At 45.2% G+C, this 139,740-nt stretch overlaps 8 protein-coding genes across 19 annotated transcripts in view; 5 read left to right on the top strand and 3 right to left on the bottom strand.

Annotated features, from left to right (window-relative positions):
- Positions 1–35,628: 35,628 nt before the first annotated feature.
- On the top strand, positions 35,629–39,031 carry erlec1 (endoplasmic reticulum lectin 1). 2 transcript variants are annotated; one of them, XM_057047068.1, is made up of 14 exons: positions 35,629–35,941; positions 36,116–36,220; positions 36,343–36,423; positions 36,490–36,567; positions 36,634–36,697; positions 36,780–36,820; positions 36,894–37,117; positions 37,202–37,343; positions 37,423–37,578; positions 37,645–37,704; positions 37,792–37,916; positions 37,995–38,072; positions 38,174–38,249; positions 38,341–39,031. In XM_057047068.1, exons 1-14 carry the CDS (start codon positions 35,798–35,800, stop codon positions 38,410–38,412), a joined length of 1,446 nt encoding a protein of 481 aa, XP_056903048.1. In that variant the 5' UTR covers positions 35,629–35,797; the 3' UTR covers positions 38,413–39,031. The 2 variants fall into 2 exon arrangements, with proteins under 2 accessions (XP_056903048.1, XP_056903049.1); XM_057047069.1 differs by having other exon boundaries at positions 36,637–36,697.
- On the bottom strand, positions 39,029–43,188 carry gpr75 (G protein-coupled receptor 75). Its single transcript, XM_057047067.1, has 2 exons — positions 42,888–43,188; positions 39,029–41,838 (listed from the first exon to the last, which is right to left on the bottom strand). Exon 2 carries the CDS (start codon positions 41,744–41,746, stop codon positions 40,121–40,123), a length of 1,626 nt encoding a protein of 541 aa, XP_056903047.1. The 5' UTR covers positions 41,747–41,838; positions 42,888–43,188; the 3' UTR covers positions 39,029–40,120.
- Positions 43,189–43,392: 204 nt separating this feature from the next.
- Positions 43,393–61,856, bottom strand: psme4a (proteasome activator subunit 4a). Of its 3 annotated transcripts, XM_057047063.1 has the most exons (48): positions 61,194–61,856; positions 60,448–60,588; positions 60,209–60,325; positions 59,665–59,721; positions 58,380–58,424; positions 57,408–57,557; positions 56,502–56,565; positions 56,048–56,122; positions 55,620–55,742; positions 55,440–55,532; positions 54,323–54,588; positions 54,035–54,221; positions 53,862–53,951; positions 53,720–53,784; positions 53,251–53,401; positions 53,059–53,157; positions 52,899–52,968; positions 52,761–52,828; positions 52,458–52,673; positions 51,885–52,042; positions 51,624–51,719; positions 51,357–51,412; positions 51,214–51,270; positions 51,037–51,092; positions 50,834–50,932; positions 50,680–50,742; positions 50,499–50,594; positions 50,246–50,377; positions 49,943–50,152; positions 49,564–49,700; positions 49,402–49,455; positions 49,189–49,318; positions 49,023–49,104; positions 48,781–48,934; positions 48,610–48,679; positions 48,405–48,530; positions 48,168–48,320; positions 47,964–48,068; positions 47,781–47,872; positions 47,557–47,688; positions 47,277–47,485; positions 47,097–47,182; positions 46,886–47,014; positions 46,065–46,220; positions 44,788–44,950; positions 44,574–44,707; positions 44,359–44,499; positions 43,393–44,289 (listed from the first exon to the last, which is right to left on the bottom strand). In XM_057047063.1, the coding sequence occupies exons 1-47, from the start codon at positions 61,388–61,390 to the stop codon at positions 44,365–44,367; spliced, it is 5,544 nt and encodes a 1,847-aa protein (XP_056903043.1). In that variant the 5' UTR covers positions 61,391–61,856; the 3' UTR covers positions 43,393–44,289; positions 44,359–44,364. The 3 variants fall into 3 exon arrangements, with proteins under 3 accessions (XP_056903043.1, XP_056903044.1, XP_056903045.1); XM_057047064.1 differs by lacking the exon at positions 59,665–59,721 and having other exon boundaries at positions 61,194–61,855; XM_057047065.1 differs by lacking the exons at positions 59,665–59,721; positions 60,209–60,325; positions 60,448–60,588; positions 61,194–61,856 and adding an exon at positions 59,481–59,589.
- Positions 61,857–63,364: 1,508 nt separating this feature from the next.
- wdr27 (WD repeat domain 27) lies at positions 63,365–89,023 on the top strand. 2 transcript variants are annotated; one of them, XM_057046591.1, is made up of 24 exons: positions 63,365–63,597; positions 63,804–63,945; positions 64,006–64,130; positions 64,258–64,371; positions 64,537–64,588; positions 64,776–64,846; positions 64,915–65,029; positions 65,169–65,271; positions 66,236–66,327; positions 66,996–67,060; positions 67,250–67,362; positions 68,037–68,110; positions 70,605–70,674; positions 70,834–70,902; positions 70,972–71,072; positions 71,394–71,483; positions 72,367–72,488; positions 73,350–73,483; positions 73,567–73,664; positions 74,648–74,769; positions 76,477–76,574; positions 80,441–80,543; positions 82,082–82,180; positions 87,928–89,023. In XM_057046591.1, exons 1-24 carry the CDS (start codon positions 63,460–63,462, stop codon positions 88,018–88,020), a joined length of 2,403 nt encoding a protein of 800 aa, XP_056902571.1. In that variant the 5' UTR covers positions 63,365–63,459; the 3' UTR covers positions 88,021–89,023. The 2 variants fall into 2 exon arrangements, with proteins under 2 accessions (XP_056902571.1, XP_056902572.1); XM_057046592.1 differs by having other exon boundaries at positions 70,608–70,674.
- A 5,344-nt stretch (positions 89,024–94,367) lies between these two features.
- thbs2a (thrombospondin 2a) lies at positions 94,368–107,575 on the top strand. Of its 4 annotated transcripts, none has more exons than XM_057046588.1 (22): positions 94,369–94,579; positions 94,767–94,838; positions 94,987–95,540; positions 95,886–95,970; positions 97,933–98,132; positions 99,516–99,656; positions 99,724–99,817; positions 99,904–100,074; positions 100,495–100,671; positions 101,008–101,181; positions 101,471–101,598; positions 101,683–101,835; positions 102,362–102,580; positions 102,666–102,773; positions 102,850–103,009; positions 103,106–103,546; positions 104,578–104,805; positions 104,891–105,162; positions 105,247–105,344; positions 105,416–105,555; positions 105,677–105,707; positions 106,025–107,575. In XM_057046588.1, exons 2-22 carry the CDS (start codon positions 94,772–94,774, stop codon positions 106,026–106,028), a joined length of 3,645 nt encoding a protein of 1,214 aa, XP_056902568.1. In that variant the 5' UTR covers positions 94,369–94,579; positions 94,767–94,771; the 3' UTR covers positions 106,029–107,575. The 4 variants fall into 4 exon arrangements, with proteins under 4 accessions (XP_056902569.1, XP_056902568.1, XP_056902567.1 ...); XM_057046587.1 differs by having other exon boundaries at positions 94,770–94,838; XM_057046589.1 differs by lacking the exon at positions 105,677–105,707 and having other exon boundaries at positions 94,368–94,579; positions 94,770–94,838.
- Positions 107,576–110,102: 2,527 nt separating this feature from the next.
- agpat4 (1-acylglycerol-3-phosphate O-acyltransferase 4 (lysophosphatidic acid acyltransferase, delta)) lies at positions 110,103–120,612 on the top strand. The gene is made up of 10 exons (XM_057046593.1): positions 110,103–110,196; positions 117,645–117,879; positions 118,228–118,409; positions 118,484–118,653; positions 118,726–118,887; positions 118,956–119,109; positions 119,187–119,289; positions 119,383–119,458; positions 119,578–119,776; positions 120,220–120,612. The coding sequence occupies exons 3-10, from the start codon at positions 118,232–118,234 to the stop codon at positions 120,309–120,311; spliced, it is 1,134 nt and encodes a 377-aa protein (XP_056902573.1). The 5' UTR covers positions 110,103–110,196; positions 117,645–117,879; positions 118,228–118,231; the 3' UTR covers positions 120,312–120,612.
- A 1,271-nt stretch (positions 120,613–121,883) lies between these two features.
- map3k4 (mitogen-activated protein kinase kinase kinase 4) lies at positions 121,884–136,571 on the bottom strand. 5 transcript variants are annotated; one of them, XM_057046582.1, is made up of 27 exons: positions 136,293–136,571; positions 131,064–131,257; positions 129,548–130,959; positions 128,928–129,191; positions 128,647–128,799; positions 128,342–128,499; positions 128,143–128,259; positions 127,956–128,055; positions 127,711–127,794; positions 127,256–127,525; positions 127,028–127,177; positions 126,590–126,751; positions 126,379–126,512; positions 125,865–125,943; positions 125,694–125,772; positions 125,279–125,372; positions 124,882–125,004; positions 124,311–124,378; positions 124,164–124,229; positions 123,881–124,072; positions 123,727–123,797; positions 123,539–123,655; positions 123,293–123,452; positions 123,049–123,171; positions 122,803–122,909; positions 122,543–122,722; positions 121,884–122,452 (listed from the first exon to the last, which is right to left on the bottom strand). In XM_057046582.1, the coding sequence occupies exons 1-27, from the start codon at positions 136,322–136,324 to the stop codon at positions 122,432–122,434; spliced, it is 4,710 nt and encodes a 1,569-aa protein (XP_056902562.1). In that variant the 5' UTR covers positions 136,325–136,571; the 3' UTR covers positions 121,884–122,431. The 5 variants fall into 5 exon arrangements, with proteins under 5 accessions (XP_056902562.1, XP_056902561.1, XP_056902564.1 ...); XM_057046581.1 differs by having other exon boundaries at positions 129,548–130,962; positions 136,293–136,570; XM_057046584.1 differs by lacking the exon at positions 136,293–136,571 and adding an exon at positions 135,998–136,206.
- Positions 136,572–136,944: 373 nt separating this feature from the next.
- The window catches only part of kcnk1b (potassium channel, subfamily K, member 1b), a 6,550-nt gene continuing 3,754 nt past the window's right edge, over positions 136,945–139,740 (top strand). The window contains exons 1-2 of the mRNA XM_057046594.1: positions 136,945–138,479; positions 139,650–139,740. The exon at positions 139,650–139,740 is cut by the window's right edge and continues 305 nt beyond it. Of these exons, the coding sequence (XP_056902574.1) occupies positions 138,125–138,479; positions 139,650–139,740 (446 nt within the window). The 5' untranslated portion in view covers positions 136,945–138,124. The remainder of the gene's footprint in view (positions 138,480–139,649) is intronic.

A 139,740-nucleotide genomic window follows, 5' to 3' on the forward strand; every position in this document is an offset into this window, starting at 1 on the left:
CACATACCAAGTTGAGCTCCAACTTCTGTGACGTATAACTGGGATCAACGGCCGCACGAGCGGGACCCCGACTCGTCTATTGTCGTGGGATGGGGGCCGACCGGGAGCGGTCTGCTCCAAAAGCACGTCTCACATGCGCTCTGTCACGCTGATGACCTGATTTCGAAGGCGGCCTCAACCAGCTTGTGTGCGTGTTTTCTTTAACCCAGTTTATCCTGGCAGCCCCGGACACAGAGGCTAACGATGGGCTTCAGCCGCCAGCGGAACAGGCCGTCATCGCACAGTCTGAAGCTCTCAGGGGGGAAAAGGTGCTATTAGTTCAATTCCAAATGCTTTTATCTCATCAAATCTGACAGGAAGTCAGAGAAAAAAACAATGACTTCGACGTTAATTTAGTTGGTTCAGTTGTGAAAAGCTACAACCAGCAGTACACGCAGATGTGTTGAGAGGTGAGAGGCGCCGGTCCGGGGCTGCATCATCAGCTGTTCTCCCCCTCAGGTTCTTCTCACAGCTTTTCTTTTAATAGGTGGGTAAAATCGCAGGAAAAATGCCGCTCTGTGTTTGCTGGGAGCCGTGTTCTCGAGCCATTTCCAACGCCGTCAGAGCTTCCAGTTCTTCTCAGACTGTGCAAAATATTTGCTTTGTTTTCCTCCCTGGCTCATCTAAGCTTGCATTTCTGGCCAGATGCGCGAGGTTTAGCGAGTCGCACTTGGGTTTAACACGCCAGCGACGTCACGCCGTCTGCACCGGTTTCACAAGTCAAAGGGGCCAATTTGGCAGCAGGCGGGAGGATCAGCCCGTCAGCTGGCACCCTCGTTGGAATACCAAGCTGGGAACTAAACTTCAGACCTGCTCCAGCTTTAAATTTGGAATGTTTACAAGCCAGTTGTGCAACTATTCCAAAGTGTGACATACAAAGAGACTCTCACCATAGTTCTTCCACTACAGACCCTCCTAATCCATTTATTTGCTGTGTCGTCTTATACCTGCATGGTTTTTAAACTCTACAAACTCAAATTTTAACGTCCTCATTCCTCACTTGTAAACTTGTAGCATAGAGATCAATACAAACAAAACAGAAAAACACAGGTTCCATTTTGTCTCCAAAACTCCGTAGTCATCAACACGTCCTTGGCTGCCTTTGAAAGGCGATCTATGGATATGGGATGGGAGTCAGATCTGTGCTAAAGCATAAATATCCTCTTACTCGTTCTCTCCTGAAGGAGCCCGTTTCTACGCTCGCTCTCTACGAGCGGCTGCGAGGAAAACATGGCCGACTCCAGGCAGGGCAGGCTGCCACCAAGTTGATAAAGTGAACCATTTTGTACGCAGGCAAGATTACTCTCAAGGACAGAGATTAAAGTGGCTTCTGTTTGAGCTGCAATCCCCAAACGTGTGCTCACACACACACGCACGCACACACACACACACACACACACACACACACACACACACACACACACACACACACACGGATACCCATTTGAATTCATTGTTTGCACATTGATCACAACAGAAAAACACAGGCGTCCAACAGCAGTTGTGTGAGTCTGGTATTTAAATAATCTTTGAGACAAATTTTAACCCAAAAAAGAAAAAAAGATCTTCCTATGTTGATAAGTGACCTAGTCGATTTCTTTGTAGTACAACTATTTCATTTTCAGGTATTAGCTCTCGTGTGCAGGTTTGAATCAAGGTCCAAATGCTCAAGATCTCTTCGGAACTTTTTCCCCATCAATATGAATTATTGGGAATGTCTGGTGCAGATTTAGTGACACCTAGTGGTGAGGTTGCAAACTACACTCCTGTGTAGATTCCAGCCTGCTGAAGGCTTCTCTCTTCTTTGTATCTTTTGCTCTCTTCTTTTGCATCTTCGGGGGGTTTTGTTGAGTAATAATGCAGCATCATTGTACAAATTAAGAAAAAGAGACATGAAATATTGATCGGCTGCAGAGACGCCGTCAGACAGGCCCTCTTACCTCCAGACGGACCCAGACCAGCTGATTCATCTGTTCTTCCTCTCCTTCTTTATTTGCTGGACTAAGCAAACTGCATCCTGGTTATATTGCATCTCATCAATCTTCATTTCTCTGCAAGGAAGTGAATCAAGGTATTCCCCCAAATTTAAGCCAATTACTCTGGAGCCGAGCAGCCGCAGGTGCAGCGCGCAGCTGCCGGGGCATCTGAGGTTCCCCTTATTTTTCACTTCCAAATCCGTTATATTATCTTTTCTTGGCTCTCGCTGTCATTAACTAATGAACACGAGGCGGTGCGCTCGTGACCGCGAAGCCGTCCCAGATGTGCCCACGCGTGTCGCCATTATTCCATTGTGCAAACACTTTTGGGTTGTTTTTTTTTAATGAGAAAATGACAAGAGGAGATTCTGGTGGCAGTTTTTTTATTCTTCCTCATGAGTTATTCAGCGTGATCAGTGCTTAACCCAAGCAAGACAGAATGATTTGACATGGATGATCCACTCCAGACAGCAGCCATTAATTATAAGCAGATTATTATACTTGATTAATTGCGCTTGTAAATCTGATCACCTCTTCAAGATGATTTTTTTGTTTTTTTTTTTTTTTTTAAACCACTGCCAAAAGAGGAGGTTTCTTTGTTTTTTTAGCAAAAAAACTCAGAAAGTCATGGATTTTAATAATCATTAAGCACACACACACACACACACACACACATATATATATATATTTCATAACTATATTAAAGGTACACAACATGTGGGGAACTGAGCCTCTTGGCGCTCTCTGAGCACTTTTCCAGTTTTAGAATTTTTTAACCTTGCCTGAACCGCCTAATGTGGCAGTACGTGACCCGCGTGCTTCTTGTCAGTGGTCGGAGCCTCCCTGATGAGGATGGAGGGTAAAACTCCTCTGCAGCGGCGAGGTAACAACGATTCACTCCTGAGAGAGCCGACACCACTCCCCCGTGTCTTGGCTGCTACTTATCAGAGCAGAAAACCTTAATTAATTCATGGCTGGCTGCGGTTCTGTTAAGTTTGAGGGATTGTACTTTGTTGCACGTGTGAGCAGCTGCTGGCAGACATTTCTAGACGCACTTGGAATTCAATAAAAGCCTCCTGTTTTAGAATGGCTCCATTATGGGATGTGGTTTAGAAAGAATGTTGTTGCATTTGTCAGTTTCCATGTATGTGTGCATCGTTCATATTTAAGGTGGATGCGATTTCATGGGACAACGACGTCATTAGGGAGCGAGGTCCATTTAAGAGGAGAATGACTTTCAGAGCTCTCCGAGCTCCAGCGACTACAGAAGCTTGATAAATGGTTGTATACATTAGGAGCTAAACAGGCCGATGCGTTAACCTGCCGTAGCTGTAACCTGAGCGAGTGCAGCTATCTGGCTGCATTTGCAGCGCTTTAACGGACACCTGCACAACTGTTCGGTTGGATTCAAACCTGCTTCGTATCAGATGCTTAAATAAATGCAGGCCGGGATATTGTTGCTTTCTTTAATGTATCTTATTTCCACTTTTAGAATCATTTCTGCTGCTGTGAATGGTTCTAACTATGGTATTAGCGTTCTATTCCTGGGGACAGAAGAGCCCTCAAGCATGGGATTCATTTGTATTGATTCCTTGGACTCTTGATTTGTTTGCCTCTCTAGTAATTTTAGCCGTTTCATATGCGATAGGTTATATCATAATAATAAGGGCTCTTTCAATCTGGAATATTTTCCATTTCTCGGCTCGTGGGGCGTTCTGTTCGGCTGCCTTCTTGAATTAGACGGGTATGGCTCAGGTTCCCCTGACATTACTGCAGATGTTGAAAGGACATCAACACTATCTGGGAGGGGGGTCGTCGGAAGGAGACGTTCGCACGACGTCAGCGCTGCCCGGGATGAAAGTGGGATGAAAACAAAATTAGAGGGATCTGAATTAGCAGAGCTAACACTTGCAGATCAGCTGCAAATGCCACGGCAGTTAACGAGGTCACCTTCTACCGAAATAACGCGGCGCTCTTTGCCTCTAAAAGAAGGAAGCGGCATGCATAATTGAGGGTTGGACCATATGCTTCGGTCCGAGTTCAGGCCAGGGTGATGCTGCAGTGACTTCAGACGGAACGCTCTCCAAAAGGAAATCCAGGAGAGAGAGAGAGAGAGAGAGAGAATGAAATAGAATAAACACAAAATGTGCATCTGTCTGTGGTAAATTAAAGACGTTACAGTTTGAGTTCAACGAAACGAAGCAGAAGTTCAACAGACTGATTCGCCTGTAACTTGAAAATAAAGCCACTGCACATTGTGGTATTTATTATTTAGAGATCTGCGCATTCCGACATGGATTTACATGAACATGTAGGATCTGTGGAAGATCTCGTGTCAGAATTATATGTGTAGCTGGAATATTTTATTCCATCTATAACTGCATTTTATCACCACGGACGAAGGACGAAACCATAGTGCGAAATGGCAGAAATGAGGGCGATTTAAGTGTTAACATATTGGAATGTCACATGTTTCATCACTCGTGACTAATATAAGCAGGTAATAAAATGTGCCATCAAAACGTGCGCAGCGACCTTGCAACGAGCGCAAAAGCCTTCACAGAAACAAGCTCACTCTCACCTCGTTTCTGACTCCGTCTTCTTCAGCAAACATCTATGTCGCGTCCAGCATGTGGGACCGTGAACATCTGGACCCCAAGCTCGGGCCCTGGTGTGGAAATGTGGGACTTGACCCCAAAATTCTGCCTTCTGCTGCCCACCTCAGAACATCCTCCACTTCAATAAAATCTTAAATTTGCACGTTGCCATTGCATCAAATAAATCACCTGTGTCCAGGCCAGTGTTACACCTCACAAACACACACTTCCTTGTATTTCTGTCTCTGTGGGGACGTTACTCAGTTCCATCCCGACTAACCACCGAACCCCCAAACTAGACCCAATTCTAACGTCAGCATCAAAACCACGTCTTCACCCTCAGTCAAAATGCCCCCGCAAAAATGTCCTCACTTTTCTAGTAGAATGCAACTCAACATGTGGCAAATTCAAGAACACACACACACACACACACATACACACACGCCTATGTGAGTCAAAGTATCTATAAAGACCAAAAAAAAGTTGAAACTTTTTGTTGTTATGAGGCTTGTTTGCATTTGATATCAAGCTAACAAGGTCTTTCAAAGCGGATCATCTGGGGGGGGACTTTTAGTTTGAGTCCCTCCAGGACAAGCGTCTCTGGTGGAAACCTGTTGTGGGTGAGCGATAGAAAAACATTCGGAGGCCTGTTTAGAATTTGAGTGGATTTCTCATAATTTGTGACTCGCTCAAGGGCAGTATTTCTTATTAAAGACATGAATATTTATGCCGGTATACGGGCCTACATGTATCTATCAGAAACATTCAGGTTGTTTTTGCCTTCTGGAAAATAATTGGATTCAGCCATAAACCACAGCAACTCCCAGTGTTCCTGACACACACTGCTCTATGGGTCCTTTAAAGATATTGGTGCATAACTGATAAATTTCCTCGGCAACACGGCTGAGGGGAGACAGAGAGAAGGCAGGAATTAAAAGAGCTCAAACCAAATAGCATCCATGCTATACGTCCTATATTTTGCGCCTTTGAATCTGATCCGAACTATTTATGCTAATTGTGCGGCCCTCTGTTAAAAACACAAACAGGGGAGTGTCTGTGATAAAGATAACGCGTGATGGATCAAACCCACCTGGAGGTCCAAGACAGGGAATGGAGTGGAGACTTAAATAGCAAGGTCACCCAGAGATGGTTCTGGAGGAGCGTAACCCTGCGCTGCAGTGTCACAAAGATGGATGCGCTTCATTTGCTATTCAGTCAGGTCCATTTAAAACGGTGAATCGCGGAGGACATTTTTACGGTATTAAAATGAACGCCAGGTCACGTGGCCCCATCAGGCGGACCGGTTTGAAGCAGTCGCCCATAATGTGGCATCACAAGCAGGCGCATCGCACATTTTTGGCAAAACATCTGTTCATTAGCACTGAGTTGCAGATGTTAATCTTACCAGCTGCTTAGCTCTAATGAAGCTTTTCTTTTTTTTTGTAAAAAATCCTAATATATTTCATAACCTTTAGTAACCATTAGTGTTGGAGCTCTGAAGATCACTGTGTCACTACACCTGGTCCTAGTCTGGGTCAGTCTCTCAGGGTATCGATGGACGGTGATGGTGCTTTAGGAAAATGAGGAAAATGATCCACCAATGTAAAAAAAAAAACGTTCTGAAATATTTGAATTTTAATCACACAACAATAACAGCACCCTGACTTCTTTCTAATTTACTTTAAATTCATACTGCTGCCACAATTTGTCTGACTTTAATTTAATCCCTTCACCTTTTCTGCGTCTGCGGAATCCACTGAAGCCACATTTGCACAACAATATCCACGGGTGTGATATTGTGTTTTCATATGAGGGAGTCTAATTTTGCCCCCCGGGCACCAGCAGCGCAGCGTCCTCGTGCACCTACACGTCAGCCGTGGAAACCAAACAGGGAAATTAGGTTAGCAATTGTTAGCTGAAGGCTTAGCATCAGCCAAACATCCCATCCTGCACACTGCCAAACCCTCGAACTAGGACACACGTCCTGAACTACTTACTTTACCGTGAGGTGCTCAAACATTTACAAATGCACATCTGTATGCGATCCATCCCATAAAATAGCTGAGATTTCTATCCAGCCGTGATCCCGGCTTCAAAGCTGTCACCTCCAGTTTTAATCTCTTGACTAAGCGAAGAGGGTTACATCAACATGTTCCTGTGAAAGAAGAACCTTGACACCACGTGTGTCACCTCCCATATAGCTTCCGCGCAGCCTCTCAATCAAAAGACGGCGTTTTCGCATTCAGGAATAATCAAGGCTCCCCGCGGACCCTCGGGGTCAGCACAAACCTGCACGGCGACGACACACAAGTTATGAAAATGAAGACATTTCTGAGGGTGTAAAACAAAGGGAATAAAAAAAAGAAAGGCCCACGTGGAGGCAGAATTCCATGAGGACAGCGAAGGGAATGTTTAGTACTGGATTAATGCGTCATCCAGCACAGAGGAAAAAGAGCGGCCTCTGACGCGTTTCTAAACAAGCAGAAGGAAAATGTGCTTTAATTATAATATGTATGTGTCTTGGGGAAAGGAGGGAGGAGGTGTTTGGTGTGTGAAGGTTAGGTGTATTAATGTTGTCTTTGAAAAGCCATTAAATTAAGTGTCCTGTAAATGAATTAAGAGGAAATTGCTGTCTACACACCTTGACCTGCTGGAGCCAGTATAATGTGCACTCACTTGGTCATTATAGCCAATTAGAGCTCCCTCTCCTGTATGTTTTATGATCACAGGCAGCTCAGATGTGTTTATTCACTCGCTCATCAGGCGCAAGCCCGTTGAAACAGCTCACATGTGGCGGGAAGAGTTAAAAAAAAAGAGCGATATCCTCCAGAGATCTTTTTTATGGGAGCAACATTATTATTGAAAATCCTTTACGGGGGTTTGAGCGCGACGGTTCCCAAAGGAGACCCTCAAAAAGATGTTTTCTTCGATTTACGGCAGCTTGCGCTTAAAATTTACGGTGGAAGAAGAACATTTTGTAATAAACACTTAAATATACTGTCAGGATAGTTATAACCAATCATTAAACAAGCAGGGCCGTGAGCTAAATTCTGAACGGAGACTCTTTCAGCCCAGCATCCCACCTGAGGACGGGGAGGAGATAATGGGGCTAGAGCTGCAGACTGACTGCCTGTGCATGAATAATCTAGTGTTTGATGCTTTGTCATGAATGACTGAGGGATTTGAACCAACGAGACACAAGTCAGCTTCATCTCATCACTTCAGGGTCTATAGGAGACCATTGATTCTAATGTATATGTAATATAAAGATGTTTCTTTACTTACTGACCTGACAGCCAATCAGAAACAAACATTACCAATAGTCACTCAACATCCTCATCACTGTATAAATACCAAAAGTGTAGCGGCAACAATATAATCTGCATTGCATTAATCAATGTTAATCAATATTATAAGACGTATATGTACATACTTCGTACAGTTTTAATCCCACTGCTTTGGGTGTCACTGCTGGGCTTCCTTGGACGTTTTTACCCCTTAAATAAAGCCGTTCTGCCACGGGACTCTATCACATCTCTATAGTTCTCCCTCCACGTGTTAGCATTCTCATTAGCATTCAAGGCTAATGAGAACAGTCTCACTGAGCGTCAAATGTGCCAGCAGTTGTAAACACAATTCTCATTGTGTAACTGCTCTCAGCTGGGGAGATAACATCAACACCGGTCATAATTAACGATGGAAAACAGGAATAGTGTTGCAGTTACTGTGACCCCGCAGCTATCTTTACTGTACGTCTCAATGAAGAACTCTGTGCGTCAGGGAAACCCTATTCCCCTGGCGTCCACTCATAAAACATAAGATAAGGTGAGAAAACAGGAAGGTTGGGAGAAAGTAGGTGAGGTTGAATTCCTGCTAGTTATCCTAGCCTTTTAATCATCATTCCATCATCATCTTTACAACACCCTTTTCTTAAATGTCTGTGTGGCAGTACCTGCAGCAGACACCTCCCCCTCGCAGGGGCAGGGGCCCGTCCCAGCTGTCTGCAGGCGAGAGGTGGACGCCCTGGATGTCGCCAGCTCATCCTAAAGCTAACATATAGAGCCTGACAACCATCCACACTCACATTCACACCTAAGGTCAGCTTTGAGTCACCCATCCTGTTACACTCAAGCTAGTCTCAAGGCGCTTTACAGATGCTCAGAACAAGCAAAAGCTGGAAGGAAAAAGTGCCTTTCAACAGGAAGAACCCTTGAGCGGGACCAGGCTCGTTTGGGGTGAAGGGACTATCCTGCTGAATAAAAGGAGGAGTTGGGATAAGGAGGGCAGGGAGGTAGAATAACAAACACGAACAAGATATTGTAATGTATCATTTCTTTTCGATAGGCACAGAAGTCCTGTTGGGAGCTGGAAAACAGAGACGCAGAATAAACCTCCAACACTAGAGCTCAAGAATCTTTTAAAAACTGAATTGAATCCTAAAGGGATCGTCGTGAGACAAAGTTTTGCCTGATGTTGAGAGAGTTTTGAGGCGTGAAGCGGCATGTGGCTGACTACCCAGTCAATAAAAACTTCTTTTTTTCCTACCATCTGGGAGATTTTTAAAGAACTTGATTCCCTCATTGCACTCGCCATCTGCACCGAGCAGACATCTCCTATCCGTCAGACCCAACAGTCAGTCACCCCGACAACAGGTTCTCCTGGGACTCACAGCGTTAGCTTAAAGCTGCACCAGGGAAAAGCTCAGTCTCGTCCGGCCCAAACTACAACTGGGTACACAAAGGAACACGAGCTGACAGGAAATCATTTCCAAAGCGAGAATTCCCAAATCAGACACGTTTATTCGCCGCTTCCTCCGTTTGTGCGTAAACCCGGGATGGACCGTACAACAGAGAAGCACACAGGCTTGTTTCCTTTTCTAAGATTCTCCTCTCTGACGACCCATTTCCAGCAACCTCATTGGCTCCGTTTCACACAGATTCAGCTGCACATTTTGCCAGCAAGAATTGTTTTTGGTCACCGTTTTGATTCATCGAACAGAAATCTGGCTGCGATCGCGGTGCAACGTGTGACCAACATCCAGCATTCCTTGTTCATCTGATCATTCTCATCTGGACGTGACTCCCAACTGCGATGTCCCACTCTGTTTTTTGCATATTTGATGCTGCCATCTTTTTTTAGGACATAATTGAACCTGACTGAACATCCTCTGAGGCTGCAGGTCTTACTGGGTCATCCGAGTAGATCAACTACGCTGGCATGAATCTTTAAAGATTTTCACTTGGATAGGAAATGAGCTTTCTCATAGCTCTTCCAGTTATCATTTTTCTTTTCACTTCATTATTATCTGTTCTCGCCAGAATTCGGGCAGTGAAAATATCAAAGAGTTGAGGAGAAAAGAAAGGAAATGGACCCTATGTGTGTCCTGGCTGTAGCTCCACTGGACCGGTCCTGGAACCAGTGGATGGCTGAGATACTTTGATTCCCCTGCTTCGTTCCCAGCTCCTTTAACTGTGACTGATGCTGCTGACAGTGACTCACACGTCAACGTTAATGTGCGCAGCTTAATATCAGCCAAAGAATGGAGCCAGCAAACCTCTATCGATGAATTATCCCCCAGTGACGTGGATCGGATGTGTGAGAGTGTCCTCCTGCGTCACCCGATGCAAAAAAACAGCCCACGGATAAAAGTTCCCACCCCTGCGGAAGCCCTCACGTGCTCACGCCGGCGTCCTCTCACGGCAAAACAAACAGCTTCTTAAATAGCCGCCATTAATCACCGCTACGTGTCCCAGCGCCAGAGCAAACGCACTGACTCTGCTCTCCACCGGTTACAGTGAGCATCTCGAGGAAGCCGTTTCCAGATGCTTAGTTCTGCTCCATTTCTCCTCTCTCCCAGTTTTTGATTGAGCGTTGACTTCATCACACTCTGGTGAATGATTTCTGAGGAAGCGTGACAGTGCAACGGCCAAGGCCGCGGCTTTATTTCCCATCGCCATTCTTAAAAAAGACAACAGCCGCAATCAATTAAAATGTTTTCTACCAATAAATGCGGTTAGCCATGGTGATCATAGCCGCACTGGCTCCTCCCACTGTACACAGGGAAAGTCATCGGGCCCTTCACGGCGGGGTTTTGCTCGTGCGGTGTGGGTTTCAGGAACTAGCGCAGCCTCCTCCTTTGTGTCTGTGATTGCGTTAGAGATGTGGCAAGTGACAGAAATATGGATCGCTTCATTTCATGAGCAATTTCTCTGAAGCCCATAATTGCATTATATTGATGTAAGAGAAGGGTTTTTATTTCATATCTTACAGTTGGCTGACGAAAATGGAGCAACTGTGATATCCTTCCCCTGGAGAGCATCCTGCCCTGTTCCGTGTGTGTGTGTGTGTGTGTGGTGTGTGTGTGTGTGTGTGTGTGTGTGTGGCAGGGGTTGAATTAAGCAGGCCGTGGATCCGATGCAGGGTAGCGTCCTCGATTAGCTGCTGCACGTTGCTTTTTATCTCCAACTGAAATAGAAACGGAGCCGTCTGCGCGTTTCGAGAAATAAAACGCATCCATCGGCACGGCGTTATGTTGCCGCAATAATGGCGAACAAGCGCTCCCCCGCGTCAGCTTAGGAGATCAGATGAAATCCGGGGAAAGTGGCGCTTCCGCTGTCGCACAAAACAAATGTGCCAGAGGTGCTGTGTAAACCGCATGACGGAAAGGAAACATCGCATGTTCCATCAATTATTCACACCTGTCTGGAGCAGCAGTGGTGAAACTGGGGGAATTGGGGAATTTTCTTCCTATTTTGAGTGCCCCCCCCCCACCCCCCTTCCCCCAAAGGTGTTGTGGAGATTTTCCTGCCACCGCTGCCGTTAACCTTTTAATTAGGACTGCTTAGTGTTTCTCACCACTGATGCAGACGTGTCTTCAAAAGTCTCTGTATTTAACCACCGTGACTTTTAAAAACTCCTTTAAAGGCGTTTCCATGGCAATCTATACCCATTTTCAGGCACGACGCACTCTTTGAGGTCCCCCTGAGGGGAAGAAGGGGAAAATGGCTCAATCAGATGCTCGGCTCCGGTGGGACGGGGAATTGACGCGTATAGTTTGATGATGCGTATTTCGCGAACGTTTGGGCGTACAGCCGCCATAAAGTGGCGCCACGGCTGAGACGGCGCTGCCACGTGCGTCCCGAAGTCATCGCGAGCAGCTGCTCTAAGCCATATGGCCCTTTGAGCTGCGGAGTGAGAATCCCCAAGTCCTCATTAGACAGTTCATGGACCATTGGCCCAAAGACAAGACTGTTTCTCAGACAGTCCGCCTTATCCCAGATATGCTCCCACAAAGTGCCCCCCCCCCCAAAGGTGTTGTGGAGATTTCCCTGCCGCCGCTGCCAGGACCGTTAACCTTTTAATTAGGACTGCTTAGTGTTTCTCACCACTGATGCAGACGTGTCTTCAAAAGTCTCTGTATTTAACCACCGTGACTTTTAAAAACTCCTTTAAAGGCGTTTCCATGGCAATCTATACCCATTTTCAGGCACGACGCACTCTTTGAGGTCCCCCTGAGGGGAAGAAGGGGAAAATGGCTCAATCAGATGCTCGGCTCCGGTGGGACGGGGAATTGACGCGTATAGTTTGATGATGCGTATTTCGCGAACGTTTGGGCGTACAGCCGCCATAAAGTGGCGCCACGGCTGAGACGGCGCTGCCACGTGCGTCCCGAAGTCATCGCGAGCAGCTGCTCTAAGCCATATGGCCCTTTGAGCTGCGGAGTGAGAATCCCCAAGTCCTCATTAGACAGTTCATGGACCATTGGCCCAAAGACAAGACTGTTTCTCAGACAGTCCGCCTTATCCCAGATATGCCCCCCCCAAAAATCCAACTTTGAAAAAAATGGATGATAGAGAGACATTTAAAGAATTATCCAAGTTGTGCTGCAGAGACAAAAACTCAAACTGGTTTTAGCTGCCTCGTGACCTGCTGGTTCTGGGTTTGAATCCTAACCAGTTTCCTGCAAATGCTCCTCTCTTACGGTCCAAAGTCCCGTGGTGCATTTTTAAGGCTGAGTTGATGGAAAATAGTAGATGGAGAGGGCAACAGAGAACCTTTGTAGATGTTACTGGGTTCCAGGCCAGACAGAACAAACCAGATATTAAGCTGATGCTCTCTCATTGTCTCCTAAAAAAATAGAATAAAACAGAAAAGCAAGTGCTAGGACTGCAACGTTTAGTCCTTTGACCAGCGTTGTGTGTGAAAACTAATTTGCTCCCCTCAAAGAAAATGTCATCCTGACAAAGAAGAACACGCAAGAATCAAAGAAAACTCAACAGGAGGAAAATAAACGGCAGCTCCGGTTTTCAACGGTGCGCAGCAGCGTTCCTATTTAGGGCATTAGCGTCGTAATGAGTCTCATTTAGATTTTTGTGTCCTTGGAGCAGCATCGCGCAATTGCCTCCCTGTTCCTCCGAGTGTTTCGGCGCAGACGTGATTTGTGGGAGCTCGTTGATATTCAGTGAAGTGACCAGTGAAGTGACGACGCATAACAATGAGCGCAATTAGGACGCCCTGTTTTCGTTGATCAAACCGAACGCATGGCGAGAAGCGCCGCCGTTCCAGCCGAATGGTCCGGAGCGACCGGAGGGCCGAGAAGAGCGAGGAGACGCCGCCTCAGATCCACTCCATGTCGCCTCTGAGCACTTATACTAACACCATGGGGTATTTATGAAACATCTTTGGGGTTTCTCGAGCCTTTTACAGGAGGAGGCTGTAAAATTCGGAATGAACACGCTGACAAACCGCAGCTATTGCTGTCTGCATTAAAGTTGCATCACGGGGGTCCCCGGTGGGATTGAGAGCGAAGGAGGGTTTGAGTTGGGAGCAAAACTTGGCCTTTAAATGGACAAACAGATGTGATTATTGTGAATTTGTGATGTGGCGCCGTTGAGAAGAACCTGCCGGCGATTCCACCTTCAGCTCATCTCAGATGCTCGGTTAGGCTGCTCGTTCAGCCAAAGCAACACAAGGTTAGAGTAAATGCAAACTATTAATGATCATTACTGCCATCGATTAGCCATGACTCACAGAAGTAAGGTCAGCGTCCAGATAAAGAGGATAAATCACGTAATGGCCATGAAGGGTGAGCATTTGCTATGCTAGGAATAGAAATGAAAAATGTCTCCCGCTGCGTTAACACAAATAGAAAACTGCATTATTTCAACACCAATATAATGCATAACTAATGTACTTAAAAAGCCTCATTGAGGCTGAATTATTGCAACACGCACTTTTTCTCAGGACTGCTTTAAAGTGTGCAGCATGTTTTGGGAGAAACTTCTAGAAGGTTTCAGGCTTTCATGGTATTTAGTAAATGTCAGTAAATGCACATCAGTGGATCGGAGACATGAAATTACTGTGAATGTGTGAGAACGAAGTGATGAATGAACGTGTCCTTGATGGTGGGATAAAGCCGAGTTTCCTTTTTATTCTTTATTCCATTTAAATGAGTGTCAGTTCAGGGAGGGCTGAACTCAGTTGGCGCATTCAAGAAGGCTGGAAAGGTCGTTTCCTCACCACACGCCTGACTTCAGTGTCCTGAAAAGAGACGTCAACACATTGGGAAACATTAATTTTGCCTAAACTCTCCTTGGGAAGCTTAACCAGAAGCAATTACTCCCAATCTGCAGTATTTTTACAATATTGTCTTGTGGAGAGACTCGCTGACATAAATAGGCTGTCGTCTAATTAATGCTAATTGCCCTGTCGTCAGCGGTGAGACTTTTTATGTAATCCACGGCGTCAAAGAACACTTATATGTCAGTCCTGTCTATTAACAGCACGTCTGCGGAAATATTGCTGCAAAGGTCATCGCCTGAAGGAAGTGCGAGGCAGCGGCGAGAGAAATGTGTGTGAAATAGCCACGGCCAGGTTCTCAGCTGGTAACGCTCTCTGCCTCGCTTGCCATTTAAAAGCCAGCGCACTTGGCTGATAATACCTGTCAACGGAGCGGGTCGGGGCTTTCAGCCGGGATCGATTCCGTGTTTTATCATTCTTTGATTTCCATTTCAGGTATTTAACAAGTGGATGATAGATCGGTGACCTTCAGCTCCGCTCCGTCCTGCTCCGCTCCCATTTCCTAAACTCCCGTTTGCCTGTATTGACTAAGAGGGCTGTTTACTGACTGTCATGTTCTTTTCCTGTCCAGAGGATGCTTCGGAGGGATGAGTGATATTTCTTTTCCACTGATGTCATAGAGATCATTTTCATTTGACTGTAGTAACAAAAAAACTCCCCCTATGCTAATTAGCTTAGCTCCTATAGTGATAAGGAATGAGTCGTGCTTCTTTCTTCTTCTTTTTAAATAACTACATGAGCACTAAGGTGGGTGTTTTCACGATGGGGGCAGACGACAAGACAAACGCTGGACCAAAACCAGGACAAACCGTTTTGGTTTGTAAAGGTTGACGTAGCAAAGCCCTGTTTAAAACTCAGCGCACTGCTCCGAAGCCTCTCTGAAACAGAGCCTGAGCGGAGATCGTCCGGCATGAAGAGCAGAAATGAAATGAAGTTGAAAAGAGATGTTTCATGCACCAGCACTCTCCACTATAGTGAGCTCAGGGGTGCGGAGTCTAAGCCGCTGGATCTTAGGGCAGCGATGGGGGAGATTAGAGGGAAACTGCTCCTTTATTCTTAAGTCTTCCGCATGCTTCTTATTCTTCTCCTCTTTTCTGCCAGCTTATTTTGATGTGTGTGGAGATATTGATTTGTTTTAATATGAAAAGGCTTCAGAGATGAGCTCATGGTTACATCACGGGCCTGAACACAAAGAAAATGTCCGACCAGATGACGGTTCAGTGTCTTACAGCAACCAGCGGATGTTTGCGTGCAGGAACTCAATGCGTAACTGGTCACATGACTGAATTTGTTTGATTCTGGTTTGTGTTAACACCGACAGGAGGCAGTAGCTGAGAGAATTATGCATAAGACTTCATCTGAGAGACAAATAAATAAGGCAATATAAGCAACTGAGGATACCCAACACATGTCAGGCATACTCATTAAGCAGAATCCATGATTTATTCAAGCTGGGATTTCAAAATAAAAGCATTTTTCCTCTGCAGAGGGCTGCGTTTCTCCCAAAGGACAAGTATTCCAACTTGAAAAGGTGAAGGGAAGAGCCACCGGTTTTTCCGAAAGAGATGGTTGGTTCATTGGGTAGAACACGTAAATGTTGCACCTGTTGCCTCTGGACCGGCCTGCAGCCTGCGTCAGATCTTCAGCGTGAAGAAATGTCAGTTTCCCCCCTCCTGCCCGTCCCCAGGGTACGTAAACATCCCGATTCCAATATGTGCCATGTATCAGAGAAAGTTGCCAGATTTCGCCCGCAGACACGGAATAGTTTGTTCGGTCGAGCTCGCCAGATTCTGCTGGTTGCTGCTGAAATGAAACGCGGGCGATAATTCTGTGGGTGTCGCTGCCATCAGCCTTCCGTTGTCATAATCTGCCGTCGATGCACACCTCATCACCTCCAGTGGGAGCAGCACCCGGGCAGGCTCTGTCACGTTTGATTTCAGCCTCGGAGGCACAGCGCAGCGCCCTAATAGCCTTATCAGTAACAGATGATTGAGATCTTCAAAGGGCGCCATCCGCGCCGCGTCCTGTTCATCCGCGTGTCCGGGGCTGCAGGCTGATCAAAGGCCGAGCGGACGCAGCACATGGACCGGTCGGCTCCTGCGTGTTTCCGCTGACAGCCGTCACATCTTTGCTTCCAGGCCGGCGCGTTGGGCTCGCTGATCAGGGGACGTCACTGTCATTAGGGCTCAAACGCCCCTGGGTGTCAGATGAAAGTGCAGGAGCTCCGACTCGGCTCCACGCATGAGGACGAAACAGGGAATCTTGTCCGCTTTTCCGTGTTTTAATACCGGAGTGCAGCAAGCTCCATGCGTTCCCATCGCCATCAGTGATTCAGGGTGGGGAACTGGCAACCCGGAAGCCTGGGCTTCGGTCCTCTCTCCTCCCCTGCACGCTGGCTTTGGCTCCATCCCTACATGACCGTTAACAGAGAGTAAAGTAATTATCAGGTAAAGGCAGCGAACACATGAATAACTGAATACATAATGAAGTAAAGCCGAGTAATTAAAATTGTTCACACCATTGTGGTATGACACACTGGCTGAACACAACCCCCCCTTCCGTCCGCACACTATTATTAGAACACTTTCCATTTCGGGTTTGTTTAAAAATGAAAATGATGACTCTAAATTGAGCCAGTGGAGAGTTAGAGGTGGATTTATGAAATTGTGATCTAATCAGTGTCCTATACCCCCCCCCCCCCGTTTTTTACGACAGAGGATTTGATTCAGGACCAGATGAAACCGCTGACAGCGGATCCTAATTGAGCTGTGTGCGGGCTAAAACAGCTCATCTCCATCCATCAGCGAAGAGGCTGAAATTTTAATTCCGATTCATTTAGACCTAAATGAGAGAATGCGGTTAATATGTTGTTTCACGACAGGTTATTTCTCCAGTTTTGCCCCCTCCAAACATGTTGGGAAGGAGGTAGAATCACTGCTCAAATTGTCTTTTCCTCATTTTTATTTTTGCTTTTTTTATATCTTCAAAAATGCTAATTATCCTGATATGATTCATGGTTTTTTTTCCCCTTGATTCCCTGCCTGGAGTACTTCTTAATCCCCGTAAAGAAGGAAATCCTTTTAATTACTGTCAGAATCCTGTGGTCAGATGTCACGTTCCTCCCCTCTCTGGCGTGCGCTCATTGCGCGCCGCTGCACACGGAGGCTGCGCGCCCACTCTTGCAGCTGCAAAACCTGCTCTTAGCCAGTGGCTGCATCTCTCCGCGTCGCCACATTTTAGAGACGTAAAGGTTAGCAGTGCACACGCTGGCACCCGCGAGGCCGCTCCGCTTCTAGGTCCCACCATTCGCATCCGTCCGGCAGAACTAGATCGATAAGAATATCCCTTAATCCAATCGGTCAGATCGACCAAAGAATCCTGAGGTCAGTTCAGTTAAGGATGAGGCGGAGCACTGGCACAGTGACCTTTAAAGTGTACATAAGGGCAGAAGCCAAACGGGCCGGGACTCGATTTTAAGTGACATTTTTGAAGGGACGTCTGAGGGAGATCAGAGCTGGATCAGTTTTAGAGGCTTCTGATGGTCAAATATCGTTTGCTCTTTGCTTTTCATCCAGAACGCAATATAAAAGCAGATACCGGCGCGGAGCAGCTCTGTTTGAATAGCTTTAAATAATTCATTTGATATTTTCTTTCTGTTTATGCAGGTTGGGAATCTGTTTTGCTAGCTCGGAATATGATTATCCCGTCTTTCGAACAGTTGGATTTCTTTTCTCTTCTCCTCTTTGTCTAAAATAATTTATCAGAAACAAACCCGATATAGAGACCTGTCAGCCACATCCAGATGGGATAAGCGCATGTTTGATAAAAAATTCTGTTTTAATTTGCTCGGTTGATATAAAATCACGAGCTGCACTTTTCTGCCAGTCAGGAAACAGGAACCATTACTGAACCTACCCTGCCTGTGCTAACAAAGATCTCAATAGTAATTCTTAAATCGGTGGGGTTGCACGTTGATTCAAGTGGCTAATTTGTTGCCCGTGCACAACGGCCCCGAGACGTGGGCCCGAGGAAGGGTCTATAATAAGAATTATAATTTAAGGTTCTAGGTAACTTTGATGAGGGCTTGGTCTCCAGTCCCACCATGTCAGATTACTGCTGACAGGCGTGCAATTGGGACGTCGCCATGGCAACGCGCGATCCCGTTCTCTGGGTGAGGTCAAGTCCCGGGTGAGACGTAAGCAGGTGTGAGACCTTCCCGCCACTCACGGGAGGTCATTTATCTCAGGTCGGCGTGTCACGATGGTTCACAGCTCTGCAGGAGGGCCCCCTCACTCACCCCCCCCCCCCCCCACACACACACACACACACACACACACTCCCCCCCTCTCATCACTGGAATTGGGATCCTGTCACAAGCCTTTTCTTCCACTCCCAAGACCGATCTTCCAATGCACAGATATAAATCCACTCTCCGCTTTCCATGTTGGTGGCTGGATTATGGGATGGGACTATTTCCTGTGCTGCTCTGCTGTCAGCAGTGACTTCCTAACTAGTTTTGTGTGTCAGCTGGTGTGATTGTGAATGTTAGGTTGATAAACGTGCAGCTATATTACCGTTATTTCCCCTCCATACGTAACATTTAAGGTTTTAAAGAAAGAGCGAAGCTGAAGACACTCACACGCTTTTATTTAAAGGCCTTTGATTCAACTGGATCCAGTTACATATTGATAGAGGACACATCTAGCTTCTGGTATTAGGCTAGCTTGATGTAAAATGCTCTGTAACAGATTGATTAGAGTCCAGATGTTGAATGTAAACATCATGCTGCAGATTTGTTGCTGTGTGTGTTTAGGAAAAAAAAAGAAAGAAGCCCAATCCATCTGGCTGTTGCATGTTGCATAAGGTGCATGATGCAGCATTGTTTTTCATTAGTATCCAGCATGTTAAGATGACAACTGACAGCAGTCCTGGGGGGTAGCTTTGTGCTGCTCCCTTATTTATGTGCCGAGCACAACGCGGTAGCATCTCACCCTACATGCTCTCCGCATCCCCCATCTTTGCACATTACGCTCAACCTCAGGAGCACCTCTGGCGATGCAGGGGTTGGGTATATCTGCCTACCCACTCGGAGAGGTGACGGCAAGGTCTGGGAAGGCTTTCAGACACCTCAGTTTTATGTAAATGTAATTAGTGACATTCGGAGACGCCCCGTTTGAGCCGCCTCAGAATAACAGCAGCTGTTATTGGGACAACATGTAAATCTGCTTATGTAAAGTCAAATTAAAAGCAGGTTCACCAGGGAGCTTTCCTTTAAATGCTCTGGGATCCTCCTCTTGGTTCTGCGCTCCTCAAGTATGGAAATTAACGTGATTTTCAATTTAAGTCTCGCATTGGAACCTATGGAATTATTTAATCTGGCAGCCGTTCACCCGGCCTGAACAGACAGATACATGACAAAGAGCCGCTGCTAGCCCCAGGTAGGGCTGTCATGGATTTACTTGTTCTGTTCTGCAAGCAAGAGATGCTGGCAAATGTCTACTATTTAATAAAAAAAATGTGTATTTTCCTCCCCAATGTCCCCAGGCTCCTCTTTTGGCACCCTTTGATTTACACTGAGCTACAATGAGTTACTACTGTCGGAAGTTTCATCCTGCTTTAACTGCTTCTGCTGACGTTGAGACCGTTTGTCATGCTGGGAACAGAACGTGGTCAAGACGGACCGGAAGGTCGGACAAAACAGTACAAACAGGAATTTGGTCTTTGTTGAAGTCTGTTGGACAAAGGAAACATGCTGCGATGAGCCAAGACTTGGGCCAGATCAAGAAAAGAATCTCATCATCAGCATCATCGCGACCAACTAGTGTTATAAACAGATCCAAATGTAGCATGTCTGATGCATCCCTTGCTAAAATCAGAACCAGCTTCGCTTCTGTGGGTTTCTGAATTGATATATTTCCCGTCACAATTACCAGCCGCTCTAATCTGCCGGCGCTCCGGCACTTGAACCGCGTTTCGCTATAAGCTGCACAGCAACCAGGGCCGCTTGCTGGTGCTCAGAGCGCATAAGATGATAAAGCCAGGACTGTAATTTGCTCAATTTAGCAACTATCAGAGGCTCCTCCGCTTCCCATTTGTTCTCGTAAGACTTTCAAATGGCCCGTTTTTGCAAGATAAATGTGTCCATAAGCAGTCAGCTCTGGCTCATTTGAATACAGCGCGTTCATTTCACACCCGTGCACATGCACACATAAAAAAATATAAAAAAGGAAACGCACAAAACTGCCTTAAAGTGAAATAACAGAGCCTGCTTTTTTAATTGAATGTGGGTATTTGTAATTGCACCCATGCGTTAAATAATAAGCATTGTGGTGGGTGAGTCTTCTCCTGGTAAAGGCCTCCTGTGCGTCGCCGGGGGCCCTGTCTCTGGACCTGACAGGGTGGTCCTGAGTTTATTTGGTGTGGCACTGGGGTAGACACACTCCATTACTCTGAAGCCTCAGGTTCACGCATGAACATCACACAGCCCTCATCCTGTCCTCCCTTCTGATGGTCTCCCTGCTCGCCAACCAGAGGGGGATGCCCTGATTTTACGGCCTCATTGGTTCTGCAGGGTCTCCATCAATTATTTCCTAGACTTTCAACTCCACTGAAGCGGGTACAGGAGAAGCGAAATGACGCGCCAACCTGAGAAACGAACCCGCCATCGCACAAGAGCAACGCATCGCTGGTTTGTAGCAAATACAAAGCACAGGGGGAGCGGTACCTGTGCTGGACCTGAGTAAGCAGGAGGGTACGGCGGCCCAGATCAAACAGAATAAAAGATCAGGTCTGCATGGTTGCTGCTGTGCTGCGTCCCTCTGCCTGCTGCTGTTTAAAAGAACCCAGGATAAGCAGCTCATTCCTCTATCGACTGCTCAGTTCCATTATTTTGTCAACATTACTGTTAATTCACGACTTACTGAGTAACATTTATCGTGAGATCACTTCAAAGAGCGCTGCTGTAGTGGCAGTAATAGCAAAACTGACCTTAACCTGATGAATTGAGGCCGCTGGAGACGCTAACGACTTTGAGAGTATAAGAATACAGCAGCAGAGCAACGGAGGCTAACAAGGGTCAAAAAGAAGAAAAGTATGTGAGCGCTTAAACAAATGGGATGAGAGTTGGCTGAATTCTGAGCTCAGACTCACATCGGCGGTATTTGCAGTTCTTAAAATAACTAAGGCTTCTGCATTTATCATTTAAACGAGGAGGAGCTTGTCTCTCTGGAGCGACCACACGGCTGCGCCCTTCAGAAGCAAAGCCGCCATCTGGTGGCGTTCTACAGTGCCACCCCCCTCCCCCCACCGTCTTAGTGGCTTGTTTTTTCTCAACATCATTATTGTAGCAGTGGCCCTTTAAGGGTTCTGGAGCGCTTCAGGTTGGATGACTTTAAAAGAGGTGTGACATCACATCCATGATGGAATGCCCCCCGGAGGGCGCGGCGACGCCGGCTTCACGGCCTATTGAATCTATCGTATTTGCTTCGGCACTAAATCTAAACTCAAAGTAGCTGCAATGCAGCTGGATGCTCTAATTGACAAGGGGACAAGCCCAAACTACATCCCATTTAAAAGAGATGCTGAGGACACAGAGCAGGGCCGTCAGACGTGACCTTCTCGTACAATTTTAGTCTTTTATCACTGTCAGCTGAAAGTGCAGGGTCATACTTGCCTGAAATAGAGCCGGTAGCTGGTGAGGAATGACTAAAAGAAAGAAATTCCTCAAGGCTGCAGCCGTGTTTAATGTAATTTTGACTCAAAACAATTCTAAATGACAAATCCCGATGCATTTGAATGGATCCCCCCTTCATGTGTGCTTGTGATTCACGTAGGCGTGTGCAGAGACTGATGTTCCAGGGTGGTAGGAGGTGAGGTGGGAGGGCGAAACAGCTGCACCGCCTCAACAAAGGCCTTCCTGATGGCTTTGATTCTGAGGGAGCCCTTAATCAGGTCGCAGCTCCCACAGTCTGCTTTAAAGATTCACGTTTCGCTCCACAAAACTCAAATGAACAGCCTGGAGACACCTGACGTCCCACACCGGGAAATTTTGTCAGGCAGCTTTGCTGATTTTTGTTTCTGACCTTTTTCGATCTCTGATACACGTTTTGTTACCCCGGTTAACGGCCATGTGACTTCCAGGCTGTTACTACTACATCTCCTCCGTGTTTTCACTCATGTTCTGGCAGATGATTCCCTCAAGTAGCGACGTAATCCAGCGAATCGTTTCCGATTCCGTCCATTTTCCAGTGGTGACATAATTACAGTGATTATATCAAACAAGAACTGTGATTGCGCATTGAACTCCGTGCTCTATAAAAAGAGAATTACATCCCATCTCGGGGTATCTAAATGGATTAGTCACCAAGGAAGGGCTAAATCTAATGCTAGTTATCTGCTCCTTACACAGTGTTTCAGCACGTACATTCTGGTAATTTCATCATAATAACTTAAAAACTAAATGTGATTAATTTAGTCGGACCTGTGTCTGATGTTGTACATCAGCCTTGCGTATTATGAAACTGAGCCAAACTATTTGTGATTAATTGCGTAATATCAGTGACTCAGTTTATCCCATAAGACATAAAATAGAGAAACAGCCTTTGGTACAAATCGGTGTCATGTCAGCTAACATCTCCAAATATGTAAATATGAGCCTGGAGTGAAGTGAGATGAGCCAGTTTGGTTTACTCTGTCCTTACAGTGTTGGTAATAATGGTTAAATGAGATCGATGTGTGTCAGGTAAAGGCGATCCCAGAGTCTGCACACTTCATTAGGCATCAAATGGAGCTATTGATCATTAAAAATGACACAATTCCTCATCACAGTGAACAAGAATCTACAGTCTATTTCTAATAAAGTTTGTAGGACGTTCATTAAGCTCTATAAATGCAAACATAAAACAAATACCTGCGTTATAGTTGCGTAATGACCCTGTGTGTGTGTGTGTGTGTGTGTGTGTGTGTGTGTGTGTGACATAAGAGCAGCTCTGCATACCTTGTGGGGCTTTATTTTAGAACGGGTTAATTTTTTTCTTTTACGTTCCGATCCGACACTATTCCTAAAAGCCAATGGTGCCTCGGAGGATATGAAAAGTAGCTAAGTGAAAATTGCTTTTTGACAAATGTAAAACTTTTCAAAGTGCAGCTCAGTCCTGAAGTGAACCTGCTCCGAGAGCTGGCTTCACCATCTATTTCTTTTAAGACAAGAAAAGATCCACTGAGGACACTGAAATCAGTTCTGCTAATTTCTATAGTTTTAATTCCCTATTTCTTTCAGAGGGCTTTTTCATTTCCGGAGCTTAAAGGATGTTTCCTGATGGAGCTCCGACCTTCACGGTGATTCTTTTTTATGTAACTGTGCCACGCTGGAGTCTGTCTGGTGGCCCGGCGGAGGTCAGGAGATGTCCCAGATGCAGCTCTGCAGTCCTCGAAGAAGTAGGTTTCAACAATTCAGAGCCGCTTGAGGCCAGAAACAATGTGGGAAATGGAGAAACGGATAAAGGAAGGATAAAGGAAAGACAGACGCGCAGTTCTAGATTAGAATAAACAAGATTAGAAAAACGTTAAAGAAGAGACTGGAGGAAAAGGGTGACGTCCACCAGCCTTCCAGCACTCGCTTTATCGTATAGTTAAACCTGAGCTGGTGGAGTTTTAATAACTTCCTTCCTTCCATTCGTTGCTTCCAGCATTTCCCTGTAGATTTGCTTCCTCCTTCCATACAGAAATCCAGACGTACCTAAACGCTTCATTTCAAACCGCACTCGCACCTGCGCGACGTGCTGCCGTGCTGCGGCCTGGCCGAGTCTCTCGTGCATCAGACCGCAGCTCCTGCACGCTGAGATGTCAATTATTGATTTGTGGTGTCACTTGACAGCCGGCAGAGGTTACTTTCAATGAGGATTGACAGCGAATCATTTCTGGCCCGAGCAGGATGTGCTGCAGCTCCTTCTCTTCACTCAGGGCCACGGAGGAGCCTCCAATACGCCTTCCATTATTAATGCACGCATCGTCTTCCATGTCAGTAGGAAAAATAGATGCAGTATATCATCTGAACTGAACCAAATCTGGTCAGGAGAGTCGATGCTTCTGCTCTGTAGCTGTCAATAACGGCCCTGTACAATCGACACGTGCACTTTATTACTGAAAATCGGTAATTGTGTCCATTATAAGCGAATAAATCCTCACTATTTAAAGGGCAGGATCCCTTTCAGACCCCGACGTGACGTTGAAATCTGCATATTCTGGTCGTCCTGCTCTGTACTCCCCGACCTCCCCGTTTACCACTGATGAAGAAGTCATGTGGGCTTCAACTCACGATATCGTTTTCACTTTTTTTCATATGCGGTCACAAACAGAGAGACAAATTCGCCCAAGAAATCGAGCGTTCCGAGAGGCTTTGTGTTCCTTTAGCTGATAGACAGTTAACAGGCAAAAGGAGAGGGTGGGTGGCCCTGTTAGCGAGCAATGGGAATTTATGCTACAACTCCAGCGAAAGCATGTCGCTCCACAAATATTCCCGCTTTTGTCCGTCAATCACGCTCGTGCTCAGTGCTGTTGCCGGCATAAATCTAGGTCCAGTCTGCTTTTTGCATTTACAGCACTGTGAGCGGGACGGGCAGGCAGCAAGTGGGTAGCATGTGGAAGACAGGAAATGTTGTTGGACAAGCCGTTTTGCAGGAAAATGCTCTAACGAGGCCGGTTCTGCAAATGCCTCCTGTGTTCCTCTGACAGGGTTGTTGCTACTGAGGGGGAGAAAATCCCTTTGAGCACAAACAAACAGGGGGATTTTCCTGGGAAGAGCGAGTGTGGGGATAAACAATACATGTGCTCGGAGAATTTGCACAGCTGTTAAAATGACTTGTTCCCCATCGGACGTGAAACAGTATCACCGGATTTACCGACTGAGCCAGTGGAGAAGAAAAGTGACGAGTTCGGAGCAATTCAAGGCCGATAAAACTCGCTGAATTCATTTCACCGCGGCCGTTCATTTCCGGATTTCATTAAAACGATCTCGGAATTTCAGAAAAACACATCCATGCGTTTACCTTCATTAAGATTGACTACAGGTGCTTTTTTTTTTTTTTTGCCTGCGGCTTTCTAAAGAATCTCAGCTGCGGGTGAAGGAGGTAGCGAAGTGCAGCCCTCAGATCTTTACACCGGCTTCCTGCGTGTCACAGAACTGACTTTAAAGTACTGCTGCCGGCTTATAAAGCACTGAAGGGATTAAAGCTGGAACGTGTTCGTGATCCAGCCCTCTCAGGACGTCGGGACGATCCGCCGAGCCGGGTTTTTCTAAACCACCTGGACCTCAGGGATTCGTCCAGGTTTGTAATTGGCCCTTTTTTCGTGTAATTGGCCTGTTTATCTTGATGAAAATGATCCGCTCCAGGTAAAAGAACCAACTTTTTACCTGTTTCCCTCGGCTTCCACTTGAGCTTGCCAGCGTCCGGTAATGCAGGCGGCGGTTTGATGCAAGAATTGGTCTGGATTTAAATCATCCTGAGGAGTTTCGCAACAGTCTCGCTCTCTGGATGTGCAACACACCGACCTCCACAAACGCCCATCAGAAAAGGATCAAGTGCTGTTGTTCAGCGATCAGGAGTCATCGAATTTCATCACCAGAATTCCAACAGAACCCCAAGAGGCCAAAGCCTTGGAATTAGTTCCAATTTCTGTTTCCTGCAGTCCTTCAAGGCTCCACGCAGGCTCAAATCTCCACAAATGATAAAATGTTCTACATTTCTGCTCTGGTTGGTCCAAACACTCAGGGTCATTCTCGTATTTATCCAGTTTACTTTGTTAAATGAAGGATTAATAAAAAAAAGGAATACAATCATCACTAGTGGGCGATGAGTTCAGTTGGCTCGTCTCAATAAATATTCAGAACTGATCATGTGATCCTGCTGGAACAGGAACTGTAACGCGGCCCAGATCCACGTGAACACGTCTTTGGGCCATAAATCCCACCTAGATTTCTCCAGGATCTTTACGTCATCAGCATCAAACAGCTGATCACCTTCATGGATTTTCCGGCTCCTCTAATACTGACAAGTAGCCACCCCGAGCTATCGGCAGAAGCATCGGTGTGTGCTGACTCTGGAGCACTTTAATTGTCTTTAGAACTGCATCCTTGCTGTGTTGATCCCAACCGTAGCGCGGGCGCACGCCGTGCACGGCCGTATCTGCAGACACATGGCTCCTGCATGGCTGCCACGCCGCATCTCTGCAACGTTTGTGTGTCGACAGGTGCTGCTCATTTGCGCGGGAGCGTTGTCAGCCAGCTTCCATATGCAGGATTCCTCCTGACGGCTACGTTTCAAGCCCTGACACATATAGGCTCCATAGGGCCCTGATCGAATTAGCGCATCAGAAATTCTCTTTCGGGTCTTTGAAATCCCGCTGAGCCGCCCCAGCCTGTATTTAGCAATTCTCTTATTGATTCTGGGCAACAGTGATTGCGAGGGAACCATTATACTGGAATCCAGCGAGGCGTTAAGACTGGGAGGGAAACTAACACTGGCTAAACAAATGTTGGAGGGGAGAGAAGCTTGATTTATAATTCACTATATGCTGGATCCAGCCATACTGGAGAATCCATCCCCAGACCTTAAGAAGAATAAAAAAAATCAAGGCTTGCCTCTGCGTGACAGAACACAGGCGGTTTTTCGCCGATCCTCACGTGCAATGCGGAGCGCGCTCTTTTTTTGATGGGAGCAGTTTGATCTAGTTATGTTTATGCAGCAATTGAAAGTAATGAGCTTTTCTGCTTTGAGAAGGTTTCCAATATTAATGTGCCAGTGGCAACGGAATGCAAAGAATTATAATTCTGAAAGCTGATAGATTTTCATTTGAAATGTCTGAAAGCCTGCTTTTCCCAGATGTTGATGTATAGTTTCAGTATCACGAATTATTTACATGTGTCACACACGTGGCATTTTCCATCTCACCTTCCTTACCGTGTTTGCAGTCTCATGATGGGATGTAATGGCTGTTTTAAGCTCTTTTAAACCAATAAACCCAGACAGAAACAGCAAATGTATGACTCCATTACTGTCTATTCAGCCATTAAGCTTCATTTATTATGATAAATCCAAATTTATTTTAGTTTTGACACCAGCCCGCGAGGCAGGCGTCCTTTCAACAACATTACGGTGGTGATAATTCTCACATCTACACTTTTATGCCGCCAGACTCAAAGACCCGACGTCCAGGGGCGTCCAGGTAGATGGGGCTTGATATCTGTGTCTGTTGTGCACCAACAGAAGAAGCTATTGTGGTAGTTCTACAAACACTTATTCATTCCAAGGTCGGGACACAATGAGCGAGTGAGATCGGAATTCCAGGAATCACAAGACTGGAATACAAGCACGAACGGAGGGATGAGAGAGGGAAATTTAAGTTTTTAAGCTACAGGGAGGGAGGAAAGGATGCAAATACAAGGGGAGGCATCAGAAACAAGACAGAAATATGCGCAGAATGGCTCAAATATTGAGTTACGAAACTAAATGATGTGACACAACCTTATTAAATGAAGCTGTCGGAGCAAACCTTTGGGTATTATCATTTAAAGCAGATTGATGTTTGCGAGCTTTCTGCTGTCCAAGAATGAAAAACGACACACCTGCAGAGGGGAACGGCGCGCGCCCCCACTCGACTTGATTCATCGCTGGCTCGTCAGCCATAAGATGCAAATCGTCCCTTTCAGTGAGTGAGAATGCTCACTGATGAGTGTAGCGCTGCCACGCAGCTGAGTGGAGGGAAGCTCTGGAGGAGGCAGCTGTCCTCAAGTCACTCAGAAACAAAAGTCTCCTCCAGATGTTCAGGCCATTCAGGCCATAGACATTTGAATGTGAAATCTCAGTCACTCCTTTGTAGAGGTTTATTCCAACGACAGTTGTCAAGTATTTGCTCCCGTTTTCAGGCTTCAAATTGAAACCCAAGCGTTTGCAGGCGTGGATCTGGGGTCCTAAAGTGTCAGATCTCGTCAGGTGTGGACAGGATTTCACGCAAACGGAGGGCAGAGATGTTTGGGTTGCTTCTCGTTCTGATTCCATTGGCTGCTCTCCATCTCGGCGTTGCTTTTCCCACAATGCCCCTCAGCAGCCCACGGAGCTGGCACAGGCCGCCTGGCACCCGGCAGCAGATTACCTGCGTGGGCGTCGGCAGCCGAGGTGCACCAGAGCAGGAGAACACATCCATGCCTGCTCATGAAACAAAACTCCAGCTCTAACCTGCGGCTGTATCCCATTACAAGGCTCATTTGAAGTGACGGCCCGTCTCAGAGACTTCCTCATCTGCCAGTGGGGCTTTTTTTTTGGGAATTCCACTCTCTTTTTCCTCACCGGAGAATGTTTTGTTTCACAAACGTGGTCCATTAGAACACGTCCCCGTTCCATTAGACTATGCACATATAATGAGAGATGAATCATGAGCTATAAGTGTCAGCTCTGCAGGTCATCCGTCAGGGTGCTGACAGGCCCAGCTGGCACGTTCTTGGTGCCGGGGGGACAGGCAGGTTGGGGGGGGTGAGCCTCCCATGACGGAACGGAACCTCCTGATATCCCAGGAAAAACAGCTTAGATTCAAATCAGACAACAGCAGAATTAAAAACTGGGAAAAGTGGGAGGAGCTTAAGCAGCCATGGAAGTTTACCACATTACAAGTTAAAAATGAAAAAAGTGAATCACAATCGGGCTAAAAGAAAGATTAAAAATGTGTCCGTAGGTGTGTGCAGGTGTGTATCTGTGTGTTCAGCTTAGCAAGCGAAGGTATTTCATCGAGATGATGGATTGCTTCTGGACATTATTACTGGCTGACCTTGTGTCCTCAAGTAGTCCCTAATTTCCTTCTCTCTTTATTTGCGTATGTGTGTGTGTGTGTGTGTGTGTGTGTATGTGTGTGTGTGTGTTCTAGTGCATAAGCTAGCAGCAACAGGAAAAAATTCATAGTAAATTAATGAAAAGAAAAGAGAGAAAGAGAGATTAGTTTTTCACATTCAAGCATATTTGTCCAACAGTATCTGTGTAGTTTAGCCACGGCAGAAATGTCTGTTTTATTAGCTGTTTGCTATTATTATTGTCTTTTTTTTGTTCATCTTTATTATCAATCAGGTTTATAACTATTGTCGCATTTATATCAGCCTAGATTTGAGATAATTATCCCATTTTTTAGCATTAACAGATTTTTATATAATCATGTGAAAAGCATAATGTGACAGTCTTTATCAAAGTTATCTGAATTTGAGAAATTAGACCATCAGGCCTGGATCTCCCCCCAACCATACCCTTAGCTAAGGCAGCTAATGCTAAAACCACTAGCATCAGATGATTTGAAAATAACAGGAAGTTTGAGACTTAGGTCACAGCATATGTCAATACTCCAAATAGATTTGGTTAATGGGTTAAAAGATGTTAAATGGGATTTTCTTTTTAATCATTATTATCATTTTCTGAGGTGCATCACTCAGAATTATCTGATTAATCGTTTGATAAATCAAACAGTCTGAGCCTATTTGAGGGAGGAATAACTTTCTGTCAATGTTCAAAAGTTCGACATGGAAAAGAGATAAAGAGCAAATTATAAAAGAAAAGTTATATTACAACAGATTAGAGCACATAAAGACACTCATCTAAGCAGCTTTTGGGGGTTTCAGGCCAACCTCAAATTACCACTAGAATTTACTGTCAATCAGCTCCCCTCACTTATGGAAATAAATTATTAATCCAGAAGCTCTGAACCAGCATTGGCATCAACAGCTGGAGGCCAAATGTTCATCCAGGTGACCACTCATTTATGGCCAATGAATAAAACATGTGAATGTTTTATAAGAATCTCATTAACTTTCCTGTGATATCTGAACAGATTTATTCCCTCAGTTTGGAAATGACATCATTAAAACATGGGTTTTAACCTTTGACGTAACCGTCCAAAAGCAAGTCCAGAATGGGGCAACGTCAATAACTTTCCCTCATTCCAAAGACGTCACACCTTCCCCTTTTAAACGGCCTTTGTGCGCGGTTCCGGCTCAAACCGGATGGGCCCACAGGACACTGGAGGCAGGACTGGATGGAGGATAACGCAGCCTGGATGGTGCCAGTCACGCAGGACCCAACAGACAGAAGAGGAGCCGGCCCTGCAGGAGCAGCCGGGGCAGATGGCTTCTTCGGGATAATGACCAGGTGACATCTGCAGAATGAACAAGCCATCGGGCTAACAGACTCACCTTGGCCCGCTGGAAGGATGCCGGAGCCGCCCCATCGTTGTCCCTCTTCTCTTCCCAGGGTTCACTCACAAACTGTAAGGGTGGGGGGGGTTCCTTCATGGGAAAAAAAGAGGTGCAGAAAAATGTCCGGAATAAACATGAGCAGATTTTTTGTGGGTGTTGTGGGTGAATGTGGGATTATGATGCCAAATGATCCTGGAGAACATTTGTCTTCTGGCAAACGTGATCACGGAAAAACCTGAAGCCGCCAAATTAGAAGCAGACCTCCAGCGGTATCAAGCACATTCAAATTTGCTTTTTCCAGCCGGTTGAGAGGTGGCGAGTTTAGGAAGGCGCGGTTCGAGACTCCTCTGAAGACTCTTACTCACACGCAGTGACTACGTGATGCTGAGCACAAAGGTCAAGCTTTGACACGCCCGCGAGTCTGAAAAGGTCAGAATCTTTGTGCCATTTGGAAAAGAGGCAGTGTGATACCAGCCTGCCAATATGATTCTATCAGGTCTTTTTCACCTCAGTTTCAGCCCCCAAACATTGTCTGCTGAATAATTGACCGCGGCCGGTTGATGGCTGGACTCTGGCGGCCAAGCCGAAGTTGAGCGTTTCATCACATGTGGCTTTCTTCTGATAACATGACAACGGAAGCAAACATATTAAAATGTGTATATTACTCCCTTTTCCCTCTATTTAATGCTAGTAGTACTGCTCATTAGCATTCTTATGAGCCCTTCAACTGGGTTATAACAGCAGCTGTGGGCAAATTTTGTACCATCTAATGTAGAAATCTGTGCTGGAATGATAACAGAGCTTGAAATATTCACCTTAAAAGCCAATCTGAACTTTGATGAAAGATACTAAACTAAAACACTCTGCTGTGCTTGAGTGGTTGCAGCAGCTGCCGTCGATATCGGAGATTTTCCCAGTAATTCCATTAAATAGCTGCATGAGATCAGTGACAACAGGCTGCACAATATAAGTCTCTTTTGATGCTACCCTTTGATGGTCACTTGTCGTACAGTGTTCCCTTTCATGGGCTTTAAAAATGCATGAAATACACACGCTGACGGTTAAACTCCACTCACTGAATCACTGAGCACAATCGGCTCATACATGGAACGAAAGGATCCATCGCACATCTCCAGCATCTCGACTATTTGAGGAGCAGATTGGCGTTAAGAGATCATGTGACTCCATTCACGATGATGGGCAGTGTAGGATTCCTTTACATGTGTTAAATACCAATAACCTTGGAGTGTGTGTTCGAGAATCGTTTTTCATGGATTTACTTTCTGACTCAGATTTTCCTGGTCTGGATCCTGACAGAGAGCGCCCGTTCCGAACGTTTGCTTGCTGCGAAGCTTAATCTTAGTCCCACTGCTTCCCGATATGTTATGGTTCCAGCTGTTAACCCAAATCCCTGTTCTTGCATTTGGACATATTTCCTAGCGCAGTGTCTCGGGACCCTCTGAGATGACTTAAAGCTGAGCAACTTCAAACGGCGAAACGTCCGTGGTCACCGGCAAATGTTGGGGTCAAACTGCTGGATTCAGAAAAGGTTAGCAGTCGCTTCAGGTTTCCGTGAAATGGAGAAAAGTTCTCAGCTAACACGCATCCTCAGACGTTACAGGCTGGATGTCAGCGCGTCTGATGCTAGCACGGGCTTGGCTAATCCTCCAAACAAATATTAGGCTCATGACAATCTCTGCGGGGAAGAGGAGACCCGTCCTCTGATCCACGGGCGCGGTTCATTTTTCGTCCGACTTTGTTGACTTAGCCTCTTTTCATCACGGAACCACTCATCCATCGTTTATTAAGACAACAGCTACTCGGTGGGCTGCAGAGAGGAGCGCGCTTCCAACTGCATATCAGGAATTTCGACACGCGTTCCCACACTTAGACACCTACCGGTGGTTGGGAGATGATTTCCTGTCCTCGTCAACGTCAGCGATGAACTGTATTCGTTCTGTCTGAGGGGAGGCAAAGGTAGCTTTCAATAGCAACACTGCACCTGATTAAGAAAATCCAACAGGAATGACAACGCTAATCTGATGCCTGCCATATTCTACCCATCCTATTTTATGGTGGCAGCTCAGAAGATATCTTAATCTCGCTCAAGAGTTTCAAATGTCAAGAATCATTTCTCTCCGCTCCCTTTGGAACGCCGTTATTATAGTCGGGGAGATGGCAGTTGTATCAATTATGCATAAGGTGAGAATGTACGGAAGGTGTCGATGCAAATCACCCCACAGACGGCAGTGAAATAAATGAGAATGCTCATTTCAAAGTGGCCGGTTCAGGGAAACCAGCAGAGCGACCGCTCGTGTCTGTGGCTCTTTAGCTTAGCTTAGCATCAATGAGGAAAATATCGTCAGGGTGGGGAGGTGGGGAGCCTCAAAGCTAATACTGAGGGCTCAGAGTGAGTGAATGTTCAGATAAGAAACAAATTTTGTCTGGATATTTTTTACTTTAATCTCTCACTCCCGCCGTCATTTTGCAAATAGGGCGACACGTTCCAACGGCAGATATTAGTTACCATGGAAACATAATGCGGTCTGCCTGTATGCCGATGTATCCCCAAAGCGTTTGATGTAATCTATATCAAACAGACAATGTGCACAGGTGGAAGGTACCGTGCACACACGGGTATCCGTGCACACACCAGAGGAGCTGCATGCAAATAAGTTGGTTGTGGTCGGGGGGACGGAGGCTCCAGTGGGACATTACCTTTCTTGTATCACACTCCTCACACCCTGTGTCTCACACACACACAGAGACACACACACCACCAGCACCACCACCCCTCTGCTACTTCACTCTTGTATCAACAGCTCCACCAACAGGTGCAACAGCGCCACCCCCAGGTGTGTTTTCATGCCCTGGAACACACACCGCCACATATTCTCAAAGTCTCCGCGCTAAATTCCCAGTTAGCTGGACGCGGTCGCGCATGTGAACTGCGCAGGTGGTTGCTGGGGGGTGGTGGTGGTGGAGATGGGGGGGGGGGGGGTGTTTATTAGCGTTCAGCGCGCAGCATTGCTGAATCAACAGAGCGACGAGATGAAAGAGTGTTTAGGACTCTGCAGATTGGCACAGGGCTGCTCGCCTTTACGCATCAAAGCGCACAATGCCCAGGAAAGGCTCAGTTCTCGGGTCTTTAGATCTTCATATCGTTGCATCTTTTGTTCTGTGTCTGGCACATTCCTAAACACACCGCAGGCTCTGTGTCATCCACTGACAGCATTAAACACACAGCAGACAAGGTAAATCTCGCAAGCGTTAAATAATAAATGAGAATTTCAGGTGAGCTGCGGCGTTTGTTTAGTCACGGCTTCACGAGAGCTGCTGTCAACATGGACTTTTGGATTCCTGGAACCATCAGAACCCGTCAGGAACGTCCTCATCGACATCATTTTAGTCCCCTTTACATCATAAATTCATGTTCATTTATCCAAAGTGGTGTTGCATTAGCTTTGTTTATGAATTCCAATAGTGCATTTATTATACCATTAACATAATACCATCCAGCTTCCCATCTGTTTTATCCTCGAGGAATTAATTTGCATGGCATATCAGGCACGTTGCACCGTGTGAAAGCGCGGATTATCGCGCCACAATGGGAGATTTCATCCTCTGTAAACTAGGTGCTGTTTGGAATGAAGACGCACAGATATACGGCGTTTTATAGGACGCGCAAAGACAGCTGAGCACCCCCCCACTATAATATTATTATAATTATTAGAGGTGGGTGGGTGGGGTTGGGGTGCATTATTCCTTGGGTTAGTGCTCACAGCTTTCCAATATTCTCTCACTTTGTCAGTTTCCGTGCACGTGCTGATTAATGCAGCATAAATGAGCTTTGTGGAAGTCACCCCCCCTTCCCAACCACCACTATCTTACACTTTGCACCTTTAAGCAGGAGGCAGGATGTCTGTTGTCACCTAATTAGCCAACAGTCCTGTGATGCCACCAGGCAGAGATTAACCGAGGGTATTAGGCAATGTGTTGGCCCCAAATACTTTTAGGACCTATGGAATATTTTACTGTGATATAGGGAGGGGCCCATGGGACAGTGAAAGTTCTGAGCCCCTACTTTGAAGAGTTTTAATGAAATAAACCTTAATTAGTGTCGACATGCTGCTCTTGCTTCTGAGAAGAATAACAATGCCACGTGATTGCACTATAAAGAAATGAAGGGAAAAGCCACAGAAGCATATTTTACTAGGTTATTTTTGTTTTATTCATTTAAAATAAAAGAACGAAACATTTAATTAGTTCTAAGAATTACCATTTACTGCTCAAAATTGACAGAAACTCTTCAATCATGCTAGATCTTCAAGAAATTACTTATTTCAGTATCAAATCTTTACAATTGATTGTGTGGGGTACTGAAACCTGAATCGTTAACTCATTGAAGACTGGATTTAGAATCATCCTCCAAATCAAAAATGCATTTCCACAACCAAACAAGTCCCTGTCCTCCATTTGCCTGAGTAACACCCCTGCCATGGTGTTTGCTCTCTGTGGTTCTGGTGGTCTCGATTGGGGCATCATTCATCCCCTGGACAGTCTGGAGTGAATACAGGTCCCAGAGATGCTCAACTGGATTCAGGTCCATGGAAGGCACGAGCGAGTTTCTGGCATCCACGACTTCTTTATCACCACCTGCAAACCCCATTCCCTTTAGGTGCTGTCTTGCTAATTACCCACATCCCTCCGTTGCCAGCAAATTTGCGCAACAGCAGGTGAAATTCAGTCACGATAATTATCGCCTCCTAAGTGTGTGACTGAATTACACAGTGTTGAATGTGAATTCCTTTGTTTTTGAGCAGTCTATGAAATAATAATTGCCAAAAAAAGACAGTGTAACAGTTCAAGAGAATCCTCTGTATTTTCCATCACCATTCGTTTTCCGTTTGCAACATCTTATTAAAAGTGTGTGACAATGTTAGCAACATTGTTAAAAGGATATGGATACGTTCAATATTTAAGTTCTGTGTTACTCTTTGGGGAAAGCACTAAGGCTGGTAGGTAAAGTCTATATGTTGGGTTTTTTTTTTCATCTGCTGTATTAAACAATTGTTAACTATCGGTGTTTCCCTTGTTTTTGTTTTGTTTTGCTTTTGTCAGGTTGTAATTCGCTGTAATACCCCGTGTTACTGGTAGGGGGCGCTGCTCTAACGAGACGCCAGAGTTGTGCCGGAACACGACGTGGCAGCTGACGCCTCACTTCCTGTCGTCATGTACTGTTGACAGCGGTCTCAGAGCGGAGACCTCCGGATTTAAACCTCGCATAAAATTCCTCTCTGGGTCCGTCGAAAGACGAAAGTCGACCGGCTGTTCTCGCAAATGAGGAGCGGCCTGTAGAGCCGAGCAGCCGGAGAGGAGCGATGTTGCCCGGGCTGCTGTTGGTGTTCCTCGGAGGAGGGCTGCCGGGGGTCTGCAGCACCGTCTCAGTAAACAGAGGCGGTTATCCGTCCTTTTCAGACGAAGTACCTTTTAAAATAACTTGGCCGGGACCGGAGTTCACGCTGGTAGGTTCGCTTCTTGTAACCCGTTTTCGGTGTTTTGTTTATGTCAAGCTTAAAGACAGAACTCGGATCACCCCGCAACATTGTCACCCTGGTCACATGACCGATTACGTAGACACACGTACCTTTGCCATCGTATGTGGCATAAAGTCACAGACGTCTGTCTGTTGATTTCAGCCCGCTTCGGGAGCCTTTTACAGCGAAGATGACTTCCTCATAATGACAACAGCAGAGAAGGAGAAGTATAAATGTCTCCTGCCTTCACTAACTACAGGAGACGAGGTAAGCAGGAGGACATGAGAGGGGAACGTCCGGTTAGAACACCGTTAGAACCGGTGGCAAGAACAGATACGGGTCAGTTCAAATGCCTTGACGTCATTTGGTGATGCTCTGTTTTGTGTTAGGATGACGATAGACTCTATGCTGGGCCCAGTCCGGGCGAACTGCTGGAGCCACTGTTCAAAAGAACCAGCTGTTCCTACAGGGTGAGACTTTGTTTGTTTGCTTGTTGACTGTGTGGAGACTCAAATCTCAAATTTCTCGCGCTCCAGATCGAGTCCTACTGGACGTATGAAGTCTGCCACGGGAAACACGTACGACAGTATCACGAGGAGAAGGAAACCGGGCAGGTCCGTGTCGCCGCTTCAGAGTAACAGTGGTTTATGTGTGGGGAATAATTCTTTGCTTTCCCCCAGAAGATCAATCTTCAGGAGTACTTCCTGGGGAACACGGCTCAGAAAAGCCAGTCGACGGAAACGGGTATGAGAGTAGCTTTTAATTAGCGTGTTTGCACACATTTGTGTTTTTATCGTTGTTTAACGGACTGGACACATTTTTTCAGAAAAAGTGGAGGAAGAGGCCAAATCAACAGTGAAGACAGAAGTAAGTATTGTAATAAAACTGCGGTCCTGTTTGTCTAGTTCGCCATAACTTCCTGTTTTTGCTGGTAACTCAGGTCCCCACAAAGAATATAGAAGGTCAGCTGACTCCTTACTTCTCAGTGGAGCTGGGAAACGGGACCCCGTGCACGCTGATGCAGAACCGGGCTCGCACGACAGCCGTGCTGTACGTCTGCCACCCGGAGGCCAAGCACGAGATCCTGTCCGTGGCTGAGGTCACGACCTGTGAATATGAGGTGGTGGTGTTGACGCCGCTGCTCTGCTCGCACCCAAAATACAGGTGGATCCGCCGGGAACGGTTCCATTTCTGATTAAAATCGTGCTCCGTCTGTCCTCCGAAGCTGACGTGCGCTGCGTGTTGCAGGTTCAAGACCTCCCCGGTCCACTCCATCTTCTGCCAGGCTCTGGCGGGCTCCCCCCTCAGGCCTCAGCGTCTCACCCAGCTGGACAAGGAGCGAGAGGAACAGCTGAAACCGCCCTTCAGCTCCACGCCAGAGAACAGAGAGGTGATAAGCGCTCTTCGTCGTGCCCGGGAGGGGACGGAGGGCTCTGGCGACACCTCCGTCATGTTCTTTTTCCTCACAGGAGGAGGCGCAACCAGTGAAGGAGGAGGCCTCCACTCACAAACCCATCACTGTGGCGGGGCAGGCGCAAGTGGCTGTCGGTACCACTCACATCTCTCGACTGACAGACGACCAGCTGATCAAGGAGTTCCTCAGCGGCTCCTACTGTCTGCACGGGGTGAGTGGGCTCAGCTTTAGGGCTTCGATCTGTGAAGAATTTCCCTGACATCGTCTGGTGTTTCAGGGTGTAGGTTGGTGGAAATATGAATTCTGCTATGGGAAGTATGTCCACCAGTATCATGAGGTGAGGCCCCTTCCTTTCTCATCTACAAAGACACCAGATAGAACACTCGGGGTCAGAACTACGCCTGAAAACCACTGTTGTCTGCAGGAAAAAGAGCAGGGAAAGAACATCGTGGTGGTTGGGAGCTGGAACGCCAATGAACACGTCGAATGGGCCAAGAAGAATGTGGCCCGGTCCTACCAGCTCAGAGAGGACGGAGGGCAGAAAGTCAAGTAGGTCGTCCAGGTGTTTGTGCGTGCGAGTGTTTCGCATCAGAATTGATGTTTATCTTCTTTTCCTCTCGCGGTCAGGTTGGTCTCTCACTTTTACGGCCACGGGGACGTGTGTGACCTGACGGGGAAGCCGAGACAAGTTATTGTCAAGCTCAAGTGAGTCCGTCTGACAACGTCACACCGGCTCAGGTTCAGACTCAAAGCCCGCGTAAGACAAAGTGCACAAGGTGGACTGACTGGTCTGGTTTCTCTGTTAGATGTAAAGAGTCCGAGTCTCCACATGCTGTCACTGTCTACATGCTGGAACCTCAAACCTGTCAGTACATCCTGGGGGTGAGTTCACCAGAGGCAGAGTCCATCCCACGCTGTGGTGGAAATGAAAGAAAACATGTCCATCATTGCCTGTTTCTTCCCTCTGGACCAGGTTGAATCTCCCGTCATATGCAGGATTCTCGACACCGCGGACGAACACGGACTTCTGTCGATCTCCAGCTAACTTGAACAAGAGCAACGGCACATGAAGGATCCGGAGAGGAGAGGACGGAACAGACGGAGACGGGCTGCGGTTGGAGACGGGGGACATTTGGTATCACATACAGTTCTGATAGGAAGAGCAGAGACGCCCGTCACATCAGAACGAAGGCGGCGATGTGGTTGGACTTCGTGTGTGGAGGAGCACAGCCCTGGGCCGTGTTTTGATGTTCGTATATCACAGCCAAATCGGGCTTAAGGGACTCGGGCAATCGCTTGTTCTGCTCATATTTGTGTTGAACAAATTAATGATCGGGGGTTCTGGAATTATAGAGGGGAATCAGTGGTTCCTGAGCATGCCTGTGTATGGAGGGGCGTGCGCCAGATGCTCCACGGTGACGTTTGCAGATGGGAGAAGGGGCACCTGCACTAAGAATGTGTGGTTTAATAAAATGCAGAATGAGTGTAACTTATGCTTAGTGGGTGCTGTGGAAACCGAGTAACAGTAACAAAAAAAAAAAAATGACGAGGACGATCTGCAGGGGTTGTCTGTGGTCTGATGCTTTACACTGGGATCCTGGTCGCTGCTAAAACAAACAATGCTGCTGCTTTTACCCAGAATAAAACGCAGTCACGAATCGTCACTTCTGTCCCATTCACAGTTTATTTTAATATCGGCATATGCAGCTTTATCATCATTCAAAATGCAGATATTGTTTGCATACAGGTAGTCATAATCAAATACTATTTGAACAAATACATATTATAGTTGCGGCCTCCTGACGCAAAATAGATACCCCATCTTTTTAATTTAACATTTCTTTGTTGGAAAAGACAAAAAAATAGTTACTTTCAGGGATGTGTAATGTCATGAAATGGCCACCAGGGGGCGCTGACGCCGTGCATATTAGAGTTTAGACATTATTTATCCAAAAACAACCAGACTTGTGAAATACTTCAACACCTTTTCATATATTTAACAATGAGGTGTCGTCTCGGGCTGAAGCCAGCGTTTGGTGGGCAAGACAACAAAATCACTGGTGAAGTACTGGTGCTTCAAAATCAAATGTGCACTAACACAGCGAAACAGGTGAGAGGAAATGCCCATTCCAATCGTTCTAATATTGAGGAATCATCCGGTTATAGATCAACGAATGGCTTCAATCTTGATTCCAAAAGAGTTAAGATCCAGGACTGAAAGGAGCACATCAAATTTCAGGTAGGATTATACAGTATTTACAAAAATACTCTTAATTTTATACACACACACACACATATATACGATCAGCCAAATGAACCAGTGTGTGCAAAAATTACAAGATTTTGGAACTGCAGCTGTTTTGTTTCCATGTGAGTATCAGCCTGTTGATGAAGCCTGTTCAGAAGGCCAAAGGTCTATTTTGTTTTCACACATTTGTCCCAATAAAGGCAGAAATGGATCCCTTCCTTATTTCTTGCAGCAGTGTAAAAAGGGAACACATCCAAAACATTTACAGTGTTGAAAAGGGAGCGAGGTTCACACATTTCTTTTCCTGCAGAAGACGCAGGTACAAATGACGGGCGGCTGCAACAATAACACTCTTCTTCACTCCGGGACTCTTTGGACACCTTTGAGGACAACGCTTGTTTTGGAAACGATAAGACAAATGAGTTTTCAAACACGGGAAGCAGGACTGTTCCGATGCACCTTTGAGCGTAAACTACGGCAGCTGCGGCGATCCGCGGCCCCCCGGCTACACCGAGGGAACGGGGATCTGTTGCACTGAAGAGCTTTCGAAGTCTCTGAGCGTGTCCTGGTGGGTGTGGTAGTGCATCGCCACGTAGGACTTGGCGAAGGCGAACGTCTGAGAGCTGACCGGCTGCAGGCTGGAGGGGGAGCTGGGCCCCGCGGAGGGGCTGCTGTTGTATATGCTGTAGTAGGGCTCGATGCGGGTGTTGATGGGCGTCGAGGTGCTCGGGGGGCAAGGCTTACGCCCAGCCGTCGCCTTCGGACTCACGCCGCAGTCCCTGGAGTTGCTGGGCCCGCAGGCCTGGTCCACCAGCCTCCTCTGGGGCTTCGGCGACAGCACGTACGCCGAGTTGGTCTCGTGGTGGGAGGATTTGTGGCGATTGGCTTCCAGGCCGCCCTTCCCCATGGCGTGCAGGCGCGTTTTGTGCTTGCAGCAGAGGAAGCGCAGCGCCGCCCACCGGACGCAGCACAGCACGCGGCGGCGGAGGCCCGCGCTGTTGCGGGAGTACACGAACGGGTTGACGCCGGACTTGACAAAAATGAGCACAAAGCCGCACAGTTCGAACTGATAATGGGCAAAGCTGCTCTCTGGCGACAGCACGTCTTGTGCTAGCGAAACCCCCATCGGCAGGCAGCAGAGCAGCACCGAGAAGACGATGACGACGCAGGTGAAGACGGCCTTGGAGTCTTTGGCTGTGGCCAGGTTGACCGTGGACACCAGCTGGCAGCAGGTGGCTCCCTGAGCCGCTCCCGGAGCTACGGGCTGGCTGGCGTACGAAGGCGCCTGAGCGTTCTGCAGCTTGTTGTAGGCCTGGTTGCGGTACAGAGGTTGGCCTTGGACGGCGCACTGCATGTTCTCGAAGCCTGCCGCGATGAGAGGCGGCGGGGGTTGAGGGCAGGCGGCGTCCACGGCGATGATGGGGCACTTCCTCACTTGGACGTTCTTTCTGAGGGTGTGTGCGATCATCAGGTAAGACACGGACACCACGGCGACGCAAAAGGCAAAGTCTGCGAGGTAAACGTAGAGCACGACCCTGGCCTGGTCGCCTCTCAGGCCAAAGTGAGGCAAGCAGGGTCCGTCTCTGTGAGGGTACGCCCGCATGGTGAGCAGGGCAGCCATGGTGAAGCTGGAGGTCCACAGCAGGGCAGTGAGCGTGAGCGTGCACGGGAACGAGGCCGTCCGGTTGGGCTGCTGCCCCAAAACCATGCGCAGCCTGTGCAGAGCGATGACGGCCACCGTCTCCAGGGACATGATGATGAAGCCCGAGCTGGTCAGATGGAAGGCGAAGCAGAAGCTCTTGGACACGCCGCCCCCCCCGCCCGCGTCCAGGAACAGCACCAGCGCGAACATGGGAGCGGTGACGCAGCAGATGAAAAGGTCGCAGAAGGACAGGTTCAGGATCATGAAGTCGAAGTTGGTGCGGAACTTGCGGAACACCGGGTCGAAGAAGGAGAGGAACACCACCAGGTTGCCGTAGGAGCCCAGGCAGAAGATGAAGATGAGGAGGAGGGAGCAGAAGGTCAGCGTGGCGGCGTGGATGGCGGCCCAGCCGCCCGGCGCCTCGGTGCCATTGAAGAGCTGCTGCCTCGGCACATCCACCAGGTCGGACTGGGCAACGGTGGCGTTCATTGTAATCTTACTGATTTCCAACGGACGTGAGCGTCAGTGTTGCATCCTCACCACAGCACCGACCGTCTGTGCCACCGGGGGTCCGTCTGGAGCTGGAAGAGATGAGGCCCGTCAATAAATACCAATAATAAAAACAATGGCGGGCATTTTAAACACACCGCGTTCCAAACGATTATGCAAATGATTACGCACCAGAGTTTGAGAACATGCTATAGATTACAGAGAGGTGCCCTTATTTGATCGCAGCTTCACAATTCTTGCATCCATTGAACTTGTGAGTTTTTGGAGAGTTTCTGCTTGAATCTTTGCAGGACGTCAGAATAGACGCCCAGAGCTGCTGTTGGGGTGTGAACGGACTCCCACCCTCACGGATATTTAGCTTCAGGATGCTCCAAATCATGACTCCGCCGCCCTCCAGGGTTCAGGGGACTCATCAGGGAACCAGACGTTGCTGCTTTGTAATGGCATTTTAGCAGCTGCCCTCTTAAACCTTCCTCATTGTCCCTTCATCTGCAGCAACCCACGGGGGCTCTGAATCCACCTCAGATCCTTAAGTTTGGGTGAAATACCCAAGGTTTTCAAACCTTGTGCAAGGCATTCAACTCTTTCATGCTTATCAGCAGCAGAGGTCCTGTTTCATCCCCATATTGCTTGAAAAGGGGGTCTGCTTAAGAATGTGCAACATATTTGGGCTCAACTGGCAAACTAATTATTAAAGGTGTCTGAGCTTGATTCCAGTGATGCAAAGAGCCCTGAGACACACCACCATCCATCCATGTATTTAACGAGCCAACAAGAAAATTTATCTTTGACACTTAAATACAATTTGCATAATAATTTGAAACGCAGTGTATGTATAATACACACACACACACACACACACACACACATTAATAAACAAATAACCTTAATTTTGCCATTGGGTTACATATAAGGAGCAGTTTCCACTGAAATAAACCCATATTTGATAAAAAAAAATATGTGACGCTTGTAAATGTCTGCGTTTGGCCATTAATGCGCCCATAACACACACACACACACACACACACACGTGCATAAATGACCGATCATTTTCATCATGTATCAACATTTAAAGCTCATTATTTCCCCATCTCCGTCACGACCAGACACCATAACCGACCGTCTGTGGTTGATCTTTGTCCGAGCATCAGTCAGATGAGCCCATTTCCATCATCAAGCGCTGACGGTAATTGAACGCACCGCGGCAGCAGCAGAACAAACAAGAAAAAGGTCTTTCAGCATCCAAAGCCAACAGAATATTCGGCAACCTGAGCCGCCCGGATGTCCATTTCAATACTGGACGCGTGTTGGCAGGAGCCCTTTGTAGCATTTCTTCCTCCACATTTCCATCTTATTTCAGGAGCGACGGTCATCCGACGTGCACTGAAAAAATGAGTATGAGGTCACTGCCTACGTGTCTGCGCATGCGCACCAGCGCTTTCACGCAACCACACATTCTGCTGGTAGTTTGGAGAAGTCTGACGGTGTACTTCATCTTCAGGCTGCTTTATTTAGCTTACGCCGAGGTTTGAAGGCTCCATTTTGTTCCAAGTATGCAGGGATGGACCTGGAGAGCTAAGACATGCCGCATGTCCATTTTGACCTTCCAAAAGAAGCACTAAATCCATTTTTTTATTACAAATTTATTATCATTCGATAAAGCAAACAGTCTAAAATGATCACTGAAATTTTGGCACTACACTATACATAGGTGAGGTACTAAATGCTCCAACTGAACTGTAAACGGTGTGAAAATGTATCGGACATCGGTGGGAAGAGGTCACGACTGGGAACGGGCGCTTCTGGTTGTGGATTCGCACCCGACATACGAGCAACGATGATGAGGTCCTCACAGCAAACGCATCACAGGTCACAGTGGCGGGGGGGGGGGGGGGAGCTCGCCCTCTCCCTCTTCTCTGGAGGTGCAGATCACTTCTAAAAGTCATCTAACTCGGCATTCAAATAATCTTTATGACAAAAATAAAACTCATATAGGAGCACTTCAAAAGAAAGAAAAGGAAACAAAAATAAAATACATATGCTTGTGCATATTTGTCACAATTCCATGTCATTTACATACAAGATGCATAATCACAAAGGCCCGCAGACCGATGCGGGTGCAACACGACAGTAAGGAGACGCTGTTCAGTCATCAGCTCGGGGGTTCGTGTCCAACAGCGGACCACTGTGAGATAGTGATGAGTGCGTTCTACACTGGACCACCTGCTGGCTCAGACTTAGGATAGAAAACCTGAGAAATGTCTAGGACGCTGTTTGATGTCTTCAACCCCCCCAAAAAAGAACAACTCTCAGGAGAGGAACAAACATTCGAGAGGAAAATAAAAACTGTACAGAAATGTTACAAACTGCAGGTGACTCACCCCCGCAATGATTGATCCTTAAATATTAAGTATATTAATAATGTAAAGGAGCTAAATACATAAATACACTCTTCAGTCCTTCGGGGTGCCGCTCTGGGGTGGGGCTGTCAAACAGAGCTTCCTTCACAATGTGGCGGGCGCCTGTGGGACAGAGGCAGCAGGTTCTGGATGTGCTTGTGTCAGAATGTTGTGGGGCGTTCAGGTGTTTACCAGGGTTCAGGCGTAGTAACAGGGGGAGACCAGCAGGTCGGTCAGCACCAGCAGCTGGTCGTCTGTGAACTGTTGCTTATGCTGCTGCCAGTTGTCGTGGTGCGTCCGCCTGAAGTTGGACAGCGTTTTCTTCACGGTCATCTGGAGACCAGCGCAAGTTACGGCTTGGACCGGTTAAAACCGGCAGAATAAAGGCGAAAGGGGAGCACGCTTACCTCGATGGGCTGCGTGTCGTTCAGGTGAGCACTCAGGTCCATCAACAGCTGGGGCATCCAGGTGGGCACATCGTACGGGCTGGAGAGAATACAAGCGCTCAGGCCCAGAACGCCGGCATGGCGCCGCACCAGGTCTAAAACAGCCAAACAATTCATAAAAATAAGGAGCGATCAATTGTGCAGCTCGCAAGAACTCAGTAGTTTAGCGGCCTACCGGCAGATGGGATCATGTCCACTATAGACCCAAGCTCCCGTTTCCTCTTCTTAGGCAGGCGGGTCTTGCAGAGGGCCTCAAAGTGTGCTTGCATAGGGGGATCCATGGACAGGAAGGTGCACTGGAGGAATCCGCTGAGGGTGGTGGCAGCCATTTCTCTGACCTAATACACAAATCACAAGGTGTGGAAAGTTTCAGGTTAAAAGTCAGGAGTGCACACAGGCTGACGTTCATGATCCTCTGAGGTGCATTCAGCTGTGAACAATGTTCCCTCTAATTTCCCTCCCTGAGCACCCTGAGGAGCACTGTGAGCAACATCAGATGGGTCCGCTGTGGCCACACACCAGTATCAGGCTTGTTCAAAACCTTGGATCACAGCAAGTTACCTGGCTTATTAAAAGAATCAAATGGCAGCAGCACATAAGATGAAAAAGACAAAAATCCTGTTGTTCATGAGATGTGTACTATGTTCTATGTGAGAGTCCTGCTTTAATCATAGGAAGAGTCTGTTGTTAGCTAGCTAACGTGCACGGCGAGTAAAGGCAGGGCACATACGCAAACACTGTCAATGCTACGATTGGCTGCGTAGCGTGATTGAACTGTATCGTATTATTGGCTGGGCACCTGTCGCTCATTGAGTTACGAGATGGTACTGAAAACAATATTACTGGTCTAATTAACTATATTGTATCAGTTCTAAAATTAATAATTAATTAATACGTTTCTGTTGAATTTTATTTTGTGCGCTGCATAGATTTTCTTGTGCGCTGAGTATGTGCAAGCAGGGCGCGATTGCGCAAGCGCGCAGCTTAGAGGGAACATTGGTTGTGAATGAATTTTCTGAATTAACTTTTACGATTATTTAATCTGAATCCGGCTCAGGTTAGTTGAAAAGGCCAAATAAAAATGGCTACTTCCATCCACCCCTTTCTTCCCCTTGTCTCTGCTCCATCCCTCTCATTCTCATCCTCCTTCATTCTGGATGTTATTGCTATAGCAACAGATTACTGCAGCCTGTGGTTTCCATAGCAACAGCTAGAGGACCAGAGGGGGAGGAACAGAGTTGAGAGTCAGGAGGAGAGTGCTGAATCACTACAGCGGAGCAGCAGAAGTGCCAGCTAGCATGAATGAGGGTATTTTAGCCAACAGCCTGGCGAATGTTCTAAACCAGGCTGCTGGGTGTTTGTTCATATCTCAAACGTCTTCCAGCTGATATTTCATGCCAGCCTTGGAAACGGGTGTCATGTTTTAACTAACAACAGAGACGGCTGTTTTACCTCCAGCTGCTCGTCCTCCAGCAGCTGCACCACCAAAGCTCGGACCCCGTCCACGGACTTCTGGTCACTCATGAAGGTGAACAGGTTGTAAAACACCATTATTTGGAGGTATGTGAGCACCGTGTACCGAGCGTGCCAGGAGCTGCTTCTGGCAATCTGCAGTGCACAATGAGAGAGCCATCTTCCATCAGTAACAATCTGGTAACATTCTGGATGAGAGCACACTGTTAAGGCTTAATGTAATCAAGCTGCCATGCAATTTCTAAACCTGAATGTTTCTAATGATTCAATATTCAATTTATTAAATTAAATGTATTAACATGTCAAACTGGTAACAGAGTATCAAAACTCGGTTTTCTGATTTCATAAGCCTGAAAGCATGGTGACTGAAAGCTTATATTTCACTGTTTTTACTGGTATTTGGTTGTTAAAGATAGATAAAACCAGCCAAAAAAACAAAGATAATTTTCCCCATTTTAAGACAACAAGGGATCGGAAGCTGTGGCACAAAGTCACTCTGTCATCACCTAAAAGTCAGTAAGAATCGGAGGCGTCCTGCGATATGAACGATAGTGTATTGACAATGTCAGTGTGCTCACATGCTTGACCAATAACGTGGCGGGGGAGCAGAAATTCTAAAAATGGGTCACCCTTTTGCCCTTACAGAGATGTCACGTGCTGACCACGTTAGCCCTGACATGGCTAATGCCGTTGAATAAATGTAAAATTGTTTAGAAACCTTTTCATTAGAAAGCTTTTACAGGTTATACAATGGGTGCTTCTGTTACACAAGAAGACATAAAAGCTTTGTGGTATCTCACCTCCTGGAGAACACCGAGAACCATTGGGATCTGCTCTGTGTAGAGAAGTTCCTGAGACATCAGAGACAGGCAGGTTTTGGCATCTCTCTTCAGTTCATCGTAGCTGTCGTCGTTCTCAACTGGAGCAATCTGGGAGAGAAGGCAGAGAAATGATTGGTAAGAAATCCGGCCTTGTTTTTGGTCAAAGCATTTTGCTGCAGATGCGTTTCACCTTGAACAGCAGTGGAAGCAAACGTAGTTGATCCGCGACGGGAGTGGAAAAGGAGCGGCCGGCGCTCGCAATCAACCACTTCAGCACTGCACACGTTGGGGAGATAAGGTATTCAGAGCTTCACACACGAGCCAAACGTCATCCCCACGGCTCCGATCACGTGCCAGACCTTTGACGCACCTGTTTTGAAGAGCTTGATCGCTTGCGTCCTCTCGTCCTGCTCTTCCACTTCATTCTCCTCGATCACGTGATTCTGGATCTCCTCGTCGCCCTCTGTGAGGGGTTTGAGCTGCAGCAGAATTCGCTCTGTGAAGTCTGAAATACGCGGCGATGTGGTCGGCTGCGTGTAGGGCAAGTTGACGTCGATCATGAAGATATAGGTGAGCACGCTGTAAAGAAGAACAAATAAGGCTTCAGTGGTTTTCTTCTGATTGATTCCAAAAGTGTGAAAGAACCTCACCTGCCGATTCGTTCCCGCACATTTTTGTAGACCTGTGTGAGTTTGGGCTCTAAATATTGTAGCAACCTGTGAAGGAGCTCTGGAACACGCCACTCCTGCTGGGCTAGACCGCCCTGCAGCACATAAAGGCGGCTGCAAAAGAAGAAAAAATAGGCCCAGCTTTCACGGGTCGCTGCTCACAGGAACACCTGTTTGTGGCAGCTGCCTTTTTTTTTTTTACTCACCAGGCATCAACAAAAGAGCCCCCCTCTCCATTGACTGGAGACTCCATCAGCATCTCAAACAGCCAGTGCAGCTTGCGTGGGTCCCGGCTCTCCTGAACAACACAGAGTGACATAGAAATGAGGACGAGTGTTATCAGGTAAACAGCTGAATGGAAAAACGGGAAGGATTGAAAACAGGCTTACACAGGCTGTGGCGATGCAGGTGCCCCAGTCTGCATACGTCTCTATTGTGATGTTGGACAGAGCCGTGCGGAGCAGGGGACACAACAGCTGCCAAAGGCCCTCAACCTGGAGAAAAAAGTGTGGGAATTGTTTAGTCGCACTGTAATCCAGGAGAAAGAAACACAACTTCAGGGTATTTCTCATGTCTGATAGGTTCACACATGCCTTTGAGTAGTCCCAATGCTTGCATCCTCTAATCAGCCCAGAGATGATCTCGGATACACAGCGTTGCTTGCTCTCGTGCGTGTCGGCCACAAGGCGCTCCATGTGAGGTCGCAGCAGAGGAATGAAGGCGTCGGCGAAATTTCGGAACAATCCCTGGAAGGAGGAGGACGGAGAATTTTTTTTTTTTCCTACTTGAAGCATTTTCTGCATCAGCACACCAGCTCCAACAAATCTCACCTTGAACAAACAGAACCTGCGTGGGCTGAATTTGTCTTTGCCTTTGCGGTCTTCGAGAGAAAGAAACTCAATGAACTGATTGATGAACACCGGGTCTGAGAAGTGGTCAAAGATGATTTGCTCCCGCTGTTGCGATAGAAATGTAAAGATGAATTCATGTTTGATGTTGCACAGCATCACTCGACTGTTGTGACTGGGCACCGACCTCTGTCATTTCCTCTCTGCTCAAGCTCTGTTTGGGCTGCTCCTCCAGGGGTGCATACATCAACAGTTTTCTAAATTGAGGGAAAAAAAACAAAGTCAATAAGAACATCACTAGAGGATGTACCATCATATATTCAAGGACAAATAAAGGGATTAGAAACAAATTCAGAACCTTGGCCAGGAGTAATAGCCCCAATGAGTCTTCTCCACAAACACGCAGCCATCCCAGTCCTGTTGTGTGCGTGGCAAACTGCTGCTGTTATACTGGAGCCACAGGTTGTCTTTACGGTCCCCTGCTACTATCTCACTTTGCTCTTTCACTCCAGCTAGATGAGATACGATTGTTGAGATGAGTGCTGACATTAAAGTGAAAAGGACACTATTATAAATATGTATGCTTCGAGTCACACTTACAGAGCTCAGAGGGGCTAACGGGGACTTTCTTATGTGGTCTTTTTATTTGTTTCATTATTCCTGCCACAGCTGATATTGCCACCTAATGGAGAAAATAGGAGTTTTCCAACATGTCTAGAACCCACGAATAGGCCGTAACTTGTGAATGTACGTGTGTTCACCACACCTTTCGGACATATAGGGAGTCATGGTTGAGACTTTTTACAAAGAAGGTGATGGCAGGAGGTGGGAGTTGGTGGTCATCTCTCAGCAGCAATGACAGGAAACCAATTGCAATGTGTTCGAACTTCCAAGGCCTTGAAAACAAAGTCGATTTTACAGATAATAATGACTCTCAGATTCAATAAATGAATATCTCACTCCTCAGAATGTGACCCACATGTTCCTGTTGTTAATGCAGTCCAGCAGATCTTCAATAAGCTGCTGGTATTTCCTGTGAAAATATTGAACAGTATTACGATCTGCACCTCCCGCGTCAAACATCAATTTAAACTGTGTCGCTCAAAAAGATATCATCGTTTTATTGTTGGCGTGAACTTACTGAACAGACTCAGTGTTCTTCTGCTCTTGCTTTTTCAGACCTTCTGCTAATTCATCCTCTGATGGGACAGGATCCAAAGGACAAGGATTTCCACTAACCATAAGCTGTTTTGCAACAGCGCAGCACTCACTGTGGATCTAGTGGGATAAACACTGATATGACTAAAACCAACAAACAAAGCAGTGTCCAGAAATATGGAAGTAATGGAGGAGGTCCAACAAAACCAATTTGCTAAGCTATATAACAAAATAAATGCATAATTTAAATACAGTGTTAAGAAAAATAGAATGTGAAGTGTTCGGCTGAAAGAGTTTACGATATCCATTTTTTTTTAACAATCCCTATTTCATTCTGAAATCTCCAGAAGTGGTTTTCCTACCGAGAAGTCGATACCGATGGTCTCATAGTGGCGGTGGATTTTGTCAGCCAGGTCATCGAAGAGTCTCACAATCGACGGCTTCTCCAGAGACATGGCAGAGCTGAGGCCCGAGCGCACGATGGCAGGCCACGTCACAGCGATGCACTCCCAGTCATGCAAATTTGCCAGGCACACTCCGATGGGATTACCCAGAAGGCAATACAAGGCACCCTTGAGATAAACAGAGAATTTATAAGCCTAGGTTTCCTACAAACACAAGCTTTAAAAAAGAATGACCATGTATGCCAGAGAAAAGAATCCTACTTTGAACTGTTGCTGCGTAACTTTGCTGTTGTCTGGGTTCAAGAACTCAAGGACATGAGGGATCAGATCTCTGCAGCAGAAGTTATAAGTTCCCAGTGCAGAGAACAACACAGTTTGGGCTTTGCTGCGAACCTGAAGGTTAAAGTATAGTTTTAATAATCGGATAATCGTATCTGAGGATGTGCAACAAAAATAAAAACTAGAAAATGCAACCAATATAAAGAAATATCAAAGAACACCCTGTTAAACTCACTTGACTGTAGGTGCTTGTGGAAAGCCTTAAGAGATCTCTCATTAGATCCTGGTGAATGCTCCTGTACTGACAACCCTCCATTGTCAGCTTTCTGAGCTAATGAATAAATCACAAAATGGTAAAATATATGGGGGGGGAAAAAAGATGGAAACACATTTCTCTAAAAAGCTCAGCATCTTACCTCATGCTGGAGCATGACTCTGTCGATTAGCAGAGCTCTAATGTGCTGCTTTCTACCATGAAGCTGCAAAGTCAATAGTTCAGATTCATCAGATTTACATGTATAGATTTATAACCAATTACCGGTACACTAATTGATATAATAAACATCTCACTCTGTTTTCCATTGACTTCTTCACAAGGTTGAAGCTCTTCCACCGAGAGTCAAACTCATGTTTGTGAGAACCTTTGAAGTGCAACAGATCACTGATAATCTGGAAGAAATTGCAGATGAATCAATTGGTAGGTGTCTATCAACTCTTCCCAAACTGCACATATCCATGACTCATAATTGAATGTTTTAAAGTTTCGTACCCACCTTGATAACAGAGAAGAGAGACTTTGTATCATCTTCTGAGTGTTCCAGGATGTAATCTGCAAACGAAAGAAACGAAAAGCTAAAGGAAGACGAACAGCCTATAGAATACAGTATACGTTTCTGCCAAGATGGATGTGACTACAGCTTGTGTTTGGGCAACAAAAGCTGAATTCTTACGCAGCAGCTGCCTCATTACAGTACAGATGGCATCTCTGTAGTTTTCTCTGGACTTATCTGCAGGAAGAGATAAAGGAGAAATATTAACATTTAATTCCATATTGCTTTTCATTTACCTTACTGCCACCAAGTGTTAAACCTACCATATTCCATTCCCGCATAAAGAGTGGTCTCATCCAGATTCACCATGCTATGGACGCTGGAGAAAGAACAAATTCAATGCTACTTCAGTGAAGTATTTTAGACGGGATTCCTTCTTGATCTTAGCATGACTGCAAACATGAAATTCCTGTCCATCATCGGTTGATGCATTTAGTGACTTAACTTATCATTTCAACTGTGTCAAACATTAAATAAGAGACTTCTCTTCATAACTATGACAGATTTCCACTTTAAATTCAACTGCTCACAGTTCAGGGATGGGTTCCCCTTTCAGAGGAGGCATCAGACCCCCAGCTCCTAGGAGACAGTGCTGAACAATGGTCAGGCTTTGTAGGACATCATCTCTGTGAAATACACAATCAACAATTGTCCCATATTAAGACACTGTGACAGAGTGTGAATTGATGAAATCTAAGTCAATGGAGCAAACAGTGGCTTCAGAAATCATCTTAATGTAAAGAAAGAGGAAAACCAAACAAAACGGGTAATCTGTGACTTTTTTGCCTCACCTGCTCATGTCCTGCTCCCCCTGTGCAAATCTCTTAAGGTGCTGAAGTTCAGGCTGAAGGATAATGTCCAGTAAATAAAAAGCAAAGGAAGTTTCTTCAACACTGGGCACATGCCACTGAATGTCCAAATTCCACAAGTCACCAGGTCGGCCCCAGTCCTAGTTGATTTGGTAAAGAAAAGAAAAAAAACACTTTATTATTTATAGCTGATAAAAAATATAGCACGTTTGATACTTTGTCAGAAAAATTAGCAACATCCAGTAAATGTTATGTAACTAGCCTTTTTTTAATAGCGCAAACCGGTGTTGGCAAATAGTTATTCAAATAACTATCCAAGCATCTCTGGCAGAGAAAAGACTTAATGGGATCAAGATACAGGCTAACTAACGGTAGAAGGGAGGAGCAGACGATTAAACAAGGTCAAAGCACTGGAATCCTCCAGATTACTGCGATTGAGCTGTCCTTGCCTTCCTACCATCCATTGCCATTGTTTTTTTGTCAACAAAAATACAAAATATTCCATAAACTTGGAGGGGATAAGTATGTACCATCGTATACTGTATGTGGTAATACCTTGATGGGTAAGTAGTCACTGATCGGTTGGCTGAAGCCTCCTGGAACACTACAGTACTCAGTGGGGTAGATTAGGGCTAAGGAGCGAAGGATGTGGTGCAGCAGGTTGCAGGCTAGCGTGTATCCCTGTTTACACTTCAGATGAAGCGTCAGCTGCAAAATCTGGACCAGGCTTGCACGATACGGCAAGATCTTGTCGCCGTCTACACGGGTTACCTGCAAGAAATACAGTGTAGTTCAACATTAACTGCGCAGAAGAGGTTAAAGGGAGCGCGACCTTACTGAGAAATAAGTCTCAGTGACCTCTGACAGCAGTTGGAGATTCCACAGCAACTCTTTGTCAAGTTCCTCTTCATTCAGGACTTCCTCGTCTGTGTAAAAAGAAGGATGTGTCAGGAAAAACCTTCTTTAGAACATTAAAAGGCCATTTGTTTGACTTACTGATGGCGATTTGGTTTATGGCATTACAACAGTGTGGCACAAACATTTTGAGGGACTCTGCAGGATGACACTGTGGATAGAAATAAGGTTAAACAAAAAACAAACAAACAAGTAAACCACAGAAACTACAAAAAGCCTGTTAAGCAGTGACAAGACTCACCTTGGCTGCAGCTCTGCACATGTCTGCCACCATTCTCCCAGACACTCGTGTCTCAAAGATGTTGGTGGTTGCAAAGTTGAACACCTTCTCCAGGGCCACCTGTTGAAACAATACGACTTAAGAGTGCACAAGGATAAATTGTGTACACAGCAGAGAATAAAGGCACTGAACAGAAACAGGTGAAATGTTAACCTTAAAGATGTCCAGAGAGCATTGTGTGAGGATGGTGCTAAAGGTAGAAGACAGTCCCAGCTCCACCAGACTCTCCAAATGAGTCATTTTCTCTGTTTCCGTTTCCTCTCGGGTTTGCTCCAGTGTGCTGCTGTCGATCAGGGCAAAACACCTGAGAAGATTTTAAAAAATGCATGTATTTAAAAATTAATAATACAGGGCTTTGTCATTCAGTATCAGATTATGTATTTTTCTGACAAAAATGGAGGATTATACAGTTAAAAGGAGGAGAGATGGAGGTAGTTTATGCTGAGAACATATCGAGGCAAATGATGGCAAAAACTGGCATCACTGAAGTCAACTGTGACACAGCTTCTGAATAATTAGTCCTCTCTTTTTTAACACTTTTCCACAGATGTCTCTGTGCTTGTATTTTCACAACTACACAAAACAAATGTTCCTAAGAACGCAGTCAGCTACAAACAGATACCTGTCCATGAACTGCAGCACGAAATCTTCAAACTCAGCGGATGCTGAGCACATCTCTCGTTCCACCTAAAGCACACAGGTTATATCATTTGTAAATAAGTGATATAAAGGTGTGTTTGTTCACAGCAGTACAGGTGGCTCACCTCAGTCAAATCCGTTCTCTCGTGGAGGATAGACGAGCAGTCCACCAAAGGTACGAGAGTCACAAATGTAGCAATGAACTGGAATGTGATCTGCAGACACGGGAAATGATGTGCATGAGACGTGAAGAACGACCCCATCTAAATATTACAATAAGGATATTATGGGAGCGCACCATGCACTTGCTGAAGTCATTGGGGTCAACACCTGGCAGTGCCCTCATGAGCAAAGGTAGCATATGAGTGGGTCCCTCAGGAAAGCGCTGCCCACCTGACACCAGGCTGCGGGCTACGCCAATCATGCAGCTCAGAGTAGCTGTAAGCTGGTGAGGTTCTGTCAGAGTCTCCAATGCAGGATAGGTCCTGTGGCAGATGAAGAAAAGCGTGTTGTTTGGTTTGACTTGAGGAAAAGTATCAACAGTGCTTCAGAGTCATCAGAGCTCTCCCATTGAGCATGAACTTACTTCTCTAGCACAGGGGGGATGACTAGTTCGGGTCTCATCAGGGCGAGGTTTTGCAGGGCCTGAGCAGCATCAAGACTGCCCGTCTTGCTGAACATAGCCAGTAGGACCGGCTGCATCATGCTCTCCACAAAGTTTGTAATATCTTCCTCTGTAAGCTTGTGACTTTCTGGTATTGGCATTTGCCAAGTGGGCTTCCTGTAACGCTCTCGGTGCAGACGCCGCACCACGCTAGCTGGGAGACGTTGGAGCAACTTCATGAGCTTCATCTAGACATGAGGACAGAGAGACAGATACATGACGAAGGGGTGACACGGGTGGACAGCGTGTGTCCTTGTTTTCTAGACAAATTAAGACGTACGGGGTGTTGTCTAGAGACACACACGTAATAACAGACATACAAACAGACACCAGAAGAACCATGAACAAAACTTTGTCCACTTGTACATATTATGGAAGAACTTTCACAAAATAATTTTAGATTCATTCAGGAAGTTTCAACAGCTGAATAAAGACAGAATGATGCAGCTGAGGTTTCCCATTTGACAGCTGCAAAACTCTGTTTACATGTAACAAAACTACAGCTGAGTGAAGCAACGTCTGACGAAGCAACACCCGAGACACTGAGATCCCCTTCCAAAAATAAAGGTCTGTCTTACACTGCGCTGCCTGCTTTGGCTCTAGCGCAGGAGACACTTCATGAAACCAGAAAGGCATGTGGCCCAGAGCCCAGAGAGCTTTAATCATATTCCAACCGTCTCCCACACGTGTCCTCCTCTCATTTTTGTTGCTCAACCTGACATAAACCCTGACAGGCAGTGAACATCAGGACACGAAACCTATCAATTTACTTTTCCTGACACTTGTCAACATGGCATACTATGTTTAGTTGGGTTTCCAAACTCTAACCTGTGACTATCGCTGTTGACAATGATTCTGGCTTTAAATAAGCACAGGTTGACATGCAGGGAAGTTCATATTAAAGCAAATGTAAACAATGAATGGGTAAAATTATTTAGATGCTGAGCATTATTCCAAAATCGGCAGGGATTTTCTTGATTTTTCCCGAATATTTTTTTAAACTGTAATATTTTTTTTTACAAGAAAAACAAACACTCACCAACCAGCGTCCGTGGTTTGATGGGTGAAAGAAGGATGCGATGCTGTTAAAAAGACCACTCAGCTGTGCTTGTGCTTGCTTTGTGGGGCCTCCCTGATATTGACATAACACGAGTCAGCGCAACTATAAAATGTATTGACAAACAGCAAATAAATCATTAAAAACATAAAAAAAACTAACCAGAAGGGATGAAACCCACAGCACCACATGGCCGATCTCATAGGCATTGTTGGCATAACGTGGTACGATCATCTGACTTGTTCCCACAGGGAGATTCAAGCTTCTTAATATTCTGGTGAAAATCTAAAACAGTAAAAACAACAGGTCAGCATTTCATTGTGGTTGGGAGTGTGCGATTGTTTATCAGACACATGCTGGTGTCTTAAGAGAATGAATTTGAAGTCACTCGGGTGAAACATAAACATGATGCAAGTCACTTCGCTTCACTGGCCGAGATCAGAATCAACAATGAAACATGATAGTTTGTTTTTTTTCTGATGCCCAACAGTGGCGCAAAGGTGAAGCCACACATTTGTTTTTGCCCTAGATCTCCGAACATAAAATAGGATCTGAAGTGTAACCAATGTGGAGTAAAAGAGTTAACAGACCTGAGGGATGTAGGGGTCCCAGTCGATGTAACCAATGTTGTCATTGGCCAACCGAGCAAAGAGATTTACCAAATGCTGGAAAGACACGTGTAAAAAATATATATTACATCAATTTATTGCTACAGCTAACTGCACTAATACTAACAACAATAATTACAATATCCAGCTAGACTGCTTGGTGCAAGTATGGAAATGGATAACTTGTGATGAGGATATTTAATGGCCGTTTATATGATGAAAGCACCTTCATTTTTGTCACAGGTTTAGTTTTAATTGCATTGTAGGGTTAGGGTTAGGGTTGTAAACATGATTGGTATATGGGGCTTTAGCTCATAACAGTGGACAATGACCATGTAGAACCAATCTTCCTTCAAGTAACTTGAGTATCAAATGATCAAACCAGTAAAGTTTTCCATAAAACAAAGTGGTCGAGCCAACAAATAAAACTACTCACCAGCTCCCAGCTGGGGAGGTTTTGTACAGACGCCCACAGGCTGATCAACTCATCAAACCACAACCTGTCAGATAAACAAACCAGACAATAATTTGGTTAAAAACATATGTAGAACATGTAAAAGACAGGCAAACAGCAAATTATCATTCTAAAAGATTAGGAACGACCGTGAACAAAGGTCACTGAGGGCCGCCTTCATAATAACACCCAATTTTTTGAAAACTCATATGTCTCAGCAGCGTGTTTGGCCTAGTGCCTGCGTGTACCCTCGACACCATCTGGGCAAGCTCCTGATGAGCTGATGTATGCTCATATAGCCTGTGGATCTCCTCCCAGACCTGGATTAGGGCATCCTGGCCAGCTCCTGGCCAGTCTGTGGCTACAGAAATACATAATGCCCCAGAGGTGTTGGATTGAATCCAGGTCAGGGCAAATGGGAGGTCAATCGATGGCATCAATGACTTGATCATCCAGAAAGTCCTGATACACTGCAGCCACACGAGAGAGGGCACTGCCGTGACCCGGGAAGGAACCCAGGGTCAACCGCACCAGCATGTGGTCAGATAACGAAGCACGGGAGCCAAGAGATCTCTCACCCTGGTACCTGACAGTCAAGATATCTTCAGCTAGCACGTGGTGGTCTGAGCTTTTGGTGTTCTTTAGCAAATCTGCACAAGTGCAGGTGAAACTGATGAAGAACGGACAGGCTGATATCCCAGAAGTGTGAATGACTCAAGAGTTACTTTTGACTTCATATTTTTTTTGGCCAGCATGAGCGGTTTTAATAACTGTAATGATGCTGACAGGTAGAGGATACAGACAACCATTAGCAACATAATCAATGAAATGTTAACATGTAGCAAACTAATTGCTTCTCAACAGGCAGCCAAGTTTGAGGTGTCTTACTTAAAGCCCTTGTGATGCAGCTCTGGGGGCAGAGTTGTGGGCAAAAAGAGCTCAAAGTAGCTGATTGCTCTTTGCATGGTGACATCAAATGGACAGAGGAGTGGTCTCCATTCATTCAGCATCTCCTGAGTGGCAGATTCTGAAAAGTACCTGCAAGCACATAGATTGTTAATAATTATTAATCATTTTATATGAAAGCATTAATATTTGAATAAGGACCATTTGAAATTATAAATATTACAATCAGCAACTTAAGCTGCTACAAAAATAAGAAAGCATATTAGCTTCCCCACAAACACTGACAACCAGACTTATCTAATAGTGTCTGCCTCAATCCCGTGGGTCCCTTGGCCTCCATACTGAGGGATTTTCATGCCTCACTATGCGTTTGTGTAAACACTGCAGGTTATTTTAGGTTACTTAACGCCCCTAGTGATTCTAAATTCACTGCAAGCCTTGAAACACTTATTTCCAACCAAGGAAACATCCTTTCCTTCACAGCTGACTGGGAATCACTCAACCTTCTCACCGATGCAGGAAACTCTCACACAAGACAGATTTAGATGAGATAATAGGATTATCTGTCACGGTGCCTGCCGAGGATAGCTTCACAACCAGAGTGGACACAATCAGGGACTTGCTTATTTAAGCAGGGTTGGGTAATAAAGATACAATTTTTAAAGGGACATATTGGGCTGCTTTCATGCACAGTAATGTGCTTTAGTCGGGAAAAACAAAGGACTGAACACAGCTGAACTCTAAACACACCAGTTTTACAACTCTGAACGGCCAGTTTGACTGCATTTAACTCAAGATCATTACGAACGACTGTGAGCGATGCCCAAATACTCAAAGCTGAAGCACTGAAAAAGTGAGTCTTACATCATGCGTCTGCTTTCATTTAAGAAAATGCAACTAATGTACATGTTTAAAAAGAGTCAGTCACACATGAACGATTAACGATGCACTTACGGTCTGCAGCTTTTCACAAGTGTTTTCAGCACACCCTCCACAGAGCTGAAACAACAACAAAAAAGATAAAGATAAAGATACAAAATTCAGTTAAACACAGCTCATGCTGGTGTGATTCTACTGTGACTTCTACTGCATGCTGACAAAGACTTCTTTACACACCTCCACAGTGAATGAGAACATTAGGGCTCGTGTGTGTGAGGACACTGCAATAACATCACGAGTACTTGTACAGTTACTGAAGCAATAACAGCACTTCAACTGTTTGGATGCTAATAGTTCTGCAATCAGCTTGAATTTAACTTTAGTTTTAGGGTTTGAAGACATGGATATTAGATTTCTAATAATATACGTATTACGTCATAACCATGTTATGGCTAAAATGATCTCTGGAACTGCAGGGACGTGGTCCCATTACAGTACTGGATGGTTTCTATGCTCCCCAATCACAACCCCACCAATTCTCTCACATGCAAGCTCAAGCCATGCCCTGTTGGAAAAACCCCACCAATACCCATTATTCAGCTCCATACATCAAAGATTTTATACCTTACATTTAATTCCCCGACAATAGTTGAACCATGAGACAAAAGCGATCTAGTTTCATGTCCCCCCTGTCCTGAGTTTTAGTACTGTGAGTCCCCAGTATGAAGCCAACAACCAGAGGCAAAAAAAAAAAAAAAAAATCATGCAACGAAACCTTCGACGCTAACAAGGACGGGGCAAAATGGGTGTCCTGTTACAGAGTCCATCGACTCCCAGAGAAGAGGGACCCCAGTTGCACCGTGTGACCTTTGTAGTGGAGTTCAAGTGAATGCTCATTTTCCAGGACGCGTGACAGGAGCTGGCGCTTGTCTGTGACGCTCGACAATGCTGAGCACTAATGTGAGGAGGACTCAGTTTTAGAGGAATATTAACGGGAGACCCCCCATGAACAAGTGTGGTGTAGTTCAGTGCTGAATATTTACAATTTCTCATGCTGTATCTGTCCCTTAAGGTGTTCCTGTCAATTTATATATAAAATCCATAATACAATATGGATAAATCTTGGGCCAAACAATGTTGGAGGATCTAGAATCAATGATGGAAAGTAAAAACAACCTTTAGCTGCAGTGCGAAAGTCTCCAATATGAGTGACATGTTAACATTGATCGAGTCTTGATTTCTCCTGTCACAAGCTGCATGTGGGACATCCAGTTTTCCTCTGAACATGCAATGTAATAAAGAAAAGACAGTGCCTCTTACAGAGGGATCATGAAAACACAAATAAAAGTGTCGTCCTTACCACCTGTGAACCAATTTTATCATTACATGTTTAGAGGAGGAACGAGGCCGTGAGGAACTGAATGTGAGAGGAGACAAAAGGATAAAGGACACACTCAGCACACCACACGTAGCCAGTCCATCAAAGATTTAAACAACTTGTGTTTTCAGATTTAGTGTGTGTGGATTTTAAAATGTGAGCTGGAAGTTAAATCAAGCAGCTTTTCATGTGATAAACAGCCAATGTTCCCATAGCACCATAAAAGAGCACCACGCACTGCTCGCTATGACAAGAATGTCGGAATTTTAAGGGTGATATACGGAACATATCGAATAAAAGGTTTCGGCCGACGACTGACAGCTTTTCCAGAGCCCTGGCACTACTTCGTGTGATGTAACACTTAAATGCTTTGATATTTCAATGAAAAATATCTAACTTCCTTATTTAATGTTACTGATCTTATGGCACATGCAAAACTTCAGACTGGAGATGAAATGGAGTGGAAAGAAATACACTGAAAAAACATCAAAATCAAATATTAACCAAAAAAAATAAACAGCCCTACTTGGGAAACCAGTTAAGGCCCAGATGTTCTGTCTTGGAGAAAAGAATCCTGTCGTTCAGCTCGTACAGGGGTCTCCACTGTAGCTCGAGGTCCTCCCTGGAGAGCAGCTCCTTTTTTCTGTTGGTCAGACAACACATGTGCGGCTTGAACACACACCCGTCACCATCGTGCAACACGGTGATGCAAAACTATCGCGGATAACGGACACGATGTGTTGTTCGGCCGGGGTTCCGTCTTACTTGAGAAGGTTGATAAGAAGTCGAGCAAGGCCCTGCATCATGCTTATCTCCAGCCTGGGGATGGTCACTAGCTCGTAAAGTAACTTGATGAACAGAACGTGGTCTTCTTTGCTGAACTTCCGCCCGTACAGTCTGATGTACCTATTATTACAAATTGAGGAACAACTGTGAGAGTCTGACACAAGCAAACACAAAGTGAAGTTGGCAACTTCACTGAAATGAATCAAAGTGCAAAGAAAAGATGAGATTAAAAGTGAAACGAGCTGATTTTTGCTGCTGCCAACTTGGTCGACAGACGTGGACGTCGCTTGATAGACATCAAGGGCAGAAAAACTAAGGGTTTTTTTAATTTTTATTGGGTTGTCTGGTGGGTCGTCAGCTGACTTCACTGCTTCAAACAGCGGACGTCAGAATGACCTCAAAATAAAGAGGAATCTCAATGATCTACTGTTGTGCAGGGGAGCCACGGTTGCGTTTTAAAGGTTCCACCAAAACCATGTCAAATGAAAGACACTGAGCACTGTTGTTGGGGGGGGTTAGTTTGCGTTTGCTTGGAGGGGGCATAAAGGTCGCAGGAAGACGTTTGAATAATCCAAGTTACGAGACAGTGGAGGGTTTCATAAGTTCTGCAGATAAGCAGCCACTAAGCAGCGCCAGTCAGGTTCTCTAAGGAATATTTACCACTAAGATCTGCAGCAATCGTAAAGATGAGGTGAGGTGGGCAACATAAATCAAGAGTGACTCACGTGGAAAGTTTCCGTGTCCAAAACAGCACGCCGGGCCATAACTCTCTCAGCTGCACAGCTCGGCTCAAGTTCCCCTTGATTTTGCTCAAAATCTCTCTCGATTCTCCGTCGAGTCTCTCCGCATACGGGAGAAGTTTGTTGTAGACGATGTCTTTCTGCGGAACAAATCCCAGCGTTCCAGCGTCCGTCCTTTTCATATTACAGATGTCCAGATAACGGGATTCCACGTCTTAACGAAAGCTACACAATTTTACTGGTACAATCTCCCAGCGCAAGTCACGCCGCTACCGCCAGGTTAAAATAGCGGTCACCAAAGCTTAGCTAACGTTAGCTTACCCCTCTTCCAATATCAGGGTTGTTATGGCCCGTGCCTAAGTTAGGAGAATCACAAGTTGATGACACGCTAGCTAGCCCCCTGGCTCAAGTTAGGCTTGATTATTTTAACAGAAAACATCACAATTTCAGTGTCATTCTAAAAAAAAACTATTAAGGCTAAAGAAAAACAGCTCCGTCCAAAGAACGCGTCGGGACGGGGATATCTTTTGACGACCGTAATCCCAAACGGTTGACCACTAGCTAACGGTGCAGTTGAAGTGAGCTCTACTACAAACGCACAGTCATGACCGAGGGGCTGTCAACGTCGATTCATCCAACTGCAGGAAGGCTGGCGGCAGACGACACCAGGCTAAATGATGTCGTCACATCCGCTTTCCACACGCAGAACTACATTTCCCAGCATTCTCTTCGCCATTCGTGCTTTTTACAAATGGTTATCCACTTAAACAGGATAACTTGGGATACACTTAATGATTCTTTTGTAGGTCAAAATTACAACAAAATACTAAAAGTTTATTCTAGCAAACAATACAGTGAAAACAACGTTGTCTGACAACAACAACAACAATAAGAATAAGAATAATAACGAACAGTGTGTCCAGTCACCCTGATCAGTATTTTTGAAATGCGGCCCCCTGATCAATAAAATACAATCTGCGACCATAATAACATTTATATTTGTACGAGACAATATTAAAAATCAAATGGAAATGGGCAGGTAAGTTTTATATGGTCACTTACCGCTATCATGCGTTGAAACTCAGGAGAGCGAGACAGAAATATGACATTAAAGATATTAAAATATTCTTTAGGGTTAGGGTTAGGGTTAGGGTTTTATTTTGAAAAAAAGATTTGCTGCCATTATTTCACTTCATTTCAAAAACCATTTTGTTTTTCCAGATTGAATATATTTTTTATCTCTGTTTTTACAAGAATAAATAAGTTGTGATTTTATTGTCTTAAATGGAAAAAACTGGAATAAACAGAACACTTGCTGGATTCAAAGCAATAAAAGAATCAAACCAAAACGTAAATATGTGATGGAAAGTATTTAACAAGCATTCAAAGAAGGGTGGACAAATAACAATGGCTGTAACAGAGAAGCAAACAGAAAAACAATAAACAGATATAGTAGGTGCAATATGGAGCGTAATCATGCCAAAACTTAACAAACATGTTTTTACAGATGTCACAGGAGTCCCTAATAACAGCAATGGTGTTTGGAAACCAAAAAACACCATTAACGAATGTGGCTTGCTTTGTAAATACAAAACAGTAATATCATACAAATACAGAACACATTTCTCATAAATCTTACTTGAGAAACAAAGCTTACAAATATATAAAATACAATTACAAATAAATCTTTAGTTGTTGTTTTTTTTAAAAAAAAATAAAATAAAATAAAAAAGCTCTCATGCAGAAATATATATATAACAAAAACACCTGGACATGTGTTGGAGATTATGCACAAATGCCAGGACATAGCCTGGTCCCAAGAGAAGGGTAATTCATCCTTTAAAACAGCAGGTGGCAATGAAAGTCCCCAAACCATGCCATAAGTCTTAACTCTTGTCTATGGTTTGAAACCGTTTGTGCTATGCGAACTATAAAGTTCAGAACAGGCCAGGAGGCTTTGATCACTGTGCTACAGGTGTAAGTCACATTTATGTGCTGCACAGTGGAGGTCTGCGCTCTGCAAGTGCTTCTGTGTTGTTTGGTAATTCAGGGTGCAGAGCACTATTAAACCGGTAGAGGGCAGTGTTGCGTCATTTTAAACATACGCTGTCCCAAAGACAAAACCGAAGAAGGAGTTCCCTTCGTTGTCTTAGCAACCTGCAACACATTATACAGAAACGGTCTACCCCAAAACTGAATTAAAGAACTACAGGCGGCTCGATATTATTAATTCGACTTTACGTGCGCGGAAATGGTGACTGAAAAACTAAGTTTGACTTGTGATGGGATTCCATCACACCAGCAGGTGGCTTGTTGTCAGTCTTACTGTGGCCTGCCAGTGCACGGAAAAGACATGATGATTTACAATAACGTGGACACAGAATCCAAGGTCTGGTAACACATCACACAGTGCATTACACAATCATTTTAAAGAGCAAAATAATCGAAGTATATCGCATTTTGGATTTGTTGTATGTTTAAAAATGCCCTAATTGAATCTGCAATTAAGTAAACTTTTTATTACTTCTATTGATTTCACATTATTGTTCTTGAAAATGATTGCTGTGGTAATTGCTGGAATTCCTTTGTTGACAGCCCCTGTTGCTAACTGGCCACCACGGTCAAATCAATGCAATGACATTTGGAAAAGGAAGCAGACCGGTTCTTTTGTGCTCTGCGTCTTCTGATTATGTTATTGTCTGGGATATTGAACACTGCCAAAGGAGAATCCAAGAGGGTAAGATCTCAATGTCCCTCTGTGTTTGCCAGAATCAGTCACTAACACTTTTCTTCGCAGGTAAAGTTGCGACAGGAACAGTTATCGGGACCTTGCTGGGGGAAATCACCCATCTCTCATTTGGTTTCTCTGATGAACGAGTGGCTGCATGCTCAGGAACAACTATCCATGTTATAAGCTACAAGGTACGGCACACGGTGCACTTAATTTCCTGGGATGCCAACAGCATCTTCTTCATATAATGGGCCGACGCCAAATAGGCTGTATTGTCCTGTATAGAAGTCATGTTGGTATTTTGGTTTTCCGTATTAGAACCGAAGCGTGATTTCAACATTAAGGGGTCATCTTGGACCTTTAACTGCAGCAGAATTCTGTCCGTGGAATAAAGATGTTCTCGTCACCATTTCAGAGGACCGAACCTTTAAGGTCACGACTTTTGAGAATTTTACTAACAATTTCTTTACATGTATTTATTTTGATTTCATGGCAATAATCTCTGTTAAAATAATAATTCCAAGTGCTGCTCAAAGTGTAATGAAGCTGCAGCGAATACAGTACTATAACCAGACATTATGCACTTTATCTCTGCAGGTGTGGGATTTTAAAGATGCTGCTGTTCGCTATGATTCTTTCGTTCTTTCAGGTATGACATCATAACACACTCCATATGTTTGCTATAGCACACAGTATCTTATTGTGTCATTGGTCATCTTTAATTTGAGGCTTATACTTCACTTCTATTGACTTTACACAGGTGAAATTGCCATTTTTTCTAACACAGAATCAAAATCATCCCACTCCCTCTCAGTTTAACCTTTTAATCCAATCAGCTTCTCCACTGGTCAGCGTTTTATTCCGAGAGGAGAACAGGCATCTTATCGTGGGCTCCGCAGACGGCCAGGTGAGTGACTGAGGTGCGCAGCCTCTCTTTATCACCAGATACAGCTGTGCCCTGCCTCTTCCTTACAGGTATGGTGCTTTTCTCTACACGATGACCTAAAGTGTCACCTGGTGACCAAAATGGATCTTGAGAAGCTGGAAAAAAGATATAAAGGTCGTAGTGGGTCTGTGAGCCACCAAACAGGTGATCTATCTATCCTACAAAACAGTGGCAGAGCTTTTCTAGGCTTGGGTAGCTGAGTGGTTTTAATGAAATGTCTTCCCATATGTGATGATGACTATGGAAATGATGAATGTCCTGCCGCGTTTGATGATGATTCCAGGGAACGCAGAACAGTCGGCCATAGGAAAAGTGGAGATTTCAAAACCCATCCTTAAAATGGCTTCATGTTTCCTCTGCAATGATGCCACCGATGAACAGAACAGGTGAGTAAGGACACGTCCGAGTGCACGTCCTTCATTAACCTTGGGTCTGTTTTTATGTGCTCAGGCGTCACCTCGGTTTCTCCCGTGTTCCTCTTGAGTTTTCGGCTGTATGCAACCAAGCAGAGTCTTATAAAAGCCATTCAAACAAAGTTCTACCAAAGGAGAATGTTTACATGTGCAGATGTGCTGTCACCGAAGGCTCATTTCTGCCAAACCCCTCTCATCAACGCATAGAGAATAATAACACACCACAGATATGCTTTTGTATGAAGCTGGAATGAATTCCACATCAGGTCGTCATAGTTAAAATCAAAGCAATGATCGCAGCGTACGGAATTTCTGTACCTCGGGGCATGTTTAAAGGCACAGCAACAGCTGCATTGTTTCTGGTGACCTTTAATAAACACGTTTTAATATCCACAGCTGCCTGTTTTTTTTTTAACCAGTGCATACTCACTGGGTAGCTGTGTCGAACCTGGGTCACCACGAATTGAAGGGAAGGGTGACATTCTGAGGCTTTGCCCCCCGCGGCCTTCTGAAAGACTGCAGCCGTAAAATGGACCATAGACGTGAATGAAATGATGCCGTTTTTAAAAAAAAAATCAAATAAAGCCCCGCGCATAGAGGCTCTCAATGTTTTCACCGACGCAGATGAGAATAATTGAGCAATTAGTAATAAGAGGATTTCCAACAATGAGGTAATAGCAGCATGTAGTCCTCTTGCGTCTGCCGTGGGGCAGATGTTCCCATCTTGCTGTGTGGTTAAAAACTCTTCAGCGCTTAGACTACGTGAAGTGAAAAGGAAACCTGAGTGTATGTAAAGCTGTAGTCCTATGGCATGCACGCTTCACAACCCCTCACATGGCTCCCTCTGTGGTCATACCATCCCTCCAAACGTGGTCTAAAACCCAGGGAATTCCCGTACCTCTGTCTTTTCCATATGTTTCTGTGTGGGTTCCTGCAGGGGCAACAGCTGGTTGTGTATTGGAAGCACTGATGGGCTGTATGTGATAGATCTGGCAACCTCGGAACTTCAGACAGCAATATACTTTGCAGGTAGGGTGTGGAACTAAAATAAGCATTTACCATCTCATAAAGGAAGGTATTTGACTTTAAAAGACCGTGGCCCATTTGGTTGTGCAATAACACAAGCTGTAGTACTATTATATAGTGTTTACACTACTTCTGTCATCAGGTTAGCATTATGGAGATGAGACGGTTTTGATGTGCGCTTGTAATATTTAATATTTATAATTATTTATATAACATGCAGGCTGGAATGTTGTTTTTGAAACCAAAACTTTGGGATGATTGCTTAGCATTTAGCATATCCTTCACATCTAAAACCTGCTGTCTCCCTTTAGTCCCAGGACTATTTTTAAATGATCAGTAGCACACAGATGCATTTATAATTGATGGATTCATGCAGATTTTATCATTGCATGTCCCTCTTTGACTCTGGGGTTTGTGAATGGACCAATAGAAAACAAATTCATTGGGATTTCCTTTGGTGGTAGTCAGACTGATTCAATGTTTAGCGATTGATTTATGTGTCACAGTGTTATTACTATGTACAATAATGGCAAATATACATTAAAAGTCTCACTGTAAGGCTTTGCAGCCAAATCAGTTTTAAATGCAGATTCTATAGAGGCGATAGTGTCATGAATATGAATCCAGGATCTACAGTGAACAGTATCTCTGAATAGTGTTTATTCTTCTAGATTACCCGAACCTGAGCATCACAATGGCTGGATTATGGGCACTTTCTGGAGGAAGCAACAACTCTGTGAGTAAATCCAACAATTGTTAATGAACTAGGACGAGATACAGGTCACGTTCAGTGTACCTCGGACATAGCATTGAGGGTTATTGTATTTATAAATGTCTATTTATGAATCTGTTTCATCTGTTTTCTATTTAAATAATAAAAATACACTAAAAAAAAGTGGTCACTCGTTTTTTTTTTGTCATTCAGGTTTTGACTTTGGTGGGCTCCTTATTTTCTCCATGTGTGGCTCTGCTAGAGTTTAATCTTTGTGATTTAGGAAGGATCTGGATTTGTGATGACAGCTTATCAGTATTTGCAAGGTAAAACTCAGGTTAAGCCCCAATTTACAACAGGTAAAACCACACAAATCGTTCGTTTACTCTTTCTCTCTCTCTCTCTCTTTATTTATTTTACGAAGCAGTCGATGGAAGAGCTTCTGAATGGGAAAGAACTGTTCTGGCTCATGTTTAGATAAGCTTCCCTCAGGAAACATTATAAACAACACTATAAATTATAACAACGCTCTGTATAATCAATAGAATCATTACTACAGAATCAAGGCTGGGAATTTTCCCAAATTTTCAACAAATGCTAATTATTTACCAGAATGAATAGCAATCAAATGATAATACAGAATGTTTTCACTCTTTTCCAGCCACAGACCCAGATTGGGAGCCAAAACATCACCATGTCAGCTTGTTAAAAATGTTGTAGGCACATTGCTCTTTCAGACGCGGGTCAGCTAACCACACCAGCAATAGGATACATGAATGGAGTCTGTTTTTCAGCTGGCTTTGAGCCTGTATCTCCCTCTGACTCTTACATTTCCATATTAACTTGGTCTGTTGGAACCATTCCTGCCATCATCTGTTTTTTTCACCAGTCAGCGATATCCTGGTACTGAAAGGTTGCAGGACTAGTCATCCATGCTGGTGGAAAATGCTGCCTCCCTTTATTTTCAGCAGTACCACCACCTTCTTTTTCCTGTTTCCAGTTCTCCTGCGCTGCCTGAATCCCCCCTGAATGCTGAGTTCACGGAGAGAAAGGCCATCCATCCGAAAAAGAAAGGTCAGCATCCCTGCACTCATATGAACCTTCCCTTATCCTTCACTTACTTCATGTTCATGTTTGATGGTTCTAGATTTCCAAAGAATGACCTATTTTGTAGCTCACATCATATCTGGCAATTCCATTAAACTGTATTTAGAACTGACATTAAAGTTAGATCAGATTCCTTTACTGTTTTTATTTGCTACTTCTAACTATGCATAACCATTGGGAAATATTCTTTCAGGACGAGAGCGAGCATATTTGTGGGTATAGTGTTTATTATTAGAATTTGGCAGGTTCTGCAGCAGACCTACAGCATGGAGAGCTGTGGTTTACATGCCGCTCTTTCCACCAGTTAGCACTGAGGAAGCTAATGTTAGCCAGACATCTCCCAGCTGGAGCTGTGGGAGCTGCCAGTGTCAAACTCCGTCGGGGATCTTTCAGGGGAGTCTGAAAGTGCTGCGTGACTGCAGTGTCAGCCCGAAAGCCACAGGATTTCACCATGTTTCCTTCCAAGCATGTATGGCTGGGGAAGGATATCTGCAGAATTTCTGACCCTGAAAATGAAACTGTCCTGACTTACAGAAGTGCAAGTGCAAATTCCACTTAGTTGACTGAAATCCTGTTGCTTTGCAGCAAATTTGCCTTAAAGATCTGATTTTTCTAGATGTTTTTAGCCAGTCCTACTAGCAAACATAAAGATGTGAGACGGAGTTGGTGCACGAGGACAGACCTAGATTGGGTTTGACCTTGAAGTTATGTAGCTCTGGTTGCCGACACAGCAGGGCAACACAGCTCTTATGCAATTTTCATGTGCACTCTAAATTGAAATAAAATAATTATTGCCTCCCTCTATTCCTCCAATAGTCACGTCTTTAAGGCAACTTCACATGTTACATCATTATCCAGTAAATATGAAGCTAACATCTCGTGTTAGATAAGATATAATGCAACTTAATTTTTACATTTCCCCTGTGTGTTTCTGCACATTTTTAAGGGATAACATGATTTATGTCACCTTGTTCTGCAATTTCTTCCTCTGCCAGACCCTCGGGTTTCCTCCATAATTCTTCTTACCGTACTTTTCATTTAAAGTGCCTCCGATACATTTTTATCTGCACCCTCCGCGCTCCACTTTTTCCTCAGCAAGATGATAAATCATAGCACAGACCCTCTAGACATGCTGGATATCATCGCCATGGTATATTTGAGGTTGGGATTATTCAATATTTCTCTTGGCTCTTAGCTCAGCATTGAAAACACTCGACATGACGTCACGTACGTTTTGAATCTCAAACGTTTTGAATCTCCAACAGTCCGACAGTTATGAATTTCAGTCCCAGGGCTTATCTGAGTACACCTGAGTACAACAGTACAGCTGAAAAGTGTAAATGATGTCTCCGCTGGATTGAGACCTCCTGTTGAGAACAGCACATTATCCTCCTCGCTGTCTTAACTGTGTGCACCGGCTGGAGTCAGGTTCTTAATGGCGGGCTAAGTATCACATAATGAGACGGCCGCTGTAAAAAAACAAGCCCCGCTGGGATTTTACACAAACGTGAACCATTTTGGAAATTTGACTATACAGTTTCAATTAGGTTCAAATAGCTTTTAATCCCGTGTCAGCGTAAATTATCAGACTAACTGCCCCATAAAGCCAAACGACCATCATTTATTAGCAGGGGGTGATTGTGCCACCAAGAAACGGGTTTTTTTGGAGTGGGGATTTTGTTAAATACTTTTTTCTGCACATAACCTGCTTTTGCTCAAAGACTCTGGAGTGGAGAAGAGGCAGGTTTTCCATAAATGCTTCTGTTTTTAACCACGCAGCATGACGAATGCAGGTATTATTCCGGGGTTTGATCTGACAGTCACGTTACATTCCATGCAAAATCGAACAAAAACGTGACTGAGCAGTTTGCACACGAGTATGAAACACAGCTGGGAACTAAATGGGATTGAAACCTGGTCCAGATGTGCTTGCCTTCAATGGCATTAATTTAATTGGGATTGGTGATAAATCAGGATAGATCTGAGCCACCGCATGAGATGTCGGTCTCATGCTTGACCAAGTTGCTGCAGTTTGTTTTTTACATTGATCTGTTTGGCCCGTCGGCTGTTCACGCTTCGTTCTTGTCGCGAAGGTTAAATGGAGATCGAACTGTAGCGTATATATATACTGTATATATCTTACTAATTGCGATTTAATCCTAAATTATCACTCATATCATATTCCTTCTCTTCCTATTCAAGGATGTGACTGAGAGCCTCACATATTTTACTGTAAACGTCAGCTCAGTGTAGCACAGCGGGGAGCTGAGAGTGCAGCCGTTCCCAGTCTGTGCCGATGACCTTAACAATCCCAGCAGGACCTAACCAATAGAGTTCCCTCCTTCTGTCCTGTTATAGTGTAATTGCACTGTAATAAGCAATTGTATCCCAAGAATCATATTGTAAACTCTGCAGGTTTGCCGTTGTCAGTCTTACTAACCACCATATCTGTTTCACACAGCAGGTCCAAAGGATCAGCCTCTGGTGTTCCACCCAAAAATCAAATCCTCAGGGTACAACCAGGCCCCAAGGTAAGACCACAAGGCACAGTTATGGTGCAAAGAATACAAATTAAATAAAAAATAAAAATATCTACTTTCCTTTCTTCTCCTCCTGCAGACTTTACAGCCATTTAAGTCGTTTCCAAGCTGGTCTTATTCATATGTTTGTTCCTCGGTTTTACTTTTCAGAAGAACCTTGTTTGTACCTAAAACAAACATTGGGAAGAAGTCTTCTTCTAAGAAGGCAAACAGAAATATGTGAGTCCCATCATTGAAAATGATGTGAAGTGATCACTACTAAATTTCTTTTCTTCTTTTTTTTTAAAGAGATGTATTCCACAGAGATCCAGCAGACACAGCTGCACCCAGCGTTCCACAGGTTGACGTCAGCACTGGCAACAAACCCGTCTGCTGCCTTCAGTATTCAGGTGGGATCATTTGGCCCCTGAAACACTGACCATAAAATGTGCAGTAATGCGCAGTATATAACTAAAGAGCCAGTAAATATGGATTCCAGCGAAAAGGGTATATTTCATAAATACAGACTGGAGGTAGTGTAAACCCCTTTACCACAGCTTTATTCATGCTACAGAAGGCTGTTGCCCGGCAACTGTCAAACCAAAGGGACCTGTACAATTTAGGACTGGCAAGAAACTGACAACAAATCTTAGCCGGTGGTAAAATATGTAGTGCAATACCTTGTCTAGTGTTTCAGTCTAAGATTATCTAACGTTATTGTGGTTCCCCAGGTGATGGGAAACAAATCCTATGTGGTCTCGGAGACAGCTCGCTTCTGCTGTACAGCTGCTCTCTCGCTGGCAGTCCGACGGTCTACTCAGGTATCTGAAAATGAAGTGTAGTCAAATAATGATTGTGTTTCATTTTTCCTTTATAATCCAATACTTTATAATGAAACTAAGGAGTAGTCAGTCAGAGGACCTCGGAGTAAAGGGACCCAATCGCTTAACTGGTTTTAATATGTGTAATACAAACTTTTTGTATTTAAAACAGCACTATTGTCCATTTAATTATAACCTGACAGTATATTAACGGACTTGGTATGTTTTAGATTTTTTTTTTTTTTTAAAAAGGCCCATAAAGCATTAATAAGCTTTGCACACAGTTGAGATTCTTTAATTCTCTTTGCCAGTTTTTTTTTACAGAAGGGCCGACAGAGGTTAGTACTAAAAAGGTCATCCCCCATATGAATTAGGTTTTACTTTATTTGGATTATTCTGGCAAAAACACTTTGAAAAATTCGGTCGGCTGGCCCGAGATGAAACAGTGCATGAAGATCCAAACACTCAGCTTTCGCTTTCAGATGTCTGGATTTGGACCTCTGTGACAGCCGGAAAGTGTGGTTCCACAAAATTCTGGAGAATTTGGCACGTGCTGAACACCCAAAGTGATAGCTGCTGCATTTCAAAAACTGAAAGAACACACTAACATTTAAATTGTTCAAATGCATAGGTTCTGATCCTCTATATGGCATAACATTCAACAATATGTCTGCAAGACTTTTAGATTTGAGGCTCGTAGGAAAACAAAAAGTGTCCACAAGGGGGCAGGAGAGATAAGAGCACGGATTAAAGGTGACCCATAGGTCATTGAGAGCCTCTTCTGTGTCTCGCTCTGCCCGATTCACTGAATAACACCATAAAAGTAAATTTGTAGTCATCCAAAATAATTCCAGATAGATTACAAATGTCTCTTTATTCTCAGGCCATGACAAACCAGTGAGTAGCGTGAGCTGGAGCCTGAACAGACGCTGGTGGTTGAGTGCATCAGAGGACGGCTCTCTCCGAGTCTGGACCCACAGCAGAGCTGAGCCTGCCATTATCATGGTAAAAGTCCTAGTCAGCCTTTCCCCCTCAGTCTTGACCATCAGTGCCACATAGCTGGTGTAAACCTTTATCAGACCTTCCCTCACTTATAATTCTAAATCCAAGTCCTAACCATAAACAAAACAGTAAAATGCAGATCAGCCAAAGTGACCTCATATTGTAACTATTTCCTCCCGCTCAAAGCTTCGAGTCTCAAACTATGTCAAAAGTAAAACCAAGCCACAGACACATCCTGTATAGATTTTGCCTCCTGTCTACAAAGACGACTGGAGCTTGTCCCTAATTGTAGTCTTGTTAAATAGGAAGCCACACTTAAATAACAGCTGCGGTTGCTTCTGTATTCACAGTGGTTTGCCACACAGATTCATTTCTCCATAAGCACATGTTACAAAAGTAAAATTCCAAAGAACAAACGTGTATTGTGTAGGAAAGACTGAAATATAGGAACGATAAACCTGGTTTATCATTAAAAGTATCTACTAAACATCTGCAATTTTGGTTATACCTCTGGAGTTGCTGCACCTCATTGGGTGTTTAATGGGAAGAGTGGGAAGTGGGTCAGTATACCACTGCCATGTCCGCCTGTAGCTGATGCCAACATCTCTGGCTCCATTTAGTGATACTCTTGAAAGGTTTGGTCTGTATGAGCTGCACAATGTTCTTATGGACCAAGCTGGCAAAGATATTCAGTTCATCGAGCTAAGAAGTTCATTCCATCTCAACCTTTGAAAAGATTACATTATTAATGACATTTGTAGTATCACAACATAACAGATTAAATAAACAGGAAAGCATTTTCTCATGTAGGATGGCTCAAATATTGTGTTCAAACTGATTCAACCTTTGCTTCCATTCCTTCAGGACAACAGCAACTTCTCTAAACCCATTAAAAGTGCTCAGTTTTATTACCTCGACAAGTTTTTGCTTCTGGCATCTGGACCCTCTTTGCACTTGTACCTGTATAACATCGACACGTCGTCCGATGACATCAAAAGGTAAATGCAAGTGATGATCGGGTCTGGTTGTGTACGTGTGCTAGTGTTTCTGCTGGTAACGGTGCGTTATATTTTCCTCTTAGATATAAGAAACGGAGTGTCGTCAAATTGGCAGGAAGCTTTGAAAGCACATCTGCAACAAACATCACTGCTATGTCTTCCATCAATGATTTCTTCTCTTGTATCCTATTTTTTTGCTGTTATTTCTGGCACTGAAGGAGGAATATTAGAGTTTGGAGTGCAGAGATGTCATTGAGGGCACAGTGAACCTTAAGTAGTTTTGCTTGGAGAATCTCATTGGCCCACTTACAAGCCAACCACAGCGATCAGCCAGGGCTTCATGAAGCCTTTACATGCTGCCTGAAAGCATTCCATCGCTGGCTTAACCTGTAGATCCGTCAGATGTCTTTAATGTTTCAAAAAATGTCTGCTTTGCAACACCTTGTTAGGTTGACAGTGGACATACTTTATCATAAATCTTATGCACAGAAGTCTGAACTAAGCAGAGCTGCAGAAGGAGGGATTTTTCACTGGGCTTGGAGTCATTTGGATGGAAAATGGATACACAATAATTACATTTCAGACTAGAATGGTACAAACGATGTGTCAGCCAAGACTGAACAACAGTTCTGTAAACCTGAAAGGCTTACATCCAATAATTCTTTGTGTTGTATACACCAAATTGACCAAAGTTTACCAAAGAAAACTGAATTACAGCCACAATTCTCTCATTTTGGTAATGTAGTAATTTTAAAAAAAAATCTTATTATTTGTCTTCTTTTAGATTTAAGAATTAACCGAGTTCATTCAGGGTCGCCAGGTCTGTCATTCTGAATGTTAATGTCCATAACTGCAGGAACAGAAAGGGTTTTACGAAGATGAATCCATTAAAACAGGATTTATCGGCATTATTTAGTAAGGATCGGACCAGGCAACTTCACACTGTGGTGGGTGAGTGTAGAAGACCGTGTCATGGAAATCTTAGCCAAACTGCCTGGAAGCAAACTGATGGATGTCTGCTCAAGCTCAGCAAGAGCTTTTCTGGCCAATGTCAGCAGATACAAAGAAAATGACCACTCGTACTGGAGTTGTTGGAGACATATATCTCTGTTCAAAAATAACAATCGAATGCCACAATTTGTTTTTTTCCTAACTGTGACTCAGACGTAGTCCTGATGGGGGGGTCAGATCGCTCCATTCAGGTCTTTGACATGAATAAAGGTGCAGTTGCCGCAGTGCTGCCCGATGCCCACAGCAGAGCCGTCCACTGCATTTCCCACAATAAAGTAAGTTCAAATTAACATTTTTTTCAACAATTAAAAGTTAATCAACAAGCATTATCATAAAGCGAGGGTAATTTTCCTCAACAAACCACACTAAAGCCACATATAGATATCCTACATTTTGTTTAAATCAGCTGCAGATATTTTCCTCGTCGTTTTTAGCTTGATTGCAATTTATGATAAATTCCAATTCCGGCGCCTCCAGTGTTACTCACCCAGTGAGTAATTTGCTTGATTTGGCAACACTGCATAGGACCCATTTCCACCAATTTGGCAGAAATTGTAATGTTACATAAGCTATTGCAGGCTTGTGTAAGTTACATAAGAGAGGGGCTTTTATGGGGGGAAAGTGCGACTTTGTGGTGTGAAGGAAGAAGTTTGTGGTGTCCAAAGGACATGCCATCATCAGCTACATTTATCTTTTTAAAGGTTTGGATATAAATCCCAACTGAAACAGGATTAAGACTGCCGTAGGAGATATCAGCAGATTCCACCTTGGATCGGAGCCTTGAAAAAAAAAATGCTGTTCCATGATGCATTTTGGGTTTATGTGGTTTTACTCCCACTTTACTGTTTTGGATGAATGTGATTCCAATTTGCTGTTGCTTAATAAGCAGGGAGCTTAAGCCTTTTCACCAAGTTTATTATAGTTCTATGAAGAATGTACAGAGTCATCAGTTAACATAAAAATATGGATTCATTTAGGTGGTACCCCCCCCCCCACACACACACCCCGCCCCCCCACCCAATACAACCCCACAGCTGGTTATCTAATGTTTTTTGAAATCGTTGTACCCACTGACCCCAAAATATTAACCTGTGCATACTTGACTCAGACCAGCCTGGATTAGCTGGGCACATTGCAGCTACTGACATGGATTAGAGGCATTTACCCCTTCAGCAGCACACGGGGAGCCGGTCCTCCTTCAAAACATTGTTGTTATTATTCTCTGTCGCACGAGCGCTCCGTACATTGTGCGAAAGTCCGCGGTGTGTTGTTTCAGCTTGGCTCTTACGTCACTGTGGGGTTGTCCACCTGCGTGCCCAGAGGCCTGTAGATGCCTGTAGGTTTAATACCTGCAGATCAGTGGGTTTGCCCCCCTTTGACCGGAGACTGTGCACACATCCATCTTCCCTCCCCTACTGCAGTCTCCTTGCCGTGCACACACTCCTGCAGGAAATGCAACTTTCCATCATCTCCGGAGCAATCCTCACCTGGAACTCATCAGGGCAGAAGACTTCTCGGAAAATTAAACTAAAAATGCCTTCTCCGACTCCCGTTCTGACACTCCTCATGGAAATCCAAACAAGAAACACCCTCACTGCCACTCTTGCTCCCTTTCTTCTCTGCTTGGTATGAGACCCATAGACTACCATAAACTAGGTGTATATGTGGAATGGAAAATCTGTTTATTGAGCTAAAGCCCATCTCCATGTGGTGCATAAAAGTTGGAAAGAAAAATGACGCAATTCCCGTCTTTTGATCCCCCATGGGCGCCGCTTGTCTTCAATGTCACTTTAATGTGAAGTTCCAGGTACAATACAACCTGGAATGATAATAATAAAAATAACATTTCATAAAACAGGATGTGAGGAAATAAAAAAGCCAACTGTTCCAATGCTGAACACTGGAAGAGGAGATGATTTACAGCCTTTTTCAATGAAGCATGTGCTGACTAGTCACTTTTATCTTCTCTGCATACCTCACAGGGCTCCATGTTCACCACGCAAGCGCCGGAGTTATACAACCTCTTCCTCACCAGCGCAGTCACAGATGGTGTGAAGATTTGGGATCTCCGCACTCTGAGGTTGTGTTATTCAAAAATCAGACCGCTCACTGTGTTCAACTCAGTATTGTTGTACAGATTCTGTTCCTTCACATGTAGCCGTGTGATAAAAGAGCCCGACCTCGTGCCTGTTCCATTACAAAACGTAGGCCCTCATTCCAAGCGTTCCATTTTACCTTGATAGTTAATGAGCAGACACATCTGTTGGTCTGTGTGCTTGTATAGGAGTGATCATGTTGATCGGAGAAAGACTGCATGAAGGAGAGGAGAGGAGAGGAGAGGAGAGGAGAGGAGGAGAGGAGAGAGAGAGGAGAGGAGAGGAGAGGAGAGGAGAGGAGAGGAGAGGAGGAGAGGGGAGGGGAGGGGAGGGGAGGGGAGAGGAGGAGGAGAGGAGAGGGGAGGGGAGGGGAGAGGAGAGGAGGAGGGGAGGGAGAGGAGAGGAGGAGAGGAGGAGAGGAGAGGAGAGGAGAGGAGGAGAGGAGAGGAGCAGGGGAGGGGAGGAGGAGAGGAGAGGAGAGGAGGGGAGAGGAGGGAGGGGAGGGGAGGGGAGAGGAGGGAGGAGAGGAGAGGGAGGGGAGGGGAGGAGGGAGAGGAGGGGAGAGGAGAGGAGAGGAGGGGAGAGGAGAGGGGAGGGGAGGGAGAGGAGAGGGAGAGGAGAGGAGAGGAGAGGAGGAGAGGAGAGGAGAGGAGAGGAGAGGAGAGGAGAGGAGGGAGGAGAGGAGGAGAGGAGGGAGGGGAGGGGAGAGGAGAGGAGGAGGAGAGGAGGGGAGAGGAGAGGAGTAGAGGAGGGGAGAGGAGAGGAGAGGAGAGGGAGGAGAGGAGGGAGGAGAGGGAGAGGAGAGGAGGAGGGGAGGGGAGGGGAGAGGAGAGGAGAGGAGGGGAGAGGAGAGGCCTCCATGAACCAGCAGGGAGACAGCAGCATGATCACCTGACAGGTGTCTGTCTCCCTGCTGGTTCCTGGGGTCCAGCATCCTGTGGCAGCACAGCCGAGATGTAACAAGATTTTCCTTTTATTGACTGCGTCACGGAGCGTTCCCGTGAAACATTAATCGGCGATCGCTGAGCAGCCCTGTCAGCATGTCCGCCGAGTTAAACATAAATAAATTCAAGCTGCCGTGTGTTAATGTGGAAGTACAAGTATCTTTAATGTTTTCCTCACTCGTGATTCACAAACGTGAACATCTGTGTCCCATCTACTGCTAAACGCATTGTCACTTTTTATCTGCGGCCTGTGATTTGTCTTATCGCACAGGGATGTGCAGCTGTGCTCCCCCGCAGCTCAAATGTGCGCCTTTGTTCATGTATAATTAACAGGATTTAATCGTCGGGCAAAGAATCGGAGATTAGCACATGCTACTCTGCAAAGTAGCAAAGTTCACTATGGATAAACTGTTTGTTTGTTTTGTTTTTAAGGAAATGAATGAGGTCTGTCTGAATGATTCCATTTATTCTCTGCTTGCAACACACAAATGAGAAAAAGACTGAGGACGGCCTGTTTGTAGTTTGCAGATGGACATGTCCTACATCTATTGGCCCTTTATCCTTGATCTGCTGCTTTATCAGGTTACCTGAAAGCAAAAAAAAAAATTTTAAGCATTGAATGAGAACCCCTTTTTCTCCTTTAATCACTTGCTGTCCCAAAGCCTGTAAGATTATCTAATATCCGTTTGCCTCAGCATCTTTTCTGCACAAACATTCCACATTTAATGAGTAAATCGGTAATTCGTCTTCCAGCTGACTAGAACCGGGATGCAGTTTTTAGTTTTTTTCTGTCTGGGCTGTTAGTAGCAGATATCCATTTAAGGCCGATAATCCAAGAGGGCTTCTTTTGGGTTCCAGGAGGTTCTTTTGGCTCTGAGTCTTCATTCTTTCATGTCTGAAACTGCTCCATTGTTTTATTTGTCATCCTTATCACTGTCTGATAAATATTTTATCTAGTTTCAAGGCCAATTTCTGGTTGTCCAAGAGATGCAGGCCCTCTGAGGGGAGAGGCATTCATGTATGAATCTGGCTCTTTTAATTTCCTTTTTTTCTCCAGTAAACTTTGAGTGTGTTGTATGAAAGAATCGCCGGACTTTAAAGCAGGTCTGTGCTTTTCCCGTGTTCAGCTGACTCACTGGAAGCCATAAATCTGCTCTAAATTGTATCTGTGTCAGATTCTAAAGCCTTCTGCGGACAATGTGTAGCATGGGTGACTACATCCAGGTGGTTCCCACATGCCCATACATCTATCAGATCTTTATATCTGCTCACCACTGCAGTCACAACGTTTGATGGGAGACATTTTCCCTCTATTCAGCACCTCACAACAAGGGGAACAAAGACCTTTTATGACGTGGGGAAGAAAAAAAGGAAAATTGGCATTAATTGACATCATCCTTTGCTGAAATACCAAGTCCTTCCTGGCTTTATGACTACCAAACTGCTTTCTACCTCAGGACTCTCTGTCAGTTGCTATTTTTGGTCTTTTTTTATAGGTTAGAGCGTTTATATTTCACAGCAGCGTTTAATGGAAATCAGACCACAGCTGATTCTATAAATACACAGTACAGAGGCAAAATCTGTCTTCAGCGGACTGATGGAGTCCACTCGAGGAATTTTTATCGTATGATTGAGGTTAGCGCGGACCCAAATACACATCATCTGTTATTATTTTTAATTATGTTAAATAGTGCAAGAAAAAATGCAAGCTTTTCCCAGATTTGCTCTGACAGTTCGACAGAGCAAAATACAAATAATAAGCTCTGATTAAGGCCTCGATCACTTTGATGATTGATGAACAGTACACAGATGGATCCCATAACTGCGTGACTCCCACCTTCACCCTCCGGCCTGTATTAGTCATCCAGCCAATGCTGGCTGAGCTGCAAAGACAGCACTGAGAAAATATGTGTGGGAGATTTGGCCTACCAGCTCCTTTCTGCTCAGTCAAAACATTAGATCTCCACGATGACCCAGAAAAGCAGCTAAGTGTTTATTCTAACTTGTTAAACTGCTTCTCACTAGTGTGTCGGTGACAGGCCATACAGCTGAGCTTCCAAAATATAGAGCAAATGGTTTTAAAACTCATCCGTCTTCTTGTGCTTGCACAAAGGTGGTGAAAAGTTGTCATAATCCAGCTCAGTCCAAATTTGGTGCACTTATCAATGCAAACAAGGACTAAAATGTTAGGCTATGCTAGTTGCCCGATTTTTCCAAAATGTTAAACCACTGAGAAAGGTATGGTAACATTTCAGTTTTACAGGCTTCAAACATTTGTCTGTTATAGCTTGGTCATGTTTTTACTTTTCTTTCTTGGCATATTGTGTTTCTTTAGGGCCATAAAGAATATGACCTGCTTCCAGTCCAAGCTAATGGCATTAGCATGCGAATGAAACCCCTATTCCCCCCCTCCTGTTCACAAACACTTCCTTGCCAATGTGTTAGTCACTGAGGGGCCACTGGGCCGTTAGTGGCATTGTAAAGACATTACATGCTGTCGAAAAGCAAAACAAACAAGGCAGAAGTTGCTCAAGGGGCCATTCATTTTATGCTACCATTTCTTTTCTCTGTTTTGCTTGGCTCTCACTCATTTTTGGCCCTCTGTTCCCTCTTTTTTGATCATAAAATCTTGGATCAATGCACCAATAGACATATTAGGGTCGGATTCAAGGTTGACACAATTGTTTGAAATAGTTTAAGATGTCCGAATATGTAAAAAATGTAATATCTGGTAATTTTAAAACAAAGCCCTTCCGAAATTTGGGGATAAACTCCCACATTTCCCTGAAGTATGCAGAGACATGGAAGGTCTCGATCCATTTCCAGCAGGAACCAATGAAACATAAATACATATAGGTAGATTAACCAAGCAAGCACTGGTTTTCACATGTGCATCTCTCCTCCAGGTGCACACGGCGCTACGAAAACCATGTAAATCGCGTCCATCCGTGCTCAGCAGCCATCTCAGCATGTGGTCGTTTCATTGCCACGGGCTCGGAGGATAACTGCGTAAGTAGAATGGTTTTCCCCAGTGAGAGATCCCGTACACGCTTTTCCAGTCACACCGCTGTCATATCAGCTCCTGTAATGATTGTGAGGTTTAATGTATATCTTTTACGGCTTGCTTAACCTTGTACTGGGACATTTTCTAACACTTCCATCCTCATTAGGATGAGGAATACCTCCATTTGACTCCACCATTTCATGCGCAGTCAAACTTTTTTCCGTATAAATCACATCTGAACGTTGAGGTTGAGGAGTCGTATGATTAGTTTTCCAGCCTTACGCTCCTTTTTATGACATTTCCTCCCTTCTCTTTATCTGTCTCTCTTTTCCGCCTGTGTATGTGCATTTCAGGAGCGGCGGAACATTACACTCATGTTGCTGGTTACCATTCTCTGTAGAATATTCTGCATTAAATTCGAGAGCATCCCTTTGGGGATGTGATAAGGATTCAGCGGAAATTGGGAAGAAGCGCACAGTTGGGAGCTAGACCACAATTATTTGTAACCGCTGTGGGACTTCCAGAAGCCAACCACATTTGTACTTGTCCTAATGTATCAAAACCCATCCGTGCAAAAAAAAAAGTGTGGGGGGGGGAGTGGAAAACTCTTAAAAGACTCCCGAGATCGTTTGCCTTTTTTTGAAGAATTCACGATCTACTTCAATTCGATTATACTGTGGTAAATATTTTGGTGTAATTTCCAGCTGTCAAGCTAACTAATAGGGTTTTATCCTTTTTTTCCCCCTTTTCTCTCCTGGTTGAGATGGAGGCCTGGTCATTTCTTCTTACCAAAACTTTAGTGTCCCTACTTGTTACTGTCAATGTAAATTAATACATCCGAGCGGTGAAATTCCAGCTTTCCTGGAGGAACCATTTTGTCCTGTTTTCCTATTAGGCACCACTAACATCGTGTGCCTTGGCTGAAACACTCTATCCACACACTTGCTTGGTGTGTGTGTGTGTGTGTGTGTGTGTGTGTGTGTGTGTGTGTGTATGTGTGTGTAAGGAATCATAACATAAAACAGATGCTGGAATCTGATGAGTCATCATCAAGTAACAAACATCCTCACATCTGCTTTATCTGTGGTCATGGCAGCGATGCAAACCATCATCTCATTATGTTCAGAAGAGAAAAGTGTCCGATAACAGACGGAACACGCCGACATAAACACGTGCTGAGTCCCGAGAAGCTGTTTCGAAGCGCTTTGCGTTGACACTTGAACACGTGGTTACTTAAACCCTTGATCTCCTGGGTCAAATGCATCGTGGTACTTAGCATTCTAAAGTTTTGCCTGTCAGAGGTGAGAACAGAATTATTTCTAGCAATCAAACTACCAGAAGAACCACTCCAGAACCTTCTTTTAGGACACAGCTGTATTATCACGATCTCACAGCTGTGTGTCAAGATACAAACTGTGATCTTCTTCACATGATCACGATGAGCGTTATCGTCATCATCAGCACTGACTCGCTACTTATTGAATTATGCTTTCAAGTCCCTCAAACAGCTTCTGCTTTACGACACGCTTGCTTCCGGTTTCAGGCTTATGTCTACGACATCCGCAGCAGCGGCTACCTCCACAAACTTCAGAACTTCTCCAATCCAGTGCTCAGTGTGGGCTTTCATCCAGCAACGACACAGGTAAGAAATGGAAGATAACATCTCAACTCAGTGTTGCTGCATATTACCCGGATTTAACCAGCAATTAGGCAAGTACATTTAGCATTCATTATACAGTACCAGCAAATGTTTAATAATATCATATTTTTTCTGTAATTAAGTCTCCAAAATAGTTGCGGTGCTGAGGCCCCGTGTAACAGGGACGGTGTTTGTGTCAAAAATGTAAATATCTCCCCAAAGCGAGGCTGTTTTCACCTCCTAACACTAGTCAGAGTAAATGTTTTCTCTTTATAGTCCAGTCATACTGGCCGCTGCTCTTCTGTGCCATAAACCTAAACGACCCGCTTTGTTCACCGCATCACCTTTAAGACCGTGGCTGCCCGCGGGGGTTCCTCCTGTCAAAACACGTATCGTGTCCTGTCCTTGTTAACTCCCGGATCCCAGTTGTTTCTCTTTATTGGCGTTTGAGTAATAGATTCTTCTAATCCATGTAATTTGCTATTGTGGAAAACAGTTTTGCCGATTTTCTCGACTGTCTGTGCACCAACGTACACCAGATAAGATTCTCACTGTTTCAGATCAGACAATGTTAAGACATAAAAGAGTGAAAGACAGAAGAAATTCGTGGTTGCAAGAAGAAGAGTTCTAAAGTCTGGTTGGTTCCCTCCAGTTGGTCTGAAACAATTTGATTAGATAGAAGCAGCTTTCAAAATAATCCATTGCATCCTCACTCAGCCGTCTTATCTAAGTTAATGCTGACAGTGTTTTGGACATAGGTTATAAATCTGCAAAGGTCCGTAAGGATGGATTCAGTTCACAGTGATTTATTCAGATGTCCAAGTCTCTCAATGGAAAGTCTGATCCACGGCTGTCGACTGAACTATAAGCTGCAGAGTTTGAAGAAACACTTCATCGGTCATATTGTGCTCTCAGTGCATATTTGGTTTTAGTTGACAGGAAACATTAAAGTGGGAACTCTAAAACCAATAGAGCAGTTGGAACGATTGCCTTCGCTAGTGGTGTCGGGTGATTAATACAGATTAGTTCATGAAAATTGCAACTGACTATTATTCAGTGGTTCGATTTTGACAAGGGAAAAATGATTCCCACATGGTCATCTCATCAGTTTTTCAAAATATCTGTATCTGCAACTAATCAAAAGCTTTTCTTTTGGTTTCACATCAACTGCCAAATATCATTTTGTTTTTCATTTCTCACCGGCTATCACCTGTCTCTGTTCTCAATTTGTGCCGCTGGTCTGACTCATCTGATTCTGCACTAATCTGCGAAGAGGTGAGCGCCATGAAGTCATGATCCCCACGGGAAAAACAGGAATTTGGGCTCCAGAGGGTGGCATACTCAGGGTGCCCTCTTTGGAGAAGGTTTAAAAAATTAGCGATGCATCCCATGGGGCGCTTGAGTGGATCATTTAACGCCTCCCTCAATTCTGTAGCACATCAGATTCTAATTTAAAGGTCAACTGCATGGGAAATGAACATGTGTTGAACCAATAAACATGAAATCTGCAGTTTATTGAATCAATGATACAATTCTACGATGTCTGCTCGGCTGATTATCCGGCAGTTGTCTGAATGCAATTAGCGCACAGCTGGACGCGGTCTATTAGATTCAGTGCAGACACTTTGTTTTTGATCAGCCGTCATGTGGCCTCTTTAGTCCGTCTTAGGGTCTGTTAAAGGCAGGACCACCCCTGGAGGTTAAACAGAACCATCCCGCCACGCTCTACATGGAAGCAGTCGTCTCGAGTGGTGAGAATTGGCTCAGAGACGCTGACATGTTAGCTTAGAAAATGCTACCGCTCTATCCGCACCCCTTTTTGTGACAATAGACCCCAATAAATGACCTACGACCCTTTGGGAGTGACATACCAGGTGCTTTGGCACCGTGAGTTAAAGGAACGAGGTGGACACTCCTTACAGTTGTCTCAACCGAATTCATTTTCAAATGTACAAGCAGTATCTTTATTCATCTTTATTCTTCAAACTTTCTCCTATTTTCTGCTCTTCCTTCAGCTCCCATGTCTCTTTGGCCCCTCTGGGTTCTTCATCTCACTGTTTCTCCAGAAGTTCCTCCTGTCCTGATCTTTTTCATCGACTCTTCCTCATCTTTCTTTTTCTGACATCAGCTCCTTTTGTCCTGTTCTTCATATATTCCTTTTTTTTGTTCTGCTTTTCCTCTTTTGGTTTCTTGTTCTCCCTTGTATGAGCTGTTGTCATGAGTTCAGTAACTCTGTCATTCATTCTTTGGTTCCAACAAATCTCTCCCTCTGTTTTTTTCTTTCTGATTCTTCACCTCCTCCTTGTCCTCACACTTCTGTAAGTCTTCCACTGAGAGACTTATTCTTCTTGGAAGAAGCCGGAGCTGTGTGTTGTATTTCATTTTGTCCTTCTCTTCCTCTCCCTATTGTACTTGAAAAGGTTCTGGTACTTGAAATACCAGGAGTACTCCCAGGAGTACTACAGTTTCCAGAGTGTGAATATCTGGGATAATGTCACTCCGATGGCTCTGGGATTCAACCAATGCTAAAGAAACTGAGAAACCATGACCTTCTACAGGCTGAAAAAGATTCTCTTTACACAGTTTTTAATTGTGATTTGTCTAACGCACTTCACACCGAGCCTCAGGACTGGCAGAGAACCGTCCTGCACCCAGAAATCCACCTCAAACTTGGGGAAGAAAGCTGTGCCTCAGCGAGCCCTCTCCTCTGGAGGACCCTGCAGGTGTTACAGCATGCTCGAGCCACATCCACCCAAAAACCCACCCCAGCACTACTGTATATTTTTGTTGTCACGCTGGCCTCTAACGGCTGGATGGCTGTCTGTGCTCACACTCCACACTCGTCCCCATGGACACCGCAGATGAACTGTTTAGATTTTGGTTGTCGGCACTTATTTTCTGCCCGTTATTCAGCAACGCATGTCAGGGACAGGAGGGAGACGAATGGCTGACACTGAGTTGGGGCGCCTGCTGTTAAGTGGTCATGCGATCATGTGACGATATTATATGATAATTGCATTTAATGAAGCTTAGACATGGACAGGACAAGTAGTGGACTAGGAGCAGAGACTGTCCTTCCTCTTTGTTTTGGAAAACAATGACAGCTTATAAGTTAATTCTGTCCATACTGTAAATCTGTCCATGTGCATCTCTGCATTTACCCAGATGAGCCTGTCCAAGGTTCTATACATGACACACCATATATCTGTAGACAGCAGGAGACGGGGCAAAGGCAGCAGCTTTACTTTGCTCAAGGAAGGGGATATTGTTAGCATCGTTAGCATCAACACTCTGGGAGCTGGTGCATTAGTTGTTATTGTTTAAAAAAGTCTCTCCCCAGTTTTAATATTGACCTTTGACACAGGTAAACGCAGCCAAGCTTTATCTTCCATTGCTGTCTTACAAATGGACAGTAGTTGAAGTAAAACAAAATGAATGTAGCTATATTATACATATAATTGAGGTTTAGGATTAAAAATTCAAGGTTGACTTTGAGTCTGCGAGTGCATAAACGTGAGTGAGGATAAAACGATCTCCATGGAATCATAGAAGTCACCACCAATCATCTTAGCATGAACTGAGAGTCTGTGTGCTTGTAAACTCATCAAATAAGTGTCCCTTGTGGCCATCTGCTCCTTTCCCATCACTCCTGTAGATCTTCCTTCCTCTCTTTGTACGTACAGAGCAGAACATCCTGAAATATTTGCATTTTTCTCTGACTCTGCTCAAAGAACGTGAGTGATTAATTATATCTTCTGGGAGTTGAAGCACATCGCTCCTCATATCTTCAAAGCTTCGGCTATTGTTCCTGTGGATCTGCGTTGACAGACATTTGGTGTATTCCAGAGCTCCAGAATGTGAAAGAACCGTCTGACCTCGAGAATTGACAGCACATAATTTACCGCGCTTCCTTTGAACTTTTGATTTGTGTCAATTTCCAACATATTGGGCCAGTGAATTATGGCTTTATCCAATGTAAACCAAGTCAAAAACTAGGCAAAGTATGGGAGCAGCTGCATAATTTGAAGAGCCCAGTGTAACACGGAAGCTATATCTCATTGACTCGATTATGAGTTATGGTTGCTAATCGAGCTGCTCTCTGACCGTTTTTGACTTTTAAATCGTGTCTTTTACACCTCGGAGGCTGTGCCGAGACAGCTGGACTGAAACGAGAGGTCATAGTGGAGCGAGACGTTTTCCACAGCAGCAAATTTGTCATTTACCCAAAACCTTCAAAAACCACTGGAAACACACAAAAATCTGTGAAAAGTTGAAGAATGCTAAACAGGATCGCAAGAAGCTGAAGCACCACAGCAGTCGCGCTACTCCATTACGTCGGCAGCCTAATTTGGATAAATTATTATGAACTTTGAGGTGCGGTTGAAACCACGCAGATTACCCGGAATCTTTGAGAGTAATGAATTCCTGGTTCTTGGTAATGTTGGTGGAAAAAGGACTCCTGAGAATTGGAAACATGTTGAAATGATATTGGCCACCAAGCCAAAACATTACAATTGAGCCATTTGGTTCTGAAGCTTCCAAATATGCTGTAGATTATTGAACTTCAGTGTATCACAATAAATAAAGACCGGCATCCTGAGGAGCTAAACGGTTGACTTATCATTTCAGACTCCTTTCCCCGACTCAGCTGCTCTGCTTTCTGGTGAAAGATTGTTTCTCCTTGAAATATGTTTGCTTGCTGTTGTCAAAGAGATTTCTACTGTCCATAAAAACCGACGTTGATGTTGTCCAGGAGAAGCTGAAATTCAAACACTCTTATTTTGTTAGCGATTTGTTGGACTTTTGTTTCATGTTGCAGCCAAAAGGGCTTATTGCTGCGGGGGGGGGGGGGGGGGGGGGGACATCTATAGGTAAAAGAAACCCAATCAGACAAAGAGAACAGCATCATCAATTGGACAACAGCCACAACGTAACGGTGAAAACACGCTCAAGGTTACGCAGGACACCACTTTCATTGATGCTATTAACTAGAAACTGCTCCAGTTAAACAGATCCCAATTAACTGTAATAAACAGGCGTTATTTTGCTCTCAACATTAGTCATTAATTCTAGAAGTTGTCCCCCAAAGCAAGCCAGCAACATGCAGTCTGCCAGTTAGTAACCTTGAATACAAACATACTATCCCTCCACTTTTAGTTGACAGCACAGGAAGCCTTATTTTTATCAAGCTTTTTTACTGAAACTTCCATGATTTAAAAGTTCTCAGGTTCATGTTACTGTCAAGGTGACCAGCCACATGAACCTGGTTCAGGGAACTTGCAGGGCCTGCTGCCATTATTTCATTTTGACTTAATATGGGGTCTTAGCGGGACTCTTGGAGCAGCTGCAGATATGAATATGTATTTAAAGCCTCATTTTGTTGACGGTTCCTATTGCTCTCTTCTGTGATTGGCTGCCAGAGCTCTGAAGTAATGTTTCCTCCATCTGCTCCGCTGGTTCACTGGAGATGAGATAATCCTCCCTTCTTGCGCCGCATCCACATATTGATTAGAGCAAGTGTTTGCACATGCACGATTTTTAATGAGTTTGCAATGTGCTGGATCTGTCGAGGTGCGGGCGCTCCAACAATTTGAATGGTGACCTTGGTAGTGGGAGTCTTGGTTGCTGTTATGCAACTAAAGCTTCGAAATCCAAAGGGAAGAGGAGGTCATGTGCAACAATTCCTGGGAAATATCATCTGAGCGCGAATGTGACTTTTTTTTTTCCACTTTTTTCCCTCTTTCTCCCAGCTGATGACCGGGACCCTGGATGGAAAACTGAGACTGTTCCAGCCAAGCAGTGGGGCCCTCCTCCCTCGTGACGCCAGCGCCGCCGCACACTGAGCTGCATCATTTCAGCTAACTGCTGCTAGAGACAGTTAGAGTGTCGTTTAAGCGGCATGGTGTAAGTTTCTGCCTGATCTGGCACCCAGTGACACACACGCAGCTCTGTTATGGCTGACAATCACGAGGGCGCGTATATTGTTCACGGGATCGCCACGTTGCCACCATTACACCCTGAAGACTTGGTTTGTTTTGCAGTAGAGAGTCAAATGCTGTGAAATACGACTTGTGATGTCCCAAATTGTTCTGTCATTAACTCCCATTGCTTCATTCGACGGCCCTGACGGTCATGTGTAGATATTATTTATTCTGTGTATTGTATAGACGTATGGCTACACATGTGCCTGTGAGCATTACTCCAAATACAGAACCATTACATCAACTGGGTGCAACCGCTTTCGCTGCCAGACACACAGATGCTACTACTGTTCACACACACATCCACATTAGTTAAAGCGTAAACTTCCTGCTCGCTACATCTGCTTCAGTTTAATCGTCTAATTTATGTAATTTCATATGCAATCTGGTGTGAAATAAAAAAAAGACAATTAAGCTTCCAAAATGTTGCGTTTGTTATACATACATAACAGTGTTTGCTGACTCTTAAGAACCTTTTTTAAAACAAATTTTCATACTATGCTGTCGTGACAGTGAGAAAATCATTTTTGGACAATAGTTTCTTCGTAACGGAATGGGGTTCCCCTCTTCCCGGGGCAGTAGGGATACGATGCTGTGTCTGACCTCCAGTGCTGATGTTCAGCTATCTGACTTGTCTCCACTCTCCTCAGCCTTGGGTGAACTTTCAGGGGTCTTCTGGTGTCTGACGCATGCGTGAGCGTGTATCTCTCACAGCAGGTGTCCTCTCCTGGATGAAAGAACCCTTCCCTCGAGCAGACACGCAGTCACACACCAAACCGATATGCTGGTGAGCGCGCGCATTCCTCATCTGTGTCATTTTGGGAGCACTCCCTGCGGTGATCTCACCAGTAAAGAATGACATGTTTATACTTGCAAATAAAAGGATCTCGAGAGTAGCCACACCCGCGCATTATTATATCCAACGTTTGATCTCCAACAAAACGCTGTCATTCACCCTGACTGCGTCCAATTCATGCAAAGTGCCCCGGCAACATATGAACGCAGTAAATGTGTCACTTATTTTGGGGGGGGGGGGCGGTTAGAATAGAGCAGAATTCACTTATCTGGCAATTTTCCACTTCACCAAAAGCTACATTTCAAATATAGTGTTTCCAGGGCCCTGACATTTCCTGTAAATTATACTGTAAAGCATTTTTGGAAGGACACCGAGGGTCGAGTCTTGCCTTTCCCTCGTGAGGACGTTAAATCTAAAAAAGACCAGCACACCCATCACGGGGCACGCGCAATAATGAACTAGTGAACTCCCATAAGCCTGATCCCTGCTTGTGTTTATGGCCTCAGTCAAAGTAAACATGCTCGCAGTGAATCTGCTTTTACTGAGATTTGTTAGTGTTCTCTATTAATTACCGCTGCCGAGCGAGGTCACATGACAGCCGGAGTTCGTCTAATTTTTGCGAACGGATTTTAAATTATCATTGAATGTTGATGGGTCAAGGACCAGATGATTACATTTTGGTGAGGAGCCAGATTCCAGAAGGACTCTTTGATATTCTAGTTTAGTATTCCATAGATCAAAGCAAAGGGCCTCTGATCATACAGCTTTTACCATGTTATATAGTATATATCGTATTCCAGGTCCTGGTAAACAGTTCTTTTTAAATCCACCAACCTCCATTGAAGGAAGACAAGCCAGATCTTTCTCCAAGTACCTGCTTGGTGTTTGCCTGAGCTCTCTGAGTGCTTTTTTAGTCCAAAGGTAGTGGGCAGAGGTAAGTGACTTCCAAATACTGCCCAAGACCTGTACCTGCCAACAAAAGAACCCTATAAGCATAATACGAGAGAACATGCTGGGATCACAGGTGGGACAAGTTCGGTATCTTAACATGAAGTATTGGATAATACACCTGTTTTACCAAAGATCCTAACTTTTACTGGCAAAGGTCGGATCTCCAGATCAGCCAACGCCATTAGCGAATTCCTTTGTTTTTATGGCCTAATGTATTTCCTCTCCAAACAATTTTGTGTTTCCCACAATAATTCTGCCTTTAGTTAGGATCATGCCAGAGACGTAACAGCACATGTATCTGAGCACCACATCAGACACTACGGCGGATGTCTCACTCTTCATCTTTCCCTCATCGGTTTTGATCTTGCAGCTCAGCTCTGCTTGTTAATCTTTTACTGCTGCAATAAACTGCCCAAAGAAAAGAGCGCTGAAATAAATCATGTCATATTTTGGATACTGAGATCAGGTTTAGCAGATATTATGGGGGGAAATAATCGTTATAATAAAGTTTTCAGAAACCATTTGTAGGATGCCACAGTCTAGAGTCCATACGGATCAAACGTCCCACTAGTGGTGCACCTGAGGTTCTTATCCTACACATTATTGACCACCGATGCCACTGTTGCCTCCAGACTTGTGGTAGCATTCAGTCATGGGCTTTCAAAGAAATCTTCAGTCAATATATTTTACTATTTCTCCTTCCTGGATGTTTGGAACGAAGGTCATTCTGTCCTCTTTAAATTTCTGTTGGAACACGTTTTATTTAAAGCCGCCTTTACAAGGACACAAGGTGAGTAACAACCTTTTTAGGTAAACGTGGGCTTCCAAGACCAGGTTTGTTGGGTTGTATAGTTTTTATACCATCTAAAATGAAACTGAAATATTACCTGAACCGGGAGTTTGGAAGAATTCCCAAACCAGTTGTTTTAGCATCATCGTCGCTTTTTATTCCCTTTTTAACAATTGAACTGTTGTTCCCATGCGTTCCCTTAAGTTGTATCATAAATAAGAGGCGCAATACGTGTGTTTGTATTTATTAGGAAGGAAAAATGATGAAAAATGTTCACAAAAAAGTAAAAATGATAACAAAAGGAATTTGGGGTAATTTGTTACCTTCAGGTTATTATTTGTTCATCTGCTACAACAACTTTATATGTCCAGTAGTTTGAGCTCTGCTGCAGCACCTTCTGTACCCAGGGACCCAAGGCTCCTCCTCCTCCTCCTCCTCCTCCTCCTCACTGAAAAGATCACCCTGCCCTCTCTCACACACCATTCAGTGCATGCAATTTGTTTCGCTTTGCATCTTCATCCTGTTCCCTTGTTATTCAGCCGAAGTCCTTCCTTAAAACGACAGCGCTGTGATGCCCATAGCTGTCGTCACGCTCAAATCTATGACTCTTCCTTGTCCGTCACCTCTGCTGCAACACTACACATCCTGTAGCTTCGGCACACGTGTAGGAAAACTGGAATCTGGAAGCTATTAGCAAATGATCACATCTAAGACGTGAAAATGGAATTGTTAAAGAGGAGGATGAAAAGATGATTGTTCTTACATAACCCTCTAAATATAGGTGCGTATGAGTCAGTATTTAAAGAAACACTTGGAGCCATTTCTTGTCATGGGCATATAATATTTATTTGAAGATTACACTCAGACCTTATATTTTAGAGAAGCTTTGCTTGTTTTTCGATGTTCAAATATATATCCGGGAACAGGATCTCGTCTACCGGATTTGGCCCCGGCTCCGCATGGCCGGCAGGCAGCTCTTGCCATTCCACCTTTCAGCGAGCCAAAAAAGAAATAAACCAGATTTCCTCTGTTCATCTTTCAACTCAGGACGCCAGCTGACAACAAATAAATGCCCGGCAGTCCGGGATTTCGTGCCCTGCGTGACAATAACATCGTGCACTTTTGATGCCGATACGGTGTCCAGCAGAATATCACCCACCAAATATTCCCTTGTGTTGAATTTACAAGTCAACACATCCCACCCACAGGCTCTACACATAAACTTCTGAGACCAGCACAAGTCAAACACGGCTTATCTCATTTTGATGCAATGCCTGACGCGAGCCAAAGTACGCGAGCCGTTTTATATGACAACTGCAAGTCTAACAGCAAACATGCTGTATCCTGGAGACAAAGCTTTCAGGCAGCTTCCGGCATCTGATTGTTCTGGATACGTCTTGGCACATTCTGAGCCCTGCTGGAATCAGCTTGGCTGTTTTCCACACCTCCGTGGCTCCCTTGGTGTCCTCTCGGTTGCCACGCGTGCAGGATGCTCCGTCCTGCAGAAACTTTTTTAAATTTTCCTTGAACGCTTCATCCCTTTTGGGGTGTTGGGGAGGGTACTGGAGCCCATCAGCTGCATATGAACCGGGGGCACCGCTGAGGGATTCGCCAGCTCTTCCAGGGTCCTATGTGATAAATTAGGGGGGGTTGGTACCTTGTTCAGGGGTACTTTGGCAGCACTCTGAAGGTTTCCTGGCACCGCTTTCTACTACCAGAAACCCTCTCAAATTTTGTCCGGACCCTCCGCTTCTCAAACCCAGTACCCTACAGGCTGGGCTGCCATAAATTTCTATACCTTTGTTAAATATTTAGGTGTGACTTATTCTGTTTTCCCGATTGCGTCATGCACAAATGCATCATTAGTTCAGTATCTTGTCATTTCAACTGCGTCCGACCTTCTTTCTGCCACAACAATAGTCTAATTAACAAGCCTCCCCTAATATTGCACAGTCAGGAAGTTGAACTAAACCAAGTCAAATGTTGGCCTTTGGTCAGATTAACAGACTGAGCTATTACTAGCTGTTATCCAATAAACGAAAGCTTATTTGATTTAAAGTGAGATTTTCGGTTTCCCGGAGCTGACATATTTTACACCAAACAGTCCTTCAAAGAAAGTGCGTAACGAGACAGTGGCGTCCAAGAAAACCTTGGAATTATGCAAGGATATTTTAGAATGTGAGTCACCAGGGCCAAATTTCTTTTATTAACATGATTCAGCCATTGGCTCGAAAGACTCGTCCGACTATTTGAAGTAAACCTTAAGCGCCATCTCTAAGCAACCCCTTTGGTTCCGCAGCTCCCAGGGCTGTTGTATTTCTCAGGTGGTGTGAACGTTGTGTGTTACTGTACGTCTGAGTGTCAAGGTCTTTCAACAGTTGTGTGCCAGACGTCTTCTGTGGATCGTGTCAAGTTGTGTCCAACGGTGATGAAGCAACAATTTGGAAGCGGGAAGTGGAAACTAGATTTGTTTATTAACCTGACATCCATCTCCTTGCTTGTGTCAGGACTCCTCCAGATCTCTGGTATTTGTAGAATTTATAGAGTTCTCTTTATTTGCAGATCTCTGCTCTCTGCTATTACCATAATGCAGATATTGCAGACATAATTAGCAATAAAAACTGCACAGCCGAGCAATAACGCAGCGTGTTCACGGCCCTGGTCACGGCTTGATTTAAACAAGTCTGACATCAGCGTGTTATAATCTTCTTATATAAAATAAGACACTCTGTTACAGTTTTGAGCCCTCCACCAACAGGTTGGGCACTACTTTTCTCAACGCATTATGGGATACATTGAATGCAGCGACGCTCACTTAACATTGATGCAGCCCCACAAAATGGTGAACTCCCTGGTTAATGAACTATATAGGAGACGGAGTAATTATGGACCCAGCTTCAGATGTTAGTATTCCGTTATTTGACACTAAACTAAAAGTAAAGTCAACCAATGACGGAGCAGAAAAGCTCCAGGAGCATCCAAGGGGAGAGAGAATGTTATCTGAAGTTTCCCTAGTCTCAGCCTGTTGGTACGCCATGGCTTACCCACAGTCAGCCTCGCGCTCCAAAATTGAGACAATTCAGCTTTTCTTTTCTTGAAACAGTGGAGGGGGAAGCCCTGGCAGGAAAAAATAAGACAGGGTCCAGACACACTGCCTTCCTTCAAAGTGGAAACATCTTAACAAACTGTTGTATTAGAGGTTGCTTTTTTTCCAGGATTCTTACTTGAAGTCCTTGATACTTTGATATTTCATCCTATTTCTCCAAAATAGGATTTCTCCTTGGTTGATTTTTCCACACGTTTATTTTCCTAACACTGAATTAGGGGAATAAATTCTTCATCATCGTCATCATCATCATCATCATCATCATCATCATCATCATCATCATCATCATCGTCATCATCATTCTGTCCCACCAGGCTATGAACTGCCTGCTTCGTGAGTCAAGTGGCTGCGGGGACGCGGGGCATCAGGGTGGGAGAGGACGGGGGTAGGATCGTGATCTGCCCCCACCCTCGTTCGTGCCGTATCTCCGCATGTGAAGCCAAATTCTGCGCTAGAAGATGATTAATTACGTAAGTCTTAACAACCGTCGCCAAGCAGCGAGTCGGAGAGGAATTTTGATTGACAGGCGGGACTCTATAAGAGGAGGAGGAAGAGGAGGAGGAAGAGGAGGAGGAGGCGCAACTGCTGCAGTCTCAACTCCTCCGGACGGTGGATGCAGGGAACCAAAGTGGACTTTACTCTTTCATGCGGATGCATCTCTTCTCCGCTGCAGCGTCGGCACAGATCACCAAGTGGCTCTTGTCTCATTTATTTTTAATTATTGGATACTAGGCAGACTAAAAAAAAAAAAAACACAAATCAAAACATCAGTTTTTAGGTAAGTTCAACGTTTGTTTGTTTGTTTGTTTTAACATAGAAACATCGTTTGCAAACGTTAATCATTATTAATTAAATCACAGCCTTTGTATTTTAGATTATTTCTTTATTTTACATCTACTACTTCTATTTCTGCCTAAACACAAATAATGAAATTGAATTCAAGTGCATGCTTTTCTTTTCTTAAGCAGACATGATACTACAGAGAAGCCTCGTCTTGCTTCTCATATCATTTAATTTCCTCCAAGCTTTGCCAGAAGGTGAGTATATAATGAGCACAGTTTAACGACAGCCTGATTATTAAGATGACTGCATTATTCTCATTCAAATAAGATTATTTAAAAGTTTATTATTAGATTTGACTGTTTTTCCTTTCAAAATTCATTCTGCATCTCTTTTTGGCTGTAGATGGCGAGCAAGAAGACGGGTCGTCTTTCGACCTGTTCGAAATCAGCCACATCACCCGCAGGACGCTGGGGGCCAAACAGTTCCGGGGCCAAAACTCCGATGCCCCTGCATACCGCTTCATCCGCTTTGACCACCTGCCCCCGGTCAGCGCCCCCATACTGAGGCAAATCCTACGACAGATGCAGAACAACGAGGGCTTCGTGTTCGTGGCCAGCATGCGACAGGACCGTGCCTCTCGGGGCACCTTGATTGGCTTCGAGGGCCCCGACGGCCAGCGGCAGTTCGAGATCGTGTCCAACGGAAGGGCCAACTCCCTGGACCTGGTGTACTGGGTGGACGGCTCCCAGAACATGGTTCAGTTTGAGGACGTGGATCTGTCTGACTCTCAGTGGAAGAACATCACCCTCCAGGTTCATGGGGAGAACGCAAACCTGTACGTGGGCTGCAGCCTGCTAGACAGCTTCATCCTGGACGAGCCGTTCTATGAGCACCTGCAGGCGGAGGGAAGCCGCATGTACGTCGCAAAGGGCTCCAGCCGGGAGAGTCACTTCAGGGTGAGACGGACACTGTTCAGTGGTTATAGTCGATCTGAGAAGCCCGAAAGGGTTTATCGTATTCCTAACATCGCTGGGAGAGTGCATTTTTCTTCCCCCAAGGATATTTCCTGTAAACTGTAGCTTGCCAGAGCGGCTCACTAGCCGTGGTCTCTTTGTGTGGAAAGGAATCTAAATTTAGGCCCCAAATTATCCCTTATGTGTGGAAGTGAGTCGGACGCATGTACAGCTGAAGCGTGCCTCTCCAGTACAATTGTTTCTTAATCTTTTTCCTTATGCCTGACTTTAAAACATGCAACGTGTCCCAAAGTGCACAAGGAAGACTCTTCTTTTCCTATCTTCCAGGGCCTCCTGCAGAATGTGCGGCTCCTCTTTGACACCACGGTGGAAGACGTCCTGCTGAGTAGAGACTGTGAGGTCCCCAAACGAGGTTAGAACCAGCAGCCACTGCAATTTCCACCCTGCGTTATGATGAGTCAAAGTAATTAAAGCTGCGGGACGTTTCAAGCTCGATACCTTGCAGATGTGATTAGGCAACCCTTCACATGCAACCCGCTAATGCACGGTGCCTGGGTTGTGTTAGAAGTGCTTCAAATGTCCGGAGCGTTTTTCCAGGGCAAACTATTTTGCGTTTTCCATTTGCTCCCTCTGTGGGAATTTTTTTTGTTTTTTTTTTAAAGTTGCATTTAAGTGGGTCAGGGAGCTTGCAGAGTTGGCGTTGGCTGAGATCTCGCAGCGTTGCCTCATGTTTACGGAAACAGACGCGTCAACGCGGCAGTTCGGGGGTCAAACGGTGTGCGTTTTGAATGGAGGGAGATACAGATGCTCACGTTTATTTCTATTGGCAGCGGACCTGGGAAAGAAAATAGAAAGTGAACGCTATACTGCCGAGCGGTTAGCTTCCACTTCTCTCCGCACACACACATACACACACAGTGAAGTCATGATTTGGCTGATTAAGTTTCTGCTCTCAGCTGAAGCTTTGCTCACATGAGAAACCGTACCCCCCGATCTCCAGCCGAGCTCACATGAAGAATGCCTGAACCTAAGAGAGATGTCTAAAGAATATCTAGATCAGCTTTCATGCAGGGGCACGTGCCTATGGTGGACGGGGGGGGGTCATGGACCAGGTCCGGGAGCCCTGCCTTTGGTTTGGTGCAACAAAGCAAATCCATATGCTGTGCGTGTGTGTTTGACGGAAAGGTTGTGGCATTCCTGCTGCCACAAGCAGGGTTGAGTTTCAGCTGAATGAGTTTATTTGTTTAGCAAATCTCACCAAGGCCTGGATATTTTCTCCATGTTGGCTGGTTCTAGTCAGGGTTCGGCACTGGCAGCAGTCGAATGCTGGAAAAAAAAATCAAGCCTACACCCGCTCTCAAGCTAGAACGAGAGTTGGTTAGAAGCAGCGTTTCAAGGAACATTTTTTAGGGAGAAAAGAATGCGTGAATGCTTTCGCAGGCAAGCGTGCGCGCGTCCATGCTGACACTCGGCCCGAAGCCCCGCTGAGATTCAGATGGATCCGGCAGATTGAAAAGGGGGACAAAAACATAAATATAGTGGAGATTGGGACGACGCTGTGCGATTTGAAGGACATTTTGATGTAAACTCCCTAAACCGCCATTATTCTTCACCAATTTACGCAGCAGGACCCAGGTTTTACGTTCACCTGCGCATGAATGACGGCCGCTCCGGCCTCACATTTTCCTGATGTTCAGAAGGAATTTAAAGGGCAGATCCTCAAAATTCCATCCAGTCAATGTGAACTCTGCAGGGATTCAAGTAATACTCATTATTTTATGTGTTGACTGCAAAAATTTATGTTGCAGTCATGCTGGATGATCCACCTTGAAACCAGAGTTTATTTGAGGTCACACCAGAACACATAATATGCCTATAAGCGATAGTGTTGAGTATTCCTCATATTGTGATGTTGTTATTAATGCACATTTGTGTTTGAGCTATTTGAGGACTGTTAAAAGTGAAGCTCTTTTAGTGTCGCCCCACTTTATAACAAGATCCAGAATCTTACACTCAACTAAACTCCATTCTAACACCAGACTCATCTGCTCCTCTTTCTTTATTCTTTTTTGTAAATGAATCAGAGTGGTCATTGTCTTTCTTTCTTCTACTTGTGGCTGTCTCCCTCAAGGGTCGCCTCTCTTTCACTATGTCCATAAATATCCTCTTTAGTCATCCTCTATGTGGTCACTCCAGGCCTGTAAATCCATACTGAAGGTCTCTTTTATTCCTAAGGTCAAGGAGATGACCTCGTGGCCTTTTGTGTGCCCACAGGATCACTGGAAATCAGACCCTTTTTTTGTTTCAGCCAGCACATCTCTGATTAGCCATCACCCTTTGAGCGCTCACCCTGGCCCTCTTTCTGCCTCTACAGACCACGCGAACATCGTGAGCGAGAGCACGGAGATCGTGGACGTGAGTCCTTCCATCACCACGAATGTTATAGGTCAGAAGACAGATGAGGTGGGACCTGACATGTGCGAGCGCTCCTGCGAGGAACTGAGCACCATGTTCCAGGAGCTCAAGGGCCTTCGCGTCGTCGTCGGCAACCTCATTGATGGATTGCAAAAAGTGGTGAGCGCAAGTGTGTTTTTCTGCCTCGTGTTTGTTTTACTGCCGATCGACCGCCGCCGCTGCTGCGGCTGCCCACAGAAAACCAGCATTTTAGAGAAAATTGACATTTTAAGAAAATAAAGCATATAATTTTCAGCACGGTAGCCGGGAGGTAAGAGGTTGGAATTAGGTTACTAGGTAACCTACGCTGCTTTTTAAAAGCAAGCAATCTTTCGCCACAGGATTGTTTATAGATTCTCCTGTGATGACTGAAGCTGCTGGACTCGTGCTCTTGGCGGCAGCTTGAGTCAGACAGATTTCATGACATGTTACATGTGGATATAGGAAGTGTTCCCCTGGCAGCAATGGGGTCCCGTCTAATGTCTGGCTGTGTTTAAACAGTCCATGTGTTTCCTCTGAGAGCCTCCCGGCAATAAGAGAGTCTGGGTACGAACCTTGGGAAAGAAGTGCTCCAAAGGGTCCCTGAGGCTCTTCCAGACCAAGTGGTGTCTTAGATTCGAGTGCTACATATTTCTGCCTATTTAGACAAAGACTTTTGGGCTTTTTCATCAACTTACAGTTCCCAAGTGTTCGGGAATCCCGCCAAGGGTTGCTGGTTTCCAACTGTATTGGAGTTTAAGAAGAGCTTTCCCAAAAACGTGCAATAAAGTGAAACGTGACGCTTGAAACGTGATCAAATCTGAAGCAGATTTTTATCTTTTTGTCTGCAGCGTTTTAAAAAAACAACACAAACCTATATATTTGCTAATATTTGTGCTGATGCAGATGATCTTTAACTGAAAACACAGTTTTTGACTGCTAGACAACCATAACAAAGACTGAAATTCTGAGGAGATTGTTATTATAGGCCCAGCCAGATCAACATGTCTTTCATTTGGAGCAGATCATTTAGTCATGGAGCTGTAATTTAGTTAAGTCGGTGGCCAGTTGCGATGTCAGAAAAGGCTGAAAATCCACCTGCATTAGATAACATTTCAGTAAGGGTGTAGCAGGTGAAAGTCTCAAATTTTGTTGTCGTGACATTTACATCGCACACATTTGCTGCATGCACAGTTAGCGCTGCTCTCTGATCAGCTTTGGTCATGAGAAAGGATGTAACTCATCTGGTAAAAGATACACGTTCATTAACAATGGATTGCAGGGTGACGTGAAGATCCTGATGGTTGGGAATGTCTTGGGGAAGGCTTGGGATCGAGTGTGAGCTGAAATAATAAGACTTGTGATCAGCATTGCAACAAATGTTTTTCCAATTAGTTCTAATAGCTTATTGAGCATTATTTAAGTTGACACTGTTTAATCAACGTCAGTATTGCGGGATTCCGCTGGTTTCTTTTGCATTCTAAAATCCCGTTTGGACTGAAAATGTGGATGCTTTCTTTTCAGACGGAGGAGAACACCCTCATGAAAGAAGCCCTTGGCAAGATGAAGAACTCAAAGGAGAAAAACATGTGCTGGCAGGACGGCCGCCTGTTTGAAGATAAAGAGGACTGGATTGTGGACAGCTGCACCAAGTGTACCTGCCAGGTAGAGCCACGTCAAACGTGCAGTCAGTGTAAACGTAGACGATAAAGCCCTGTTTCCCTCATGACAGGAGTCTAAGATTGTGTGTCACCAAATAACGTGTCCGCCGGTGGCCTGCGCCAGTCCCTCATTTGTCGATGGCGAGTGTTGCCCCGTGTGTCTCCGTGAGTAGTCGGACTGCTTCTGTCATTGCTTTGACGCCAACATTTGTTACATAAAAGAGCTGATTTGGACTCTTCATTGTTACCAGCTGTAGACAGTGACGACGGCTGGTCCCCCTGGTCCGAGTGGACAGAGTGCACCGTCACCTGCGGTACAGGAACCCAGCAGAGGGGGCGCTCATGTGACGCAACCAGTAACCCCTGTACTGGTCCTTCGATCCAGACTCGCAAGTGCAGCCTGGTCAAATGCGATAGCCGTGGTGAGGGGTCTCTTCTTTTACTCTGTCCCAGTTTTCATCTTAATTAAAAGGTGTTCCAGTAACCACCAGTCATCCAGACCAGTCATATTATCTGGAGCAAAGCAGGCCTCTGACTCAGCTGGACAATGATCTAAAACAAGAGTTCGACATGGGAGGAAACAGTGGAAAAAGCCAAGATTGAGTTTAATAGGAGTTGACATTCGCCAAACAAAAGAAAGCAAATTTCATGCCTTAGGAAGCAGTTGAAAATAGATCCATCTGAGCGTGGCCAAATTACTTTTAAAAGCTGTGTAGTGACAGTCAGTGCCCTTGTCTGCCATTTACAAATAGAAAAATGATGATGTGGTGGTGACAATGCAAGAAATATGCACAAGTAACAAAAGCCCTCCCCCAACATGTTGGACTTTATTTTCCTTCCAGTTCGCCAGGACGGAGGCTGGAGTCTGTGGTCGCCGTGGTCCTCCTGCTCAGTGACTTGTGGGGAAGGGCAGATCACCAGGATTAGACACTGTAATGCTCCTGTGCCTCAACTGGGGGGCAAAGATTGCGAGGGTAATGGACGGGAGACTCAGGTCTGCAGTGCCGAGCCGTGTCCCGGTGAGTATTTTATTAACTTTAGAGGCGGCACGTCCTTTTACCGCGGCATCCCTGGCAAGCATCCAAACATCTTCATGCATCATGGTTGCCCCCGAGGTAACATTCCCCATGTGTTTTGGGGCTGACCTCTTTTCTATCACTCAGGAAACGCTGACCCAAATCAGCTCAGCATGTTTTCTTTTCGGAACATTAGGCTCCACATTCCACACAGACACTTATCAGATTTTGACCGAAAATGTTAAAATATCCACAAATTTAGGATTTTAATACTTGTTGGCTCACCCCTCTGTTTTCACTCAAATTAAAGGCTTGTCTCCTTTTTGTGTGTTTTATTAGTTGATGGTGGCTGGGGCCCTTGGTCTCCATGGGCAACCTGCTCAGTAACATGCGGAGGAGGTGTCAAAACTAGGACGCGTGAGTGCAACAGCCCCCGGCCTCAGTATGGTGGCAGGAGGTGTATCGGGAAAGCCGCTGACAGTGACAGCTGTAACAAAAAGCTCTGCCCCATCGGTGAGTTCACATTGTGTAACAAACCATAAAAACACGGGAACAATTTCTGATGCAACATCTGAAACCGACGATTTGCATGGTATGAACTGAATTCTGGCTAAAATATTGGTGCCATCCATCCATGCAGCGAGTCCTAATGTCTAAGATGTGGTGATTTTAACTGTGCTGAACAACACAACTAATTGTTGGGGATAGTTTGGACACAGTGCCAATAGATCTCACAGGGGAAACAAGCTAGTATTAAAACATATGTCATAAGTGAAATTATTGTCACCCGAACCTCTTGCAGATGGCTGTCTGTCCAACCCATGCTTTGCCGGAGTGGAGTGCAACAGCTCTCCAGATGGATCCTGGGACTGTGGTCCATGCCCAGCAGGTTTCCGTGGAAATGGTACCAATTGTCATGACATGAATGAGGTGCAAATTTTGCTGTGTATCCTTATTACGCTGATGTGAATTTCTTTTACACGTTATCAGCGTTTACCTTTCACTCATTTCTAGTGTGACATGGTGTCTGATGTTTGCTACAAAGTCAGTGGAAGGCAGCGCTGCGTCAACACCGATCCAGGTTTCCACTGTCTACCGTGTCCCAAGCGCTACAAGGGCAACCAGCCTTTCGGCATGGGTGTGGAGGCCGCCAAGAAAAACAAACAGGTGAACCAAACACAGAAAAGGGACTGACCGGATGCATTTGACACCGTGGTGTTGAAGAAAAAGATATATTCTGAGTGAAGACAGTTACAATTGTCTTGTTTTCATGTCGCATCAAAGTAAAGCGGTAAGTAAACTCCATATGGCCATCCCAATTTTCTGTTGCCTCAGGAGAAACTACATTTAAGACAGTGGCCTAGTTTTCCTAATCGATTTAGGGAGAAAGGATTTGTCTCATTGAAATTAAGGAGGTCCGGTTACACAGTTTTGATCAATGGCCCGTTCTCTGCTGTCACTCTCTGCTCCATGAGCTCATGGAATGGCGTCCTCTGGTAATGACTGGCAGCTGTGGGTTTCCTGGGCCGCCGCAACACAACAACAGTTGGTGGTACTGTGGTGTATGCTGCATTAAGTAGGATTTCATGTGCTGCATGTTTTCAGCCAAGTTGGACCGGAGACCCAGAGTGGACAAATAGAAAAGTTAAGAAAAGGACAGAATAGAAAGTCCAACAGTTTCCTCTTCGTTCAGGTGTGCGAACCCGAGAATCCTTGCAAGGACAAAACCCATAACTGCCACAAACATGCAGAGTGCATTTACATCAGCCACTTCAGCGACCCCATGTACAAGTGCGAGTGTCGCACTGGTTACGCTGGGGACGGCTTCATCTGTGGAGAGGACTCGGATCTGGACGGCTGGCCCAATCAAAACCTCGTGTGCGGCACTAATGCAACCTACCACTGCAAGAAGGTAAAAGAAGCAAAAGTCTGACATTCGCTGTTGTCCAGCTTGCAGGATTCCAGAAGGATCCATAAACATTCTGTTCTTATTTCAGGATAACTGTCCCAGCCTTCCCAACTCTGGACAGGAAGACTTTGACAAAGATGGTCAGGGAGACGCTTGTGACAAGGACGACGACAACGACGGAATTCCTGACGAGACGGTAGGGCACGTGCATTTGTGTCGTCTCGTCATTCCACTCGATCGGCTTCCTGACCAGCAGAATCGTTCCACAACAGGACAACTGCGGCCTCCTTTACAACCCCCGGCAGTTCGATTTTGACAAGGATGAGGTGGGCGACCGCTGCGACAACTGCCCCTACGAGCATAACCCTGCCCAAATAGACACCGACCACAACGGCGAGGGGGATGCCTGTGCGGTGGACATCGATGGAGATGGTAAACCACCGTGTTACAACCAGGTTTCACTGGCTCTTACTTTTAAGCTTTAAACCTTAAAAAATCTCATAATTTGTCTGATTTTTTTCCGCTCAGGGATCCTGAATGAGAACGACAACTGCCCATATGTTTACAACACCGACCAGAAAGACACTGACATGGACGGTGTTGGTGACCAGTGTGACAACTGCCCCTTGCTGCACAACCCTGACCAGGTTGGGAGCTCACAAAATCACCTGTTGCTGATCAGCTGCAGCAGAGAACGTGCCGATAACCTGCTCTCACATCTGTCTACTCATCAGACGGACGTAGATAATGACCTGGTCGGAGACCAGTGCGATAACAACCAGGACATCGATGAAGACGGCCATCAGAACAACCAGGACAACTGCCCCTATGTGGCCAACTCAAACCAGGCTGACCACGACCAGGATGGCAAAGGGGATGCCTGTGACTATGACGACGACAATGACGGAATACCTGACGACAGGGACAACTGCAGACTGACGCCCAACGCAGACCAGCTGGACTCTGACGGTGAGGACATGGTGTTGGACCGCATGGCTACACAGAGGCACAACTGCTTATGAGCATTTTTAAACATTTTTAACTGTAGCAGAAAATGGAGTTTGCTCATATCCATGATGACAATGACACTGAATAGCATTACATCACCACAACCAGAAACCCTTAACGACTATTGCTTTTTATTAATGCGGTATATAAGTATCATACAATATTTTTTTTCCTAATAATGTCAGATAGTTGTTAAAATCAGGGACAACAGCTGGAAATCTGTTGACTGTAAATTATTTCAGATGGAGAATTTCTGGTTTAGATTAATGGCAGGTCACCTTTAAAACACCAGAATTATTAAAGAGACCTGAGCTGAGAAACTGTTGAGATGGTTGAACTTTCTAGCCAACACTTATAAAGTGCTATAAAGCTATAAATGTTGCGTTACATTGTTGTTTTAACGATTATTTCCACACTTTGCATCCAGCTCCACCGTAAGGTGTGAAATGTGGTAGCTGGTGGAAAGAATCGACTCCAACTGGCACAGGTGATGTCATTCTGCATGACTTCACTGGTCAGTATTTTTATTTCCGTTAGGCTTTAGTCTTAATGAATCCACCATGCTGAACTAGAGCAGGGTTACCTGGAGTTTGTACAGCTGACTCTAACTGAAAACAGACCACAGAGAAAGACCGGTGCACCAGAAACACATTTTTCAGCGCTTGTCAGCCAGGATTTGATGGAATTATTTGAGGGCCCTCAGAAATATTAAGGTTTGTGGCAGCACTTCGGCATTTTGGATTAGATGCTGGTACATTTTGATCCCCTGGCCAGTAAAACTAGAGAAAGGCTTAGCGTCTCGGACAGGTCTGAATATCAGTTAAAAATTATGTTTTTCCTCTGTCAACTTGGCAAAGTTGGACTTTTTTCCACTCTCCTCCTCGGTGAACTAGGAGGAGCTCTCCAACCTTTGGAAAATATGGTTTATAGCAGGAGGCTTTAAGCATTAAGGCTTTAAGGTTTAACCTGTTAATCTCACTTTTGTTTAACAGGTGATGGAAGAGGAGACGCCTGCAAAGATGACTTTGACAATGACAGTATTCCAGATATCCTTGACGTGTGCCCAGAGAACAATGCCATCAGTGTTACAGACTTCAGGAAGTTCCAGATGGTTCACTTAGATCCTAAGGGAACCACTCAAATTGATCCCAACTGGGTGGTGAGACACCAGGGCAAAGAGCTGGTCCAGACTGCCAACTCTGATCCGGGCATCGCAGTAGGCGAGTTTCCCCCTTTTAGCCTCTTTTAGTAGATCTCATTGAACCCTGAGGAGCCACTGGTTTCATGGTCATGTTTCTTTCACAGGGTTCGATGAGTTCAACGCCGTAGACTTCAGTGGGACGATGTACGTCAACACGGACCGGGACGACGACTATGCGGGCTTTGTATTCGGCTACCAGTCAAGCAGTCGGTTTTACGTAGTGATGTGGAAGCAGATTACACAGACGTACTGGGAGGACAAGCCCTCGAAGGCCTTCGGCATTTCCGGCGTCTCGCTCAAAGTCGTCAACTCAAGCACTGGGACTGGGGAACACCTCAGGAATGCTTTATGGCACACAGGCAACACCCCCGGGCAGGTGGGCGGCATGCTCAGTGCTAGTTACCTGTCTTTTTTTTGTAAAGCTGTAAAAACATTAATGGTCATTAACGGTTTTATGTAGGTGCGCACTCTGTGGCATGACCCCAAAAACATCGGATGGAAGGATTATACAGCTTACAGGTGGCATCTCATCCACAGACCCAAGACAGGGTTTATAAGGTGAACAAAGGTTTTTAACTGCTACGTATGATTGAACGGACAGGTTTTTGATCTTTTATTGTCTTGTGCAGGGTTGTGGTCTATGAAGGCAAACAGATTATGGCCGACTCGGGACCTATTTACGACAAAACGTTTGCTGGAGGAAGATTAGGCCTGTTTGTGTTCTCTCAAGAGCTGGTGTTCTTCTCCGACCTCAAATATGAGTGCCGAGGTTAGTGCAAATGTTTTCTCTTCATTTTCTGGACGGGAGCAAAGAAAAAACAAAGACTTGAAAAGCGGTGCTATTTTATTTATTTATTTTTTAAAACCTCGAAATCTTTTTCAAACCTCAGACAAAGCGGAGTTGCCACCAGTGTTCATAAGGTAATTAAAGATGGGGTTATTGTGTTGTTTATGGGCGAAAGCAAGAAAGAGTCACGCTATGTTCCTGTCTGTCTGCTCACTCATCTCAAATGTCTGTGTTGCATCGTGAAAGTCCCCGTGTGTCATCATGGCCAGAACTTAAGACATCATGTTAAGTGCTAAACATTGGAAAACAGGCCCGCATTTCATTTGCACAAAGCTCCATTTGCACATGTTTCTGCTGCTTCCCACCATTTTGGCTTTGTGAGTGTCACAAAATGTCACACTAAGTGTTGTAAATGTTGCAGTACAAGGATGTTTTCTCTGTCTTTCCACAGATAACTGAACAAAGGCCGGCTTATGAAAAAAATAAAGGCCAGACGATAACAGATAAGAACACCAAATCCAAAGACTTTCCATACTTTCCATACTTCTCTACTGTGTTTTGCCTCAAACATCCACTGGAGAGGAAATCATGGTCATTTTCAGCTTTCCTGTTGATACGATTCCCAAGCTGGAAAAAGAGGATCAGCAAATTATCTACTTTTGACTCACGTAGTAACCGATTTCTGCAACTTAAAGGGTCCATTGTACAGCACTCACATACTGTATATGTTTTTTTCACTTTCAGCATTTTATTATTCTTCTGTTATTTGCCTCATTTCCCTGATGTGGGCAGAATAAATGCAGCCCCGCTGACCTTTTGGGCTCTTTCATCCAAAAATTCATCCAAACTTGGTCCATTTGTTTTCCAATGCTCATTTGAAAGAATTTAGAAATGAGGGAAAAGAGGCAAATAAGGAAAGAAATTCCATGTATGCATTTCAGTTTTGCAAAGCGCAACTTCCAAGCGGAGACGTTGAACTCTTTGAAGACATTTACAAAGTCTTTTCATTTTAAACACTTCCAGTGAAGAATTTGAGCAAACAACATGCCATTTTAGTAAATGCCAAAGATGTTTATACTAAGTTTGTATTATATTTCCTTTTGTAAATTATTTATGCTCGGCTTGTTTCGTTTGCATTTTTACTAGACTTTGTAAATATTATTTATTTGTTTACACTGACAAAATGTGGAACTGAAGGACACAAATCTCAAGATAACACAAAATTGCTGTTGCCTGAAGTCAAACGTCAGCTGCTTTCAGTAATTGCGAAAAGAAAGGCGGCGTGTGTTTACGTATGGTAGCAGTTGCCAAAGAAAGTTGCCTAATTCTGCATGTCTGTTAAAGCTCCAGTGTGTTTATCGTCCTAGCTGTGCAGACAGGGCCTCTTTGTCCAGTGTGTGATGTATCACCTCAGTTTTCAGCTACCCCGAATCATCTGTGGGAGCTTTTAAATGCTCCTCCACCATAATTAGCCCGTGCATCATATTGAAACACTCTTTGTCTGTAAACACAACTGATCAAAGTGATGGAATCGGTTGAAACGCAGTAAAAAATAATCCACCAGCAGGTAGAGTTTCTCGGCGGTTCGGATGAGTAACAGGCACCATGTGAGGGTTTCCGTCACCAAGTGGAAGAGGTTAGCGGGTTTGACAGCGCAAAGGTAGAACGACGCCAGATGATGCACGCAAATGACGTCCATCAGTCTCAACCCTCGTGGACGGATTTCGGTGGACTTGTGTTGGTTGAAAAGCAGTCTGGATCTGAAAAAAAAAAAAAAAAAAAACGACAGCTGTGTGATTATTTTCTGTGAATGAGGATGTGTTTGTGTGCAACCTTCATGTCATTTGTATAGTATTTGTGTTGTTTGGTTTCCATCTTGTTCGTTTGTCTAAAGGTTGCAATGCGCAAAGTATTTTTTTTTATAAACGTGTGTTGTTAGACATGCATTTTCTACAAACAGTGTAAGATTGTTCTTTTTCATAAATAAATGTCTTGTACACCATTGTGCGTGTTGTGTATAATAAATGGGTAATTAAACACTAGTAACTAAAATACATGCAACACAGCTAATTTTGCTTCAGTGGTTCTTCTGTACCTCTGGAGTTGGCGTCACTGGCAGTTACCTATCTGGGCATTCGTTAAAGGTCAGCTTTCGGCCCATCACCAGCTTTCCACTGGTGTCCCCCAAGGCCCGATGCTGGGGCCACTGCTCTTTGCCATATACACAACCTTGCTGCCAACAAGAATCTGCTTGCGTTGTTTTTCATACTACTGCTATGCAGATCATACCGAGCTGTACCTGCCATTTCCCTCAAATGAACCTCAGTCTCAGACAAGATTTTAAACTGTCTCTCGGGCATATCTGCATGGATGCAGGACCACCACCTCCAAATCAACCTTGCTAAAAGTGAGCTCCTGGTTTTCCAGGCCCTTCCTAACCCAGCATGCTACACAACTGCTGCTACAAGCCAGGATGACCTCCCACATCGACTACTACAATGTCCTTGCACTAATGTGTGTGGTGAGGTGGCGCGTCTGGTCTTCAGCCAACGCCACTGCTGATCGAGCTCTGTTGGCTTCTAGTTAGTTACCTGCATTAAGTTTAAGTCACTGATGCTGATCTGCTGAGCTCTAGCTGGATCTGCTCTCTTTTACCTGCACAATTTTGTCTGAGCCCATGCCATCCCACGTGCGCTACGCTCCGCACATGAGCGCCATCTGGCAGAGCTCCATGGCAATCCAGACTAACCTCATACCCCGACAACCTCCCGAGCTCTGTCAGAGCAGGAGCAACCTTCTCTTCCTTCAAAAAGCTCTTGAAGACACAACTGTTCTGGGAGCATCTGCTCACCTGACTGCACTTATCTAGCTCTTCCTATCTCTACTTACCTCCTCTCTGCTCGTCTCCTGTTTTTAATCCCTCTTCACTCCCTCTCCATAGTTCTGCACTGTTAGTTGGAAGTTTTAGGACTGGAAGCTATTATTTTATGCACATGGGTCTGAATTGCAGGGTGGCCTGATTGTGTCTCTCACTGTAAGTCACTTTAGACAAAAGTATCTGCTAAAGGAATAGAATGTAAATAGCTAGTCGATTAACATGCTAATTTCAGGGATTTCGCTTGTTTTGTTGTACTTATTTTCCAACAACAACCATCATTCTAATTTGTTCATTCATTCTGAGCACACACAGTCCGGAAACCATGAAAATAAAATGATTCTGTTTTGTGATATTAAAGCTTGACAAATAACCACGGCAGTTATGATTGCACAGAAAAGCCAAGTCCTTAAACTCCCTTAAAGTCAAATGAATTTAGAAATGTTGCATTAGCTCAGATGAGGGATTTGTGATAACACACACTCCAGGTTAAAGAACCGAGCTGAAGGTTTGTCTTTGGTTCTGCACCACACATCTGTCTCACAGTGTGGAAACCAGGGGAGTAAAGGGGTTAAGTAAATGATGGCGAGGCCAGGAAAAAAATGTGCTATTAAGGAAAATAGGGAAGTCAAAAGCTCTCAGCGCTCTGCCAGAGATATTTGGGTTAAGTCTGTTCCGAATAGAACACGTGGCACACACTTGGTTATGTGTCTGGCCCTGGTGGTTCATGCCCACAAACCCAGAACAGCTCTGCCAGAGGATGTCAACGTGTGACACAGTAAACTGGTGTTTTTAGCCGAGGTAAGGCGAGCTCGTTAAAAGCCTGAAGAAGGGAAACACAGTTTCACAGGAAAAGTTGATGGATGGATGGATGGATGGATGGATGGATGGATGGATGGATGGATGGATGGATGGATGATGGATGATATGCAGTGGTCTCGCTGTATGCAAATGAAGCTCAGTTTAAACGGAACAAACTTGCTCAGGGTTCGGGTCACTTGGTCTCTTTAGAGGCCCACAAAAACGTGTCAAAATCAAATGAGTGATGTTGTTAAATATGAAGCTTACTGACTAAAATGACTGCTGATAGGCCGCCAAAAGCTAAAGGCTTATCTGGTCTAGACATCTAAAGTGTCTCTGCAGTTCAAGAAACGAGACAGTAGCTCAATTCCTCAACAAGAGGACATTGGACTGTTCAGCAATAATGATTTGAATTCAGACATCAGTTCACATTCCAAGAGTTGAGTAAGAAGATCGATGCTGCTTCTACATGATGAGCTTCCTAACGAAGCACTAGTACTTCACCAGAGATTGTGCTGTCTGGAGAAAATCAAACACTGAAACTGCGTTGAAACCTCAGCCGCCCGACCTCTGATTGAAGACCAAGCATAGCTTTGACTCGCCGGAAACATTTCCTCTCCGCTTCCCATGATCCAAGTGAAACCGGCACCATCAGACGGTTCCCACCGCCTCTTTTAATGACCGTAGCTCTGTTGCCACTGAACAAAGCGACGGCGGCGCTGCCAGGAGCAAGTGTGCTGTGAAAGCACTCGGTCTGTCATTTGAAATAAAGCAAGTCATTCATTTCAGGGCACGAGCAAACCGAGTCATTCGGAAAATATCCTTCTGTCAGCCAATTCCGGGAGCAGTCATTTCGTCCCAGAGAATAGGGGTGAAGGCAGCTGGAGCAAAAAGGTCTGAGATGTTCAGCGACTGATATCGTCACGCAGCTGCACAAGTGCTAACATGTACAGTATTTTTACAACACTATAGTCACTATAGTCTGGCTGCAGCTAGGTCTGTTGGGGACTGGGTTGAGAGGCAGAGGGTTCTCGGTTCAAGCCCCAATGCAGACAAAACATGGGATGTGTTCTGGTAGTCGGGGAGGGCGCCACAACACCCTCAAAGAACTGCCCTTGAGCAAGGTAATGAACCCACATAGGGCGTTGTGATGACAAGACGAGACTCAATTAAGAGCAATATATACATTAATAGTATTAGCAACAGTACTGAGACACAGCCTCTCCCATTTAAAGGTGCAATGATGAGTTGTTATTGAAATAGACGTATAGTGATATTAATACTGTTATATATGGTAATAATGTCGGCTATTGCTACTGAACAGAAAAGGGGAGTGTGGACATACAAGTCTTGGTTTTCAGTGACGGCTCTACAGGACTCAATGTCCTCTACCTGCCGAGAAGGCTGAGGTCCAGGCCCATCAGAACAGCCTTTCAGGGGGGCTTGAAACTCTCTCGGGGGGAGGCCCAGCTCCCGTAGCCCTAACCCCAGCACAAAGCTGCAGGAGCTCAGGAGCCTCCTTCTGTCTGATTTATCTGTCTTTAAAAATAAACTCACACGCAGCCCTTATTTCTTTTGGAATTAAGAGAGAGTCATTATATCCATTAAATCCCTTTGCTTTTAAAAATGCATTTTTCCTTTTAATCCTGTCATCCAATACTGGGAACTACTTTCATCACGAGCTGTTGTTGGAGATGAAGGTCCATGTGTGATTGTGTCTGTGTGATTTTTCTCCTCGTAACCCAAAAAGCTTTGGCCTGACTTGTGTATGACCAAACAATAAGTTGAGTAACTTTTGGTGTTGATCCATATCTGGATCTGGAGGCTGCAGTCAAAATATTTTGTATGTTTGTTACCAACAAAGCTCAGGAATTGAGGTGGAGCTGGATGGGACGCAGCTTGGTGGTGAAGTAATGCTGAAATGACTCAACTCTGTTTCAAACCAGGACGAAAGTCAAAAATGAAAGAGTGGATTTTGGCAAAGTTTGGTATTGTGCAATTTTTTATTATTTTTTGTAAATACATGTGGAGCATTTTCTGTTGTTTCAAGCTTCCACCCATTTTTATAGGCCCCTAAATTTGTATGTCAGGGTAAAATCAAAGGGCTGGACTAAGGTTAAGGTTATGGTGGGGACTGTTAGACTTACAAATGAACAGGTGGTTTGAAGTCAAGTGATTCTGATGATGTGCGAAACTCAGATTTGGACAGGAAGTGGAGTAACGGTAATTGAAATGACAGAAAGCGAGCATTCCAAAGCGTTCGGTGAGCCTGCACGTACCTTTTTTTAAAACAAAATTTAAAATACCCAAGAAAAGTGATTTTTTTTCTACCTCTTGTTGGAACAAAGACCTTAATTTGAAAACCCTGAGCCATGATGACATGATAACGTAGCTAGCAATGCTAAAAACAAAGACACAGACACCACTTAGCTTTGAAACACAAGCTGTAGCCCAAACTCCAGAGTTATCTATGTTTCTAGTAATATCATGTCACACCGTCTGAGTCTTTGACAGTTTTAACCAACTATGTAAGTAGTTTCCTTTACTGTAGCCTAACATTGCATGAAGTGATCATTTCTTACGAGCCTTGTTGACTCCGCTCCTCCTGATTTCAGACTGTTGTAATTCACGTCCACCACAAGTTTTTTTTGAAGGTCTATTTTTGAGACACATAGTTTTTCTTTCTTCAGTTTGATCACGTAGTACAGCCATAGACAACAGACATAAAACTGGCATAATTTGGCTTTTTCCTATGGGCAAATCACTTCCTGGCCCCCATCCTGCAGTCCAACAAAATGGTCTTATTGGTTAGAAAAAAAAGCAACTAGCAAAAATCCCACCGTGCTTTACTTTCTAAATGAAAATGGCTGATTTATTGTCAGCCTTTCGCCTATTCATGTGCCAAAGATCGATGCTTGACAGTATATGAGGGGATATTTCCAAACCGAAGTCCAGCAGATTGACCTAAATCTGATTCAGACCGCAACTTTTTTCAGCCCTCAAAGATAATAGATGAGTGTGAACCAAAGAGTTGAGCAGTGCAGGATCGGATGTGCCAAAGCAGGAAAAACCTTTCATGTGCATGACTCCATTAAGTGTCCATTAAGAGCTAGCCAGCGTACACACGTGCACAACCAGAGATCCCAAACACACTGATTTCCCATGGAAAAGGGAGCTACTGAAAGCCCTGACAGCAAAGATAAGATGTGTATCACTTTTCAGTGTCAAAGCTGCCATGTTGCTAGTGTTGCACTTGGTATGATGGGTAACAACCATCAACGTTAGGGTAGACCCTGGACGCGTTAGGGTAGACCCTGGACGCGTTGCCGAGCAACCATTCAGAACTGAATAAGGTCACGTGAGAGTGACCACTCCTGGCCCACAGGGGAGTCAAACAGGAACCTTCTTGCTGTGAGGCGATGGTGCTAACCGCTACCTAAACACCAATACATCATTTGAAACGTCAGTGAAAAGCTTTGGCGCACAGAATGTGTTGCGGTCACGTGCGTGTTCCCACCGAGCGTGCCGAGCGTTTGCCGAGGGCGTCGGCGCCGCAGGAACCCTTTCAGCCTCATACATCAACACGTGAGGAGAGGGCAGAAGGCTCTCCCTGCTCTTTATGAGCGGGACTACAATACAACAAGCTCCCCTCCCTTTTTTCACCAGTGGAAACAAGCGATCACGGCGTATCCTTTTACGTCTCTGATGGGATTTTCAGCCATATTGCTCTCTGTTGTAATGGAACATCAACTCGTGAAAATACACATGGCAAGCTTTATGAAGATAGCGGCCAATCACAATTGAGATGGGGGGGGGGGGGGGGGGGGTTGGTCACTTCCCCATTACAGACCTGCTGGAAAATGTCTCAGAAATTTCCAGTCTTCACTCATGTCTTACATTTTCTTCAGGGTTTGATTACCGGGTATATACATTTTAAATGTGGATCAGGTGGAGATGTGACACTGCTCCGAGTGCTTGCAGTCATTTTATTTCTTAAACTATGGTGTCCATCTTGGGAACCCGCAGCTGCTGAATTACTCCAACATTGTAAAATGATCTACATAGGCACCAATTAGCGCTGTCGCGTCAGTAAAAAAAATGTTCCTGGTAATGGTTGGTTATGGGCCATTTTGGCTGGTCCCCACAACAACAAACAATGGTTTCAGGGTTAATACATGGTTTCAAGGTTGAGGTTAGAATCGGGTTAGGGTTCAGGTAGGGAGCTGGGTGATGTATTATATCTATAAAAGTCCCCACAAAGATGTGTGTTTGTGTGCTTCAAATTTAATTTTATTGCTGGCCGATTTGCCTTCTCAAGTTCCCCCCGGGGACATATTAACCTTTTTGAATCGGGCCGAATAAGACTTTGTTCATTTTTACAGCATTTTTCTTCATTCAAAGTTGAGAGAAAGTAACTTTCTCCGGCATGACCACAGTGGCGTGAAGACGATGTGGACCTGTGTTTAATGGCTCTGGGGGGGTTTCTAGGTAAGCAGCTCTGCCTGTCTGTGGGTGACAGTTGCAACAGCAGGAGTGTGTCCAAGTCCTTTTTTTTTCAGCGTTTCTGAAAACTGTTTCGATCGTCTTCGCGAGCCAGCTGGTAAACCAGTAAAAGTGGCGCAGATTTCTCCAGAAATGCTGACTCAGCCGCTGAGGCTCATTCGCCACATCTGCTGGAAAGTGTTCATGCAGACGCCAGGATCACATTTAAACGCGGGGTCAACTTCATCTGTACTGCTTAGAAACACATCCAGTTATTTTTAAAGCCTTGTTTTGGTCACACGGGGGTGCAGTGTGGCTTTTAACAAACGCATTTAGTCGTGTCAGGATAAAACATCTGTGCCATTTTATCTCAAGCTGGTCATATAAGGGAAGCTACTCAGCTATTTTAAAGCTATCTATTTTTATTCTTTACATTTGGACTCACTGTTCAAGTTGTATAAAACAAAAGAAAAAAAGAAAAAAAAAACCTTCTGAATCATCAGGCGCAAAAACAGATGTGGCACAGAAGCAGAGACGTTCCGAATAATGAGAGTTTCTGGAAGGAATCCTCCAGCTGTGCCACTGAGAACGATCCGTTCTGAAGGATCAGCGGTACAATGGCCCCGGCTGTGTTGGCGTCCCAGCGCTCAAAACAAAGGAGCCTTCGCCGCCCGTTCACGTCGCTCGTACGGTCTCGTTTACGACACGGGGCCAACAAAGAGTGACAATTTTACTGCGGCGACTGTTGCCTGGAGCCGGGGGCTGAAACCCTGACATCTGTCCAGAGGTGCCTCCAGTGAACCACGCTGGATGTGACTCTCTCAGCGTGTCAGCGTGGCCCCCTGCTGTGACCTCTGATGGATGAGATGAAAGAGTGGAGCCCTGCGTGCCAGAAAAAGCATCACATTTCTTCATCAGTCCCCCCACAAATTACACTCCTGAAGCATCATTTTTGCACCTTATTTAATAAACCCTTCGCTAAGGTTGAGCCAGTGCAGCTTATTTTTTTTTCCCGAGTCCAACCTCGTAATTTATTCGGAGGCTTTTCGACGCAGTTTTCCAGGAACAGCTGACTCGTGCGTCTGGTTAAATCGTTTGCAGTGGACTCAATGTGCAGCTGCGTGGCTTTTCTCCTTGACTTTCAACGTCGACCGACCTTTTTACAGTGAAATATCAGCAATCTTGAGGCGTGACCCTGAACAGCAGAGTGAAGGTTTGGGAACATCCTCTGATCTATTACCTGAAGGAGGTACTGGCAAAGGTCCACTCTTGACTTGGTTTGGGTAACAAGGGTAAAGTCTTGACGCAGGATGGCTCATAAATCATACTCCTGCCATAATTTTACTTAATCCCCATGCATTCTTCATACGGCCTGTTCGTCCAAATCACTCCTGTGTTGCTGAGCCAGAACTGGAGTTCTTCCTGGCTCGGTTCTGTTGGCTTTGGCTGGCCGTAGCCTGATTACTCTCCACTGAGAAGTGTCCGGACGCAGATGGGGTAACTAGTTAACTCCTGCAAAAGAAAAAAAATAAAAACCTAACGACCAAACTCGCACGGCAGATCTTTCCGGACTGATTCTAGCAGATGTTTTGGCGTCGAGGTGGAGAGTTTTCCCACACGTCAAAAGAGGATGCAGTCGGGTTTCCTTCATTTGCTCTTTCAGCTTTCGGAGGAGCTGCAGGAGGGCGAGGAGAAATCGGCCTCTCCTTGGAAAAGAGGGAGATGCCCCCTGCAAATGAAAGTTTGTTGCCTCATAAACATGTATTTCATGTGACGTGGAGCTGTTAACGAGTACAAAATGTTCTTTTAAGCAAAATAAAAAGGACAAATCCTCAATTATAAGTCTCAAGGCGCTTACAAACGCGGAGGTGAAATGAGCAGGCTATTTCATGTTCTGCTTTATACTGTTAAAGACAATAAAACCATCTTAACCATCTCAGTAGTTTATTCTGTGTTCAATTTAGGATGTTCTTAACCCTGATGAATTAGAGAATGTGACAGAAATGTAAATGGATTTCTGAATTTCAGTGTAGAGATAGATGGTAAACATCAAACCCAGTAGAAAGGAACAGTGGGGTTTAAAATATCTACCCTGTACATCCTAACGCTGTCCGAGCTGCTGGGTCTCCTCAGTTCTGAGGCCCGCAGACACTCCATGAGCTTTATTCCCTGGAGTCTCTTCACACTGTCTTTGGTACTTGAAGGGCTTTCTGAGCTACTTTACTGTATGTTTGGCCCTCCGCAGACAGGCATGTCCTCTCTTCAAGGTTATGCAGCCATAAAAGGGCCAGAAGGGCTGAAGTATATTATGGGACCTGTAAAAAAGCCTGATAGCTTGGAAACACTTCTCAACAGTCCTTCAAGGTGGAATGGTCACGAGATGCCAGTGACCTTCGTTAAACGGTCTGTGGTGTTGGGGCGGGGGGGTACACTCCTCTCAGAATGTCCTGGAATAGTGACGCCAATTCATTTATTTTTGCTGTAAACTGACATTTGGCTTTGACATCAAAAGATGAGTATAAGACGTATAATCTTTTACAGATCGGTCTGTTCCACAACTGGGACAATAACACATTTGTCAGAGGACGTTAGAAGATGGCTGCTGTTTTTCTTGGTCTACCCACAAGACCAAGAAAAAAAGCAGAAGCTGACAAAAGAAATATTGTGAAAGCTTTGGGGTTGTTTTATTTATTTATTTTTTTTAAAGAAAGATCCTAAAGCAACTGTTACCGTCATCGGCAACGACATCCAGAGGACAGTGGTGATATGTAATATTTAATTCAACTCCTTTAAATTCACCATACATCAGTCGAGTGGGGTTGAGGTTGGGGCTCTGAGGGGTCAGTCCATCATTTTCAGTCTTCTAGAAGATTAATTTTGTATCATATATGTTTATACAGAAGTAAATATCCGCATCATACCTGTTAATTATGTGCAGCGTCTCAACTCACGGTGCAGTGATCCCTGAGTCTTTGCTGCCCTCTAGAGTTGACAAGAGGAACAGCTTTTCTGTTCAGTTTAACTAAATCTATTTAAAACTAATGTATTTGAACTTTATTTGCATTGAGGCTCTACATGTACTACATTATGAGTTTACCTTCATTACAATTTGCATCACGCCGTCCTAATTAGGTCTTTTGTAGACTTATTAACAAATAAAATTGTACCCAATAGGTCTCCGATATGCATAGCAAATATTTACTTTATAACTCGCTCAGCGGGAATAAAAATAGGACATTGTTTGTCGTATAAATAAATATAACTGGTTCTTGTAGTCCTTTCCATGAGCTATAATTTAAGGATGAAAAAACTTTAGGGGACATCGATTACTTTTGTTATTAAATTGAAATTATGACCACCGGATGGCGGTGTTGTGTTCCTAACAGATTGGAAAAGGTGCATTTACAGCTGAAACTGCAATTTAAGCGCAGTTATATTTTAGATAATGTACAAAATTTATAATAACATTAATAATGTAACAAATTTGTGGCTGCCAAAAACGAAAACTCGGTATTTGTTTGACTGTGTGGGTGGTGCCGAGGAATGGTTCCGATCCTGTTTCGATATCATCTTGCTTTTCCTGTTGCATGAACGCATCAAGCAAAGAGCAGAAAATACAAAAAAGAGGTGCCACTCGGTTAATTTCTCTGGAACCAGTAAAATGTAACTCCCGAGCATCAGGGAAACGTTAAGCGTTCACCGTCGTTACTTGGTGAGTTTATTGAGCTCAATCATTAAATAACTATTCCAAAACACGTTGAAAAATGCTGATTTCACGACATGTCTCGTGTAAGTGTTTTTCGTAGTCATTGCGAGAGGTGCCGCCCCAGAGTGAGCGGCCGCCGTACTCGTTCTGGTCCCCCTTTTAATCTATCCTCCTGGTCATAAACGATCTCTCCCGTCGACTTTCTAGGAGGAAGTGGAGCTCGCGCCACACAAGTCTGCATCCTCGCGACCAGGCGATGGGCGTGGCCTCTAGATGGGTGTGGTTCTCCGACACGGCTCGTTCTCGCCGAGGCGTGAGTGAGGAACGCCAATTCTGATCCAAGGTTTATGACAGCAGAGTGAAACTACAGACTCACGAAAACAGGTGGACTCCTTTTAATTTCTCTCCTTTCCCCACCCTCTTCACCGCTTGTCCGGGACAGGTAAGTTTCCCGAGGGCGTATGTGTGTTCTAATAATCTAACTAATAACCATGTCTGCCTCTGTTGAAAGGCTTTTTGACTTGGCGTGTCTGATTTTATTCAATCCACGAGTTTGACTTTAAACACTGTGTGGTGGTTTATACTGGAAGTGCTTCACAGTCCTATGTGTGTGTTGTCAGGAGCACATTTGAATGGCATTTAGCTAATGAAACGACTTAAAAGAAGACGGGAGCTGACAGCTCTGTGGAACAGAACTCCATGTCATCTTAATGAAGTGCTGTCAGGATGATGATGATGATGATAACGTCGTTGTGACCTAATGTGACATGTTGTTGTGCACCTTCTGCAGAAGCATGGGTCTCTGGCAGGTGCTGAAATCCCAGTTCCTGTGCCACCTGATCATCTGCTATGTGTTCCTGGTCAGCGGGCTCATCATCAACGTGGTCCAGATCTGTACTTCACCACTGTGGCTGCTCAATAAGCAGTTGGCGCGCAGGATCAACGTCAGACTGGGCTACTGCGTCAGCAGTCGTAAGTTCGCGCTCTCGTGGGTCTGTTCAGATGAGCGACCTGCAACAGGCCTGATTGTTTTTAATGGTCCTCAGAGATGGTGGCTGCTCTGGAGTGGTGGTCTGGGACTGAATGCACGCTTTACACCGAACCGGAGAGCTACCAGCTTTATGGAAAGGAGAACGCCATTGTGGTTCTTAACCACAGGTTTGAGCTGGATTTCCTGTGCGGGTGGACCTTCTGTGAGAGGTTCGGAGTTCTTGGGGTAAGAACTTGTCGGCGTCTCTTCAGATTTGGGATTTAGTCGGACAGTTTCCAATATGAACCTCTGTCCCAGAGCTCGAAGGTGTTGGCCAAAAAGGAGTTAAGCTATGTCCCCATCATTGGCTGGATGTGGTACTTCCTGGAGATAGTTTTCTGCAAAAGGAAATGGGAAGAGGACAGAAGAACCGTCGCCGAGAGCCTCCAGAACCTGCACGATTACCCAGAGAACTTCTGGGTACGTTTCAGCCCCAGCTCCACGTTTGCACCCTTTTGCCGCTTCTAATAATAATTTCCCGGGGGCAGTTTTTGCTTTTCTGTGAAGGCACACGCTTCACACCCAAGAAGCACCAGATCAGCATGCAGGTGGCAGAGAGCAAAGGCTTACCCAAACTGAAGTACCACCTTCTGCCCAGGACCAAAGGATTCTGGGTAACCGTTCAGAACCTCAGAGGAACGGGTGAGCAGTGGGAACGTTTGCATGCATTTGCTAATCAAATCATTTGACGGCTAACTGTCGCCATGCGTCACGTGCAGCTGCAGCCGTGTACGACTCCAGTCTCAACTTCAGAAACAACCAGACGCCAACTTTGCGCGACATTCTCAATGGAAAGAAGTATCACGCCGACTTATACGTGAGGTAGAGATGAATGCTCCGGCTTTCAGGGTTGCTACATTCAACTTCCCTTTTGGTTCATGATGCGAAAGACCTTACTTCCCCTCCGGTTGACAGGAGAATTCCGCTGGAGGCGATCCCAGAAGATGAGGCAGAATGTGCTGCCTGGCTCCACAAACTCTACCAGGAGAAGGTTAGAGTGTTAAAGATGTGTGATAGATGTCATGGCTACGTGCGGGAACTCCCAGCTGTCAGACAGGAACAAGGCTTTAAACGCACTGTTCTCTCTCCTGTGTGCGAATCTGTCAACAGGACAGCTTTCAGGAGCACTACACCCAGACGGGGCGTTTTCCTGGCCCGATTGCCACCCCGCCACGCCGACCCTGGCCCCTGATTAACTGGCTTTTCTGGGCGTGCCTGCTCCTCTACCTACTAGGCCTGTTTTTAGCTCAGCTGATCAGCTCTGGATCAACGCTAACCATCGTAGCATCAGTGGTTCTCTGCTCTGCAGGTGGGTTTCATGACCTCGTCACCCCGAAAATGTGGGTTTCGCGGCCCTTCGCTTGTTTTTAACCAGCTTTTTTGTCCAAATATTCCATAAAGCAGCAGATTTGACAAGTCCAATGTAAGTCCCCCTTTTTTTGAAAATGTCGTTTGTGAGCCTGAGGCGTGTTGTCATCGTCTGTTAGATGGAGCAATAATTCCTTTTTAACAGCATGACACAGTCGGTTCGTAGTTGAGCGTGAAATGACAAATTAGTACTAGAGTACTAGCTTCTAATTGCAAAGACAGAGACTTTACACCATCATTCAGCCTGATTCTGAGTCCTGCTTCAGTCAGCTTCTCGTGAAATGGTGAATTTACTGTGGAAACCTGTCGAGCTTCTCAAAACTGTTCACAGCGTCTTTGCAACATACTTCAATATTAAAAGGTTTCCTGCTCTTTTCTTCACAGCTTCATTCGGGGTTCGCTGGATGATTGGCCAGACTGAGATCAACAGAGGCTCCAGTTATGGGAACAAGGAGGTTCCGCTAAACAACAACTAAAGGCAGTTGAACTAATCAGAGCTGCTTCTTTGCACAGCAAGTAATTTTCAGGCTTGCCGGGAGCAAAGTGTGGTAACGGCGCCCTTCCTCACAGGACCTACTGGTCCTACAAGTACAAACCTGCTCCCAGATACCGTTTCTTCCTCTGAGTGGACTGGAGCCAGGCAGATAAGCTTCAGAAGTTTTGGTGAGAACATGAATTTGTTCGGCTCGGCAGCTGGGGAAAAATGTACCGGGGCACAATTTTAACGAATCAAAATGTAATGTTTGTGTTTTAACGCGCTGTTTAATGGTTTTTCACGTTGCAAGGAAATAAAAGTTTTTTTTTGAATATTAGAATCTAATTTCTCAACTGTCAAATGCTGCGCAGGCTGCAGAGAAGCACAAGTGTTTGAGTTTATGGATATGATTGATGGAGGGAGTGGCGGTTTATCATTAACCGCTGACTAACCCTCTCTGGAATACGAGCATTGAACTAGTCATTTTTTCTGTTTGAGGCAGAGTCTAACCTTTTTGAATGTGTTGGTGGCCAGTTTGATTTTCCATTAAGATTTTTTTTGGGACGGGGGTTTAAAAAAAAAAAAGTAGAGCTACACTGCCCCCTGGTGGTGGTATCGCAATATAACTCTTTAGAAAGGCTATATAAATTGTTTATTACCTTTTTAAGTTAATCAATTCGGGGGATGGGGTAAAGTGCACAATTGGTTTTAAAAAAGGATGTTTATTAATATTGTTTGTACATAGTGAACACTGTAAGAGCAGCAGATGACCTGGGGGGTTTTACTATGAAGCAAGATTAGTAGGACATGGAGGGACGTTGAATCATCAGTCAACATTTTCAGTGTCACAGAAGTGGCTGGAATTCAACCACATCGCCACCCCTACTCCTGCTGAACCAGCATGAGCAGCACCGATGCAAAATTCCACCAAAACAGGTCTGGCAGGGAAAGGCTAATGCTCGTTTTATGCTTATTTGCTGATTTTCTGTTTTTATAAACTGGGAAAAAAAAGGTTTTACTCAGCATTATCACTACAGTAAACAAATGAACCCAGATCCAACCCAGACCATTTTATTTAGTTCACTGGGAATGAAAAATTGATGACATCTATTTTAAAACTCACTTTGGCCTAATATGGTCATGACAAAATGATGTCATTCTGGGTCAATGCCAGACTGAAATCCAGCACGCTTAATGTATAAAACAGCACCCCCGAGTGAAGTCAGTGGTTTCTAATGGTATTTCTTATTTATAGTAACACTGATATCCTTCATAATAAAAGCTGTTTCTTTAATTATGAAGATGGCAGATTACTGCATTTTTAGCTGGGCCAAATGGCGCACAAAGTGCCTGAGTTGTACGCAACCGTGCACAGAACCTGCTTTATTTCTTCTTTTTTTTTCTTTGTCAAGGCCGCCTTGTCCTTGCTTCATAGTAAAGCCCTCAGAATGAGTGTGGAGGTTTGTGTTCAGCAGCAGGGAGGGCGAGCAGGCACGGCATCCCCTCTCAGATGGCCACGCTCCAGTCACGTGAACAGCTCTGGGCCGGGCAAACTGGTACGCTTGAACACCGCTCCAAGTTGATGTTTATTCCTCAGCAAAGGCAAAACAGCTAAAAAGAGTCGCTTCCCCCTCTGCCCGGGCTTTCCAAACCGATAAACATCTTAATCCATCCCGTGAGACTTACATTTTTCAACCATAAAGAACAACTGGAAAAAGCTCCATCCCTCCTCGAGTCACTGTCCCTTGGGTAACCAGTTTAAAAGTGCTATATAGAATTTGCCCCCCTCCCATTTGTAAAAACAAACAAAAAAAAAAATCAATGTCTTTTCAGAGGTCTCTTCATTAATGAGAACATGTGTGGCAATAGTTACTTTAACTTTACAATATTGTTTATACAAGAAATAAAGCCAATCCTATTCTTACAGTATGTACAGCCCCCCCGCCCAGTCCATGGGTACATAGACATCATCCCCACAGGTGCAGTTGTTCTCTGAAATGATATTATGTGTTCTTCAGTTTAAGTCCATGTGCCTTCAGCCGCGAGTCCTTTTCCCCATCCTTCCTTTGCCAACATAGTTTACAGTAGTGCTTCATTTTGTAGCAGCAGACAAGGTTCTGTTCACTCTTCATCCGTACAAACCTAAAACAGACAGGATGCAGCTGTTTAGAGACAAAAACATGCTTGGGGGGGGGGGGTAAGTATAGAATAATGGGTTTTAATTGGTCTTACCTTGACAAAGGGGTGGTCCAGTAGCATGCTGGCTGTCCAGCGGCGCTTGGGTTCGCTCTCCAGACAGTGTCCGAGGAAGTCTTTACCTTCTGTGCTTAGCTTCTCGGGGATGGGGGGTTTATGGCCCATTCCCACTTTGTACATGATCTGAAAGTTGTGCTCATACTCGTGCCAAGGCCTCTGCGGTGTTATATTACACGGGAACATTATTAGTCTCATCTTGTTGCTCGGCGTAAATTTAAAAATCGGCATGTTTTCACCTTTCCCGTCACCATTTCGATGAGGACGCAGCCCAAGCTCCAGATGTCCGCTGCCCTTCCGTGACCTTCCCCCTTCGCTCTGGTGATGACTTCAGGGGCCATGTACGCTGCAGACAGAGAATACAGTTCCATCCCTGTCATTGTGCAAAAGGTCACGCGACCACTACAACAACAAACGCACGATAACCTTTTTTTTTGGGAATAAACCAGGCTTTCAAATGAAATCCGACTGAAGGAAGTTCCTACCTGCTGTTCCCAACGTGCTGTTCACCTCGCCTGGCATGGTGTGAGCGTTGTTCCTCAACTTGACCGAACAGCCAAAATCTCCCAGCTTAATCAACCCGGATGACGTCAGGAAGATGTTGGCGCCTGATTTTTAAGAAGAATAAACAGCTTTAGCGCATGATAAAATGAGAACGACAGGTGGGGGGGGGGGAGCGCATGATAAAATGAGAACGACAGGTGGGGGGGGGCAGCATTAGACGCAGACCCTTAATGTCCCGGTGGACGATGCCGTGCTCGTGCAGGACGTTGATGGCTGTAGTGGTCTGTTTACTGTAGAGTCTGATGACGTGCTCCTGCAGCCCCAGCCTGGACACCTCCTCCAGGGTCCCCTCGTCACAGTACTCCATGAAGATGTACATCTCCTCCTACAGGAGAGCACGCCGGGAATTTAGGATGATTCAACAGCAACAACACGCGATGATGACGGCCAGCGGCAGGAAACGCATCCTACCCGGTGGAGCTCCACGCCGAAGTATCGCACCAGGTTGGGGTGTTTAATGCCTTCGAAAATCTTCAGCTCGTCTGCGGTCTCCTTGATGGTTTTGTGATCGTTCGGCTGGAAGCGGATCTAGATGATGGCGATAGAATGTCAGGGGGTACCTTTAGCTTTAGCTCATTTACAAAAGACAACCAACACACCTCTTTCATGGCCATCAGCTCTCCAGTGTCCACATTAATGCAGGTGTATACCTTCCCATACTGGCCTTCGCCTGTTCCAAAAAACCCCAGAAATGTATCATCACATCTGTATTCACGCACCTTTCATATCAAAGCCATCAGTATGCCGTTATACCTATTTTGTTGCCCCTCTGCCACTTGAAGGTCACTTTCCTCAGCCCGACATGCATGACGTTGTCGTACGACTTGGGGGTGTGGCACACTTGGCCGATGATGTTGCGCTGCTTCATCACGGCGTAGCGCTTTTCCTCCAGCTTGCGGATCGAACGGCGGACGGCCTCCAGGGGACACTGCCTGGCTGCCGTGTCTGAGCCAGGAGACGAGAAACAGCAACCAAAGTTAATGTGAAACGCTACGTAAGAGTCAATCCATCGCTCTTCAGCAACCAGCGAGCGCACCTTTGGACTGGCTGATGAGTGTGCGAAGCTCCCAGCTCCGACGGGCATCCTTCGGATAGGAGGGCTCTGGAGGAGGAAAGGGGACACGCTTCCATCAATTGAAAGGCTTCACCTTCACAGTCTGGCTTCATTTGAAATGCTGCCCACCTTCTCTGTCCTCTGTGGGGCTCGAATGGCGGCTCAGGGATTTAAAATTCTCGTGGTAGCTGGATCCTCTACAAGGACACGGAATTGAAACACTGACAAAAAGTACGGTTTTGGGATTGGCCAAGGTGAAGCCACAGAGTCCGGACTATCTAGTCTATAACCGATAAAACGCGGGACTCCTGATGACACAATAATGACTCTTCTCCCTGAAAACCCAACAAAAACCCGACACCCAGCTTAGCTTTCGCGTGAAAAAAGTGAGAGTTCAGGAACCCTTTGCTTCCACATGCAACCATCGCTTGTAGAGAAGCACACATAAAAACACACATATATAATGGCGGCGAGTTACCAAGCATCTCAGCGTGGCTAATGTTAAAAGCACTAAAAGCAGAATATTAGCACTCCCATTTTCACAACATGCACATCGATCGCAGGGCTCAAAAACAGCACATGTAATGCATCTTAATGCTAAAATACACCGTCGGGTTTTTTATTCTCTCGATTTCATCCTAAACTTGAGTCACGAGTGTTGTTTGACATTCTCTAGCAGGGGACTTGGGGGCATGGCTACCTGACATCATTGGGGCTGCTGCTGGGCGCTTTGGTGTGGCTGTGTTCCCCTGGGCCCTGAGGGATGGGGCGAGGGCCGTTGGGGAACAGCTGGTTCCGGAGGTCGCAGGGGAGACTTCGAGAGCTGTGTGGTGAAAAAACAAACTGAGGAGCTCTGCCTTTGGATGTGACAAACGCCTGACATGGGATGGGAATACACATGTGTGAAGGTGTGGCTGGACGGGGGACAGATTCACACACTTTGGTACGATGAGGAAAAGGGACCACCGGCGTACTCATGCAAACACGTGCGGCTGCACTCGCACAAAGCCCACTAGAGAGCAGAAGTGTCAGCTTCAAACAGGAACAAGCCATGCAGGAAAGACTTGAGGCTCATAGACAGCATCCACGTCACTTACCTGAAACCTTCTACGTTGGGGATGAAAAGGTTGGGGTTTGGTGGGTCGCTGTGGCAACGGGGCACCTTAACAGGACGGGGGCTATTCCTGGGGGCTAAAAAAACAAAACGCAAGCCTAAGCTCATTTTTGATGAAACCCCATCAATTTTGGAAAATTATCCCAATTCGAGTTCCATTAGTAGTCATAAATTCTGATATTACAACAACACAAAATCAAACTTTAACCCCTAAAATGAATTACCATACAGAGAGTGACGTTCACTTGGTTAACATATGGTTACATATCCAGACGGCATTTCTTCTGTTGGCCACTAGGTGCCATTATTGTCCCGTTTATGGCGGCAATAAAACCACAAAGGTGGCTAAAAGAGGTGAAATGAGCAGCCCCGAGCCACGGCAGCAGGGATCCTCTTACCAATGTACAGACCGGTAACTGGGCTATGAGGTTTTCCAATCACGTGTCCGATGCATTCATTCATCAGAGCCTGTAAATTCTGCAGCAAAACACACACAAAACAATTTGTCGCAGTCCGCGTTAGCACGGCATGCAAAAGTATAACGCAGGGGAAGAAGAACGCAAACGTACCAGGAAGTCGTCCTCTGGCAGAGCTGAGATGAAGGCAGGTTCAATAGCCTGAAGAAAATCAAAACCCTGAGTGGCCCACCTGCAGGTGAAAACAGATGATGAGATGTTTTATAGACGGGAAATAAGAAACCATGCAGAAACATTGTGGCTATATACCGAGTAGATTTATGTATCCTGATACAAAAGCACATCTTGTTCCATCTCATATTCTGTTCCTGCTTTGGAGAATGATCCGTGCTCAAAAGGCTAACATAATATCGGTTATTACTGGAAAATATAACTCAAGAGTTGTAGCTACATCTCGTGAAACTGCCCTCGGCCTGTTAAGAGTACAATGTTGCCATGGCAGCTTAGTAAAGAGGCCGACGAAGATGCCAAAATAAATGTATTATCAGCCCGTGGCAATCCACTGAACATAAATACAGAAATATCGCAGCAGCTCTTCAAGCCTGCATTTAAATAGAAGTTAAAAAAACACAAGGTTGAATGAGTTAAAACCATAACTATAGTATACCTGGGTTTGGTGCCCCTGCCGCTCTCACATTTGGTGAGGACATAGGTCATCCATTTGCGGGCGAAAGCTATGTAACGTTCCCCGATCCTCTGCCTGAACTCCCCTGACATCAGGCGCACCACCTCCTTGTGATACTGTCATTCAGAAACAAATAGGTGTGAGTCTGAGATGTGAATTTTGTGGCCTTCATTTTCCAACATCGCTCGGTTACCTCAAAGGCAAAATTGTAACCCTGTATCATCGCCTCCCTGTAGTACTGATGCAGAGTGGCCGACTCGGACTCCTCCACCTCTGCCTCAAACTCTGTGGTGAACATGTACTCCACGCGGTCAATGGCTGTGCTGATTTTAATGCATAGTTGAAGCGCTTCGTCCTGCGAAGGGGGGAAAAAATAGAGGTGATGTTTGTGAACATTTCAAGATGATGAGAGGACACATTCAAAACTGCAAACTAAAACATTCGACAGAAATCCTCAGAAACGCTGCGGAGCGGACACGAAACAGAGAATCAAAAAGTGGCCTCGCGCAGCAAAAAATTCTATATAATGAAAATAGAGCAGTGGAAAACAGATGTGAAAGTAGGACGTCAGTACACCACAAAAGCACGTTTTAACAGCTCAGAAGTCGTCAGTGTGTGTTTGCTTACGCACCTTCAGCTCCTCCAGAGCGCTGGCGATGAGAGGTTGACTGGATGTTTGTTCCCGGCACAGAGTGAGCACATCCTCCATGGACTGCTGAAAGGCCTTCCGCTGAGCAACCAGGTGCGCGGACTGCATCACGATGAAGAGCAGGTTGTCCACCTGAAAGCAAACCCAGATATTTGTAACTAACAGATACATAGCGAACCAATAAATAAATGCACTTTAAACCTTAATAACCTTCATAGTCCTCAGAGTGTCAACCGTTTCCATCTGGGGGACCAGTTTGAGCAGCCCTCCATCCCACTGGGTCCAGTTTGAGTCGGTGGTGGGGTCGCCGGCTCCGTGTTTACTCATGAGCAGATAGGCATCGTCCTCTGGCATCTCATCAGGCTCTTTAGAGCAATCCTCACCTGCAGCGGCATTGAGAAGCTGCAGGATGAGAGGCCGCTGATCCATCAGGGCAAAGGGCACAAAAACCTGCAGCTCCTCCAGGCCTGGAATTTGAACCTGGAGTAAAAGATGACATGCGTTACAGATACTGGCAGAATCCTTTCAGAACTCACGCAATTTTAAACCAAGTCCTCATCTGTTTCACAGTTAAAGTGTCATTTTTTTGACCTTTTAATTGCTTTCTTCAATGAAATTGTGGTCGAGAATTGTAAAAATGGTATGTTTGTACAACACGAACCCACCTTGGCGTAGTTACTCTTCTTCAGTGCCTCCAGGAGACAAGTGACTCCATTAGTCAGACTGAACTCTGCAGCAACTTCTAAGTCCTGCAGGAATGAGAGCAGACGGAGTGTTTCAGAACACACTGTCCTCATTATTTTTATTTTTTTTGGCAAGCAGAAAAAAAACAGGGTCACAGACGTAAAGTCGGTGTTGTTGCGGCCTTCTGTTTCCAAGGCAGCAGCTAGTCAACTCGGATTCCTCTCACCTTGCGGAGCATTTTGGCGAATCCCAGAGCTTTTGATGCTCGCTCCCTGGCCTCGTGGAACAGCTCCTTAAGCGACCGGCTCGTCTCAATAACAGACCGCCTGATGATTTTAAACATGGACCGTTTTAATGGCGTCACAAAAATCAGAAAAATCCTGACCGAGAAATTTACAAACAATCGCTCTGACCTTATCTCGTCGGATGCCGTGCTGTCATCGGCGCTTTCCCAGAATTCGTTGCCACTTTTCTGCAGGCCAACGTCGAGGAACTCCCCGGTGGATTTGAGCAGCATTCCAGCAATGTCACTGCGCACATCCCAGACGTCGTCCGTTAGCTCCACACAAACACCGGCTCATGACGCATCAGTTCGGTTTGCATGTTACTGACCAGAAAAGCTTCCCAGACTGGGCCTCCCCGCCGCGGATGTAAGGCGTGATGACCTTGGTGAAGTTCCACTCCTCCTCCAACAGATTCTTTAAGCTATGCGAAGCCTGCGGCAGCTGTTGCAACATCTGGATCCAACTGTGCATGTAGTCAAAGTACACCTAAGAAGCAGAGATCGATGCAAATTCAACCGCGGGACCTTTCACGCGAACTGCTTTTCAATTATGCAAAAGCCCACAACCCTGAAGCCGTCTATTTAAAGCATCTGTGGCTTTGAGAGGAGGGAGGGGAAGACCTGGGAGACTTACCACCAGCATCTTGTGAAGGTCCTCTTCAAATTCATCGATATTGGCATTTGTCTGCAAGCCCTGTGCATCCGTCACCACGCCTCGCAGCATGAACTGATAATACTGCTTCATCAGGAGACCTCCTTTAAGGACCTCTTTACACTCGCGTACTAACTGCAGAGCACAGAGCATTAAATCAGAGACGTTGTAAACCATAGGAAATGTCAAAACTAACCCAGTCATGCAGTCTAGTATGTGCAAACACAGATGTGATCGAGTGAGAGGCTCCAGCTGCGGCTTGCCTGTTTGATGCTGAGCAGCGAGGGTTCGCCAGCAGGTCTCTGCTCGAGTCGGAGTTTAAGGCATTCGTGGATGACGTTAAGAAGGACTCGACACAGCACGAGAAACGCCGGCTGGAAGGACGGAAGGTCCATGCCGATCAAGTCCTCCCAGGACACATTCTCTGCTCCCAAGTCTGGGTTGGCCGGACCACCGCAGGACTCGTGATGACGCGACAGTTCTGGCAGATAATCGCTGTACAGCATGGGATCCGGGAAGTCTGCGAACTGGAGGAGGACGGTTGCGATGCTTACAATCATAATCAACAGGCGGTCCAACGAGTGTTTAGTTTTAAGAGCACGTTTACAAAAGGAGCGCAAGGTTCAAATCCCGCGAAGCTTTTTAAATTCATAATACTGTTGTTTCAAATGCGGCTTCATTATGAGGCCATATTAAGTTATGTAAATTTGCTCTGTAAATATTAGGATTAGAGTGCCTTGCTCCAGAGCACTGAACTTCTGTACCAGAGCACCAAGTGAAGTGAAGTGGGAAAACAACCTAGAATTGGAAGCAGTTGTGTTCAATGTCCTCTCATCTCCTCTGTTAAAGCTGCCCCGCTCTTTACCTAAAGCTTCTTGCTTACCTCCAGTGCGGGAGTCTGGCGCAGCAGTGCTGCTCTGGCCCTCTGGAGCGAACGGTCCATTAGTTTGTGCAGTCTGAGGATGAGCTTACGCAGCCCCATCTGTTTCAGAGCTTTATCCACAAACGGCCTGTAGATAGCTGTGGGGCAGAATACTCCTCCTCCTGCCAGCACCTCTGTACTTACAGCACCAGCGGTTGGTAGGAACTCCTCGGACAACAATCGGGAAAATTTAGGTATCAGGGAGGGAGAGAGCTCTCCCGCTGCTATGTGTCCCGTTCCCCCGTCCTCCTTGTCGGCATCTTTGTCCTCTCCATCGCTTTCAGGTGTGAAGGTGGCCGTCGAGTCGTTTTCTTCGTCCTCGTCGTTCTCGTCTTCTTCATTGCCCCGGGAGCAGCGAGGGGAGGGGATCTCGAACACCGGCCACCCGATGCGGGATAAGTCGTGCAGGCCCAGCACGGTGGCCATGACACGCAGCTTCTGGTTGAGGTCCTGGGTGATGTTGAGCCACAGACAGAGCGCCTGCACCCTGCCCTGGAAGTCTCGTGCTGCATACTTTTCATAGTCCTTCTGCAGGGCCTGTAAAGACGGGTATAAAGCCTCCACTGTTTCCAACAGCTCCATTACACGTTTGACTTGGTCAAATGCCAGCCGCTGTCGCTGAACATGCCCCCTGCAGTCAGCACCAGAGCCCAGAGGCTCTGCCGCGTTCATCGCCGTTAGGGGTGAGGCGCTAAAGGCAGTGGGATCTACTCCACAGTGGTTGATCTCTGCTACGGTAGGTTTGCTCTCTTCTCCACAGATGAGATCTGGGACACAGTCTTTGTCACTGTTTTGAGAACAGTGCATCCCTTTCAAGACGGCGTAATTCACCTTAAAGTGAAGCACTTCGTTGATAATGTCAGGGATGGCCTGGCGGGCGGTAAAAAGGAAAAGGTCTTGATCAGTGGTGGAGCGCCGTGCGTGCCAGGCTTGCAGCTCTAACCAAATGACCTCATTGTTGTGACCCATGAAGGCCATGTTCTCGAGGCCTCTCTGCTCCTTCTCCTTCCTCTTGGAGGACATAGATGTGAGTTTGAGCAGCAGCCGCAGGGTTTCGAAGAACTTGAGCCGATCGGCGGGGCAGTCGGTCCTGGAGGTCTGGCGGTGCGTCCGGGCCAGGTGGGGCATAGACACGGGCAGTTTGCAGCTGCTGCAGCCCAAACTCAAGTAATGTTTTCTTGGATCCATGTTGAGAGCGCCAAAAGGGCTGGACTTTGAGAGTGGATCAAGCATAAAGGAGCCCTCGAACGTCTTTTTGTGGTCTCTCTCGGTCGAGCGCAGTGTTGCCCTGTGCTTCTTGCCTTGCTTATAGTTGTGCTCCTCTGAGGTCTCTGTCGGCCTGGGACTCTCTTTCAAACCAGATGGGCTTACGTCTGCTGCAAGGCGCACACACACACACACACACACACTTACACTTAATGAGTTGTGGATACACATAAGGTAAAACTGCACTTTTAGAAAGAAAAGCATAACGGACCCTTAACAGGAGACCGACCAGTACTCTTCGTCTGGCTGTTTCTCAGGTGTTTCCCAGACATGCGTTTCATCTGACGGTGGGTATATGGAGGCGACGTGCCATACAGCTCTTCTCCCTCCTCCTCACTGGGAGAGTCCCAGGATTCCTCCACCTCAGAGTTCCGTTGGGATGCATCTTCCACTGGCCTGGCCTGCCTGTTGAGGAGAGAAGCCAAAAGGTCTAACCGGGAGCAAACTGTGCTCTGTGGTATCACGCTTAGAGCAAGTCAGCACCTTCACTCATTTCAGTGGCATCATGGGCAAATGTGCACGCAAGGTCACTGTCTGGATGTAGTCATAACAGGGTGTGCAGCAAATCTCTTATAATGCCACGGCAAACATGTTGCCAAACTGCAACTAGACTGGATGTCTGCTGCTAGCAGCAGACTGACGGGCTGTCTGTCCTCAGGATTCCGAGTGGCTGCCGCACAGTTTCTTCACTAGCACAGTTGCAGGCATTGCCACAGCACAGGCGCGGGATAATAAGCTGTGGCTTTGCTACTGGCACCCTTTTTTGCTCTGGATAAACATAATAGCTGCACCACTGAAGGAGAAATAGTAACCCTAAGAAGGATGTGCTAAGTCATCAACCAGGATGCACTATTATCTTTTTTTTTTTTACATACAATGTGTGCAGGCATTGTTAGCAGGGCAAATGCTAATGCATCATCCACAAAATCTGATGACAGCTACGTTGCTCTAACTCTTGAGCACTATCGGTGCTTTTATATGTTCAAGACTTTGGATGAAACAAACTTGGCAGCATTTTGCATGGATTTCTGCTGAAAGGAAACCTTACAATCACTTGAGATACTTCCTTCTGGGAAATAAAGAAAACAGAGTGCAGGCGGCACGCCTTCCCAGATTACAATGTCGGGGCTTTATTCCCTAATGCCTTTCTGAGAGTTTTTTTAATAGGATTAGAGGGAAAGGTTAGAAGGTCTGACCCTGCCAAGCAAAACAAAAAAGTGAAAGCGGAGGAGGGGGCGATCCAGGCGTTCTGAACGCTGGTGACCATGTGTCCCTCCATCGATCATCTGGCAGAGAGGCACCCCCCCAGCACGCGCCTCTGGCAGCCTCTGTGTAGGTTGAAAAGCCCCCACACTCCAACACTGTCATCACAGCAACTGCCAGCGTGCGCTGCGATTCTTCTGAAAACTGACGTCACACGTGCAAGACGGCTTCATTTTTAAAGGAACACACATGTGCACGGCGCCAATGAGGGATTCTTCTTAAAAAAAAAAAGCATAAACGACACTAGTTGCAATGGCAACGTGTTGCAAATGTTGCTTTAGTTTTGTGAAGGTCTGGTGGAAACGACCAGGACAAATCATGTACTGATATCTTCATAAAGGTCCATCTCAGACGGCCGCCTCATTCCGTCCTTCCACTTTTTTTTAAGGTGCAGACATGAGATCAAATGGATGAGGGGAGAGTATGAGAAACATTCACTTAAGGCCGCTGCTTTCTATGGCTTTCCTTAGAAAGCAGCGGCCCAGGCTCCTGTCCTCCATCTGCCCCAGTGCAGTGCACACGTACACACACACACACACACACACACACACACGGTCCCACGGGAGCAGCTGTGCAACGACATGCAATTCAAATAGACACCTGCTGCAGACCCTGCTTACGTTGCAAGATTGCAAGCGACATCAAGACATCAAACAGCCATGACACAACAGAATGATCTCTACGTCAAAGTAGAACAGTTCATTTAGAGGGATTCTGCAGGGGACGCGGTCTGGCTTCTTCCTATGAGATACAAAAATATCTTTCTTCAGTATGCGAGCAGGGAGAGTCACATCAAGGAAATGGGTTTGTTTCATTACAAAGACTGGCCACATTCTCGCCTTTCAGTCGCAAAACCGGACCAGTTTGGGGGGCACGGCGTGCACGACACGGCTTCGCCTCTCGGGATCTGTCATCGGGAAGCTCAGATTGTGCTCACTTTGTAAACATTCCAAAGGTGTGCGGTGATTGAGGACGGAAATAGTACGTGCATGTGAGAAGGAACTAGCCCCGGCTTTAAAAAGATTCCCCTCTACGCGGAACAGCATGACTGAATCACTCAGGAATGGCAGCGAGACCAATGACGCCACGACTGCCGGGTATTTGCTCGGTTGCCATGAAACACTTCCAGCACACACGGGGCCGCTGCAGTAAAATCTGCAACAATTACCCTTTTTTTTTAAAAACTTTTGTGCCATTCTACTTGCCGGCTGCACGGAGAAGTCGCCGTCATGCGTGCCCTGCAGTTAACCGCGGCTAGGCTAGGGCGCTCAAGCTGTCCCCGCTTGGCTGCAGCTTGTGAATTATCACTGCAGATGGTGTCTGGCTGGTCTCAATGGCTCATCTGATGCCTCGCTGAGGCACCAATAAAGGCCAGTGGAATGCTGAAGCCCCTGGGCTGTAACACTGAGTGCATAATAAACAGCACAAAATCAAGAGTCTTTTCTGCAGAGCGACTGAAGCAGTGATACCAAGGGCTGCCAGAGCCTGACCTCTGACCCCAACCATCCACACTATTGTTCCAGAACGGGACTCTCTATTGTATAGCGGTGACACGTGGCCCGTGAGGCCCACAGCTGAATAGCACACAGCTGGGTAGTGAGCACACTTGCTCACAATACCGAAATTAAAAGTTTTTTTTTGTCCCCCCCCCCCGCCTTTTTACCAGATAGAGCGCAACAAGAAGTTGGTTTTTAGAATCCAAACTGTTCACTGATTGAGTCACGCTGGAATAACTGACGCCAGAGCATTTGTGCAACTCCCCCCCCCCCCCCCCCCCCACATTGTAAAATAAACATGTCTGTGGCAGTTCAGGGTCAAAAGGTTGGGAATTTAAGAGCAGAAAGATGTTTGTGTGCATGCACTCCACAAACAAATGAATTTATTTAAGTGCAGCACACAATGCTGACGGGCTGCACGCTAACGCTGGATGCAGTGGTCATGGTTTGCATAACAGACTGAAGAAATATTGCACACAATGTACTTGACCCCACCCTTCTCTGGAACAGTGTGACATTCAGAAGAGTGGACTTCACAACCTCTGCAAGGTTTACTGTACACGCAAGACAGGAGGCGCTTTATTTTGATCACGGAGCAAAATAACATGCGCACGCTTTGATTTGACTCTCACAGTGGCTCCGTTTCTACAAACCTCGCTCCACTCACTCTTTAAAATGCCCACAAAGAAATGCCCACAGGCCTCAGTGTTAAGAGTGAAAGCTCATAGCATTAATTACAGCCAGTCAGTCACATGTTCTTAAATGCAGACGCATGCTTGCAGACTGTGGGCTCCAGCATGAGGTAAATGGCGTAATGACATGTTTTTTCACCCTTTGCCACTTGCATCATAAATGCAGCGCAGGCAGTCGACTGCTCCACCTTGGAACCCTGATCTGGACCTGTAGAGGGAAATGTGAGCTAGTTTCGACTTGCATTCAAGAGAGCAGTCAAATTATTTTTGCCCCGCTGGACGGTTGTGCAAAAATCCTCCGATTTCAGCAGCGCATCTCGTCAGTAGCGTCGCCTGTCCTAACAAGCGTTCTGTTGTTTTACAGGAAGTGACAGCTGAGGGCGACAGAATGTGAGAGTGGCAGGATTTTAGCGAATGCAGGTGTGGGCAGAGACAGGATGCGGACAGGAAATATTCCAGGACGGTCCATCTGCGCTCCGCAGGCTGCGCTCCACGCAAATGCGAGCCTTTGTGAATGCTACCCACGGCATGCACCATTCTGGGGCTCCAGGCAGCCATCCACTGCACACAGCTAGACCACATCCTGAAATCTGTGGAATGTTTGAGAGCCATAATGTCTTCACGCTGGCTTTAAGAATGAGAAATCATTGACAAAGGACTTCTGTAGTTGCGACAACAGTGGCTCTTGGACTGCCGAGCAAACACATAACGTTCCCAGAATAGTCACCGCTGTGATCTAATGCTTTAAATAAATAACTCTGTATCTAAACCTTATCGGGATGACTCCGATTTGCCTGATTTGGTGTGATGTTTGATAAAAGTCACCACTGTTGCACAGGAGGTTAATAACTGCATTTTTTCCCCTTTTATGCAACAAAGCCAGCAGAAGAAAAAGCAATCACAATAATAGGACCGGAGTTGCACAACCATGCCAGCAGTTTACGTCCACTTCAGCCTTAGTGGCCACAATAACAAGTGAATAGCAGGCTGCTCATTCCTAACAACAAGCTACTTGCTGGGAAAACTGGGTGGCAGACCTGAAACAAAGTGCAAACGCCTGCGAAACCGAAATGAGTGCAGAAGACATAACAGAGTCCTGGGGGTTTGCCAGGAGCAAACCATGCGGAATGTCGATTCAGAGATGTGCACATAGGACAAAAACACCTCCTGCGTGTGTCTGTGTGCATTCCCAATGTGAGATTGCAGACATTTTATCGACAAACAACCTTGGAATCGAGCACGACCAACGCAGTTCGTGGCTGCACATATCTGCAGAAGCCTGTCGACTAAGTTGTAGTAAGTAACAGAAGACTAAATAACTGTTGCCCGATCTATTTTCCATAAACTAAAAATATATTGTATTTGCGTTGAGAACAACAACAGCAGCAGCGCCAAGTTTAGCAGCACTGGGATTAACAATAACACTGGATCAACATGCTAGCTAAAGAGCGAAGTTTTTGATTTGGGCTGGTGATAAAAATGCAAGGTCTGGCCCTTTCAGATGAAAAACATCACGCTTGTGTTCTTTAAGCCAGCATTGCATAAGCCACCTTGCCTCAGTTCGATCACTTTGCACTAGCAAATTTACCGGGGGAACAATAAAAGTGACAAGAGTCAGCTAGCCGTTGTTAGCTAGCTTGTACTGTGACATGTTGCACTGTTAGACGGCGCCTGGTATTTGTCCAAATTGTTACCTTATCATTTGGCGAGCATTCTGTCGCGATCTCTGGCAAACGTGAAGCAGATGAAAGGTCTGTGTCTGCAGCCAGGTTCGCCCGAAAAGTGAAGCTCCAGGGGGGAAAAAAAAGTTTGCAACTCCGGTGTGTTGCAAATGCAGTTCGCTGCACGCGTATCACTATTTGACAGGAAGTGGAATTCTAAGTGATGCGCGAACGCCCACATTGGGCGCACTGCATAGTCACGTTCGGCTCCCTATTTGGCAAGCGCGGGGTCCTGATGGTGTACAGTCCGTACAGCGAAATCACGTACCTGCTGGGCTCGTTGCGATCCGGGGGCTCCATAGCAAAGCAGCGGCTCCTTGATCCTAGCCGTGCATGGACTAAACCATGTCTACGCACTCTCAGCCAGACTTTGCACCGTTCAGCAGCTGCAAGGGGTAGGATTGTATGCCTCTCGGAGCACTTTCTATCCGCCGGCACAGCGGACTCTCGCTGGTGCGTATGCCGTCGCCATCTTTCTACTGTTCATTGAGGAGTGCCTCGCTCTTGCATTACTACGGCGGCCCGGATTGGTCACGCACGGATACGACAGTGCAGGGGCCGGTGTTCCTCTGTGTTCTGGGTAAAGTCAGAGTGATTCAGCTATGACTAAATTTAGACTGATGCGGAGAGTCACGCTTTGAATCCCGTACTTAATATTATACTGAAAATGCAATCTTCCAAAAGTGGCTGAGTTCTTGCCACTGCTGCTACTAATAATAATAATAATAACACAGTATAATATTGCACACTGCAGCAATAGCTGGCTGTAAAAAGAACATTATGTGTACAGTTCCTACAAGAAACAACAATCTATACGCAAGAAATATGTAACTAGATATAAATGAAAATGTTTTCTTAAGTAAATATAGATGCACACAGTGCTGAACTTTAAGATTTAAAGTGATGGTGCTCTTCTTATTTTCAAAATTACTTTGGCTGTCTTTTTTTTATTTTTAGGCACAGTTTACTAATCTGCTAACTGAAAACTTGTTGATTCTTTAGCCAAACTTACTGCACGCTTCGACTCTGGTAATTAATAAAGTAATTCACATTGTAGGGATCTGGCGCCCCCTGGTGTCCACGAGGCGTCTGCATTTTGCGCGCACATTATCATTAATATACTAATAAATTGATGACTAAAAGTAGATGTTCTAATGGCTTCGAGTTGTCATTCTACGATTATTTCTGTTATGATTTTGCCATCAATAGTGCTACAAGGATCACAGTAAAAAAAAATCCCACCCAAACAGGTTCGTGTTATTTGTTGATTTAGGATCGACTCCTTCTTTTCATCCTTTGCCTGATGGACCAGTTATTCGTGAAGCTACTTTCTCTCCACACCCCGCATTTTTCAGCGTTTTCTTTTCACAGTAGCTGGAGAAAGGCTGACAAAAGGTCACAGCCGCTCGGCTGTTGTGAAATGAATCCGGGGGACCAACCGAAACACCGTCAATGAAACGACTCGAGTCATTATTACCTTGGAGGAGTGGGGCGATGACGTCACAGCCCCTTTGTCACCGAGACGACAACGGATGGATTCACGTGTCTTTGAAAAGTGGGCGAAATGACAGCATCTTATCCAAGCGAGCGTCTTCAGTGGACTTCTTTCCAATTATTTTTAATTGCATCAAAACCCAAGTGTGCGACAGCGAAAAGTTGTGTTTTTTGAAATCGGGAATTAACGACTGCTGCGCGTTTCGAGGCTTGCTTTTATTTTTCGCAGCGAGTCTCTAAATTTAAAAAAATATATATGTGTGTTTGTACGTTCGTTATTTTATAAATAGAAATTGTGTTTACATATTCACTCATTAGCACCAGCCCTTCTGTTTGGCGCAGTACGAGATGTTTTTCAACTTTAATCTTTACAGCGATGACAAAGCAAAAGTTCCGACGACCGTGAACGCCTCAACACCACCGCAGGTTGCGCGGAGGGGGGAAGCGTTTTCGTTTGAGCTTTGTCTCTAACAATATCCTCCTTGCGACATATCGGGACACTATTACACAGGAGGAAGATCATTTTTAATTATCTATGTATTTTTTGTAATTGTAGTTAGCCATCGATTAGCCCGGCGCAGATCTAATACAGCCTATCCTGTCAGAATGCTTCAGTCTCTCGCCAGCAGTTCGTGTGTGCGGTTAATGCAGAATCACAAATCGACGTGGTATTTTGCATCTTTATTGTTGGGTTATGTCCTTTATCTCGTATTCGGTGCTATCATATTCTCTTCGGTGGAGCTGCCGTATGAAGACCTCCTGCGTCAGGAGCTGAGGGCCCTCAAACAAAGGTTCCTCCAGGAAAACGAATGCCTGTCCGAGGAGCGCCTCGAAAGGTTCCTGAAGAAAGCCCTGGATGCCAGTAATTATGGCGTGTCCATCCTAAATAACGCCTCCATAAACTGGAACTGGGACTTCACCTCGTCGCTGTTCTTCGCCAGCACCGTGCTGTCCACCACAGGTGAGTGCGGCCCAGGGCGCACAGGATGTTGCAGCCCGTCAGGTGCACAACTTCCCTGCCCTTTACAGTCTATCATGCAGGATTATATACACACGGTCATTCTTGCTAATATTGTAGTAAAGTGAGAGCTTTTTGGTGCCATAACTCTGGGACAAATCTATGGAATTAATTGATTCCTTCATGTACAGGAACTCCTTTGATCCCATATCTGCTTAAATGTTTGAGACCGGCTTGTCAACATCGCCTCCATTTCCCCTAAAGCATATTTAGAATTAAGTCCCACTGTACAAATAGTTGTGTTTGCTTTCTCTTCGAGGGGATGTCGTCCAGGGCTGCACAAATTTTCTTTTTTTATTTAGTTTTTTGATAATGCTTTGTCAGAACTTCAGCCTGACAGCATGGAGGCGGTTGGTTTCAAGAGTCCAGACACTGAAGGTGTCTGCCTGCGTGGAATCCGGTCTTAAACCTTTGCTTTTATCCCTCTGCAGCTGATAGTTGCAGCATTCTTTGGTGGTCCGTCTTCCTTTGTGGTCACCGTGCGTTTAACTGTAGTACTTTCCCTAATTGTCATGAACATGTGGAGTTTTTAGAGGCCCTATAATGATGAAAGCAGAAGATGAAAGTGACGATTCCTCATTTTTGTTCAGCTTTTTTTGTTACACACCTGTTAGATTCACTTCATGAGTCCTTCACCGACACCGACATGTATTTAAATACTGAAAAAACAACTTGCATATGTAGATAAAGTCTGAACAAGCTCCAGTTTAACACTCATTTGTGTAAAAGTATGGATAAAATAGGAAAACCTCCATAACATTTGAGATAATAAGAATTAACAAACCTACGCAAAGGGAACCACACAAACCTGTCGCATACTGTATATACAAAAGCCACGCCCAAAATTCACACCGCAGATCAAATTTTATGACATGTTATAATAAGACACAGAGTGGAAACAAATGCCAGCAGATGCACCTGTTTCAATGTTATTATGTAATTAAGCATCGAGCAATTAAGCTTATACCAGCGGTCAGAACGGTGGCCTGCAGGCGCAACTCAAATAGAAATAACTTTTGATATTTCCTGTCATCTCGCCTGGGTAAGATAAGAGATGGCAACGAGTGCAGGGTTAAATGCTGATCTACTTTCTATCTGGGTCTGCATCTTCAGGGTACGGTCACACGGCGCCCCTGTCCGATGGTGGAAAGGCCTTCTGCATCATCTACTCCGCGATTGGCATCCCCTTCACCCTCCTCTTCCT

The sequence above is a fragment of the Takifugu flavidus genome, chromosome 11 (assembly GCF_003711565.1).
Source record: "Takifugu flavidus isolate HTHZ2018 chromosome 11, ASM371156v2, whole genome shotgun sequence".
NCBI lineage: Eukaryota > Metazoa > Chordata > Actinopteri > Tetraodontiformes > Tetraodontidae > Takifugu > Takifugu flavidus.

What these genes read in the sequence shown, in the direction of transcription:
- wdr27 (XM_057046591.1), top strand. Translation starts at nt 63,460, where the DNA reads ATGGTGACTGAAAAACTAAGTTTGACTTGTGATGGGATTCCATCACAC. An exon ending in CCAAAGGAGAATCCAAGAGG is followed by an intron (nt 63,946 to 64,005) that starts GTAAGATCTCAA and finishes TTTTCTTCGCAG; the next exon opens with GTAAAGTTGCGACAGGAACA. An exon ending in CAGTCCGACGGTCTACTCAG is followed by an intron (nt 71,484 to 72,366) that starts GTATCTGAAAAT and finishes CTTTATTCTCAG; the next exon opens with GCCATGACAAACCAGTGAGT.
- psme4a (XM_057047063.1), bottom strand. Translation starts at nt 61,390, where the DNA reads ATGAAAAGGACGGACGCTGGAACGCTGGGATTTGTTCCGCAGAAAGAC. An exon ending in CTTGTGAAAAGCTGCAGACC is followed by an intron (nt 57,558 to 58,379) that starts GTAAGTGCATCG and finishes ATGTGCTTGCAG; the next exon opens with GTACTTTTCAGAATCTGCCA. An exon ending in CTGCATCACAAGGGCTTTAA is followed by an intron (nt 56,566 to 57,407) that starts GTAAGACACCTC and finishes TTTATCTGACAG; the next exon opens with GTTGTGGTTTGATGAGTTGA.
- erlec1 (XM_057047068.1), top strand. Translation starts at nt 35,798, where the DNA reads ATGTTGCCCGGGCTGCTGTTGGTGTTCCTCGGAGGAGGGCTGCCGGGG. An exon ending in AGGAGAAGGAAACCGGGCAG is followed by an intron (nt 36,568 to 36,633) that starts GTCCGTGTCGCC and finishes GCTTTCCCCCAG; the next exon opens with AAGATCAATCTTCAGGAGTA. An exon ending in AATCAACAGTGAAGACAGAA is followed by an intron (nt 36,821 to 36,893) that starts GTAAGTATTGTA and finishes CTGGTAACTCAG; the next exon opens with GTCCCCACAAAGAATATAGA.
- gpr75 (XM_057047067.1), bottom strand. Translation starts at nt 41,746, where the DNA reads ATGAACGCCACCGTTGCCCAGTCCGACCTGGTGGATGTGCCGAGGCAG.
- map3k4 (XM_057046581.1), bottom strand. Translation starts at nt 136,324, where the DNA reads ATGGAGCCCCCGGATCGCAACGAGCCCAGCAG. An exon ending in GCGCTCTGGAGGAGCTGAAG is followed by an intron (nt 126,752 to 127,027) that starts GTGCGTAAGCAA and finishes CCCCCTTCGCAG; the next exon opens with GACGAAGCGCTTCAACTATG. An exon ending in TGGACCACCCCTTTGTCAAG is followed by an intron (nt 122,453 to 122,542) that starts GTAAGACCAATT and finishes TGTCTGTTTTAG; the next exon opens with GTTTGTACGGATGAAGAGTG.
- thbs2a (XM_057046588.1), top strand. Translation starts at nt 94,772, where the DNA reads ATGATACTACAGAGAAGCCTCGTCTTGCTTCTCATATCATTTAATTTC. An exon ending in GGTCAAATGCGATAGCCGTG is followed by an intron (nt 100,075 to 100,494) that starts GTGAGGGGTCTC and finishes TTTTCCTTCCAG; the next exon opens with TTCGCCAGGACGGAGGCTGG. An exon ending in CAGTGCCGAGCCGTGTCCCG is followed by an intron (nt 100,672 to 101,007) that starts GTGAGTATTTTA and finishes GTGTTTTATTAG; the next exon opens with TTGATGGTGGCTGGGGCCCT.
- agpat4 (XM_057046593.1), top strand. Translation starts at nt 118,232, where the DNA reads ATGGGTCTCTGGCAGGTGCTGAAATCCCAGTTCCTGTGCCACCTGATC. An exon ending in GGGCTACTGCGTCAGCAGTC is followed by an intron (nt 118,410 to 118,483) that starts GTAAGTTCGCGC and finishes AATGGTCCTCAG; the next exon opens with AGATGGTGGCTGCTCTGGAG. An exon ending in ATTACCCAGAGAACTTCTGG is followed by an intron (nt 118,888 to 118,955) that starts GTACGTTTCAGC and finishes TCCCGGGGGCAG; the next exon opens with TTTTTGCTTTTCTGTGAAGG.